This window comes from Phoenix dactylifera, chromosome 2 (genome assembly GCF_009389715.1).
Source record: "Phoenix dactylifera cultivar Barhee BC4 chromosome 2, palm_55x_up_171113_PBpolish2nd_filt_p, whole genome shotgun sequence".
Lineage (NCBI taxonomy): Eukaryota > Viridiplantae > Streptophyta > Magnoliopsida > Arecales > Arecaceae > Phoenix > Phoenix dactylifera.
In genome coordinates this window covers 17,438,357-17,582,535 of record NC_052393.1, presented here as the reverse complement: position 1 = coordinate 17,582,535, position 144,179 = coordinate 17,438,357, and the positions used below count along the sequence as shown (strand labels likewise).

Genomic DNA, 144,179 nt, shown 5'->3' with positions numbered 1-144,179 from the left:
TACCCTCAATTGTCGTCCAACTTAATAAAGATAATTTTCTTATCTGGAAGGCATGCATCCAACCTCTCCTCACTGCCAACTGATTGTGGGATCTTATTGATGGATCAGTTCTTCCTCCATCACTAGCGATTGCTATCGCATAGGACGATGGCAAAACTAAGAAGACCATATCAAATCTGACGATGAGTTCTAGCTTCTCCACGATCAAATCGTTTTGGCATGGCTCCTGAACATCATCTCAAATGCGATGATGAATGTTGTCGGATTGCCTCATGCATGCGAGATCTGGGTTTCTTTGGAGTGGCTCTACTCGGCTTGGATCCGAGTATGAGCACCTTGTCTACGCTCTTCTCACCACAAGCGTTTGCCGCAATCCTACTGCAACATGATGTACGAATAAGACTCCAGGCATCCAAAATATCTAGCGCTATAGGTGGAATTCCATCTACTGCCAATTTCATACAACATAATATATGATACTCACAGCCCATCTCAACGCACACAGCCACCCGCATTCAATCATCTCAATGAAGGCCGATCCTAAAGCAAAATCCGGTGACAAGTCTGTTGGAAGTATGCCTATACTGCTTTGAAGTGTTACCATTGCTTTGACCGATCTTATCAAGCTGATTCCAACACATCATAAGCTGATCTTGCTGCTCACTGCTTTGCGCCATGCTGCTACTTGGAGAGCGCGCAAAGGGGAGGTTCGTGAGACTCATCTGCTTCTCACCACATGACTTCGAATCTATCCAAACTTCACATTTCACGAATATCACAAGCAAATGCTTTGATAATTCCTTAATAGAAGATATATGATAATAGATTCTAGGAATATGCTTCATTAATTTTCTCTTGAATAGATGGCTGCATAATCTTAAAGATTTCTTAAAAATTTATATGATAAACAATCTTATAGATGGTACAAAACCCACTTTCACTTCCGTGTCCGCTTACTAGGTGGGTACTCCACTGTTTGATCTAGCTTACTATCATAGTGTGGTGGGTCCCTTTCAGTAACTAACCCTCACATGTTTGGATATTGCTATTGCTGTCAACTAGGTGAGCCCGTTCATGCATCGACCCACTACCTTACGCTGGCTCATAGCGAAGTGAATCCTTCTATATGTGAAAAAACATCTTTCATTATGGCCTTCATTTGATCCAAAATTCCCCTCTTACTCTTCATGCTTATTCAAATGCCAATTGAGTTGGTAATCCTGATGACCGCTATTATGTTAGTGGCTTCAGTATTTTTCTGAGTTCCAATCTTATTTCTTGGAGTGCTAAAAAGTAGCTAACAATTGCACGTTCTAATACTGAGTTTGAATATAAGGGACATACTAATTCTCTAGCTAAACTCATTTCGATTCAGTTTTCGCTTCAAGAATTAAATAGTTGTTCTTCCTAACCTGCCAATATTATGGTGTGATAATCTGTCAACCGTCCATCTCATTGCCAATCCATTTTCCATGCCGGACTAAGCATATAGAAATTGATTTCTATTTTATTAGAGAATATGAGGCCCATCATCAACTTTATGTTCGGTTTATCTCTTCCTCTGATCAACTAGCTGATATTTTTACAAAGAGGTTGTCCTCTCAAAGCTTCCAACTACTACTCTGCAAGCTTTTGGTGTACCCACCACAACTCGCGGGGATGTTGATTGTATAAATCTTCAAAAAATCTTCGAGATCATGCAGTCAAATTTTGAAGAGATTGTCCAAGCATTTTCAAGAAATTACCAACACATTTTTTTGAAATCTACTATCGTATATTTTCCATTAAGAATTACCGAATCATATTTTTGGGATATTCGTGGAATCTCCAAGATCACATTGGATTTCTAGAGTATAATATGTGAAGGATGATTTTTCTGAAAAACTAGCATCCTTTTTCCGCAGCGGAAGAAAATCAAGGAAAAAATTATGTAAAACGATGAACAGGGTGAAAGAAACACAGTTCTCACCATTAGCAACCCCAGCGTGTTGCCTCCCAAGAGATCCATGCTCACTGTCTCTCCTTGAGTTTTTGTGGCTCTCGCTTTTTTTGCATGACTTATGGTTTTGATGGCCAACCCTAGTTATTTATAGCCACCACATAAAATCCTGGGCAATGATATGCGTGAGATTCTTAGGGATCTCTATTCTCGGCCATAGGATCATTGAAAAACTATTTTTCGTAATTTTCTTTATATTTTTTTAATTTCGAATTTATGGACTTCTACAAATTGCAAAAATGTCCATCAATACTTTACAATTGACCCTGAGAAAAGAAGATTAATTTATTGGAATCTCTTTTGCTTACAATTTTGTTTATCTATCCTTCCACCATACTATATTCCACATAAGCCAATAGCAGCGGAAAAATATCACTGATTAAATCCCTGGCTTATATAATTTTTAATCTTATTCTGTAATTTAGTTGGACCCTAAAAATTGTTTCTGAAACAATTTCACAAATAAAGATTTTATTTATAATAATAATAAAATACAATGAAAACAATTTTCATAACTATCACTGGTCAGTTTTTTTTGGTCCAACCTCATATAGACATACTGAATATACTACCTCAAATTGAGGCTGGTGGATTCCTTATTGAACATTTATACAAATTTATCTGGTGCACTCAAGACCTAACTTTGTCTGTATATTTGATTTTGAGAAAATCATTAACAATTGACTCAATCAAAGCGCAAGAACATACCAAATATATCTGCGTAAACCTCTCAAGTCAAAGGACATATAAACTAATTGTGTTGAATACTCTCTCAACATCAGTTATCACTTCCAGAAAGTATTCATATTTGGATTTCGTTCAGTGCATGTATTCTTACAGTGCACCCACTCATGTGCTTAAGGTCTCTACCTCAATGACGGAGCCTATCATCATATTTATATAGCGGCACAACAAGTGTAGGCCTAAAATATATAACTTGGCCTAGAATAACATGAGTTAAAGGGGTTGCCCATCGAAGGTTCGGAGTTTGTATACACTATTGGTAAACGCCTCGGTTACCACAAACCTTCATAGTTCCTCGCAAAGAAACTAAAAGACCACCACTCCGCGCCTATGATTCATTAATCATCGGTGTGGTCTTTTTACAATGTTACTTAACATATATACAATGTGAACATCTCATATCACAATAAAATACCCAATAAACAAATAAACATATATATATAAAAAGAAATAAATAATTTAATAATTATTAGAATTGATTTACAAATTGGTTTCTGAAGGTATAATACTAATGATATGAAGAACGGACGTTATATACCGATCGTTGCTGATATGATTAAATAATATTTTAAATTCAAGTTTGTATCTTATCTTAAGAAATAGATCTTTTAGTCTTATTTAACTAGCAAATAATATCGTTTTCCCCTGTGTTTTGTTGTTTTTCTTTATATCAGCTAAAAATACAGCCCAGTGCCTGCATCTGGATGTCGGCAGAATTGGGACCTTGAGAGTTCGGCATCCCTGTCGGGGTGGCATTTGTCACGGGATGCTTTTAAAACCTCCGCGCTTCGGCTTATTATTATTATTATTATTATTGCTACAATTGGGCTCGAAGACCAAAAAAAAAAAACCGATGGAAATGTTCTGTCAGCCATAACGACTGTTCTTATTTCAAGAGGCTGAATGGAAGTCAGCTGACTGATAAAGCTTTGCCATTGTATCCGCTAGTTGGTTGGCTTCTCTAAAAATTCTAGGCGGTGGAGAGATTTATTCTCTATTTTTTTCTTTTTTTCTCTCTCTCCTCCCTCTTCCTCACAGAAGGACCGATCAAACTCTAAGCTGGGCTAGGGATTTCGATGGTGGAGAGAGGAGTAAGGCTGCAAATAGGCCAGTTTGATCTATAACCCGATTCGACCCGAACCACTTAGACCCGACCTACTAAGATCCGACCCATTTTGGAGGACCCGTGTGGCCGGATCAAATTCTAAAATTAGACCTATTCCATTTTTTGGATCGGATCTGGATTTACTGAATTTAGATCTGACTTAATCCGACTTAAGCCATTTGAAATTTAGTTAATTTTGGATTTTCAATGCTACGACCCGACCCTACCCAATCCGAATATATAAAATTATTTAGGCCCATGGGATGTAGCCCGCGGGGGTGTAAACACAAATTCTGAATCCATGGATGAGTTGACCCGAACATGACTCGACCTGGACCCAAACCGAATTCGAATTTTTTAGGTGGGATCCGTGTTATACATGGACCCGATCCGACCCGAATGACTCGTTGGGTCAAAAAAAAATTGAGCCATATTATCCATTTTTTTAAGATCATGGCTCGGTAAAGTTGGAATATTAGGTGATCATTTTGGTAATGCTACTCTCTATTGATTTTAATATAATTATTATTATTGAATATATGATATCTATTTATTCTTCATTATTTTTTGAAAAATTAAGGCATATCAAATTTAAATTAAATATAGATACTTAGATTAGTAAAATATTTTTTAGTAGTTTGTAAATATGGAGTTGTTTGTTCTTGAGTAAGAATTTCATAAAAGCAATATGATTTATTTTATAAGAGTTGATATTAATATAAGATCATATAACATAATGATATTAATTTTTTTACCTTTTTTTAAAGAATAATTGAATTATTTTTACTAAAATTTGATCATTTTTAATGAATTTTTTTAAGTGTATAACCTCCTAAATATGCTTAAATTACATGAATACCCTTACAAAGTTGCCATTTGCATGTGTATCCTTATAAAGTTTTTTTTTGTGCGTCTACCTATAAGGGTATTTTAGTTATTTTAAATTTAAATTGCGTTTTTTTTAATGGTGTTAGATGATATGGTTACATATATATAAAAAAGAAAAAAAAAGATATAAATGTAAAATAAATATTTTATGAGGATATACATGCAAATAATAATTTTACAAGTGTATTCATACAATTTTGTATATGTTAGAGGGTATACATGTAAAAAAAACTTTTTGTTTTTTTCTAAGAGCTAACTGAAATCTTTGAGTGAACTAATGGAAGCTCCAAAGCATTTACATTGAAGGTGATAGTTTTGGAAAATATAAACTATCAGCCTAGTTGTGATAATGCCGTTATCAACACTCGGCCAACGCATACCCAGCTGTCGTCAGGTTGTTATAGGAGGCAGCTATTCATTCTTAGAAGGACAATATTGCATCACCTTCCAAACATGGCATCCCTCTTGTAAGATAACTGTGGCTGAGACAAGTCTGATTAGTTGGCTATAATTACCTTTCTGTGTTGTTATCATATGATTTTCCCTAGTTGGTTTAACTCTCTTATAATTGGAATTTGATTCTTTGACAACTAGCATCTAAACACATAACATTTTAATGAATATGAGGAGACAGTGACATCTGCAACAATTCCTCTCATATAAACAAATTATCTTAGGCCTGCATATCACATGCAAAAAATTTTAATTCCCTTTAGGTTCAACTACTTTGGACAGAAGTTCTTCAAATTTTCAGGTACCATTTGTCAGGTTTCTTCTTTTTTCACCTTTTTTTGGTGTTGCCATCTGATGTTCATCCTTTACTACTATTCTATAACGGCCTTGGTGAGGTATGATTCATGAAAATCTAAGAAATGCTGAGACAAAAATAAACCAAGGGATTCAACTTGAGCCAAATCTAGGCTACTGCTGATGCATGATTGAACCGTCATTACATATGCAAAAACAAGGCTATGTCACAGCAGGCAACTTGGACAATCTCATAGCAAACAACCACACATGCAACACAGCTCTCTCTCTCACTAACCTATCACCAGATAAGCTTCTCCAGCTTTCCAGTGCTTATCAGTCATATAGCTCCCAGAGTCAAAGGAGAGAGCAATCCAGTGGGCAACCCACTTGAAGAATTCGAGCTCCTAATCCAAGGTTTTAGGGCACAAAAGTTTACCAAAGGTGTCAAATGTAGTAGAGATATTAAGAGTTAACGAGCGCTTTATCTAGCTTGGATCCTGCTTCCACATTTTGTTATGTCAGGTGTAGAAAATGCGAGCTGATTTGAGGACATCCAATCCACAGTCAAGAAGTGGGTCTTATGGGAACACTTGTTTCAACTGGCAATACAAATTTTTTCAGATAAACTGTCAACTTTTCATGTTTCAAACTGATACAAGCATCAAACAGAAAGCACTTTAAACGAATCAGAAGGATATGTATACAATCAGAAAGCACTTTAAACGAATCAGAAGGATATTTATACAATCATTCTTTTTCATTCTCCACTCAGACCCACTGCTAAATTGGCATGACACGAATGAGGAAACCAATACATCTCATTTACATCACCTTAGAGCAGGCTTTGTTGAGCTGATTGCATGTCATTACTCTGCTCAGGAGATTCTGAACAACGGGTCAGTCTGGGACCATTTGTCATGATTTACGAGCAACAGCCCCCACCTGGGCTTGCATGGTATTCCTGTTTCTGTTTCAAAATATTCCTCTTCACAGCTGCAGATCCTTCTTCCAATAGACTAGGAACCTCCAGAATCTGCAAAAGAGCAACACTTAGTTTCTGCCATGAACAACATAGTTTTTCTCAACATACTGAAATCCTAACGAGACTCCAATCATCTGTTGATAGAAGACTTAAATAGAGCAATCAAGATTTGATCAGATTTGTTATATCCATTGACCAGTGATCCCCACAAAATCATTTATCAAATTGCTGTAAGATCTTCTGTTGCTTATAAAGAGACATGAGGACTACTACTTTATTTTTTAAAATTCAATGAGTCCCCATTTTGGCATCAAGACAATCAAACGAGGTTGAAGTTTGCAGTAATCTAATGCACAAACAAAATGAGAACCTGAAGAACATACTAATGAGCAAGCAACTTCTATAGCTGGACGTTATTTGTGAGTCAATGGTAAAATGTAAAGCATGATACCAGAAGAATATTTCTCAATTTCATATAAAATTCAATCATTTCATACATTTTTATGAAGTGTACCTTTAGTGCAAGTTCTTCGAAACATTTTTCCACATTTGCTCGTGTTATTGCACTGCATTCAAGAAACAAACATCCATATTCTTGTGCAAAAGCAATGCCCTCTTCTCTTGTCACCATCCTCTCAGTTTCCTAACACGTTATAAGGTGATTAGAAAACACATACTGAGCACTGCATATCCTTCACTACAAAGAAAATATCAACTAAAGAACAAGAAAATGCTAATAATGTACTTTTCTTTATATCATGTTACAAAATGCTATTAGCTTCAAAATTGTCAAACACAGCAATTATCCGCAATAACAAAATAACAATGACAATAGAAGCTACCTTGGAAATAAAAATGTTTAGTATCAACTTTTTTTTGTATCATGTCACAAAATGTCATGTGCTTCAGCATTGTCAAACATGGCAATTATCTACTATAATAAAAAAAAATGCTTATAGAATCCACCTTGTCAACTTTATTTCCAACAAGCATTTTGATGCAGTCTTGATTAGTGGAGTATAAGTCCACTTCCTTGGCCCATACATCAGCTAAATTTGTAAAAGTTTCTCGCCGTGTCACATCATAAACTAAGAGGAGAAGGAAATCAAAGTGTTAGCACTTTCTGCTGATGAACCATATCTAGAAAAAGTATAGAGTTGAGAACTATGAGCATGAAGAAATTAAACATTTGCTAACAAAGCATGAGCACTATCAAATTCTTCTGTTTCAAAACCTGGCTTTATGTAGGTCAAGCGCAAACTTGGCACTAATCGTCCATTTGTTTCATCTGGCTGTGGTTAGGCAAGGAATCTCCCTATGTCTGTACTAAAAGTTTAAGCAAGTAATTACCTAAACTACTTTTTGTTTGCACATTAGAGAACATGATAAAGAATCACAGGTATGGTGTGAATGGTTGACCTGTTAAAACATGTTGAAAGAGAGCAATGGCTACTAATGGATGATCAGATATGGTCCAGTCAATCATGTGACTCTTTACAACGGAAAATTTTGACAATGGGCAAGGTTAGCAATGTAGGATGGCACAAAGAAAATTTGGCTTTAAAAATAGTTAGCAGCAATATGTGCTACCTGGCAAAGTCGCACAGTTGAAGTTTGGCATTGGCAAGCAAGTCAAAGAGCAGCAATGGTAAGTTGTGATAGATAATGATAAAGATTTGCGTACATGAACCAAATTGAAGATAAATCATCAGAAGGCCATGAAATGAATGATATCCGAGTGTTATCACATAAAACCGAACACCATTGAATATTAAGGGAATCAAAATTCAAAAGCTAGCATGCACTGAAGTAACTGGTCTCAAAATAGAGAAGACAGCAGCTGTTTCCACAGAAATAAGAATCTAAAATCAAGTGTTACTTATTTAGTGATCCACAACTATTCTAAGAGGTTAGTGGTCTGGTACATGGTATGTATCATGGATAAGCCCATATTGGTGGTCGACTCACATCAGCATGTATGGCAGCATATGATTAGAACACAATACAATAGGGGTCAGAGAAGTGCATGCTCTGCTCAGTGGATTATAATTTTAAAACAATTGATTATTAAATATATTTGCTTATCAGAAATTTGAAATTTGACACAGACAAGTCCAGTCATCATGTTTTCACTTAAAAGATGAGCTCTTAATCATTGTTTTTGATATTTAATCCTATATTATCACCAGTTTGATCATAGTTTGCATATCAGATTCTTTTTTATGTTAAAGCATACTACATATTTTCAGCTATCCACCTAATCTAAGAGGCAAGATTGAGTCAAATTCTTAGTTGAGTATTCAAAGCATCTCTATAAATGACTAGAAAACAAATTGTAGTGTAGATACAAAAAAATAGGATTCAACATGGTAGCATATCGATACAGTACTGGACACAGTAATGACAACCTCAAACATCACAAGCATGATATACGACACTTTTATTTCATAGGTCCAATATGATGCGCTCAAGAATACAATGAACCCCGAGGCAGATATGCAGTACAAGGCAGATATTACTAAGGTAACATTATTAAGTATGAATAACTAGATTGCAAAATTAGATCTCATGATGAAAGCAGCATATTAAACAAAGAATCAAGTAAGTCAAAAGTAGCAAAAAGACTAGAAAAAGGACAAAACAGAACCATCCAAAGAGATGTTAAAGGAAGACTAGTTCTGAGGAAGGCATGAAGATGATTCAGGATTAAAGTCAGACAACAAATCCAACAAGTCAAGAGAGCACTTTCGAAGGGTTACAATCAAAATATCTCTTGGTGGAAGGTAAATTCAATTAAGCTGTGTAACATGAGTTGGAAGAGAGTGACTCCAGAAGATGGACAAATATTGCATCTGTGAAGATTCTCTAGGTGTTAAATTCAGAACTCTCTTTTTGAGGGAAAATTTAGAAACATAGGCACCCACCTTTTGCACCAGAAAGTCCACCTATTTGCTCTGCTGCCTAGGCATCTTAACTACCTTGATGTAGTTAACTTCTCCCCTTTCTTTTTTTTTTTAACCTTGGGGACAACTGACTTGGTCATTTTCTGGGTTATATATGGTTCATATTGGTGTCTTGTTATCTATCCCATGATTGTTTTTTAACACACTACAATGTTACAAACATTAATTCGATCATACTTTCTAATCAATCAAGCTTTCTTGGATGCTAGTGTGGTAGCACCAATTCTTTTTTCATGACCCTGGTGCGTTCTTTTAAATAACCTGGCATGGTTATACTCATATATTCAAAAGCTGCCAAAACGAGATGGTACCATCGGTATTGTGCTGTTCCAATGTGAAACCAGCATCGGAATGGGTATTGAGATGCCGAAACCAACCGTGCCACCCAACCACCCTTACCAGTACATACCAGCATATTAGTGTGTACGGATATGTACTAATTGTGTTGTACCGACCAAAATGGTTCATGCCAATAGTTTTTCATTCATATGATGTTTTCAATTTCGATAAGTATCTGTTCCGTAGGCGCGGACGAATTATAGTGATTTGTTCCAATCCAAGAAATAAACAGAGCTTTGGATCTTCATCTTCGAACATGAGCTCGTTCTCTTTGTGCCGGTGTTCAAGAATCCATTCAAAAGGCTCGGCCCGTGTGATGTTGGTACCGATATCATTCTAATACCGTACTGTTTGGATAGAACAACAATACAGTGTTCGTTTTCGGTATTTTAAACCATCCAAATAGTACGGTGTTCGTTATCAGTATTTAAAACCTTGGTTATACCAAATGCACAATAGTTCTCAAAGTTATGCTTTATTTTCTTTTGACCAATGCTGGCATCAATTTCTGAGATCATTCAAGCTACCTGGTTGTGCACATATCTTTTCCTGACCATAAATCCTTTCTTGACTCGCATAGCACTATACATCAAACAATGATGTTAACCAAACATAATTAAAATTAGTATACTACATGAACATAAAAAACAGTTGCAAAGATCCTTCTATATAATTATTTCTAGTCCCTCATAGCATCACATATAAGCATCTTATACCTGCATGTGTTTTTTTCCACCCTCGATCAATCAAATCTCACCTTTATTGGCCTACATTCTTCCACTATGGGTCAATCATTGCCCTTTCTCTTGGCCTTCTCCTTTCTCCCCTTATACAATCCTATCTACTGCTAATCCATGAATACAACTCAAGATATACCTGAATTTTGGGCCACTAAAGTTGCCGATGGTTCTTAATAATCAGAATGACCTACAAAGGATCCTTCTCAAAAGATGAAGATATAGTATTCTGGCAGAAGGTAATAGCTGTTCCTACCTTCTGAGAAAAACAAAGTCTAACTCACAAGTTTACTGGCGCAGTGTACCGTGGATCATTAATTACTATTGACACTGCCCTTTTTTTTCTTCCTAGGGTGGATAAACTATATCCATCTAGAATGAGTACATCCAACATGGTCAAAAAACAAAATGTCCCGAAGGTGAACTGAGACCATGGTGAGATCCTCCCAAATGGTGCCTCCAGTATGGTCATTGACACTGCCCTTCTGGGAATAGCAAATATATTTGGTAATATGGAGGATTGGCCCAACACTTTCTTTCTCATCAATGTGTTGTTGAGACTTGAGAGTGTCCACCTGTTATCCTGAAAAATTGTCCTTTAACATGGAAACCTATTCCAATGTGAGGAGGACATGGTTGGCTTGCAACTGATGTTTAGCTTTGTGGAATGAGGCACTCAGATTGAAATTCCTGCAAACACATACCCAATAAATGGCAGCCAGTTCAATTGTCCTGTTCACCAAACATACCAGACAAAGCATCTCAAAAAATTCATGCGACTTTGTTAACATATAGCAAACATATCTTCCTTCATCAGCTCCCATTTGAGCAATATAACAGAATCCAAGCTCCATTATTTCAATGATTGGATGGTACTTGCCCCTCCCTTTAGTAGAAACCAGTTTTAAACATGAAAGTAAAACAAGAATACCCCCTATATTCCTGTCCAGATTTGAGAATGACTATCAAAAAGAAGAATCAGGGCCATAATAACAGCTAGCTACTGATACAAGTTTATACATTGGTTCTGACAACTCTAGTACTGCCATCACCCACAGAAAGAATAGGCAACATTATAAACTCAATGTAAGTAACCACATTTAACAAGTTCTTGAAGAACTTCTCATAATACTTTGTTTCTACCTATCAGAATGTTGCTTGTTCCATAAAGCCAACTGCCTAAATGGCTAGTAGATTCTTACCATCCACTTGAGTGTAATATCATGGAAACAAAAAATTTATCCTACTAAGCATGTAGTCCTTTTCAACATTGGTTTTGCCCACCATATGGTGATGTTTTAAATATTTCCATGAACATTTTTATATATTACACAGCATGTAAACATTTTAAAAGGGATTAAGGTATTTGTATGGTAGTATGCATGAACAAACAAGTATGTGCAGTATAAATAGTGTGCCAAGGGAGAAAAGTAAATTATTGAACAAAACAGGAGGAAATTGAGGAAAAAGTTTGAAGTAATGCCAACTGCAGCTTGTAACCTTTCACTTACCTAGAATGATTCCTTGAGAACCTCTATAATAAGAACTAGTTAGCGTCCTAAATCTCTCCTGCCCAGCTGCAAAATGAACAAAAACAGTTAAAAAAAAGAGGAGGATAAAGTAGAGTGGTACACATACCACACTACAAACACTAGATACGACATGTCAAACTTCATATTACAAATTTTCCTCACGAACCTGCAGCATATTCCGCAGAAACTACAGTGTGTTCATCTTATGTTGTTTCTAGCAAGGAATATCATGAGTAATAAGAAAGAAACCACTAATAAAAAAGATAATACATGTAAAAGGAGAAGTTCACAAGACTTCTTTCAACTCAGAAAAAAAATTGGCACGAATATGAATTGTAATTATTGCCATATTTCAATGGTAAGCATAACATTAGAATCAATCTATAGAAATGAATTAAATTAGTTATCATATGATCTCACTGCACAGATTTGCCTCATTCTCTGTACTGAACAGAAGATTAAAATTCAATGATACATCAAAGGCACAGGGAGACAAAAGCGATCATAAGTGATCATACTACCACCTAAAGACATTAAAATTTTGAAATGTAGCAACGTCAGCATATACTCTGAGTTGGTTCAGCAGCTTCAGCTATGAGAGTTTGCTCGAGAGGAGGTATATGCTCTGTAATTCAGTTCAACCCCCTGCCAGCTCCTGCTGACAGACATGGGGCAAGGCTAATTGGTGGAGTCTCTCCTTGCTTCATCAATATAACACCCATGTTAATCAGCTAAGATCAGTAGCTAACTTTTTGCCAGGTGCAGTTGAACTCACACCAGAATCTTGCTTCCACTATTGCATCTCTATCCTAATACATCCACCCAATCTTTGACCATATACTTTTAATCCACACTTAGTTCAAGACAATGTTCTCTTTATTTTTTTTAAAATCTTTTATTGAAGCCCTATATTATGTGTTTCTTCAAAAATTAATTTCAGGATATATTTCTATCATGTTAAAATATTTAATATCATTTCTTCAAATACTTCTTGCCTTCCTGGTCACTTCCCATTCTATACCTAAACTATGGCAATGTCTGCCACATTGGATTTTCAACCACTTCTTTTTGTCTAGCTCACCTGCAGATGCAAGGGGAAGGCCTCCATTACTGACCCTGGCCCACACTCGAGCTCTTAGTCTACAAGTGACATCTTTTGTTGGTGGGGTTGTGACAACTGACATTTCACATGACATTCCCATGGCACCCTCTAGTTCCATGCACGACTCCACAAGGTGTCCCATATGAGGCCATATTTGTTTTTCACTCGCCTACCCAGTGGTGCTTCGGTGGCCAGCCGCTTAGAAACTAGCAAATCTCTCAGGGATATGCAGCGACCGTTGATGTTAGTGGAGGTGTATGACCATCAAATCAATTCTAGGGTTGCTTACACATAGAAATTCTCCAATAGAATTATTAGGCTATTGGTGACCCCTAGGTGCTAGGTTCGGAGCTGAGAACCCCCTACGAGGCCCATGGGTTACCTTTGTCTACAAGCTTGGTGATAGGTGCTGCTTCATCTACCATGCCTTCATGAATATCTTTCAATGGAATTGTTGTAGAGTTTCAAAACCCTCCTTTCCGGCAGCATGCTAGCTTGTTTTGACACAAATTAGATATTTGTTGTCCGGAAAACTCGCTTTTGGTATTGCTTGGTTTCATCACTAGCTTAGACAGCAGTGGATGCTCTTCATGGTTCCTTCGACAGGCCAGTCTGGGGGAATTATCGGCTGTTGGTGACCGGACCTTGGCATGGTATCTACTCTTTTCGAGGAGCTCGCCCTACTGGACAGCCACTCATGGGTGTTAATGGTGGTCTATGCAGACATCGATTACCAACAATGGTGCCTACAATAGCGAGACATCTTGGCAGTGGTGGCATTAGGTCACTATTTCCTTGTCTTTGGGACTTTAGCATTCTTTACCTCGAGGACAAGTGTGGGGGTCGGCCCTTCCATCTACTCCACAAGATTGCTAAGTTCTGAAAATTCGTTGATAAGATGGCTTGGTGGATTCATAAGGCCCCAATATATCTAGTGCAACAACAGGCATGGGACAACTCATTTTGGGGAATGGATCAACTGGATGTTCGTGTTAGGTGCATCAATTGAGCTTTACTTATGATATCTGCCACCTTCCCAACATAGCGCCCAATCATTGTCTGCTATTGTATAGCATCTTTGGCAGCCACTTTGCCAGCCTTAAACCATTTCAATTTGAGAAATTTTGGACCCACTATGAGGCTTCTTTTGAGGTCATCCATGTTACCCAGGCTTCTACATGTCCTTGTTCTCCAACCTTTCAATGTACTTAGCATAGCATGAGGACTCAACATGCCCTCCAGACATGGAACAGGGAGTATATAGGTGACATCATTGCCCGCTCCTCTCTATTTGAGACTCCAATTCTCTAGCTTCAGCAACAAGAACCTAGTATTGGGGGCCTTCCCCAACATGACTTCAAATGGCTCCTAGGTCTGCTTGTTCCAATCAATACAACCACTTCAATGCAAGTCATGTGGCAACAAAAATCTCGGATCACTTGGTTACATGAGGGCAAACTGCAATGCTCCCTACTTCCATTGTAACAACATTCTGCATCAACACAATCGGATAAGCACTAGTGATCAAGTGGAGGATCCACAGGTAATCTATTAGGAGCTTGTTGGATTCTTCTACAGTCATTAAGCCCCTCCTTACCTCTGCTCAACCTGCCACCCTCGTTACCACCCAAGTCATGGCCGAAGAGAACTGCCCTCACATGGCCGATCATTGATCTGGAGGTGGAAGCCACAATTTGGAGCTTAGCAGCCAACAAGACGCCAAGATCAGATGGATTCCTATCTATTTTCTATTAATGTATGAGGTCATCGTCAAGCCTCAAGTTGGTTGAGCAGAAGATTACTTCTTTCACACATTCCACATGTTAGCAACCTAGAAATAGACCTACATGGTTCTCCTTCCCCATGGCCAAACCCATCCTTATCAGCTCACTTCCAGTCCTTTAGTTACAAAATTGTGGCCAAGCTCTTGGTCAACCAGTTGAAGTCGGTGTTAGGGTGTCTTGTTGCATTCAAGTGGTTAATCAATATCTGATCACCTACTGCTTGCTTAAGAGGTATTGCATACTATCCATACTGTGCCAGCAAGTCGCAGCCTCAAGGTCATGAAGCTCAACCTGTTGGAAGCTTTTGACTAGATGAGTGGTAATATGCCTAGGTAGTCCTTCAAGCATTCAATTTCCATAGCCATTGGAGGCAATTAGTGTTGCTCTGCATTCCAGAGTCTTCGTTCATCCTACTTCTCAATACCCATGCCACAGAATGGTTTTCGTGCAAGATGGGCCTATGGCAAGGGTACACCCTATCCCCCTCGTTGTTCATTCTATGTTCTTAGACTATCAAAGGTCATTCATGCAGTGGTTGCTTCGCATTAACTTGAGTCGATACGCTATGGGTATGGAAAAGTCCCTCCTATACCTACCTATATTCATAGATGATTGCATGTTATTCGCTCAAGCCACGTTAGTGAATTGTCAGTAGCTCCGACAGTTAGTGCACAAGTACTATCAAGTCTCAGGTCCATCGGTCAACCTGGCAAAGTCCATGGTTAAGTTCTCTCCTTGCATGGCACCGAGACGACGACAACAGCTCCAACAGGCTCTCACATCCCACAACAACAGGGTACATGGACATATCTCAAGGAGCCAATGCATGGGATGAAGCCTACAGCCACTGACTTCAAGCCTCTTCTAGCCTAATTGTGCCAATGCTATGAAAGCTGGGCTTGGTAAGCTCTCTTGATGGTTAGCCATGCTATCCTCTTGTAATCTTTGCAATTCCTTTTCGCTTGCTAACTCACAACTTGGTCCCTGATTCTCTTCTTGATTACATCAAGGTGATGATGCACTCTTCTTATGGTTGATGATTGTCACAGGCAAAAACTATATCTCATCACCCAGTCCCACAAATGTCATCCTTCAAATTTTTACCTGCTCCACCTTCCTCTAGGCATGAGCTAAGTGTGGGGTGGACAACTACTGGCCCCTTACCCAGCTGCTACCCTTGTGATCCTCATGGATGTGGTGGGTGTCATGCCAAGTTGAGCATGACATGTTGATTGTTGCCCCACCTTCATTGGTTGCATGGGAATGGTCAATGGTCTGGGCCATGCAGGATCAGTGGCTTTCATAAGCACCTTTGCTAAGCTTCCCCATTGTTCTATCATCAATCCCCTGATCAGGTCAGGTGGCCAATCTCTGGATCTTTGACAGGTAATGGTATAAGTAGCTATCATCTTAGTATTTCTCTTGAAGATAGCGTCTCAAACCACTCGGATATATACCAGTGCATCCCTGAAAGAACCGGCTTCCATGGGGACCCACGGAAACAGATAGAATGCCTATTTGCCTGATTTGGCCATTTATCCAATATGGAGTTCTCACGACACGTTCAAATTATAATAAATATGGGTTTCTTGTCAACAATGGATTCACCCTACTTTGGAAATCATTACGGTCAATCAAAGCACACCTATGGGAGTAAGTGTTCCTTTGGAAGTGCTTCCCGCTGTTCAATTTCTCATTCCCACACTATGATATTAACAGTGGTGCATGTACAAGGTATGGTTTTTATTCCGAGTCTATTCACCATGCTCTATGTAATAATGGGTACACTAGTCTTAACTTAGCCTTAATTCCATTTCTTTAAGCTGTAAAGATGGAAAAAGTAACTTCATCACTAATTCTAATCTCCAACTGATTGGGAGTCTTAAATTTCGGTTGTCGGGGCATAATAAATTCAGGTCAGAAACATTTTACTTTCTTCGGTTGTTTGGAAGACATGTAACTGTCTAATAGAACAAATGGGTCCATAAGGAATCTATTATTATGCATGCATTGCCACCTGCAAAGGAACTTTTCAGTAAGTTGAGTACTAGAGTTGTCTATGATAATGCAAGTAATGACTTGATTAGGAGACACAAAATTTTTGACCGCTACTTAATATCAGCAGTGGTTCTGAAAAGTATCTAATTGGGAGTTTGAAATTACAAATAAAAGAATAATACCAATGGAACTCACTGCACGAGATATGGTTCTTAAAGGGCCAAAAAGTACTCTTCATATGTGTGCTCAATGCTCATGCTCATGCTCATGCTCATCCATATCTGAAAAGGCAGACATCAGCACCCCGAATATGGTACCCTCTGGTAGGGTGGTCTTGACTCATGCACACCCAATTCTTGCACTTGGTCCATTGAAACAGAGGATAGGCCTATGACGGACTACAACTAGCACAACAACAAGGAATTCTAAAGTTGGAAATACACTCAGATAACTTGTGGGAAAAGGAGAACAACCAGCATGGCAAGTCACTACAGATATCCAAAATATTAATTTTTTTAGGAACCCAATATTGATGGACTCATCGTACCTATTGGTACAAACAAAAACAAACAAGCTGAATAGCTTTCAAGATTTGCAAGGGAAAATGCATCCATGTACTTGTGGGAGTTTGGGCAAGATGTGCCTATGGGTTTCACCCACCTCCCTTGAGAGGATATTTTTATAGTAGCTAATTGATTTTGAACGAAATTGCCCATGTGCCCCTTCATAACAAAAAAAAGGTGAATGAAAAGGAGAGAACTAGAATTACTTAATTGATAAAATTGCAGGCTCCATACATAAAATAAAATGTATCCAAGTACCAAAGTTCTGAAATTTAATGATATTTCAAAACTTAGTTAATACCAGTACTCATAAGGGTCCAAACTTGACAGATACTAAAAAAAAAAGGTACTTTAATACAATATTTAAAGAATTACTAATGAGTAATGACTGACCCTAATTAGAAAAAAAAAAGCTTAATGTTGAAAGAAGTTCTATAATGATCCAATTTGAATCTTGAACTTATATGCCTCTAATATGCAAGATGCCCTTTATATCAAATTTGTTAGCTTCTAGAATCTTTCAAAGTGTAGCAACTTGGAAGGTTACATCCCAATCATGAAAGTAAATTGTACAACCTATATGGTAGATCTCCATATCTCAACTGGCCTCATAGGTTTTGGCAACAGAGGTTCCATAGAACACATGTGTCTTGCCTAAAAATGTCTTGAACAAGGATTTGGCACCAAATTACAGACACAAATTTGCAAGCTGGTTCTAAATGCTTTGAAATTGGGTAGACCACTCCATGTACCATAAATCCATGCACAAATTGAAGATAAAAGGTTTATAAATTAAAGTTTAACACTGATAACTTCTATGGAGAGAATTTCAGGATATATAGTCTCAATGACTATTAGAGCTGTTAAGAGCTGCAAAGTTTTAAATCAGTGACCGAATGAGCTATTAAGCACTTCATAACAAGATTGTTTTTCATGGGTTAAAATTTGTTCCTAGTTGCTGGGAAGACATTTTTTATCTATGACATATATGTTTTATGTCAGGAACCTATAATCATTGCAGATAAAAATTTTACATTATGTTCTTGTATCATATATTGAGAAAATTATGAGTGGTATTTTGTGAAAAAGATAGTTCATTCGATCTCAAAATGTCAGACAAATAATCTGAATTGAAGATGGGAATGCTTAAGCATGAAAAGGTATTTGAACTTCTCCACATATAATAGCTTACCAGTGTCCCATATTGTGAGCTTCAGCTTCTTCCCACCAACTGTAAGATGTTTAATCTTAAAATCCACTCCTGGTCATAAATACTAAGCAAAAGTTAAAATATATAAACTAAATACAAGCTATTGGAAAAGGAAAAATCATGGCAAACAACAATCAAGACAGATGTGAAACTCTATTATTCATCAAAAATGCCATAGTCTCTTAACAACAGGAACAAAATAAGGGTGTCATCCAAGCTGCCCTAGAACCACCATGATCTATTAAATAGCTAGATTTTGGAGTAAGCATTCATCATCGTCTTCTCATATGAAGTTCATATGCACCTCCTAATCACTGGAATCAGGAGCAGTTGTGGTAGGACGTAGGGTGGTAGTGAATTCATGTGTGGAAGCAACATAGAGAACTTCTCTGAAAAAACTTGGACTTATAACTGGGAAAGCATCTTGAAAAAATAGTCTTAAATACTATCATTAATCAAAAGGTACATATTTGGTTGTTTTGGATAAATATAGAATAAAAATTCTATAAAGAAGAGTCTATAATACATCATATTATATAATATATATATATATATATACGTATGTATGTATATAACAAACTAAGACATAGTTTTATAAACTAGTGATAACAAGAAAGAAATAATATGTTTGTTGAGAGATTTAAATATTAAGCAAGGGTGTGGAAGCCTAAGCTTCCACTAGTCATCTTCATCATCAAGCCAATAGGCATCTTTCTCACTGACTTCCACACATGGATGTCATCCCTTACAGATAGGAGCAGAACCAAGCAGGACCAAGGGGCTACAACCTCCAGATAACTAACAATCTGTTACAATACCACATAAAAATTTGTTTCTAGCCCTGATACAATAGGCAGTTTGCCCCCTTAAGAAGCTGCCTTGTCTCTTATAAGGGAATATGTAATCCGCAGCTCACCTCCAGATGCACTAGATTCACATCCATGCTCTATTTATGCTTTTTTTGGAACATCTTCCTTGACGTCCCTTATGCTATTCTTATCAGAAAAAGAATTTTCAAAACCATTAGCCATGATCTGGACTGTATCTGGACTTGAAAATTGACTGTAGATTGTTTCCTTCCAGCAATACCCAAACCCACACCATTTGAAAACATGTCCAGGTGAGAAAGAGTGCAAGTTTTGTGATGCTAAATATCTTTCTTTAGTAGGGTAGATTGATTTGGCTGTATATTCCTTCAAATTGTCAGAAGCATCTAACATGCATCATATATGTTCCTTCAAATTGTCAAAGTAATGGCTAACACACATCATAGTTTTCTCCAAAAAATTGATCCCCCCCAATCCTAGATATTTTATCTGGATAGTATGTAAAACCCATGCTTCAATTCCATTTGTTGCAGGTGTTGCCTTGGAATTTTAACTCCAAATCGACAGCTCACGGTTATCAAAAATGATCTTCTTAAACATAACACATTAATTTGGATAGTTTGCTGATGTTAAAAAACGGTGGTACTAAGTCTCAGATTCTGAGGTATTACAGGTTCTTAGAGAACTTGCTATGGACCAATTAAAGGTTACTATTAAGCAGGTTCAAAAAACAGAAAAAGCAAGCACGAGCAAAAGCCCAATGGGAAAACTAAAACAACGAAAATGTAATATTTGTTACCTATGCTAGGACCAAAACTTCAACTCATAAAATTCAAGTAAATCCTTCCTTGGACTCCTAGACAAATTATATCATATCATTCCAACACCTTGCACAGGGATCATTTTTGACATTTCAACTATTTCATAAAGTAGAATGCAAGTAAATTCAAGTAGTGGCAACACAGATATCCGCCACGCAATTTGATAGCGCCTCAAAATCAAGCGCTCGCATGAACCCACAAAAAATATGGCCAATGCCGTGAAGTACGAAACTCAATCACCACAATCTTCTGACTAGATATAAAACAAGCAACGATTCTACCAAAAAAAAAGGGTTGCGACACGTATTAATCAAAACTGTCTCCAGAGAAAGATCAAGATGTCACATTTGAGATGTAACTAAGCGAATCAAATAAAGTCATAGATCGGACCCAGACCACTTCCTTCTAATTCAGAAAGCAACATCAGTCCAGAGAATAAAGTCCAACACGAGAAATGAAGAAAACCATCGCACCAAGCACAATAATTTAGATGAGTAAACATAACAAAAGAAAAATCCAAAAAAAACACCAAGCGGCAAGGCTACCGAACATCATACCGATTGTCGGGGCAAGATCGTCGGCATGGTTGGAGATGAAGCTGACAAGCAGACTGCTCTTCCCCACCCCAGAGTCGCCGATCAACAGTATCTTGAAAGAGTAATCGTAGCTGTTCCCTGAACCAGCCGGCGAACCCATCTATCTATTATAAAAACAAGAACCCTCACGAACTGTGCTTCTGATTTCTCTACCTCTATTCCGAATCTCTCGAAGCGTCGGGTGGTGGAGGTGATGGTGGTGGTGGGGTTGGTACGAAGAGAGAGAGAGAGAGAGGAAAGCGAGAGAAAGAAAGAGAATAAGAATAGTCGGAAATATAAAAGGACGGAGAGAAGCATGGGGGGGGGGGGGGGGGGGGGGGGGAGCTGAGAAGGGTGAAAGGGATCCGAATCCATTTTTATGTCCGGATCTATTGGATTAAAATATAACCATTCCGCCAAATTTCATATTTATATTAAAAAAAATAAATAAAAATATGAAATGTTCACTCCATCATCGAATATTTAATTTTATTTATAATTTTATATTACATAAAATTTATATTCATATTATTTAAAATAAATATAAATATTAATTTTTGTATCTATGGATGTTTTGGTATCTGATTCGGCTTCGGAAATGGAGAAGAAAAGAAAGCGGCAAAAAGAAAAGCAATGGATGCCTTCCTTTAGCGTATGGCCACGTTTTCTTTACCACTTTTAAGCTAATTAAACTAATACTCTCCACCTGCAGTACGTGTCCCATTGGAACCAAACCGTTCTCCTCCTGGGAAAGGGACGGCAAGATTCATCCTCCACTGGCCCGCATAAAAAGTCCTTATGGTGGTGATTCCCAAATGGATGGTCGAGATGCAAATTGATTGAAATTTGGTCACGAGAATTTGTATAGGTGGTTCGGAAAGAGAGTTTTTTATTCATTTTAAATTTTTTTGTCTTGAATACATTGATTAGGATTTAAGGGAGAGGTTGGAGGTCTATGACCGAGGACCTGGGACCAACCTGAAGGAGACCGGGAGAGACGCTCTCAGGGGCTGACACGGCCCGGTTTTAGGTAGTTGGTTGGCCGCTGTCGACGTGTGAGTCGGGACGATAGCTCCGTTTGCGGATGGTGATGGACGGAGGTTTTAAGCAGAGCGGGGGAACGGGACAGGCTTGGGAAGTTGGACCGCTGGGCTTTGGGTACATTGGCCGGTCTCACGTGCTTCCACGTGGGCAGGGATTGAATGTCCCCTCAGCCGGCTTAAGCCGTGCAGGCCAAGCTTAATGAATATTAAAATATGCCACCCGCATTGTATATGGTGTGGAGATAATCCATACTAAATCGAGTCTCATATATACTAGAATGATAATAGATTTCATTAAGACCTCCATCTTTACATAAAAATTGTTTAAATAACAAAGAACTTTAACTAAAAAATAAAGAGTTTTTAGTTTAGTTTCCAAAAAATTTAATATTTATATATTAATCTTTATTTTATATTGATATATCTCTATTTGCACGAATCAGTCCTTCCACGAATAGTCATTGACCGAATACTAGTTAAAATTAACTAGGATCAATGAAGGAAAATATCCTTGGCTTAGCATCAAACTAATGATGCTCGGGATTTGGTTCTTGCTCAATTATTTTTCTCGTTACGGACATAGTCACTAGGGGATCAATGCCGAAGGGATGCAAATTGAGGAGACGATTTAGTATGAACACTACAAGCAAAAATATCCAAAAGATATAAAATTAACGTCATTAAAGGAATATAAGTCAAATATTCCATTATCATCTAGTTTACTTAAATTGAGGGATGCATAAATAATAAGCTACAAGGATTAAAATATAAATATAGCAGGGACAATATTAATATACAAATAAAGCAACTTTTAGTGACTGATCTAGAGAAATTTGTAAATAATTTTACTAAGAAAAGCAAGCAAATGTGCGCTCCTTCCAGTCGCCCACTTGGTGGCATGGTAAATCTCCAAGCACAATTTGGAAGTATTGTGGAACGGCACGCTACGCGGAATAGATCGATTGTACCGGCTTAAGATCTAGAACAAACACCAAAAAAATAGAAAAAAAAAGCTGAAAGAAAAATAATTAGGAGAGAGAAAAATATTTTATTAAAAAAATTGAGCCATGCTAAAGGCCCTCTTTCACTCCTCACCAAGAAGGACAACTCTCACTCTCTCCTTCTCTTCTTTTCTCATACCAAATTAAGAGAGACACTAAAGGTCTCTTTAAATAGAGTTCATATGGGTGGGATGTTTAATTTTTACTCAAATTCAAAAACCAACACCCACTAAAAGATAAGATTAAAATAAAATTACGAATAGAATTCTAAAGTCATTAAAACTAATGACCAACTAAATAAGAATCCTAATAGGATTAGGACTTAACAATGAATCTCAACACTCTCCCTCGTTGCAAGGTCCATGCCGACAATATTGGACTTGTCTATATTGTGAAACGCCACAGCCTTTGTCATTATTGCTGCAATAACAACATATAATAATTTGTCAAACCAATAATTAAATGGTAGAATTCCTTCATTGGCTCGAGTAGTAACTCCTGGCTCGTCTTTTTTGATGCATATATTGAAATCGACGATGTCCTCTAACACCTCTTCAGTATTATCACGCGTCAAACTCAACACCTGGATTGGCTATGTGACATGACCATATACTCCCTAGGATAAAATCATAGAGAATATGCAAGGCCTGAAAATTTATTACAGCCTTAATATCATTGAAGTTAGAATGATCTCAACTCATAACAAATAATAAAACTAGTACAATTACAAAATTTAATCATCCAACTGGTTTCAGTGATAGTCTATTATTCATCCTTTCATCCATGATTCTAACCACAGCCAAGTACCAAGCATCCTACAACCCCGAAAGAAAAAGAAAAAAGGTGGTGTGAGCTTTACAGCCCAATAAGAATGTCTACACAGCCACACAAACACATTAATATAAGTTAAAAATAACAAAAAATCATTACACACATCATGATATCACAAACTGACTATCAATAATGCTCGAATAAGCCGTATACATATGTACATTAAATATCAATAGAAATCCAACCACTCAAGAGTGATATATCAAACAATATCTTATAAATTTTTAATAGTATTTTAATGTAGCTTTTCATTTCATTCCTTTTTTAACTCGATCCGGATCCAAGATCAGTTATCTTTTCGACTTTTGACCAAATCTCGATTACATTTTTCACCCGTGATATGACAATCAATAGGTGTCATATTTTCTACCCATGACAGGGCAATCAATAGTGCTATATTTTTAACTTATGATGGGGCAATCAATGCTTATAAGATCAGCCTAGAATCCTTATTAATTTAATCAAGTTCACATCCACACATCAATTCTTTTTATTTTCAGCTTTAGACTAACCACAGTCATGTTTTCCGCCCGTGATGGAGCGATCGATAAGTGTTATATTTTTTGATCGTAATAGGACAATCTATATGACCATATCTATTAGTCCGATTATGCAAATGTAAGTTATACTAATATATGCATCAATCATACTATAAATCACAAGCATAAAAGAATTCTTGCATCTTACTTATCTTGATTATTAGCATATTATACATATGTGTACAAAATATCTATAATCAAGCAAATGGGTATACAAGAATTCTTATCTCTATGCCAATAATCTTGATAGATTAATCATCTACCCATATCATGATCTACGAACTAGGGTGCGCAGAACCCTGCTCGATATCCTTTTGCCCTTAAGATTGTTCTCCTATAAAACCAACTCAACATCAAAAATTATCAAGTATCCAACAATCCAAAACCCTTTATTAGTCCACTAAAGGATCCCCATCACGCAGTAACCTCAAAATACCACCAAATTCTTTTAACCAAGAATTTCTCTGGATCAAGCTAGAGAGAGTAAACATCAAGATAGAAAGTGTTGCTGGTGGTCCAAACCGAGAACGATTGGCACAGCGGTGTGAACGGGGTTCCCTTTGAGTTGCTTTGGTTGCGCTCCGCCCTCCGCCGTGAAACCTGCAAGCAAGCCTCGCACCACCACCAGGGTAGTGGGGGCCCTCCGACGATCAAGTCAGGGGAGATCGAAGGAGAAGGAGAAGGAGAGGTAGCAGGTAAGATGATACTCTGGAAAATCTTTCTTACCCTCCCCCTTCCCCCCCAGCCCCATATATATCAGGCTGGGGGGTTTTTCTGGGGATTGGTCATCGTGTGGCACGATGGGGTTGCCACTGACGTGGCCGTTACAGGGCGTCGTGGGGCAGCGCTGGGTACGGCCATGGCAGGGCGTAGTGGAGCTCCGCTTTGTACGGCTGTTACAGGGGATCGTGGGGCAGCGCCGGATTCGGCCGTTGCAGGGAGTAGTGGAGCAGGAGGCCGCGGCGTGCCTCAGGGGAACAGTCTGTTGTTGTCAAGAGATTGCCGACCCGAGGTCGGGTTGCTGGATCAAGGGGCAACCGACTCAGGGTCGGACTGCGGAGCCGAAGATATCCGACCCGAGGTCGGATTGCTGGATCAAGGGGCAGCCGACTCGGGGTCGGGCTGCGGAGCCGAAGATATCCGACCCGAGGTCGGATTGCTGGATCAAGGGACAGCCGTAGTCTTCCTGGGCGCGCGTGCCGGTCACGTGGGGCATGGTGGCTAAGTTCCCCCGTAACAGTAGCCCCCCACTTCCGAGCCTGGAACCAGGAGGGGAACGGGTGAAGGGAGTGACGCTTCGACATTGCCGCCATCCCTCGGAAAGGCGCGTGCGCTCCGAGCTCCCCGCCTTCTTTATGGCGTATGGCGGTTGTCGCTGATCTGGCAGTCTGCGGATTTCGGCGGACATCCTTCCTTAATGGCGTCGACTCGCCTTTGGGGCGCGAACGATCCTTCGGCAGCCAGGCGTCCTCTGGCGTCACCGAGGCGTCACCCGCCTTTCCGCCTATTTAACCGGGGGCCCTCCCCGTCCGCCTTTCTTTCCACAGGCATCCTCGAGTTTCTCCCTTGTGCTGCTGCCGTTGTTGTCGGACTGTTCGTTCGCTCCTCTTTTGATGCTCTTGGAGCCGTTCTTCCTTCTCTTCCGGTGAGTTGCCCCATTCTTCAATTTAGGGCTCTCCGTACTTTCTCCTTTCGTATTAGCGTACCCCAGTCGTTCCGGTCCCTTCTCCCCTCTTGACCCCGTCCTGACCGTAGATTCTCTGGCCGTTAGGGATGGACGAAGTAAGAGCGGACCGCATTCAGTCGGAGCTGGTCCCCGAAGACCTAGATAGGTTCGTGGCCCGGTACCACCTTCCCGAAGCCTGCAACGTTACGCTCCCGGGGCCTGAGGAGAGGATGTCCCATCCTCCTCCAGGGAAGGTCGCCATCAATGAGGACATCCTTCGGGCTGGGTTCCGCTTTTCCCCCTCAGACTTAGTCGTGCAGGTGCTTCGAGGTTTAAGAGTGGCGCCGACGCAACTGGTGCCGAACTCATGGCGTACCCTGACGGCCTTCCAGGTTCTCTGCCGCATGCACGAGGTTCCCGCCACCCTGAATATCTTTTGGGAATGCTACGGCCTGAACGGCCACCCCCGGGATAGAGGGTGGTGGTGCTTTGCGGCGCGGCGAGGGTGCGGCCTCGTCAAGGAGGCTCCTTCCTCCATTCATGGCTGGAAGGAGCGTTTCTTTTTCATCGACGTAGATCCCTCTTGGGGAATCGGGACAACCTGGGAGACGCCGATGAAGTCCCCGATCGGCCTATCGAGGTTGTCAAGGGAGGAGTCCGATGGCGTCGCCGTTTTGAGGGGGTTGGTTGCCGAGGGCCGGCTCCCCCCGGTGGCTCGCCTTATTTCCGAGGATGCCTTGGTGAACGTCGGTCTGAGCTCGGTCCCCGCCGACCGTGAGCCCGCCATCATTCCTTCTTTTTTAGCTCTTTTCTCCTCTTTCGTTTCTTCTTTCCATCAGTTTCTCAGTTTCTAACCATCTCGTTCTTTTTGCAGAAATCGACGACGTCATGCAGTCGGACAGGGCAATGGCTGTTAGTAGGGCGTCCCTACTGGAAGCGGTCCGGAGGAAGAAACGGACTCCTCCGAGCGGGGTCCCACCGGCGAAGAAGCCCCGCCAGCAGGCGACTCCGACGCCGACAGACGGGTCCGGGCCCACCGATCAGGGGGACGCCGCGGGCTCGGACCGACAGTTGACGCCGTATCAGCCCTCCGGTGATGAGACTACCGCTTTTCCGGAGGTGTCATCCGGGCGCGCCCGAGACGGCCGGGTCGGACGCGGTCGGTCCCCAGCCCGGCCTTCGACTCGGTCGGCCTCGGATGATACGAGAAGGAGGGGCGCGCCGAGGCCCCGGCAGAGCGGGACCCTGTCGATTTCTGGCGCGGCCCCCGCCCCGAGCACGGTCGGCATGACTCTCCCTCAAGCAATGGGTAAGGGTAAGGCCGCAGAACCACCGTCCGGCTCCGGGGCGAAGTCGGGGTCGGCCTTCACTTTCGCCGGCGCCCGAAACCTCATTGAGACGGTGCTGCTGGAGGGTGACCGTAGGCAGGTCCGGCAGATGAGGATCCCTGAAGTCGGAGCTGCCAGCTGCGTCTGTCTCATGTCGGTGAGTGTTTTTTTGGTCGCTTTCGTCATTTATAGGCTCTATTGATCCCCGTCTGACGCTCTCATTTTTCCTGTCTCTTAGCTCGCCCAGTACATGATCCGTCTGGAGGAGAGCCACGAGGAACAGGCGAGGCTTCTGGCGAAGGCCGAGAGCCGACTGAAAGCTGTAGAGGAGGGAGGCCAGGCTGCGGCGGGGAGAACGACCAGGGACCTCGAGACGAGGCTCCAGGTGGCCGAAGAGCGGGCACTCGGCTTCGCCGCCCTCGAGAGGCAACTGTTGGAGGCTCAGGAGCAACTCAAGGTTGCCTCTGGTCTCGAAAGCGAGATCAGGAAGGCGGAGGAGCGAGCCGAAAAGCAGTCCCGGAAGGCTGCCGACTTCCGGAAAAGGTGGGAGAAGGCCCAGCAGTCGGCCGACAACGCCCGCAACCGAACCCGATCTCTTGAAGCCAAGATGGCCGAATTGGAGTCGGCCTTGGAGGGGACTCGTGCGAGCAACCAGGAGCTTCATTCGTGCCTGGAGGAGGCTGAGGCTGCTCGCGTCGCTGCCGAGGCGAAGCACACGGAGGCTCGGGCCGATCTGCTGAGGGTCTCCTCCGAGGCGGACGACCGGATTGTGGCGAAGGTCATGGAAGCGAAAGCTCAGATTACGGAGTGAGCGGAGGCGGCGCTGGCCGAGAAGAGCGCAGAAATCGGGCGTCAGGCGGTACAGGCCTATCGTCAGTCCGCCGAGTTCATCCGTGACATGTCGGATGCGGGGTCCGACTCCTTTTCCTTAGGCTTCGATGAAGGCCTGGCAAGGGTGTCCACTAAATACCCCGGAATTGACCTGAGTGGGGTCTCCCTCCTCGACTCCCCTCCGATGCCATTGCCTGCCGGTTCTCCAACCGTCTCCCTACCCTTCGCGGACATGCTCGCCGTTCCCGATCCAGGGGTTCCTCCAAGCTGACCCTCTGTACTTTTTCTTTGTTCTTTTCTTTGTATGTTGGCGTTTTGCCATGTTGTATGGGACTCGGCCCTGATGCAACGAAAGTTAATGCAAACAAAGTGTTTCCTCATTTCACTTTCGTCCTTCCTCTTTTTAACTCTTGGTAGCGTCTCGCCGACTCCTGACTCTTGAAGTTCCTCCAGCACTAGGCCAGGCATCCGAGGATTAGGCCTCAGGAAATTCTTCCGGCGCTAGGCCAGGCATCCGAGGGTTAGGCCTCAGGAAATTCTTCCGGCGCTAGGCCAGGAATCCGAGGGTTAGGCCTCAGAAAATTCTTCCGGCGCGAGGCCAGGCATCCGGGAGTTAGGCCTCAGGAAATTCTTCCGGCGCTAGGCCAGGCATCCGAGGGTTAGGCCTCAGGAAATTCTTCCGGCGCTAGGCCAGGCATCCGGGGGTTAGGCCTCAGGAAATTCTTCCGGCGCTAGGCCAGGCATCCGAGGGTTAGGCCTCAGAAAATTCTTCCGGCGCTAGGCCAGGCATCCGAGGGTTAGGCCTCAGAAAATTCTTCCGGCGCTAGGCCAGGCATCCGAGGGTCAGGCCTCAGGAAATTCTTCCGGCGCTAGGCCAGGCATCCAAGGGTTAGGCCTCAGAAAATTCTTCCGGCGCTAGGCCAGGCATCCGAGGGTTAGGCCTCAGGAAATTCCGCTCATTGGTCGGCCAAGGCTGGCGCAAGCCGAGGCGACCGGTCGGGGCTTCAGGCTAGTCTGCTCCCGGGATGATCATCGGATTAGCCTGGCATCCGAGGACTGAACCTCGGGGAATTCCGCTTGTTGGTCGGCCAAGGCTGGCGCAAGCCGAGGCGACCGGTCGGGGCTTCAGGCTAGTCTGCTCCCGGGATGATCATCGGGTTAGCCTGGCATCCGAGGACTGAGCCTCGGAGAATTCCGCTCGTTGGTCGGCCAAGGCTGGCGCAAGCCGAGGCGACCGGTCGGGGCTTCAGGCTAGTCTGCTCCCGGGATGATCATCGGGTTAGCCTGGCATCCGAGGACTGAGCTTCGGGGAATTCCGCTCGTTGGTCGGTCAAGGCTGGCGCAAGCCGAGGCGACCGGTCGGGGCTTCAGGCTAGTCTGCTCCCGGGATGATCATCGGGTTAGCCTGGCATCCGAGGGCCGAGCCTCGGAGAATTCCGCTCGTTGGTCGGCCAAGGCTGGCGCAAGCCGAGGCGACCGGTCGGGGCTTCAGGCTAGTCTGCTCCCGGGATGATCATCGGGTTAGCCTGGCATCCGAGGACTGAGCCTCAGAGAATTCCGCTCGTTGGTCGGTCAAGGCTGGCGCAAGCCGAGGCGACCGGTCGGGGCTTCAGGCTAGTCTGCTCCCGGGATGATCATCGGGTTAGCCTGGCATCCGAGGGCCGAGCCTCGGGGAATTCCGCTCGTTGGTCGCGCGCCTATCACTTGCCGCTCGACGGGGTTTCTCCGTGGCCAGCTGCGATCGTATTTCTCCTCCTCTCGAAGCGTCGCCTGGAGAACACCAGAAGGCTATTAAATGCTAATTGAGGCGTTACCTGGGAAATCGGATCGGCCAGTTGCTGCTTGCGAGAAGTGCCAGTTAAGCGGCCGCGATACGCGCGTTCTTCGAGGCGGATGCGGCCTGGGCGCGTGCGGAGATACGTGGGCCGTGGGATACACGCCGCCCGGAGTGTCCTGCATGAAGAATGCAATTAAGGAGAACGACGCTTAGGAGGTCGTGGGAGGATACGCCTCGAGAGCCGGAACGGCTCCGGATTCGATGCGCCCGCATTTATTGGAGCCACCCACATCGGAACGACCGAGGGGCCACAGTTTGGCTATAAATATAAGTGCAGGTGCGGTGGAGCCTGCCAAGCCGGAGCTGTTCAGGTTGCCATGGATCGTGGACCTCCTCTCCGGTGCGTGGCTGGGAAACCCCTGCCGGAGGAACGGGAGGCGCGCCCCTCGCGACTTCCGCCAACTAGCCGCTTCATCTGGGATCAACAAGGAGATTTTTCCCGGCGGAACTCCGCTCTAGGCGTTTCATCCGGGATCACATCCCCCCTCTTTTCAGTCCCACCTCCCGATTGAGCTCTGCGCTAGACGCTTCATCCGGGATCGCGCCTCCTCGCGCTATTCTCCCTTGTATTCCTTTCCTCCCCTTCTCCTGGGGAGAACCGGAATATCCCTTGGAGGTGGCGTTCCTCTAGAAGCAGTGCGAACTTCTTCTTCGTCCGCGCCGGCTCTTCGTCTTTTGTGTGAGGCGTCGATGGCGCCTCCGGGGGGAAGCACCCACGCCCGGTGGGATTGCAGCTGCTTCGGATGGAGGGCTCGGGATCCCAGATCCTCAGCTTAACGGAGTCCCCACCTCTTCCTTACTTTCTTTACTCCCCAATTCTCCTCTGAGAATTCTTTGTAATCACACGAACACGCCATTGTAACCAGAAATTATTGAGATGAAAAGGACTATACATTTTTTGGACTGTCTTTCTGGCTTTGTCTTTCTACTGGTAATACACCCGTAGGTTAGCGGAATTCCAGCTCCTTGGAATTTCTCGACCATCTAGGGCCTCCAACTGGTAGGAGCCAGGTCGGTTTACCCAGCGAACCCTATACGGGCCTTCCCAATTTGGCGCCAGCTTTCCACCTTCCGTGGGTTGAGATGCTTTGGCTCGCCTTAGCACCAGATCTCCGATTCTGAAAAATTTTGGTCGGACCTTGGAGTTATAATATCGGGCCACCCTCCGCTGATACATCGCCATCCGAACCTGTGCCATTTCCCTCGCTTCTTCCAAGAGGTCCAAGTTTCCTCGGAGTTGCTCCGAATTGGCCTCGGGTTGGTGCGTAGCCACCCGGGGCGAGGGGAGTCCGAGCTCCACGGGGACAACCGCTTCCGTGCCATAGGTTAGGCTGAAAGGCGTCTCCCCGGTAGTGGTCCGATACGCCCAAAGGACGTTCTCGAGTTCTTCGACCCAAGCTTGCCCCGTCCGACCGATTCGCGCCTTAATTCCTTGGAGGATTGTCCGGTTTGTCACCTCGGCCTCACCGTTAGTTTGGGGATACGACACAGATGTGAACCGATGCTCGATACCGAATTCCTCGCAGAAGTCACGGAAATGCTTGTTGTCGAACTGTCGACCATTATCCGAGATGAGGACCCGGGGTACCCCAAATCGGACAATGATGTTTTTCTTCACGAACTTCCGGACTTGCGCCTCCGTGATAGTGGCCAGCGGCTCTGCCTCCACCCACTTGGTGAAGTAGTCGATTGCAACAATCAAGAATTTCCGCTGGGCGGAAGCGACGGAAAATGGTCCGAGGATATCCATTCCCCACTGTGCGAAGGGCCAGGGTGCGGTGATTGGTGCCAAGGGGACAGAAGGGGCTCTCTGGACGTTGGCGTGGCGCTGGCAGGCGTCGCATTTCCGTACGTGATCCTTTGAGTCCTCCAACAAGGTAGGCCAATAATAGCCTTGCCTCATGATCTTGTGCGCCAAGGACCTAGCCCCCGAGTGCGATCCGCAGACGCCCTCATGGACTTCGCCGAGGACGTAGGCCGCCTCCGAGGGGCGGAGGCACCTTAAGAGGGGGGCGGTAAACGAGGTCCGATACAGCCTCCCTTCATAGAGTACGTAGTGGGCGGACTTTCTGACAAGTCGCCGAGCTTGATCTTCGTCTTCAGGGAGGATCCCTTCGGCGAGGTAGGCGACGAGCGGGTCCATCCAAGATGGCTCCGGATCAATCGCCATCACCGCTCCAGCCTCGCCGATGCTCGGGGCATCCAGGGTCTCCAGGTAGATTGCCCTCGACAAGTTGTGCGCCTCTGCGCCCACCAAACGGGACAACCTGTCGGCCCTGGCATTTTCGCTTCTGGGGACCTGCTGGATGTCGACACTGCCGAGGTCGGGAATGAGTGCTTGCACCTTCCGGACGTAGTTCTGCATGGTCGGGCTCCGGGCCTCGAACTCCCCACGGACCTGCCCGACCACCAGCTGGGAGTCGGTGAAGACCTTCAAACGCCGGATGCCGAGCTCCCCGGTGAGTTTGAGTCCTGCGACTAGGGCCTCGTATTCCGCCTCGTTGTTGGTAACTGGAAATCCAAACCTCAAGGCATACTCGGCTATCACTCCATCAGGACTGGTAAGGACCAGCCCGGCCCCTCCACCCTCGGGGTTCGACGACCCATCGATGTGAAGCGTCCAGGTCGGGAGGTCGAGGCTGGGCGTTTCCGGCGGTCTAGGTTCCGCCTCCTGCACCGTGCACTCAGCGAGAAAGTCCGCGAGCACCTGGGCCTTGATGGCGGGTCGAGGCTGGTAGCGGATGTCGAATTCTCCGAGTTCTACTGCCCACTTCACCAGCCGTCCCGCATTCTTGGGGTTGCTGAGGATCTGTCGTAACGGTTGATCAGTTAAGAGGGTGACAGAATGGGTCTGGAAATAGGGGCGGAGCCTCCTGGTCGCGGTCAGCAGCGCGAAGGCGATCTTTTCAGCCTTCGTATACCGCGTCTCGGCGTCCCGTAGGACCCGGCTGATGTAGTACACAGGCTTCTGGAGCTTTGCCTCTTTCCGAACCAGCACCGCACTGACCGCGGTTGGGGAGACCGCCAGATAGAGGTAGAGTATCTCCCCTTCTTGCGGCTTGGACAGTAGGGGAGGAGACGCCAGGTATTTCTTGAGCTGGTTGAATGCTGCTTGACATTCGGCCGTCCAGAGGAAGTCTTTTGGGCGTTTTAACACCTTGAAGAATGGTTGACAGCGTTCGGCCGATTTTGCCATAAATCGTCCGAGCGCGGCGACCCTTCCAGCGAGCTCCTGAACTTCCTTTACTTTGGTCGGAGGGGACATACCTTGGATGGCCTTGATTTTGTCCGGGTTGGCTTCGATACCCTGCTGGTTGACAATGAAACCAAGGAACCTCCCGGCCGAAGCGCCAAAGGCGCACTTCGCTGGGTTCAGCTTCATGCGAAACTTCCGTAAGGTGGTGAAAGTCTCCTCCAGATCCACGATGTGCTGGTCTGCCTGGCGGCTCTTCACCAGCATATCGTCCACGTACACCTCCATGTTCCGGCCGATTTGCTCTTTGAAGATTTTGTTGACGAGGCGCTGGTAAGTGGCGCCAGCGTTCTTCAGACCGAAGGGCATTACCTTGTAGCAGTACAGCCCCCGGTCCGTTATAAAGGCAGTTTTCTCCTCGTCCTGTGGGGCCATCATTATCTGGTTGTAACCGGAGAAGGCGTCCATGAAAGACAGCAGCTGATATCCGGAAGTCGCGTCAACCAGTTGGTCTATCCGCGGAAGCGGGAAGCTATCCTTAGGGCACGCCTTGTTCAGGTCGGTATAGTCGACGCACATCCTCCACTTCCCGCTCGCCTTCCGGACAAGTACAATATTTGCCAGCCACTCGGGGTAACTCACCTCCCTTATGAATCCTGCCTCCAAGAGTTTGTCTACCTCCTGGTCGACCACCCGGATCCGATCCGGGGCACAGTGTCTCTTCTTCTGCTTCACTGGCCGGTGGGTCGGGTCGACGTTGAGGGCGTGAGAAATGACCTCCGGGTCGATCCCAGGTACATCGGCCGCCGACTAGGCAAATACATCGGCATTGGCTCGGAGGAATTCCACCAACCGGGCCCGAGCTCCCGGGTCGAGATTGGCGCCGACCCGGACCACCCGGTCCCGGCGGCCTTCCTCGAGGGGAACTTCGACCACACCCTCGGCCGGCTCCCCCTGCCGCAAAGCCACCTCGTCTCTGGCATCAAGGGACTCGACGCTTAGGGCTTCTGCGGGCTTCTTCCCTTTGAGGGTCGCTAGTAAACATTGCCGTGCGGTCGGTTGGTCGCCTCGGACCTCCCCGATCCCGACCGCCGTGGGGAACCGCATGAGCAAGTGGTACGTAGAGACTACCGCGCGAAGGGCGTTCAGCCCGGGTCGTCCGAGGATAGCGTTGTAGGCCGAGGGAACACGGACGACCAAGAACCCGAGTCGCACCGTGGCTTCTGCGGGTGCGACGCCCGCAGTCACGGGCAGCTCAACGACACCTTCCGCCGGGACAGCGTCACCGGTGAATCCTATGAGGGGGGTGGATATTTTGTGCAACAATTGTCTGGACAAGCCCATCTTTTGGAAGGCCTCGTAAAACAAGATATCAGCTGAGCTTCCACTATCCACAAGAACACGCCTTACATCATAGTTTGCCATAGTGAGGGGGATCACCATGGCGTCATCGTGGGGGGTCTGAACCCCCTTTACATCCTCATCACAAAAGGTGATTACATTGCCGACCCTCTGTCTCTTTGCGACGGCCGCCCCTGACGCTTCCGTCGGGCCCCCTGCGTTCCTCACGGGCCGGGGGCAGCCCCCAGTGATAGTGTGGATCACGCCCGCAACGGGTCGATTCTGCTCCCGAGGCTCCGGAGGGGCCGGGTCGGCCGGACGCGGGTCTGCGGGGGGACGTCGGTCGCTCACATATCGACCGAGACGCCCCCGGCGGATGAGAGCCTCGATCTCGTCCCGAAGCTGGAAGCAGTCCTCCGTGTCGTGGCCGTGGTCTCGGTGGTACTCACAGTACGCCCGGGAGGGCCTCTTCCCAGGGATCCTCTGCATCTGTCTCGGGGCCGGGAGGTCCTCCCGCCCCTTGATCTCCATAAGGATCTGGGCCCGGGGAGTCAGGAGAGGGGTGTACCGGTGAAAACGTCGGGGCGGAGAACGAGGGCGTGGGGCGCCGTGGTTCTTCGCCGGCGACGGGCTTCTGCGCCGACGCTGAGGCGTCGGGCTCCTCCTCTGGCGTGCCTCTTTCCGCCTTTTCTTCCCAAGCTTTTGAGGGATCTCGGCGGCCTCCTTGCTCCGGTGGGCGGCCGCCTCCTCGGCGTCCGCATACTGGTTCGCCCGGGACAACAGCTCTGGGAAGCTCCGCGGCAGGCGTTTGTCCAGGGAGAAGGTGAGTCTGCCCTTCCGGAAGCCACGCTTCAGGGCTGAAAGAGCTACCTCCTGACTCAGGTTCCGGACCTCCAGCGTAGCCCTGTTGAAGCGGGTAAGATAATCCCGCAGGCTTTCTCCCTCGTTTTGCCGGACATCAAAGAGGGAGTCGGAGACCAGTCGCCGCCGGCTACTGACGGCGAAATGAGTGATGAAGAGGCGAGTGAACTGGTCGAAGGACCGGATTGAGTCAGCCTCCAGCCCGGCGAACCATGCCCTCGCCGGGCCACGGAGGGTTGCCGGGAAAGCCTTGCAGACAAGGGAATCTGATGCTCCGTGGAGGAGCATAAGGGTCCTGAAACTCTCGACGTGATCCCGCGGGTCCGCCGCCCCGTCATAGGGCTCGATCGCCGGCATTTTGAACCCCGGCGGATTCGGGGTCCGCAGGATCCTCGAGGCGAGCGCCGGCTGGGAGGAGATCTCTAAGTCGGCGAAGGGATCTTTGGAATGGCCCTTCAGGACCTGGAGTTGTCGGTGGAGATCGTCCACCCGCCGGTCCAGGGAGCGCGACCGGTGGGTGGGAGACAAGGAGCGGCGAGAGGGGGACCGACTGGAGCGCGGGTTCCTCGAGGACTGGGGGGTCTGGGAACGCGCTCGGGCCCGCCTCTCGTACCCCGCGCAGCTCCGGTGGGAAGGTCCCGGCAGAATGGAGCGTGCTCGAGAATCCTCCTCGCGCCGGCGCTCCTCCCCATGGGAGAGGAAGGAGCGCGGGTTGAGGAGGACGGGCGAACGCTCAGGCAGCAGCGGCTCCTGAGCCCGCTGCGGCGCCCGGGACATCGCACCCTGCAGATTCTGCACCGCCTCCGCGAGGGTGCGAACCTGCTGGGCTAGCCGGTCGAACTGGGCGGCTTCAACCGTCTGAATGGGCGGTGGGGCGGTGGAGTGTTGCTGAGAGTGTGTTGGAGATGCAGCGGCCTCCCGGCCAGAGGCGCGAGAGGCCCCGCGACCGGAAGCATTGGAAGCTCCACGACCACCTCGCCGTGCCATTACGATCGCTCTGAGATCCGGGCCCTTCCTCTAGCGCCAACTGTTGCTGGGGGTCCAAACCGAGAACGATTGGCACAGCGGTGTGAACGGGGTTCCCTTTGAGTTGCTTTGGTTGCGCTCCGCCCTCCGCCGTGAAACCTGCAAGCAAGCCTCGCACCACCACTAGGGTAGTGGGGGCCCTCCGACGATCAAGTCAGGGGAGATCGAAGGAGAAGGAGAAGGAGAGGTAGCAGGTAAGATGATACTCTGGAAAATCTTTCTTACCCTCCTCCTTCCCCCCCCAGCCCCATATATATCAGGCTGGGGGGTTTTTCTGGGGATTGGTCATCGTGTGGCACGATGGGGTTGCCACTGACGTGGCCGTTACAGGGCGTCGTGGGGCAGCGCTGGGTACGGCCATGGCAGGGCGTAGTGGAGCTCCGCTTTATACGGCTGTTACAGGGGATCGTGGGGCAGCGCCGGATTCGGCCGTTGCAGGGAGTAGTGGAGCAGGGGGCCGCGGCGTGCCTCAGGGGAACAGTCTATTGTTGTCAAGAGATTGCCGACCCGAGGTCGGGTTGCTGGATCAAGGGGCAACCGACTCGGGGTCGGACTGCGGAGCCGAAGATATCCGACCCGAGGTCGGATTGCTGGATCAAGGGGCAGCCGACTCGGGGTCGGGCTGCGGAGCCGAAGATATCCGACCCGAGGTCGGATTGCTGGATCAAGGGGCAGCCGTAGTCTTCCTGGGCGCGCGTGCCGGTCACGTGGGGCATGGTGGCTAAGTTCCCCCGTAACAGAAAGAAAAGAAGTAAAAAAAGAGAGAAACAAGAAGAGAAAGAAACTAGAGAGAGGAGAGAGAAAATACTGTAAGAAGAAGAAGAAGAGAGCCATGAGGCCCTCTCTCCTTTCCTTTCTCCTTTCTAAAATAGAGGAAGGCCCTTGACCGGGCTCATAGTCGGCAACCCCCTAGCGGCTGACGACCCATGGCAGCAGCGGCGGCATGCCACACCTGATGATGACCAGCAAAACAAAAAAAAAGAACGTGAAACATAGGAGAACCTATTCATGACCTTTCCGGTGACTTGCCGGCTGGATTTAAGGTCATGGTGGTGGCCCAAAATGGGAAAAATGAAGAGAGGAAGCTTGACGACCTTACCTTGCCTCCGGTGACCTCTCCCGGCTGGATCGATAGCGAAATCTTTGAGCAATCCCCATGAAATAACCCGAGAGTAATCTCAAAGAAAATAGACTCAAATCAGCGGCAAACTTGGGTGATCAACGGTGAGGCTCAAAGTAGGGGTTCACTTAAATAGACATGTAGGATAGGGTTTCCTAGACTCCAATGCAATCGAAGAGGAGCAAGAGTCAGTCTCCTCTTTTAGAGTCAAATAGGGGAACTTCGTTCCTTTTTTTATGGGTCCTATCTCACTTTAAAATTTGTATTGGAAAATTTGTATTGGGCCATGGGCTGATTAACAGACCGGGCTCTCACAAGCATTGACTCTACGGTCACGATGTTGAGATTCTATAGCACGTGAACATCAAGTTGCTAGCAATGTGAGCATCGACCATCACCTCCACTTAAGCAGCTTGAAGTATCTACATATAATTTGCTCCTACATATAAAATCAAATCCTCGTGCATAGAGTTTTCTAATAGCTCAAACTTTGGAGTAACTTCAAAATCAATTGGTATACTAAAAATCTTGTCGAGTACCAAGGCATAACATAAATCATCCCCATCAAGCATATCTTCTTCCTATTTGATCATTGAAACTACTTCAAAATTAGTTAGCTTTTCAACCTTATAGCTGACTAAATCTCCAAAAAAATGTCCATATCTTAGATAGCTTTGACACAAGACTCTTCTATATTATTTGATTCTTTAGCACAGATCCCTATAGATGGGTCAGCTATAGCATCCTTTGACTCTTTTTGAGCAACTTCAGTCATGATCTCTTCTAAACTTAATACAACATCTATGTGATCAAGCTCTTTCTGCTCTAGATTTTTTTTTGGACTTGATTGATCTTCAAGCTAATCAATCTTGCCATATTCTAAATCTTCCAAACACGAACTAGTCTTTAATTAGTTAAGCTTCCCCTGATTCAAACCTTGAAGTCTGTTATAATTCACATAAGCCAATCTAGCATGCTGGCTATCAAGACAACTAGAATCAACAATAGTAGTAGTGAGATCCCAACTATTAGTTTTCTTTCTCCCCCATGCTCTGAAGTAGAGGACACAATATTAGATTGTTTGAGCTTCACCCTGCAATCTTGAATTTGTTGCAAAATTTTCCACATCTATAGTAATTTTTCTTGAATTTGTAATTTTTCTTCTGATTAGAATTTTTATCTTTCTCAAATTCTCTAGTTAGCTTTTTTTCTGAATTTTTAAATTTATTATTCCACTTCTTATTTTCTAGAAAATAGACTTCTTCTCTTGAGGAGATATAATCAAATCATGCATTTGAGTATTAAGTGCTTCTTGAACAAGTATACTTTCTAACTTTGCCAATGTTGGTTGTTAAGCCCATCCAGAAATAACAAGCATACAAGCACTATACTCTTTATTCAAACCACGAACTAACAGTCTACGTAGTTTATTTTCGTCATAATAAGAGTTTGGATCAAGCATACCAAGCTCATCAAACAATTTTTTTTCTTTAAGAAAATATTAGGAGATTATAAGATTACCTTGTTTGAGAACACCAATCTCGTTTTCTAAAAATTGAAGCCAAGCCTCATTAGACTTCGAGTGGAGAGCAGCAAGAATAGCCCATACTATTTTCGGCTCCTCTATATCTTGAATATACTGATGATTTTCTTAATCCATATTAGTCCTGAAAATATACATAATATTTCCAGCTTTGATCTCCCACAATTTTCTCACTTTTGTATTGTTAGGAGTTTCTGGTGGCTTCACCGTATCTGTCCTGTTCGCAATCTTCCATAGATCTTACTCGATTAAATAAGATTTGATGCAGGCCTTCCAATATGCAGAATTGGCATTGTTCGATTTTTTAATCCCAATGCTAGAGATGGTAATAGCTTCAACCATGATGTTCACCTCTTGAATCACCAAACAATAGTCCACACGCTTGCACCGCCACATAGCGAATTATTAGAAGCTCTTCAACCATGCTAAGCTACGAACACACGAATAACCGATTTTCAAGCTTATGGCTCTGATACCACATAGACTGATACGCCGCATGGAGTAAATCGACTGTGTTGGCTCAAGTTCTAGAACAAACACCAAACAAAAAAATAGAAAAGAGATGCTAGAAGAAAATATAATTAGAAGAGAAAAAATATTTTATTAAAAAAATTGAGCCACACTAAAGGCTCTCTCTCACTTCTGGCTAAGAAGGATAACTTTCACTCTCTCATCTCTCTTTTCTCATGCCACACTAAAGAAAACACCAAAGGTCCCTTTTAATCGAGTTCATACGGGTGGGATGTTTGATTCCTACTTAAATTCAAAAACCAACACCCACTAAAAGATAAGACTAGATGACTATTTTATAAGGAATAACTAAGTAGAAAAACTAAGAATAGAATCTTAAAGTCATTAAAACTAATGATCAACTAAATAAGAATCTTAATAGAATTAGGACTTAACAATGAATCTCAACAAGTATTGACGTGTAGACAAGCAATGGAGTTGCTAGCTGGGTCATTTGGATTGGACTATGAGAGAAGTTGGGAGAAGTTACACTACATACCAACTGGGGCTGGAAGAAGGAATAGTAGTAATTGGTAACTCTTTCTTGGAAGAAGTTTGGAGTTTGAAGCATATTGTGGGCAATTTATCAGTGGCGTTATTATGCAACATCTGCGGTTATGAACTAGTGCAATTGGTATATGGTTTAGCTCCATTATTGATGACTTGAAATTGCTGATAACCATCTCTATTTGGCACAAGCTTGATTTGGTATGGTTGGAAATTACAAAGACTTGCTTTATAGATGCTGGGGGATAGTCTCTCTCATTCCGTGCTTTACTTACTTTCAGACCTTTGTTATGTATTTTTTTAAAAAAAAATTGCTTGATGTGATCGATATGAATGTTGGGTTCGATGTATGTAACGAGAATAGGCATTTCTATATAGGATTTAAGTTCTCCGAGACCAACCGTCCTATTCTATTTATATGAGAAAATAGAATCAGAATGGAGTCGGAATTTTGGAACCCATCCATGTGAGAAAAAAAAGAAGGGAAGAAAAGATGAAGAAAAGAAAAAGATAAAATAAAAGAAGAATTAAAAAGGAGAGCGAGAAACTAAGTAGAAAAGTAACGAAAGGATATCCAAAAAAGAAGGAAGAAGAAAAAAAAAAGAAAATAAAGAAAGAAGCAAAGGAAGGGATAAAAAAAGAAAGAAGAAGAAAAGGAAAAAAAAGTGAAAAAAACGGGGGGAAGAAGAAAGAAAGGAAAGAACAAAAAGAAAGAAGAAAAGAAAAGAAAAAAGATGTGAGAAATGGAGTGTACCTCCGAGACTCTCGATTGGAACTGATGTCGAGATGTGGCAGAACATTGAGGCATTCCATTTCATGGAGAAACCGGATCACCTCTATCCCACGAGATTTAAAATTTTGCTCTTTAGCCTATTCATTTAAATGCCTAGGTTTCTAGATAGGATCTTAATATGGTATCAGAGCCTACCAATCCTTTTATGCTCCTAGTTACTAATCCATGTGTCGTCTCTTTTCTAAGTTCTTTATCTCAGACCCTACATATGAGAGAGAATGTTAAAGAATAATAGTCTTGAATCGGATAGATTTAGAATTTTTATGGTATTTATATACTTTTGTGCTCATCAATCGAAATGTCCAAGTTTTTAGATAGGATCTTAACCATCTGAAAGCCAATCTAAGATGGAAGCAGACCAATATGTGGGAGTAGAGACCTTTTTCCGATATTTCATTCTAATTTATTAAGTCGCGCTTTTGGATGGCAAACCTGGGGCTGTTACATCCACACAGGAAGAGTCGGTTTCCATTTTTCTAAGCGAGGGAGAGGACCATCAGGTGGGGCTCTTCTCTTATGCGAGTGAGGTAGAAAGGACGAAGGGATTAGCTGGTGAACCTACCTGCGAGCGCATGAGACCACCGTGAGGTGCATGAGATAGAGAAGACGCGCATGAGATGCGAAAGAGCCATCTATCACAGGAAAAAGTGCCCCTGTTTTTAGGAAACATGTGGATTTTAATTCTAGGACTCTCTCAATCACAACCACTCCATGCTTGATACCGATACCTACTTAAATTTAAGCTTGCTGGAATTTTATTTATTTCGAATATTGAATTCCTTTCTCGTCCACAAGTTTGACATGGAGAAAGGAATTACTGTCGCAATATATCGCGACTTAATGTTTCAGAACAAGCACGGCAGGGCTTTTTTTTTTTTTTGCTAAGTCGGGTGGATCAAATCTGACGAGTATGAATGCACCCAATAAAATCAAAAAACAAAATACGGAGTGACAGGGGTAACTCTCCATCTCCAGCCCATAGAGTACTACCGGAGTGACTGGCTATATAAGCAGCCGCCTAGTTTGCAGCCCCATTAGGTTCATGGAAAACATGCTTGGCTTGGAAGGCTCCTCCACCCCTCACCATTGCACAAATATCTCGGAGCAAAGGGTGGACGCAACCATTGCCCCTTGGGCCCTCCGGATCCAATTGATGACCATGGCCGAGTCTCCCTCTAGGACAATGAAACTGGCCCGTAAAACACATCAGGCGTGACGAAGGCCTGCCAAGCAGCCTCAACTCCACACCCGGAACCGATATATTGAAGAGTTGACTGCCCCCTGTAGCCACAACCCTAGCAGACGGATCCCGAATAACAAAACCCGCGCCGCTCTTCATACCTCCATCCAAGACAGACCCATTGAAGTTGACCTTGAGGAAACTCGAGGTGGATGCTCACAGGAGAAAAACACCATACGGGATGCTGCCGAAGCAGAATGGGAACCCCATATGTCCCGATCTGTCAAGATCCCTTCGACAGGTATAATGTGATTAAGCTCCGCTGCCTACACACGGCACTTTCCACCACAAGTCTCGACGACATACTGCATTCGCCAAAGGTTCGAGCATTCTTAGCTAGCCAAATCTGGTAGAACATGCAAATCGCTCGAGCTGTCACTTAGCGAAGCAGTGGGGACTCCGAACATCGACGCATAACCTGTAAAAACTGGTTCCTTCGGCCCTGAACCTTCCGCGGGATCCTTGCAAGTCGCCAAGTCGCCCTAGCCCATGTGCACTGAAACAAAGCATGGTCCACTGTCTCGTCCACACCATAATTCCCACATCCGGAGGAATCCTCAGCGTCCATTAAGTACTGCTTTCGTCGGAAGATGGTCGCAGACCATCTTCCAGAGGAATAGTGCTATCCTCGGGTGGAGTCCCAAGAGCCAGATCCAGGTGCCGTTTGGCCCAGGCTCATACTGCCGTTGAAAAATGCGAGAGAGATCACCCACCCTGACGCTGGTCCTGGTAGAGGTGCTCCAAACCCGCACGTCTAGACCTGCACACCCAAATAATGGAAGGGATCGAACCCTCTTCGCCAAATGCCCCCCGAAAAGCCGAACTAGCCTAGTCTCGTCCTATACAACCCCCCAGGGACAAGGAGATCACAGACATGCAGGCCCTCCGTAACCTCGACACTAACCATAGTCGGCCAATAACGCAAGACAAGAACATCTACCCATGGATTTCCATCCACATCAATATTGCGCCCATCGCCTATCAGCCATCTAGTGTGAACCAACGTAGTAGGCAGGTACCTCACAATCTCTCGCCACAAGAAGGAACATCTCCGCCCTCGGGCCAATGCCTCAGGTTCCACCTGTCCATAGCGGGCTGCTATGGTTCGGCTCCAGATTCTCTGCAGCTCCAAAATAAACCGGATCACATGCCGGGTAATGAGCACCTTCCGTCTCTTCAGGGGAGACAGAATCCCAAGGCCACCCTCACTAAATGAAAGACAGATTCTCTCCCATGCCACCAAGTGTACACCCCAACCACCTCCATGCGAGCCCCATAAGAAGCTCCGAAGTAGCCGCTCAATCTTCAGTAGCATTGTCCTCGGCACCACCATGTTTGCCATGAGATAGATGGGCATGGAGCCAAGAATAGATCTGATCAGCGTCAATCTACCCATCATAGATAGAAACGCTGCCTGCCATCCCTCCAGCCAACTCTGGACCCATTGCACTAGCTCGGTGCACTCAGATACCCGCAGTTTCCTATCTGTGATCGGTACATCCAGGTAGCTCCAGGTTTTGTCATGCTCTAGCATCTCCAAAATCCTCCGGATCTCCCGTTGAACCCCAAGCGTCGTGCTAGGGCTGAAGGAGATGGTGGACTTCTGGGCATTCACTCTCTACCCCGACGCAGCGCAGTAGTCGGCCAACACCCTTATGAGGGCCCGTACGTCCGCTACCCGTGCCCTCATCAAGAGGAGACAGTCATTAGTAAAGAGTAAGTGAGATATCGGCTGGGCTCTTGGAGCTGGGACGTAAGCCTCTAGCTCCCTGGCGGCGCATGCAGTCCGAAGTGCCCCGAGACAAGACATCAGAGCAAATGATGAACAAGTATGGGTATAAAAGACATCCCTACCGAAGTCTCATGGTGGATTTGAAAGAGGGCGGTGTGCCGTTGACCAGAATAGAAAATATCGGTCCCCAAACACGCCCAACACCCAATCAATCTAGGTCTCATGGAAACCAAGACTCTCCAAGGCTCACCTAACGAAGCTCCACCTGATTCTGTCATAAGCTCGTTCCATGTCCAGTTTGACAGCCATCAGGCTTCGCCGCTTCGAGGCCCGCTGAAGATCCTACATCATCTCTTGGGCCAACATGACATTATCGGAGATGCTTCTACCTCCTACAAAAACTCCTAGCTCCTGGCAGATAATTCCGGAAAGCAAGGGCTTCATCCGCTCCACCAATATTTTTGCCACAACTTTATATAAGATTGTGCACAAGCTGATAGGCCTACAGTGGTGTGGCTCTACCGCATTCTGACACTTCGGTATCAGCGTGACAAATGTGGCCTTCCAATCATTAGGCATCCCTGCCCGACTGAAGAAACACATAACCGCTTCAACCATAGCCTTCCGGATGATGCCCCAGTATCTTCGGAAAAAGAAGGGTGGGAACCCATTTGGACCAGAAGCCCTATCCTCTTCTAGGGCCCAGACCGCCTCCCGCACGTCCCCCTCCACCACCGGTCGAACCAATAATGCATTCTCTGTAATGCAATTTCCATGTCGGCCAGTAACTCATTCTCCACACCACTAATTCACGTGTCAACCCTTGGGAGCTAGCCGACCTCATCACCCTCACTATCCTCTGTCCATCTAGAGCGAAAGAAATCAAGCAAGACCTGTCTAAGGTCCCCCTCCACCTGCTGACCCATCCCGTCTAGCAGGAACCGGATCATATTCCTCTGTCTTCTGATGACCGCGGTCCAACAGAAGAAACTAGTATTCCGATCTCCCTCTCTGACCCACTAGATTCTGGACTTGTGTCTCCAGAATATTTCATGTTGTCGCAAGATCGAGTGATGAGTGGCAAGAAGCCCCCAAAGGCATACCATGTCGGCCTCAGGGAGTGCACCCTTGAGATCTTCTTTCCTTTGAAGGTCGGCTATTGCGACCTCCACTTCCTCCAACTTTCTAAAAATATCACCCACAACCTCACGGTTCCAGTGGCGCAGCCGCCTCTTAGTCAGCTCCAATTTTCAAGAAACCCTCTGCATGGCATTGCCGTGCACTGGCAAGCTCCAAGCTCCTCGGACAATGTTCCGGGACGGAAGGTAAGACAACCAAACCTTCTCAAAGCGGAAGGGGCAATGGTAACTAGAGTCGAATGCCGTCGAGATCAGCAGTGAACAATGATCCAAGGCAATCCGAGATAAGTGGCTGACTTGATAGAAAGGGAACCGGATAATCCAATCAATGGATGCTACGGCCCTGTCAAGTTGCCCCTAAATCCTGGCTCTACCGGACTGGTTGTTACACCAGGTAAACCGCGGTCCGAAGAAGCCTAGGTTCGCTAGGCCGTTCCGCGATAGAAAGTCACGAAACTCCCTCCTATCCACTGTGTCAGTAAAAGCCCTTCCACCCCTCTTCTCACTAGCATCCTGGATACAATTGAAATCTTCCACCACCGCTAACAGAAACCCTTGGGCAACTAAATGGGTGATTTCATCCCACAGGACTCTCCTAGTCCTATGATCAGTACTCGCATACACGCCGCTTAAAACCCACGGTGTTGCGTTGGGTTCTGAGACAACCATAATAACCTGTTGAGAACAATTGTGGAAAATGTCTACTAACGCCACACCCCGCTTCCACATTGCCAAAATACTCCCGGACAGTCCTTGGGATTCTACTGCGTAGATCTCCAGTCTGCCTCTAAGAGCCGCTGCACTCGGCGAAGCACTCTACCGGACAGACGTGTTTCATAGAGGAAGCGGATCTCTGGTTCGTGAATCTGCACCAACCTCTTGAAAGACGACACGAAAGACGGCTTTGCCGCCCCTCTACAATTCAGTGCTAGAATCTTCATGGAGAAAAATCCGAGAGGTCGGCCACAGGCACGTCCATCCCCCGGGCCTCAGGATCCATCTCCACCTCGGGATAAATGCCACCCCACTGAACGTCATCCACAATGGCTCCGGAGATGACCTGCATAATAGCCGCCTTAACCCGTTGCACAACCATAGAATAATCCACCACTAGCCTGCTCGTGGCCCCCTCATCACCATCTGGGTCACCTGCACCGGGCGGCAAAGGTGCAGACGTATCCCAATCCACCAGTGCGTCACCCTCGGGGCAACCCACCATGACTTGGTCCCCGGCCAAATGGGTCTCACCATCCAAACCCGACCCGCCCGAGACAGCCTCCCTCTGCATTGCAGACACCCTTGCAGGGCCTCGAGAGGTGTGGATCTCGGGAACCGAATCCACCACCAAGGCCAGAGAGGTAAACTGGAAGACCGCAGCCACTCCCCCAGCTGAGCCCTCTAGAGCCCCATCACTCCTGAGTCACCCAACTCGTCCAATATCCTGAACCGGTTCGGACCTAGAGTCACGAAGGCCCCCCCTCAGGTCCACTCCCTGTGGCTGAGCCTCACACACTAGAGCTGGGCCCAACGGGGCCTGCAACCCCACTCGTGGGACGGCCTGACCTAGGCCCACCGGCGGGCCTGCTTGGGCCCAGCTGAATCCGCCCCTCCGGAAGGCTCGCATCCACAGGGGCCTTGCCCTTGTTACGCACGTGCAGCCCCGGCTCTTGGGCCCGCGGTCCACAACCCCGCGACAGGCCTACTGGCCCATCACACGTGCCGCGCAAGGCACACATGCCCCATGCAGCTGTGTCCTAGCAGGGCCGCGGCCCAGTCCCCCCATCCAGCCCCGGCCCACAACAGCGGGGCCCAAATCCAATAGTAGCCCAGGGTTCCTAGGCCACTTGTTGGATGGGCCCGTGGACTGGCCCACTGGTGCAATGCTTGGGCCAACCTACTACTCCGCCGGGGCCACTGAGTCACCCAGGCCTACGATCGAGCCGGGGGCCGGGTCGACTCGGAAGCCCTCGGGCTGGATACCGGAGCCCGAGAGCCCGACCACCACCTCTGGCTGCCCTTTTGGCAGAGAGCGGCGGCGGGCCACCTTGTTGGCTTCTACCAGCCCTCCAGGTTTGGCGGGGACGCAGGAGGACTGGGGCAAGCCATCGGGGAGGACGATCGAGTTGAAGATGACTCGGCCACGGGCGCAGTCGTCTTCCTCGGCAGTGGTAGCCCTTTCTTCCGTGGAAGTCAGGCATGGGTCGCCACCAACCACGGGCCGTAAATTGGCCCAGGGTCACCCTCCACGGGGCATGGCTTCGGTGCCCCAGGGTCGTCCCCGATATCCACAACCACGGGGGCTCCCTCCTCCGTCTATGCTGGCTCCGAGAACCGGCAGATGGGCGCTGTGTGCCCGATCCTACCGCACTGGACACAGAAATCCAGGATGTTCTTGAAGACGAAGGGTTGCAAGAGCACCTTCATCTTCCCATGAATCCGGACCCCCAAGAGGAGGGGCTTGGTGGCATTGATCGCCACCTTCACCCGGGCAAAGCCCATGGCTCGTCGCTCCTCGGTCACCCCACCACGGCCAATGGCCGCCCTACCCGAGCCGCGATGTCGAGAATGGTCGAGGTCGACCAGTACTCCGACGGCAGCCCGAGTAGTTGAAGTCAGACCACCACGGTCTCCAAGGGGGCCTCCCTGGGCAGAAAATTCGGTGCCCATGGCTCCATGGCGAGGAGTTACCCCGCCACCACCCATGGCCCCTCCAACAACGCGCAGTCCTGATCCGTCGATGACCGAAAATGCAGGGCAAAATGGTCGTCAGCTAGTGTCACTGCCACCACCTTCCCTGCCTTCTTCAACCGGGCGGCCACATCCTTGGCCACCCACTCGACCGGCACCCGCCGACTGAGACTGTGGCCCATCACCGCCAGTCCCTCCCACTCCTGGCGGGCAACCTTGATAGACTCCTCCAGGAGTTCCTATCGAGAAATGGCAGCTCAACCGAGCCACCTCCACTTCCGTGGGTCAGCAAGTCACCCAGGGCCCTAATCTCGCTCGGGCCCTAGATCCCTCCACCCGGCTCCCCGATGCCGTACGTTTGCCTTGAGTTGCCACCTCCACCCTCTTCCCCATCGTCTGCTCCGATGTTGGACCCCCTGGCCATCGGTATGATCTAAAGCACTTGGGACACACAAAAAGCTTAGGAGAAAACCATACAAAAGTGTTGACCCAACTAGGCGAAGCAAGCAGCCGAATCAGAGCGTTCTCGGCCGCGACCTCCGTGAGCACTCCACCAAACCGCCGCAATGGCTGCCCCATGGATATCTCCCCATAGATCACCGCCGGGAGCACTCGAAACTAGAACCCCACTGCCCCTTCTGACCGCCCTAAGCCCACCGGCCGATGGACAGTCCACCGGAGCCTCGAACCAGAGCCTTCCTGCACCACGGCTGCCCTGACCGCCTCTTGTGGCAGTCGCAACACCGCCCTAGCCACCAGAGACAGCACCCCGGAGACCAGACCACCGCCGCCCCTTCCAACCACCCCGAGCCCACCAGCCGATGGACAACGGACCACCCTGAGGCTCGAAACAGGGCCTTTCCACCACCACAGCTGCCGTGAGCACCCCACGCGGCAGTCGCAGCACCTCCTGGACCAACCGGAGACAAGCCGTTGGACATCGAAACACCCCCCGAAGACTAGCCGTTAGTCTTTTCTCTCTCTAGAGAGAGTTTCTCTCACTAGAGCCTTTTTCACAGGGTTCGAACCAGAATCTTGGTACCAACCCATAAAAATTTTACTAAAAGTAGTTGAACTACCTCCAGCGGACCAGACTCGGGCAGAATCCACACCAGCAATCAATGGCCTAGCTCAAGCTCGGCCTAATCTGGCTTTGGACCTACTTTGGCAGGGCAGCTTGACCTCGAAACAACTTTACTCTCAAGCTTGGTCTGGCTTTGGACCTACTTTGGCAGGGCAGCTTGACCTCGAAGCAACTTTACTCTCAAGCTTGGACGGACTCTACCCGATCCAGCCTCAAACCTATTCTAGCTCATGGATTTGAAGCACATGGGACCATAAAAAGAAAAAAAAAATGGAGCTTTTAAATGCTGGATCCCAACAAATTGATGACACCCAGCAACCACCCACACCCATTTGTCCAACAAGCAAACCATTTTGGCTTGAAAGTTTTGGATATATTATGGATCAAACAATTTCAATTATTAAGTCTGACAGCCGCTACAGGGCTGTAAAATGAAAACTATGAGAATAACCCAGGGATGTCAAAACTAGGTTGCTTCTCTTCTATCATAGAGAACATGATTATAATCCTTCTAGAAGAAAGCATGCATGCAAACAGTTCAGCGAATTAGTTGTGACAAGGAGCAAGAAAGGAAATGATGCAAGATGAATTTGTTTTCATTCATGATGATTTTTCTCATCCAATAAACAAAAAGTTGGCCTGGAAAATTGATGCTTGTTGTCACAGAATCTCGACAGTCACCACTGCTGAATAACCATTACAAAATTAATGGGAGAAATGAGAGTGACAACATTTTAACTGGGTATGCAAGTTAAACAGATAAAACTATGCATGCGTTTGACTTGTCTTCTAGGCCAGGACTGTAGTGATTCATAAGATAAATGATATTTTCTCCACTACTCAACCTAGAAACATTTAGCTTACTAGTATCGGTGAATGAGTTCTTTGTATGCATCTTTATTCTTTCCGTAGTAGTCAACCTCTGCCTGCATCAGTGAAAAAGAGAAGGCATGGAATTAGAAATACTGAGAAAACATCAGTCAAAAACTTCACCTCATGGTACTTGAAAATCCGCGGAATTAGATCTCTCTTCTTTCTTTTTTTTTCTCATAGGAACAAATTGTAGCTCATTTGACAAGGCCAAGTTAGATTCATCAAAATCATTTGAGTCTTTCATTTTCAGTTCAGCAAATTTGACATGGTCAAGTTGGCTATTATGTCAAAATCAGTTCATCTTGTTGGAAGAGCAGCTCAATTGTCTATGGTTTGTAACAAATGGGCAGTGCAAGAACATCCCAAAGAAATGCATTTACTATCATGAACATTGACGACAATCCCTTTAAAAAAAACAAAAAAGAAAGAAAAAGGCTTCACACACTATACCGTTAAAGTTATAGAAGGATGGGAGTGAGGATTTGAATAAGAATATGAACTATGAGAACTGACTTCTTCCAATGTGAAGTGTTGGTCTCAGAGATGTGTCTCCATACATACACACAAACATACATACATAAGGAATCCTAATTTTCTAGAAAAATCCTACAAAATCTACATGTTCAATTATGAGAATCCAAAACCTTCTTAAAGTCTCTTGCTATGACCAAGTCCATAACATATGTAAGTAAACATTGAGCGCATTTAAAAAAGACTGACATAGTTATGACTTATGAGACAAAGTGACAACTGTCTTGAGTGATGATATCAGTTTATTTTGAAGACCAATTGCTTCTGCTAGATATGCTTCCTTCATATGATTCCTCCACAAAAAGCTTCATATTGTTTATATGCTATTTATCTCTTGATTGCTCTTATTTCTAAAGTTTACCATTGATTAATTTGGTATAATATACATAAAATTTTACACATCATGTACCTGTTAGACACCACATTTGTGATTCAGATAATCTACAAAATTACTAGCTTTTTTTCTGACAGAAATAGCTACATGAAAATGCAAGGTATTGGCGATATCATAATTATTATCTGTAATTGCACATCAGGAAAAATAAACAACACAATTGCGAAGCAATTGCTACTGCATCAAAGTATGGATTTAGTTGCCAATGGCACAAGGCATGCTGACCAGTGGTCAGCTAGCCACATGCCATGTCTTGCCATACCACAGCATGCCAGAACAAGAAAAAAAAAGATTTAAAAGCCCTTTCTGAATTGAAGTATGTTAAAGAAGACAAGTTAATAGGAGTGATACCAACTCATGCCGACTGCTTGTACCGACCAAGCACGATATGTGATGGCTGGTCTTATGTGCCGGCTACAATGGACTAGCATGGCCCAGCACTAAAAAGCATGCATCAAAGAATAAACGTAGGTGTGAAGCTTCAATCAAAACTAAAATGTTCCAGTTTTGCTCATTTCTCAAAGTTTCACCTGGAACTAATTGATAGGAGTAGGACAAAAACTTGCATATCCATACCAAAAGTTTTGTGAATTCTAAGAAGCATTCTGTCAGGTTTAAACACAGATTCACATGTCTTGGAAAAACTGCTGATTTTGAATTCTCAGAGAAAGCTAACTTTTTGATATAAGGTATGGTATCTTATAGCTTAAATCTCATAGATAATCGAGCTGTCATGTGCAAATTTGTCACCAAAAAGCAAATCATGTATTGTATTTTAACAAGATGTCAAACTTGTTTCTTAAACCATCAAAGCGATGCCTCCTGTGGCCATAAATAGGAGCACAGTATGATATATCTAAAATGATGTCTGGTCATTTTCTTGACTTTTTTCTCCTTTTTTTTCATTTCTGATTTTCTAGGCGATCAACCATGCCAGGTTCAGACCAGGTCAAGCATGGCCCAGATGTGACCTATTTTCCTTCCGGTCAAGATTTTGGACCTGGATCAGCACATTGACTAACCCGTTAGGTTGGGACAGTTCCAAGCAAGTATATTAGGTCTATCAAGTAATTTGAGCTAGTTTAAGTCAAGCATAGACCCAACTTGATGCATTTGAGTTCGGGTTAAGTCAGGTCTAGGTATGTATCCATGCAAGACAAGAAAAATGCACCATTTGTCCGATGTCTGGAAGAGGTCAACAATGTGCATCAAGCCTTCACAACCCTGCCCCCTCCCTCCAACCGCCGTGGGAACTGGATAACACACTGACTTGAGATAACAAATCAAGAATGCCTCAAATAACAATTTAAGAGAACAAAAGACTCAAGATAACGATAGGGTGATACAAAAAAACAAAAAATGGCCTAAATGGGGATTTCCAATGACCTTTGGCTTTGATGCCATGTTATCTAACAGCTAGAACCCAAAAGCTCTAGCACTTTGGGAAGAGGTTAACAATGTATATCAGGCCTTAACAGAAGGAAACCCAATAGTAATATAAATATCAAGTGAAGAACTAAAAAGGGTGTTTGTGCAAAATGCCACTACTAAAGTCATTGACAAGGTCCAAGAATGGGGTGATTGATTAAGGGGCTACAGAAGCAGTCATGAGTATTTGGCAGAGTTGAATCAGCCAATACCGGTTAGGTAGAAATGGATATGACCCCGACCAGACTTGGTTCTTTGAGCAAGTCATTTTTCAAACCCAAACCTGACCTGTGGTCCGAATGACCATGTTGGACTGCTAATGACCAATTAACAGTACTAAATCATCTTTTTTGGGCTGAAATGAAGAAATTGGAGCCGGAACTACTAAATTCAACAAAAAGGACACTCAGGAGACCCAGCCTAAACCAAAACCAAGTTTTGCAAATCATGGCTTGATATAAAATTACCTATTAATGGTGAAATCAACAATACATATATGAATGATGATTGTACAATTCTAAAGATTAAATGAAACAGATGTAAAATAATTTGCAATGGAAAAGGTTATACATTGAGTGTAAAAGATGAACAAGCTCGACCAAATAGTTACCGCTTATTTTCTTAGTATCTTTTTGCTACCTTTTCTTTTACTAAGTTAATAAACATCAAGAAGTAATAGTATCCATTTGGCATTGGAATAATTACATGTTTTGAGACTCTAAGAAAAATTGTCAAATCAATCATTCATGCTTTCTACCATGATTGTAACGAAGTTGACAGTATTGATGGAGAAAGATTAGCATATGTTAAGGCACAAACCAAACTTCCACAATATAATTATAATGGGACAATTATTTGGCAAGAACAGGATTATATCAGTAGTTGTTGATGAGAAAAAGTTGCAGTGTCTTTAAAAATAATCATTAAATAGGATATCAGCATTGTGTGACAATAAAAAGTTTACCTCAGATTCCACATCAAGGCATTAAAAGTTTGTCCACTAGTTTCATCTCACATTTGAAGTCCTCATTATAGTAGCAAATAAAAATCAAACCTCAAAAATGGCATCAAGATCAGGTCAGGGACAGAGTACAAACCATAATAACAGCAAAGGTGGAAAACTAATGAAATAGGAAACTCCATTAGTACATTTACGCAGTTGATGAACTCATCACGCAAAATGGCTCTAAGAAAGCAATGGAGAACATGGTTTTGATGAAAGGGCACGAGAATGTCATAAACTACTTGGAACTAGATATCATGATTCAACATGATATATTGGATCCATCGAGCATAGTACTGGAAAGGTGCCAGCTTACCAAGCGGGTAAAGGCTTTGATAGTTGAACGTTGAACCCCAGGATCCAACTATCAAAGCCTTTACCAGCTTGGTAAGCTGGGGTATTTGTGGGAAGGGCTACCTCCCGTTGCTTAGAAAAAGAAAAAAAATGCACTCAGAGAGAGAGAGAGAGAGAGAGAGAGAGAGAGCACAATCTTGGAAGATAGGACATCTTTATCAGTACGTGTATCAAATTTATCATCACAGTGATAAATTCATTGTTGCACTATTTTTAGTTTGATTTTGAGTTTCTACGAGAAATCTTGTGTTCCTCAAAATAGTGTGGATCTTTTAAATATCGAAAAGTTTCTTCTTAAAAACCTATGTTTAAGTGTCAGAGGGGGCTTTAGGTAAAGGTCCAGGAAATATAAATGGTACTTGCAGTGAAATTTATGGTTGTATTTTTGAAGTCCGTCACATCTCTATTATTCAGAAGCATACTTTTTTTTCTAAGTTCATCATATTCCAGATAACATCCTCCAGTTAATGTCAGCATTAACTAACTGAGTCATTACAAAGAGGTGGGCCTGTAATAAATGGACTGTTTGATTTCTGTATGGATATTTGAAGGAAGATGTTGTACTAACACAACTTAAGAAAAGAACTTGTTGGGTTGGGAACGGTTTCAATGTTACTGGAGTAGTCCAGAAAAGATGCACACTATGACAGAAAACAACAAAGGGCATGTTGTCTTTTTTCCTAATAATTAGAAGCATGCTAGTTGAAATGGTAATAATTGTCCAAAATCCAGTCTCATAATTGATGCTTATCACAGAGTTCTAAATAAAGAGCAACATGATTACCATGGCAACTTTGAAACTCATAACTTCATGTAAGGCCATCCTACGGGGATATTGGCCACTCACCACTCAATTCACCTTATTTTGAATGCATTCTATAAAACCTAATACTGGCTATGAATTATAAGATGATAGGAAAACATAGAAAAAGAATGAGAGAAGACAGATCTACAAATCTATGGAAAAAAGTTAAAGCCTCCAACTTGATGAAAATATATGCTGTGCCTGCTGGATAAATAAACCATACCATTACTTATAGTCCAAACTCCAAAGATTTAAAAAATATTTTTTAAAAAATAAAACAATGTTCTGCGGTTACTTTCCTATGCACTAATTTCCGCAAGCCATTTTTCCAATGGTAAAGAAATGTTTTGATATGATTTATGGTTTGGAAACACTCAAAATGACAGAAATGTGAGGAACAAGTAAGCCCTTGGGATCCTTAATTATATAGCCTACCATAAGTTTGACACGATGACTAATACTGTAACTAAAAAATGTGAATTGTGATTACTTGATGGATGGTTAAAAACCTGCAAAACTTCAAAATTTTGTTTCTGACCATTACGGGTGTTGTATGTTATGATTGTTCGTGCTGATTTTCTGTGTACATGACGGACCATGAATCTTCCAGCTAGGGCAATAGACAATCTCTCTCTCTCTCTCCCCCTCTCCCTCCCCCTCCCCCCCCCCCCCTCTCTTTCCTCTATGGAAACAAAAAAGTTATAAGAAATAAGCCAATAGAATGGAAGAATACTTGCTCACCCCATCATGAACTTGGATTTATCAAAAATTGAAACTCAAATCTCAAATCCAACCAAAACAAGCAATCAATTGAACCATGTAACTGTGGGTCTCATCAAATCTTAATTATCCCCATATGAGATTTCCTTTAGGACCTCTCCAAACACCAATCCAAGCTAAATCTCATGCCACCTAGTCCTACACAGAGCACATCTCTTTATGATCCATGACAGAACTTTTATGTTTGTTACAAATATATGATTATTTTGGGATCAATTAAAGCAAAATGACTAATTTTTTTGGACAAATGTCTAACATTGATATACGTTCATGTAAGAATAGCATTACATTGTGCAATGTCTGCTAATTTTTGAGTTAGTTTATAAGTCTGACTACATTAAACTGATTAATACTTGGCTTGAAAAGCTTATTAATAGATGAAGGAAAATACTTCCAAGAGCTTACCTTGCGAATCCCAATAACAGCAGTTACAAGTTTTTCACCGACTAATTTATTCAAAATCTCATCCCCAGAAAGTGCTTCTATAGATTCACCCAATTCTTTTGGCAACCTTCTAAGTTTTGAACCATGAAAAGAAGGATTCGTTTCTGTTCCATCAGTAAAAAAAGAAATTTGTCAGTTAATAAGATAGTCCTATTGTCATTCTCCTTTTGAACTGACAATAAATGTAATGTTTGAGGTTGCATAAGAGAGAGACATAAAAGTCAAAAATTAATGTTCACTAAGTTTATGAAAAAAACATCTGCAAGTACAAACAATTTGTTAGTCTAAGAGGAATGTAGTTTTACCATTTTTCAGGTTATGATACCCTTTTTTCTCCACCACATGCAATAAAAGAGGTGGTTCTTAACTCAACATATCTAATATGAGGCTTCTATCATGGAAATGAAATCACAACTTCAAAAATTTGAAGACACAAGCACTGACAAGAGTAGAACAAGCCATAAAATAATATAGAAAAAATTCTCATGCTGGGCCTCTTAATTACTAAGTGTTAAACAGAAAATAATGTTCACTAGCTATATCCTCTTGAAACTCAAACGACAAATGGTTAGTAAATCCAAGAAAATGTAAACTACTAGTAAATGTGATCATGCAAACTTAGCTAAACAAATAAAGTATAATAGAAACTAGAAGTACTCATGAAAGTATGCAACATCTCTTAGGAATATGTAACATAAATTTGCAAAAACAGTATCAAAAATAGAATGTGGGCGTGCAAGAAAACAAGTTTTCAGAGACCTGCTTGTATCTTGTCATATTGTATGCATGTATACCCAATATATTTCATCACTGTTGAAGACAATACCCTAGAAAAGCCAACAACCATTTGTTGCTTGAGACATTTATATGGTACCAATAGGATGATTTAGCAATTAGATGTTAATTAATTGAATGACACGCTAGCATAAGACGAGCATTATAGGAAACCCTCTTGATCGAATTGTGAATTCATAAGAGAACATTTTGCTGTTCCTTAATTCTATCCTCACTAGAGAGAATTGGGAGTCTCGTCTGTTGCTGTTTATGGTGATGAGATAAGATGGTAATGAATGTCCAGTTGCCAGATTAGAAAGCTGCACCACCACTTGGAAGCTTTGTAACACATTAACCAGAGTTGAGAGCAAGTTTGGTTGAAACCACACTATCAGGAAAGATTAAGTTCTCGTGTATGGTCCTCAGCATGCTGTTGACCTTAGTTATTGGAGTTAAGATGAGTGTGATAGTAGAACTGAAGCAGGCATGGGAGAGCGAGGAAGTTGACAACACTATCAAAAAAGTTAAGCATGTTTAGGAAGTGGTTGTAGGAGTAAGATGTGGCACCTAATCTAAATGATTGTGGTTACCAAGTTGTCAACCTGAGGGATTCTTGGGTGCCAGTTTTAGCCAATGACACTTTGATGGCTAGGCTGCATGCAGCAAGTCATGATGTTTGAATTGGCCCACTTGGTTTGCAAGATCGTTCAATAAGGTATCCATGACCTAACTATGGATAATTTTTAAATAAGTCAAAATAATTGATAAAATAGTCAAAATAATTGATAAAATAATCAAAATCTAATATTGGCTAGTTGTCAAATGAGAATGATAACATTACCATCCTCAAATATATTCAAGTAGTGAAGCTCTATCAGTAATTCGGAATGCTTAGAGCCAAGATTTCCGATCTCAGTATTGAAACCCGTACCAACACCATGTCGTATTGTATTGGTATTGCTAGTATGGGGGTTGGTTCGGTGTACTGAGACTCAGGCCTCATATCAAGCCTCAGTACACCGAACCAATATAGGAAGGTATGCACTAGTATAGCAAACCTTGCTTAGAAAAATAAAATTTTTATATCCTTCTCTAAAAAAATAATAATTTAACAGATGTACTCTGACTGGATTCTTAAAGGGGTAAAAGATGGCGCATATTTGTACTATACAACATTTTTCTTAGACAATGTGTCTAGAATGTCTAAACAAACCTTGGAAACAAATTATTATGATTATCCACTATTTCTCCCAAGGTTTGCCATACTAGTAGATCAGGCATGATGCACCACACCAGTACCGAATTGATACTTGATACAGAGGGCATATCAAATCTCAATACCCCGAACCGACCTCTGTACCAAGCGTATCGACACAATACCAACATGGTACCAATATAGGGTCTGATACCGAGATGACAAACCTTGGTTTCTCTAGTATATAATCAAACCTCAGTATCTGATTAACATAAACATAAGATATTTTGGCCAAGTTAGATAAGGTTCACAACAGATTATCAAGGACCGATGCTACATGTTTTTATAATGAAGGAACCCGAGTGCAAATGATTGTTCAATTATATGTGAACCATCTTATTTCAAACATTTTGGACAAACTTGGATGATTTCTGGATGCTATTTATGACCCCAGACCTATGAGAATGCCCAATGCGTACATCTCACATTGTGAGGCATGACTTTTTAGGTCCACATTTCATTATAGTCCAGCCACTACTCCTTGTAGGACAAGAAATCCTGGGGCCATGCCCAAAGGTTTAAACCTGTTAGTAGTAGGAGCCATCCTATCTTGGTCGCATCAAAGTAGTCTTATTTTAGAAGTGTGGGAGAAACTCTAGGGAGGGTTTGTCTAGGTGAAGCACAATTTGACTAGAGGACTGACTGGAGTTGAAAGATGAGACTAATGCAATAAATCAATGCACCAAGTGACCCCAAATTCCTGTATATGCTATTTTTATTGTAAAAGAAAATTGCACCTGCATGTGCCACCAAGGTGCACAGTATGCTTTTCCATCGTGTGTTATACCTGGCTTTCAGCTACTTTTATAGTACTGGCTTCACCACTCTCACATAGTTTCAAGTTTCTTATTTAAGAAGAAAAATCTGAGACCAATGTTTTATTTTACTCTTTTTTCTCCTGATCATTTCATCTACTGTTATTATCTTTTCTGGCTGAAATGGTTCCATCTGAGGCTGGGAGGCAGTAAACTTGCAGCCTGCTTCCCTGCTGTATGCCACAGACTGCGGAGAGGCTCAGCTGTTGCTGCTGCTGCTGCTTGCAAGCCACACCATGGGTGGGGAGCTGGAAGAAACATATAGCTGAGAATCCATACTTGATGTTAGGGTTGAGGGGAGGCCCTTATGGGGTGTACCCATGAAGAGAGAGAGAGAGAGAGAACGACAGAGAGAAGTTCCAGTGGACATTCTCCTTGCTAACGCATGCTCATGAGCGCATATCCATAATAGTTGAATAGGATTCTTACTAGTAAAGATCGTCATTGAAAACCCTAAAACACTTTTAGGATCAAGAGAGCGGTTTGGTTTGAGTAACAGTATTCAAATTTCTTTAGGATGCATGAAATGCATATGGTAATCTTATTGTAAGCAGGACAAAGAAAATTGTATGCTTTATGATTAATATGAGACAATGGCCACTTTTTTTGTCATGTGTATCGAGAGAGAGTCACTGTCACAAGATAATTTTGGTCTCAACACAATATTTTTTTGGGTATGCATTGTGATAAACTCATACCAATAGGCTCAGGCAAGGTAAGACTTCTCCGAATGCCATCAATCCCAGCAGCAACTATTGAAGCTAGACCCAAGTGAGGGTTTGCACACCCATCTAAGGACTTGATTTCAAAGTTGCTTACAAGCCCATTAGGCACACCAGGGGGGCATGCAGTCCTCAATGGAGCTTCTCTGTTTTCTTTTCCCCAGCAAAGATATGCTCCACTCCATGTATCTGGTTGAATCCGGTCATAACTACATAAAACACATTCAAATTATTTAAAGCATCAGAATAAACTATGTAATACAACATACCCCAGCATAAAGAAAATCAACAAATTTTGAAATTCAAAAGCATGCAATACAAGGCAATCTAATATCCACCAAAATTACCATATACAACTCCTGTTTGATATAATCTTCCAAGAAGGTTACATTTAAAATAAAATTACCCCATAAAAGCATTTGGTGCCATATAAACAAACAAAATACACATATGCAGACTCAAATTATTCTCAACACAGTCTGCAAACCATAATTACATGGAGTAAATTGTATATTATGCTTCTAATAGAAGTGTGCACAAACTCACACTTTAAACATTCACATACATAACATACTATGTATGTTGTGCTCACAATCTCATGGACATATATGACATAACGAAAATGTGCTCTAAACAAATCACGGACAACTGTCCATGGATCCAGTCAGAGTTGAAAGGTTAATTGAAAAATAGTAAATAATGATAACAGAAAGCCTGAAACATGAGAAAATTAGTAAATAATGAACAGACGAGCAAGTCTTGTTATATATAAAGTCTCCACGCAGGACTTGTAAAAACAGAAAATTCTTCAAAGATGCATCATAGACTCTGGCGGAAACCCCTATTTGAAGTATCATACAACAAGGTTTTAAGCATTGACCAATGCTAGCAGACACGGGGAATACCATACCAACTCAGTATGGTACTGGTACAGCTGGAGGTTTAGCATATGCTATAGCAACACATGATACAGGTTTTGTACTGACTCCAACATTGTACCATGTGTTGGTACTTGGTATAGGGGTCTACCGTATCATACTAATCCATACCAGTATCTTACAAGTACAAGGTCTGGTACTAAGAAACATTATCACATGATGCCACTTGAAATCAATTTTTGTACTTGCTGCTCTAAAATATTGCTACGTTAAATATTTTCATATTGTCCCATGATCATATACTTAGAAAAATAGATCTAATGTAATCAAAAGAAGCTGAAGGTATCATGTAATTGTCATTCTACCTCAACCTTGACATGTAGATGTTAACCACTAACATTATATGCAAATTATCTGATTGCACAGTTAGAACCTTATCCTTTAAAATTCTCCTAAGTTCTTAGTTCATCATGCCCTTGTTGATGGCTTCATTCAAGTTGGTGACCAAAAATAAAAGATCACGCCATATAAAATGGACTTAACATTGTTGGGAAATATAATTCAAGATGGAAGAAGTTATGTCGATGATACATTGAGGTTTGCTATCTTACCACATACCTATTGGATGAGCCTAATGTAATGAGCTTCTAATTTTCATTTGTTAGTGCTTTGATCAAGTAGAATTTCCTTCTACCCATCATATTTTTTTGCTTATGCCCTAATTTCATATATACTTGTTGAAGATCAGCTTTACTCATAGAAATTTGGTCTCTAATGTACTTTTATCTTGTTTCGCCTTTATTAAAAGATATATAAGCAATTTTCGTGATGCTTCTTGTTAGAGCAGGAAAAGGGGTTGCGTCCCGTCACGAGGTATCGTCCGCTTTGGAAAGTCCCCCCCGCCTTTCCAGGATGGGAGATACCCCTCACAGCTTTGTCCAAAAGGCGCCTCGCAAGGAAAAGGGGATGGAGACCTCTTATAAGCACAATCCTTTCCACTACTCAAGCAATATGGGACTAAAGGTTTGTGGTCCTCCTTTACACCCCTAACACTATCCCCCGAGTGGAACGGATTGTGCGGGAGGAGGTCCACGCACTCAGGGCGCCCTATCTGTTAGAGCAGAAAAAGGGGTTGCGTCCCGTCACAAGGTATTGTCCGCTTTGGAGAGTCCCCCTGCCTTTCCAGGACGGAAGATATCCCTCATGGCTTTGTCCAAACGGCATCTCACAAGAGAAAGGGAATGGAGACCCCTTATAAGCACAATCCTTTCCACTACTCAAGCAGTATAGGACTAAAGATTTGTGGCCCCCCTTTACACCCCTAACACTTCTTACAATGAACAATGTGCTATGACAAACATGAAAAGAAGGTTTCAATTCAGTATAGAAGCAATTATAAGAAGGCACCACCACCAATTTAAATTTTAAACAACAATAAAAGTCCGTCATAACCATAACCATCAGGCCTTGGTCCAACTATATGGGCTCGGCTACATGGATTTTCATTCATCAAGCATTCCCATTCAGGACTATATGAATTTTTGCATGTTTAACCACGGGAGTTTCAATTTTGCATGATGGCCCTGGAACTTTGCCTTCGGCATAATTACCTTTTCAAATATTTTTTATTTTGCACAAATGCCCTTGTGGTTAACTAGCTGCTAAACTAGCTTTACTGGCAAAATGACACATACCATCTCCAACATACCATTCAAACTTAACCTTTAACCATGATAAGATGATTCTGTTCACTGTTTGGCTGACAACCACTAATGGTAGCAAATGGAAAGAGAATTAGTGCATATATATGAACTGGCTTACAGGCAAAATGCATAATTACAGAATCATGCGCGCAAATCAAAACTTTTGAGAGCCCATATGCAAAAAAAAAAAAGGTTCATAATTTAGATAACACCTAGAAGGCTCATGAAGCAAAACGAAATGTTTTCTTTAATTCTAAGACATTGACTGATAAACATCTCAATCCAAAGAGTCTTTAAGAGAGGCAACAAGAGTGGCTTACATCGCATGCATGGGTGTAACCTAGCATAAAATTTTATTAGAAAGATCATAGAAGTTGAGAATTGTTCAAAGCACGTTATTTCCCCTAAATATGTGGTAAGGAGCGATGGACAAATATATGTGGTCCATGAAGATTAAATAAGGAAATGTTTAGAGAGGGTACATGGCAATTGGAGATTATGTCGGAAAGTTGGTAGTAAGTAGACATAAAAGTAGCAAGTGAACACATTGGTTGCACCGGGCAATCCCCAATGGTCATACATCTCCTTTGTTTGGAGGAGATTCTTGGTCCAATTATTGGAATATGCCTACTCAATAATTTGGACCTGGAAATTTTCACAAGCATGATCTTCCTTCCCTTTATATATAAAAAGAAAATAAGAAAATAATCTTGGAAAAGAAATTAGAAAACTATTATCTTTTGTACCCCCTCCCAACAACCCATCCAACCCACAATCCAGATGCTTTAAGGTCTTTTTGCCTCTTATAAATAATAACTTTATCCTTCAGTTATCTTTTCTTAAATTGCATTTTATCTTTTAGTTATTCTTTTTCCTTATAGTTATCTTTAATAATCGTAGGGACTGTTTTTAATTCCTCAAGTAATCTACACATTAACTAAATAGCCTTACGAAGTCAACTTTTACTTTCACGATGAATGCGTAACGAATGCAATCAATGCTTGACGGACCAACTAAAGCACTGCCCATTGCTTATCAACCAATCGCCAATCATTTTTTGCTCTAAATAGAAATAGTAATACAAAAATAAATAGTGTATAGAAATATATTTCAAAGATGTAATCTTCAATAGCAGTAAAGAACAGCTCATAGAGGCTCGACAAGCACTTAAGTATATCACCATACAACTGTGACATCAATTATTCGTATTACTAAAAATATATCATCCCTGGTTAAGAAAATCATTGAATAAGGGAAATGTCACCTATTTGGAAGTGGAGCTGTAAATGCTAAGATTGAAGGAAGATGATAGTAAACTCCTGCCATGAACTGTTCCCCAACTTTTGACATTCCATATTGAGTAGTCGGTACCTCGGATCCCATGAAAACATTCTTGCCATTCTGCCACAAACTTAAATGCACGTGGCATCCAGAGCCAATATCATCCAAGTAGTACCTATGGGAATAGCAAGAGATGAAAAGAAGATGCCAAGATTAGTAGTTATAATTTGGAAATCTACCATCGGAAATTTCAGAATACAGGCACCTATACCTATTAATTTTTCAAGTCTAATATAACATTTGACAAGGACAAGGTTTTATGAATTCTATGAAATTACAAAGCAGTTGATCCAAAAAATATATATTTATTTTATACATTTATTTATACATTCTTAAGGACACATCTAATATAATATGGGCATGTCACAATGTCCGATCTTTTGAAAGATCCCCTATCCAAACATTTCTGGACGCTAACACTCGACATCAGTGTCATATGTCCAGACTCCAGATAATACAATTCAGTCTGCTACTGATTACATCTCTGGTTCTTTGCATTACCTTCAATTTGAATTTTACATTTTCCTCAAACAATGCTCTAATCTTTCTTGCTTATACCCATGTCATCTTGCATGGTCCCTTAACATTATCTTAGCATCTGCAACATATTAACATTATTTTTATCACTTATATAGTGATATGCTAGAACCTATTGCATAAAAAGTCAGAACAGGATTCACCTTATAATTTGATCATTTCTTTCCTTTACCCTTCAACAATGATAGGGAGCACAAACTTACTTTGGAAGAAAGGTTGCTAATAATCCATGCTTTCTAGCAATAGCCTTGATAGCCTCACGAGCATAGATCAATTTATCAGCTGCAAGATTCGAAGTTGTATGCCCCAATGCTACTTCAAACTGTCCCTTTCCAGATTCTGCATGTAGCTGTCATGACAACAAAGGTTTAATAAAATATATAAACACTAATAGGCTACCTTAAGTGACCAGGGAGAAAAGGTACATTTCAGATACAATATCAAAGGTAACAACACTTCAAGCATATACAAAATGTCATAGATGATAGTGAATATGATTGCTTCAATTAAGATAATTAATGATCACATATATTAACAAAGAACAATTGAATTATCAGAATACAAGCTATATGATTTAAGAAGCACCAGCAAGAACCAGAAGCAACATAACCGCACAAACGACGTATTAGCATATGAATCATGAATTTGCTTCTTAATTGTAATAAAAAATTTTGATATAACCAAAACATAATAGTCATTCTTTCTTCGTAGGTGACTACCATTTTGTATAATTTTTTTCCCAATAACTCCCATTGATTCCTTCATTTAGTTTTGTGCCCTAACAAAAGGTCTTATCCTGGGCTATTCTGTAGCTAGAGTTCATCATTAGGTTGGAATATCACAATTGTCAAAATGAACTGCAAGATAAATTTACTCAGGCTGTTGAGCAACATTGGCTTAATCAAGATGCATGATAGAATTTAGAAATGATTCAATCGTGCTTCAGAAGAACCCTCAACACAGTGCAAATTTTACTCGACAGTTAAAGCACTTGAGTTGCCAAGAAAATATTCCATTTATCCTTTAAAGTTCAAAGAATTTAACTTATCCAGTTGAAATTGAAAGGCTATAAGCACAATTTGTGAGGTAGACATAGCATATTATTAGCAAAGAAAAGAAAATAAACATGATGGATATATATTGTTACCTGCTCAACTGAAATATCCATGGATTCAAGAGCAGATTTTACTTCTTGTAAAATAGGAGATACAGCATCAAATCCTGAAGTAGAACAGTAGGGGCCCATATCAAATGGGACCCATTGTTCTTTCCCTTCTCTGCACATGTTCTTTGATCTAAGACCCAGAACGAGGGCAAACATTTGAGCGTAAAAGAACTAACTGAAAAATATACCTTACAACATTTTTGAGGAGATAAAACTCATTTTCAAAGCCTGCATTTACAACCTACACATTAAGAAAAACTGGGTAATATAAGCAAAATGAAGATTAAAGTGCATATTTGACTGAAAAGCTTCTATATGCACCAGATCATATTCATCTTTCAATATTTTTGTGACTCTCTGTAAGGCATTTCTTGGACAATATTCCCAAGCTTCACCAGGCTTTATGTGCATGTCAGCCAATACCATCTCCTCTTGTCTTGCCCTATTAAGCCGAAAGATAGCTTTGAATTTGAATAAAATGACTAACAAAATATCTCTCATTCAAAAAGCATCATTTTAGAATCATTACACACTCAATAATATTAGAACCATGTGTAGTAACATAGATGTGACATAGATGTGCAATGACATGCCCTAATATTATGCAAGTAATATCGGTATACATAAATCAGATCATAATATTACAGCTTAGGCCCTGTTTCGGGGAGTTGTTGGTAGTAGAGCTTTTGGAAGTAGAGCTGTTGGAAGTAGAGCTTTCTGAAGTAGAGCTTTTATAAAAAGCTGTTTGTTGTTTAGTAATTACATTTCTAAAGTGTTGTGGTATTTTAACATGTATTTGGTAAACAAACTGAGAAAGTACTTTTGTATGACAAAATTACCATAAAGGACATTGCATAGTATTATACAACAAAGCATAATAAAATATAACATATATTAATATATAAATATATGATATAGTATAATATTACTGTAATGTAATATAATATTATTATAATATAGTAATATAATATTGTATACTACAGCATAATAATTTAATATAATATTAAATTATTTAACATAACATATTAATGTATTATGATATAATATAATATAATATTATATTTATAGTATAATACAATAATAAAGGTACAAAATATTATAATTATTAGCGTACATTAATTTTTCATAATATAACATAATATTAAATTATTTAACATAACATATTAATGTATTATGATATAATGTAATATAATATTATATTTATAGTATAAGACAATAATAAAGGTATAAAATAATAATAGGAAACAAGAATACCTTTTCTTGCATAGAAGGGAGCCTGATCCACGACTAGGATTCCTTGTTAGGGCTCCAACAGATTTTTAGGTTTATAAAGAGACAAAATATATAATTGTTATATTTTATTATGAGTATTTTGGTCAAAAAAATAACTTTTCGATAACTCAAAATAGCTTTTTCAGAAAGCTCCAAAATGGAGTTTCTTCCAAAAAGCTATTTTGAGTCTTCTAAAAAAGCTAAAACAACTTTTTGAACTTTTTACCAAACACTCTTTTTCATCCAAAAGTACTTTTGGAGGGCCAGAAACTACTTTTTGGCCCTCCAAAAGCTCCCCCAAACGAGGCCTTAATCATGTTTTCATGTAATTCAGGTTTCAAGCTGGCATTCTTATAGATTAGCAGCAACATAACATTCATCAGAATGATAGTACGTGAATAATATTCTTTCAGTCTGAAAATGCATTTAATAAAAATAATGACAGGGACAGAAATATTAACTAAAAAAGAAATTTAAAGAAACAGGCAAATAATTTATAGTAGAAACATGTCAAAGGAAAAAAATATCTATACCATGGGATCCTATATTTTGTTGATAAATCTGGTATCAATCTGATCTCACCCACACCAGTCAGATTGGTCTTATCTGCTGGAGCATCACAAAATGAAGTCATTCCCATCGATGCATGAGTCAAACCCACACCTATGTCCTTAACAACTTCATAAAAACGCTTTGCTGGGACAACCTGAATAAGCAATAGATAAAGTTAATCAGTTTATAAGATGAAAATTTTTGCTCAACTTTCAAGCATCATGTAATTGAAAAAGTGGAGAGAAAAATCAAAAGCTATTCATGTACATGCTGTATTATGGTATAGAATGTGGTCAATAATTCATAGTATCCCATTCAGGCATGCAGTTTAAGGTACTCTAAGCAACTATCCTACATTGTTATAGTTATTTTGCATTGATTGTTGTGAAAAATGAAAGTCCAGAGGCAGTCAGGTCTGGTTTTAAGTCAAGATGTTTCAATTAGTCTAATTCTATGTATCATAAGAAAAACTTATAGGTCACAAATCACAAAAGTTCGGAAAGATGTAGACACACCCATGCTAAGTGCTAATAATTACAACGAACCATGGTTCCTCGTATATATGAGCACCCATGCAGCTATATGTTTAGTCCCATAATCAAGGTTCGTCATCTCAGTACCAAAGCTCATACCGATACCATCCTATTACAACATCAGTATGCGGTACGCTATCCGGCCCGAACCGGACGGTATGTGGCATACCGTACTGGTTCGATACCGGCATAGTATGTCGTACTGATCCGAACCGAGCGGTACAGGGTATACCATACCATACCTATTTGGTACCGCTCTCCGATACGGATGATGTACCGACACTTCGTATGCTAAAAAATTCCGTACCGTAATATACCAACACTGTGCTAGTGTGGCACCGATACAGGGTCCGGTACCGAGACGGCGAACCTTGGATACCGGTACTCAGCATGAGTGGCGTATTGACACAGTACACTAAAAAAAATTCATATCGTACCGTACCTACACTATGCTAGTATGGCACCGATACGGGGTTTGGGTACCGAAACAGCAAATCTTGCGCAGTACAATACAAGACAGCAAGGCATACCGAGTGTCGTACAGTACGAGACTGCTTCTTGGTTCAGTACTAGTATGATACGCCTGATATAGTACAGTATTGACTGATGCGGCCAACCTTGCCCACAATAGTCATGCACTGGATAGATTTTGGGTACTATACAGGACCAAGGAACTTAAATAACATCTTTTGACTAGTTTTTTTGGGTGAAATCCTAGATTATGACATATGATACCCGACCTATGGCTCATGTGGAATAGGATACGCTGCAACACGGGCTCATTTAGGCTGATCATGAGATGATTGTGGTATTTGTGCTTAGAGTTGCGGTACTTGTATATAGATTTGAATTGATTTAGACCCTTAGCCAAGCAAAAATGCAAGGCTTAAATAAGGAGAGTATGTGAGTACTTGTACAGGTGTGTGTTAGTCCCATATCGGTTATGCACTGAGTAGATCTTGGGTACTTATATAGGACCAAGGAAACCAAATATAGCACCTTCCAGCTAGTCTTTTTGGATGAGGTCCTAGGTTATTAAAAAATATGCATAGACAAGATAAACATATATACAAACATAGGTACATGCACAACAATGAATGCATAACTTACATAAGTGCCTAGAAGAAAGTTGTGTACAACCTGATAAACATGAGCATTTCTAACGCATATGCATCAATATCAGTATTGATTTGTAATATTTTGCTCCCCTAAGATTGCTGATGTAATGATTTCAACATTAGCATGCTTGATTCTGCCAAGTGCAAAAGATTACTAAAGACCTCAATTCCATGCCATAAAGACATCACGTGACATAAAGATGAAAAGCTAATTAATATTTTGGTACCCCTGCATGTCATTCCATCAGCAACAATAGCTTAAGTTTTAGGTCTATTTCACGATATAACCATGCTGTAAACAATTCTTAGATGTCTCCCCTATAAGAGTCATTTTTTTCTATTCTAAAATTTCTTTATTTGTTGCTAGAAGTATGTTCTCTTGGTTTACAATTATTGACCTTTTCAGTTTTGTCAATGAAAGATAATGCAAGAAAATAAGACATGTTAAGAATCCTAATAAGAATATACATGTGTCTCTCTGATTTTTTTTGAGGGAAAGACGAACTTACACGACATCTGTGTTGGCCTGAAGCATCAGCCCAGATAATTCGGACAAATACTAAATTCTCTTCTAATGAACCAACCTTGGATGTGCTGTTGAAAGATATGGCTCTTAAGTGATCATGAGATTCAACAATACCATTTAGCTTGTAAAGTTGCAATGTGTTTTGTCTAAAGATGCGCCAAACAGCTTCCACGGCCTCAGGAATTGTAAGATCACCATCATCACATGCAGTTGATAAAACACTAAAAACAACTTCACGTGCCTTCTTTGCACCTACGGAATAATTTTTTTTACATGATTAATAAACATAGATTAGTACAACAAGAATCAACTCGTAAACATATGGAAATATTGCCAGATTGTCATACAGATATGAATGGAGTAGACAGTCTAAGGCCCTGTTTAGGATTGCTATTGGTAATAAAGCTTTTAGAGTTTTTCAGAAATAGAGCTTTCCGAAAGTAGAGTTTTTATAAAAAACTATTTGCTGTTTGGTAATTACATTTTTAAAGTGCTGTAAAGCTTTAACATATGTTTAATAACCAAACTGAAAAAGTACTTTTGGTATGATAAAATGACAATAAAAGATATTACATAGTAGAGTATAATACAATATAATATTACATATTATTACATATTAAAATATTATTATTTTGTATAATATTATTATAATATAGTATAATATAATATTGAATACTATAGCATGATAATATAACATAATATGATATGATATAATAATGTATTATTAATAGTACAATATTACTACAATGTAATATAATGTTATATAATATTATTATAATTATGACAATATAAAATATAATATTAGATAATAATATTGTAATATAATATAACAATATAATATAATATAATGTATTAGAATCTAATCTAATAATGGATTATATTGTCATATAATAATACTATATTATTATTATAATATTATTATATTAGATTGCATTATTGTAATATAATAATATTATATTATATATTTATATTATAATAATATAATCATGTAATACAATATAATAAATGTAAGATAATATAATATATTATCTTGTTATATTATTAATATTATATTATAATATAATAATAATATATTATATCATCATAAAAAACTATTATTATTATAATAATATAATATTATGATTGCATTGATATGTTATATTATGCTTATATATTATATTATAATTTTGTATTGCTATATTATTCTATTATAATGTAATAATAAAATATAATATAACATAATATTTTATTAATTTATTATTATTATTATATTATATTTATAATGTAATAATATATTATGATATGATATTATAGAATATAGGACGTATCATGAGATTTGTTGGTGAGCATTTTCGTCATCAAAAAAATTTCATTAAAACCAAAATAGCTTTCCGACATTCCAGAAAGCACTTTTGGAGAGAAGCTCCAAAATAGAACTTTTTTCAAATAAACGTTTTTAGCTTTCTGGCAAAGCCAAAACAGCTTTCCAATTTTTTACCAAGCACCACTATACCATCCAAAAGTGCTTTTGAAGGGCCAGAAAGTGCTTTCTAGCCCACCAAAAGATTTGCCAAACGGGGCCTAAATGCCCCACACAATAATGTGATGGCAGTTATAACTAATTTAATGTCTGTGAGGACCACTTATAGAAACCCTTTTTCCCTAACCAGAAATTAATCCAAAGGAGAAAAGATGAAGAAAATCCAGAAGAGTGGTGGAGCAGAGGAAAAAATCTCTAGGACCACCAAAAGAGTTGCAGAAAATCCAGAAGAGTGGTGGAGCAGAGGAAAAAATCTCCAAAAATGAAGAATGACAAAATAGTTGCCAGATGGTCTATTCGCATGAAGTTAAGAAATTCTTTGAATTGCCTTATACTGGTAACCACTTAATGATAGACCAAAAGAGCTGGAGCAAATTTAAGAAGAGCTTTAGAAGCCCCAAGGTGTGGCCGAAATCCAGAAAATTTCAGGAGCTAGCTAGGAGCCAGATTGCTGAACTGCCATGAAATCTTGATGAAACTCCCAACAAAAGGAACTTTATTCTAGCACCATCCAATGGTCAGATCACTGCAAGTGAATTCTAATCAACAATATGTCTCTGAAGCCTCACATGAGATCCCTGGCAAGAATTCTAACAATATACTCCCAAGTCAAGAAAGTTGAAATGAAGTTCCTTTAGCGCATTATAAATAGATAGGAGACCTCCAAAGCATATAATTTTCCTGTTTGAAGGCATTTTCATGTAGCAGATAATAATTAATGGAGCATCTTCCACTTGACCCCTCAGGGATTTTCCACCATTTACTTTCTAATCAACAATAGGTCTCTGAAGCCTCACACGAGATCCCAGGCAAGAATTCTAACAATATAATCCCAAGTCAAGAAGTTGAAATGAAGATGTCATTTCCTTTAGCGCATGATAAATAGATAGGAGACCTCCAAAGCATATAATTTTCTTGTTTGAAGCATATAATTTTCTTGTTTGAAGGCATTTTCATGTTGCAGATAATAATTAATGGAGGATCTTCCACTTGACCCATCAGGGATTTTCCACCATTTACTCCACTCAAAGATTTAATGGAAAGTGAGCAGTCCAACGCTATATGGAGTCACAGCAAGATGACTGCACCACACACAGGAGTGCATATCTACAAGCTCTGTATATGCTACATGGCCAGACTACTGACTAAAATAATGCATGAAGAAAAATGCATCATAAAGCATATATAGCTAAACCAATTGAATAAATTTCTTTCTTATACAGGGAAAGGCGTCTTACTAAAGCTCTTCACCAACCCAAAAATTGAACAATTAAAAAAGATCCAAATAAGCATGTTAGTGGAAAAAGTGATTGGTGAAGAGCTTCTAGTTTATAGATATACATACGCAGAGAGAGCTAAAATTATCATCAAAGAAAGGTCTCGATTATTTGATCATGGTCCAGGTTTAGGCTTTCCACAAGTAAAGAGATCTGGACAAGCATATAATGTGAACATTGTGGACAAACTTAAGATTTAAATAACTTAGTGCAAGTGGGGATTAACGAAAGAACCTTATTAACAAATCAGCATTGCTAAATGCCTTGAACCCAAAATCTTGATCACCAATCCAAAAACTGAAGATAAATGAGCATGCATCTCTTCATGGATTATTTGTAACTTGCTAACAAATTTGTTTGGTCATATAGGGAAAGTCTTCAGCTTTTATCGATTTTACAACTTACTCTGGCAAGACAAGAATGGCACAAACAGCATGCAACCAATGGCCTAAAGTACTAGAACAATATTAAGTACTCCAGAATCTAGATTATCTAAACTTTAAAACAACAAAGAACTGAGGAGGCTCCAGTAAGAAGTATTTTGGTTTGTGTTAAAGGTCGTCAGAAAAGAAGCGGAAGAACTACAACATAGATGGAGATTGTGAGGTAGGATATGGATAAACGTGATATACCATCATTTATGGCCCTAAACATGGTCAGCCGTACCGGCCGGTACGGGCCGGTACGTATCGGTTCGGCCTGGGACCGGTACCGGATCAGCGTGAAATCCGGTACCGGTAATTTATTGTTGAAGAACCGGTACGGGACCGGTACGGACCGGTCCGATACGCCGACCGGTACCGGTACGGCGGACCTTGGCCCTAAATAGGAATATTTGGTGAATGAGGATCCATAAAGCCAACCCCAAATAATTGGTAAAAAGCTAGATAGTTATGGTAAGTTTCTTTATTAATAAGCCGCACTAGAATATTTAAAGTAAATCATGAACCTCCTAGGTTCCCGCATAACATCCCACCATATCACATGCTAAAATAGAATTTGTTGTTATTCTTATAGACCCTCTTATAACCAGTTATGACAAGGTATATAAGTAATATACTTCTTAAAGCTATTTGAAGGTCCATCTCAGTCATTTAAGGAAATTTTTTGAAGCCCTGCAGATCTTGAGCCAATAGATCAAATTGATTGCTAAAACAGTCAAGAATACATAGAAGAGCAAACAAACCAGATAGAAGGATGTCTATTAACTGAACAGCATAATAAAACTAAAACCTAAAAACCAACCAGAGAATTAAGACTAGCTTATCAACAGATAGCATGTATTGACCGTAATGCCTTTTCCTAGTGCGATATCAAGATGCTGTTGTTCTAAAGGATATTTTTTTGTCTGCAAAAGATACAATATATTAACTTACTACTTTGATATGTCTCTAGGAAACATGAGCATTTAGAATAATAATGTGTCTTATTGTTATTTTTATATGCACGATAACAGTTTGTAGATTTAAGTTATGCAAAAATCAATATCAGATTAAACAACAAATACGACAGCCTTGAAAGAATAACTAACAATCTTTGAAACATACCTAGATAGAAAGTTTCAGGGAATGCATAGCCATCAGTGCTGAACATCACCTGTAAGCCATATTGTCATTAGAAAGAAAAACTTGCAAGAATAACAAACAACGGCAGACCTCTGTCCACACAAAAAGAGTCATATTCAGTAGAAGAAGCAAATGTGATGACTGAAACGGAGATGCATCACTGGTTTCTAGTTGAATTCAAATGTGTGTAATAGGTTTTGTGCTACAAACACACAAATACAAGATCTGCGCCATAATTATATTTTTGAAATTGATTGATCATAAATTTCAAAATGTCTTGGCATATCAAAGTAACTTTGCACTGGAATCCTAAAGATAAGAGCCATTTTATTTTGAGGCTGACCTATGTGGTCACTATGGTATTATTATTTTTAACGACACAAATGCAATTTTCAAGAACACACGGCAGGCGTATGGATAATTTTCCATTAAACTTAGGTTGAATGGAGGCTAATAGAGATGTATAATGTCCATCATATTTGGCCAGCAAAGTGCCATATCATATACTAGTGGATCAATTGTTCCGCAAATGTTGTTACACAATATGGGTTAAATGATTCAAGTTAGGGGGAGGAATCCATTGCAAGCATTGGTTACAACATTTGTTAATAAAGCTTTTAAGTGCCCATACCAAACCCCATACCATTTTTCCATCAATATAGTATAGTACCACACAATATCGATACCGATGATATACACCAAAACTACCATATTGCAAAAAATTGGAAAACCATCGGTACCAAACCAGTGCGACTGGTATAGAGCAGTATGGCCGGTACAATACTGATACAGCTATTAGGGATAGTAATTTGCTCCACCCATCGGATACCCAACCCAATCTGACCTGAATGGGATGGGTTTTACCCAAAGTGCAAGGCAGGTCCGGATAATGGTCTATTGATTATACGCAAGGTTCGCCGTCTCGGTACTAGACCCCGTACCAGTGTCACACTAGTATGTGTTGGTATGGTATGGTACGGTACGAAATTTGTTTTGGCGTATCGAGTATCGGTACGCCATCGGTACTGATACCGAACCGGTACGGTACGTCCGATTCAGGCGGGTACGGCATACCATAATTATGCCTAACCCATTGCCATCACTAACAGCTATTTTAACATCCAGTACCGATACCAGTACTAATTTCATGCTGGAATAGTACGGTACTGGTCGTATCATCTCGTTTTAGTAGTTTTGAATCTATAGTGTTGATTATATAAAAGGTCAATGGAAGCAAAAGTTCAAGAGTATGAAGTCCAAGTAGGTTTCATGCACAAAGGCCTTTGCTTAAATGTTTTAGAATGATGGATTCAAGTTATCTCATTAAAACTACATTGTTCATGTTAAGAATTTTCTCTTAAAGAGATTATCCATAAGAAATCTTTCATGATCAAAATGTAGACATTATCAACCTTGCATGATGTAAAACCATCCAGGCACAACTAATACCCAGATTGTCCGCTATTTCTCATTAGTCTTAGTAATCCTAAGTTAACACTGTATCTAGCTATTGTCATGCCTTTAGAATCTAGTCGCTTAGGGAATTTTGTTTAAAGCTATGGATGGGCCAATGGGCCTAGCCCACCCAAAAAATATTTAGCCTGGTCCAACTTTATGTTTAAGTTTAACATTGGGCTAGGCAGGGACCAAGCATGGGCTCTGAGATACAGCTAGGCACTTAAAAAGTTGAGCCCAAGACAACCTAAACTGGCATATCTTGATAATTATGCAGCTCTGATTAGAGGAAGAGATTGCAAAACAAGAAATTGCATAGTCCTAAACTTTTAGGATGTTTTGGTTGCATTGTATAATATAATTCTTGACACAATTAAATTTCAGTCAAGCAAAACAACTAATCCAACTGGTCTCCTAGACCATATTCATGCTTGTACCAAAAAGACATATTCATGCTAGTGCCCAATTTATCTATCAGCAACCAAGAAGGCTGAAATCCTTGAAAAGCATCCTCCTTTGCTAGTGTGCCACCGCAAAGCCTAGGAAATCAAGTTGTTGTACCGACTACCAAATGCTTATATTCAATCTCCTTAATAAGAACTAGTTTGAAGCAATTATCTCTATCAATATCATCTCTTATGAGAACAATAGTCCATCTACAGAAACTATATGCATAACCCAAACGGTAAGACATCCAATTGACATATTGCTGTGATGCATGTCTTTTTCCCCCCAAATCCAAAAAATCCAGCAGTGCACTACTGAATTTGTCAAAGTAAACAAGGAGGGATACTGGAGGCATAATAAGAAATTGTGGAATGCACAAAAGACATGCACCTCTTGCTAAAGCAAAGCCTGAAGTTTTGACCAAGATAACTTAAGACAGATTTAAGTTACAAGTGTATTGTAATTTGAAAAAGGTATGAGAAAAATGGATGTGTAGATTAGTCGTTGATTGCATACATGGAATCTGATGTTGAACAAAGCATTAATAGCTAAAAAAAAATTTAAGCAACATGTTTTGAAGCCAAATGCCTAAAATCTAATTTAGCATCCAATCAATAAAAAAAATATGTAAATAAAAAAATAGCTTAGAAAAAGAAGATAACTTTCACCTTCTTCATAGGTGCTAGCTCTAGAAGTTCTTTGACAGAAAGAAATCATCCCTTGAACGCTAAGCTTTGGCACAAGCCAGTCCAAAATCAAGGTAGACCTATGTACAAAGACATTAAATAACTTGTAAAAATCAAATTCAAGTTATGACAAAGTGCACATGTGAAGATCAAACCTGGGAGTATACTGAAGCAAGATATGATGCTTCCTTCGAGATGGATAAGATGCATGTAGAAGAACAATCCGAGATTTAGAAATCTCTTATCCTCAAGAACTTTACGTAGATGCAATGGGTTGGCCAGCCTCAATCCAAGTCTTATCTCCAAAACTGAATTTATAAGAAAAGTTAGACTGGTTTGCTTCTCGTAATCAGATGCAATAGCTATAGCTTGTCTGCTAATCTGCTTGGGCAAAAGAATAAGAAAATGTAATGGCAATACTTTTCAGCAAGGTTGGAGGAACCAGTACCGGCACCATAGCGGTTTTCCGGCGGCACGACTCAATACGGGCCGTGCCGAGCCTGTCCGAGAGGGCACAGCCGTAGGAGAGAGGAAAAGAGAAAGAGAGAGCAGTAGAGGGAGGGCCGGAGGAGGGTGGCGGACACCGGCAGAGAGCCGGCGGAGGCCGCAGCAAGCGAGGCCACGGCTGATTCTCTATTTCGAACCCGCGGCTCGCTGCCGCATCCTCCGCAGCCTCCCCGTGGCCTTCGCCCCCCTATGGCTTCCGTCAGCCTCCGCCGGCCTTTGCCAGTGTCCGCCACCCTCCTTCAGCCCTCCTCCCCCACTCGCTCTCTCTTTCTTCTCCGGCTCCTGCAACGGGTCTTGTTTCCGTTGCCGGAACCATACCGGTGAGCCGTTGGAATCGTACGGTGACCACCGGTACAGCAAAGAACAGTCGGAACCGCCCGATTCGGGACGGTTCCACCGACCTTGCTTTTTAGACTAAATTCCTACCCTAAACAAGATGAATTGATCTATAAATATTAATTGAAAGGAAAGAACTCCAGAAGTTTGAAAAATTGCTTTAGATTGCCCTGACAAATTAAATCTTTCAAATTACCCAATTTGCATAAAGTTAGAAGGACAATTATCTTTAAATGTATAAAGTTGCATATCCCTGTGACTAGAGATTGTGTAATTGAACCACAATCATTATGTACTAGAAAGAGTTCTTAATGAGAGTTCGGATGAGTCCATTACCCTGTATGAACTTGCATAGGTAAGTCAAAGGATACAGCCATTCCAAACTACGTGTAAATAATATCATAAATTCTTATTCTTGATGCGACAGGTCTGCCAGCTGAAAGAATATTTAACAGAAGCATATCTTCGCATAAAATAAAAAAAAGAGTTCAGGGATTGAAAGTCTGCATCTTACACCCTCTCTTGCATTACCATTTAGTCTTCAAGAAACTTCTCAGCAGCTATCTTAGTAACTTCTGTATCAATTAGTAACCACTTCTGTAAGCAGCTTGCTTTTCATGGCAACAATGTCATCAGCAACTGTAGCAGTTGTACTAAGGAAATGATTGAACATTTTCTTTGTGGGGGTTCGAACCAAGAAATTTTGCTTAGTTGTATTGATGGTAGAACAAATGAACATCATTGAACTGTAAGGATATGGATTTCATCTTTTGTAAGGAAATTTCAGTAAATGAATCCACATCCATTTTGATGTGCTGAACTTTTCTGAAATGTAAGCATTTTTAAAACCGAGACATTTACTGTAATTGATCAGATAGCAATTATATCCAGAAAATGAATTTTAAAAATGCATTAAAGCTATCCAAATGATAATAACTGATCTCTGTGAAAACTGTTGCTATCTGATGCTCCAACATTTCATTAAACTCAATAACCCATTGCTTAATGTGAGTATAATTTTTTTAAGTTTTATCTTTATTTCTTGCATGAGCGAGAGTCGCTATGATTGATCTCTTTTCAAAGTGTAATACATCAAATGCTTAATGAGATATATAGCTGTCGGAACTAATGTTTTTGGAAATATGTAATTCAAGAACTTCTCAACTTAGGTGGCCATAGGATCCTTTCAAGATAGTGTTTAAATCTTAGAATTTTGAATGAAGGGCTTTGCAGAATGGTTTTCACTTCTCCAGTCATGACTCTTCTCGAAACACCTACTCGTTAATGGAAGACTTGGCAACTTGTTTCTTTCTTGTTTTCTTTGTTAGTTTTGCTAATGATGTGTACCTTTCCAAATAAGTTTATTTGATTGTGTGAGTCCGAAATCTAGCAGATGCCATTATCCATTGAGCATCCCTGTCATAAAATAAAATGGGACACTGTCTTTTACATTAAGATCCACAAAATACATTTTGCCCTCTCCCTCTCTCTCACATGCACACACAAATGAAACTCCTTCTAGAAAGATTCTAAACAGAGATTAAAGACTTGTTTCATCTCTCCATCATCAGCTTTCAGAGACTCTAGGCAAGTTGAGGCTGTATGTTTGAAGCTGGGCTGCTGCTTACTTGGATCTTAGGAGAAGAGGATTGATGCAAATTCTATACACCTGGAGAGACTGCAAGGACATCATTATAGATGTTCCTCTACTATCTAAGTTATTACCGTGTCATCTTATTTAACTATAATTCATTTTTGTTTAGGTAAATGCATTTAACTCTTAAAATTGTAACAATTTTAACTTTAGCATAAATGCATCTTGTGAGAAGATAGCTTGCTTTATTATTCAACAAAACCTGGGACCTATGGCTTTGCAAATAGCACTCGTTTAAAGCCAAACTTTATTTCAAATTAACAGGACAGTCGAAAAATTGAATCCTGCTTTTGGAAAAAAAGCCTAAAAGCTTTAAGCCTCAATAACATCTTAAAGCAGGCAATCAAGGAGAAGCTAGTAGACAAAGAGATGCTTAGTCCATTATTTATTTTCTAATAGCAACTAGATAATAGCCTTCACTATTACTAAAAAAGTCAGCAGTTGTTACACTGATTACAAGTGGTCACAGCAGTCTACATGTAAAACCAAAACATGTGACGAGTAGCAGAAAATGCCCAAATATATGAAGTTATGGAAATTGTTGAGGTACATGAGAGCAATGCTTATGACACCATTGGGACCACCAGGAAACAAGTGCACAAGTAGCTAGTCTTTTATGTTGTTATTCCATATATTTAGCCATATTTTCAGTGGTTTTCCTGCTGCATTTAATATATTTCTATAGGCATCTCCAGCATGTTTCCATGTTTCTAGGAAAGTAGATTGGATTCATTTTCTACTAGAAGTTCCTGAGAAAACTTTTGTTTCCTAGAGGAACATGCTTGAAGATAACAATGACTAAACAGACACATGCCCTCACACCAAATGTGCATACAATACAAACATCAGCCTGAGAATCACAGCATCTTTACCAATTGCAATAAACATATAATTACCAAAAGAGTTTAAATCAACGATCTCTATATCTGTAGCAAGGATAAAAATGGTAGCTTGCCAGTACAGTAAGGGTTGACATGATACATCGCCGTGCCAGCACATGGTATACTGCTGGAGGTGAGATAAGCAGTTGTACCATATTGTTGGTACAGAGCCATATAAAGCCACAGTACGATACCTATACCTTATCGATATGGTACTATACATCCAATACCGGGCAGTAGGAGTTGGTACATCGAACCTTGATCTAAATCCCAGTACCAGTGCTCATGCTAAACAGCACAGAGTCAATGCACCGCAAGGATGGCACTGAGACTAACTATGGCTGGCCAGAACAACCAATATAAATAACTAAACAAGAATTAAAAGAAAAAAATAAAATAAATCATTGAATTGGAGTTTCTAGAACCCAAGCCATTCCAAGTATCGGGATGCAACAATCACAGTCCTTCCTGCCGGGTATGGACAAAGATGACCTGATCAGGTGAGACTCAGGTCTCAGTTGCATCTCAGGACCTGATCTCTCTCAGGCCTGAATGTGGTACCACAGGGATGGACAGGGTTCTTAATCCTTATACTAGATAGGACAACCTGAGGCATACTAGATGTGGTAAACTTTAAACAAATATATTAATTTTATAAAAACAGCAAGTTAAAAAGAAAATGCAATTTAGCATTTCTTTTTTAAGTTATCTAGGTAGAATTATAATAGATTAGCTTGTGCAAATTGCAGAAAGTAATAACAAAGAATTTGTTTCTATAAAGAAAAAGAACTTCAATAGAAGCATCAGATAATTATACTTAAAACAGTTTGCCATTATAAAGTTTGTCTTCGTTACAAGAACTCATTTAGATTGTAGATGATTAATCAATCATATTATAAAAGCAGCAGAGCTAAATAAACTTGATTAGAAAGGTACACAGCAACTTAATCGACAGTAAAGAAATATATTATATGCATGACAACATAAAAATGAGCATGCAAACTGATTCTAGAAGGAAACATCAAAGGGGAAAAACAAAGATGAAGAGTTCACATCATTAAGAATTGTTTCAGCCAAGTGTTCAATTCTCAATATTCTGCCAACTGCAGGAGCAAAAGATTTGTGCCATTGCCAGTCATGCATTTTGTCAAACTGAATGCCATCATCAATAAAGACTGCAGATATCTTGGCTGCTTCAAAGCATTTTGAGCTGATTGAATGCAATCCAGCAGACTTCCTGTGGTTTTCCACTGCATTCAAGGATGCCTCGCAATTGTAAAGTCCAGCAATATCCCTCAAGCTCCTCTGCAGCATGTATCAATTACTATGTATCATAACAGTATGGAACAATTAGTATGTTAGATCGAATGCTTGTTAACTGAAGAACCTTATCAGAATAAATCTATTTATTGACTGAAGAATTAAAATGTTCATTACAGATAAGCAGGCAATGCTACTGAAAGGATATGCAGCATGTTTTTTTCAAATGTCAATGCCTACACAACCATCAGCTGCAATTGGAGGCAAATTTAGACCCCCCAAAGATTAGTCAAATTTATATGAGTTTAGCCCCTAAAACTTTAGATCTAGCAAAGCTATGGATCAAGACACTAGCCTACCACATGCACTTTTATTCAGGATATATCTCCAAACCACTCCACATCAAATGAAACGATACCAAGATATTAGACATCAATTTCCCATTACAGGAGAAGCAAGAGCTAGCTCCAACTTAGGAAAGTGATACATCTCCAAACACTCCACATGGGTCATCTCCAACTATAAGTAGGGCTAAAAATGGTCTCTGGTCAGCCGAAGGCCTGTTGTGCCAAGTTGGCCTTTCAGTATGGTCGTGCAAGGTGGTGCTCCATTGTCGGCGGCCTAATGGCGACCCCTCCTACGCACATGCCGGGGCCGGAAGGCTCCATGTGTTGGGGAAGGGCGTGTCCTGTCACGCGGTTGCAACCGTGTCGGACCATGAGCTAGGCTCGAGGCAATTTGAACTTGCACCTGCAAATAGAGTCAAAGGAATTCATGCTGGACACGGGTTGATGCTTGGCCTGGCCTGAAGCCCGTACTCATAACCAGACCCAAACATGGCCTGAGAAAAATCCCACCCTCTCTCACTCCTCAGTCCCCCTGGCTCAAGTACTCTCTCCTCCGCACCAATCTCCTGCTACCCTCTCCGCTCTTTCTACCCATCCATCTTTTCTCCACTCGGTCCCTCTCCCCTCCCTGCTCTCTCTTTTCCCTCTCTAGGCTAGCCTGATCGGGTTTCAAGATGAGGTTGGCGTCGGGCTAGAATCACGATTGTGCCAGAAGTTTGAAAAAAAAAAGAATAAATTACAAAATCTCTATAAGATTAGAGGTAAATGGCACTTAGATCCAACACTTTAACCATAGCTTAATAGAACATTAGTCAAATCGTTAACCTTAAATGGAATTTAAATAATACGACAAAAATTTTTTTAAAATAACCAAAATAATCTTAAGTGACATAGCATTCACTCAACGTCAACAATATAAAAAAACATGTGTATCTTCCTTCCCACTCAAGGGCAATTTCGACTGTTGCATGAGATAAACGGTTACAATAAGGTCGTTAATTTAACCGGATGTAAGTCCAGGTTTTACAAACTATTAGGTGTAAATATAATAAATACAGACCTCGGGGGGTTTCTGTACTCAAAAAAAGTTCACAGCCCAGCCCAACCCAAATCCTAAATTTTTTGGACCGGGGGCAGGCTGCATAGAAACCCAACCCCGTCCTATTCCAGCCCTAGTTATAAGGGTAATTCTCATGACTTCTCCATATCTAAGCCTTTATAACGTGAGATTTGGTGGCGGCTGTCTTTATCTAAGCCCTAGTTATAAGGAAGCGCCTCAAACGCCTGTCTTCCGTTCGCGCTGCTGCTGTGCTCCCAGACCGTTTGATAGAAAAGCCGAACTTGCGAGGTCTAACATGCTCCGATGGAACAGCAGAAGCAGAACGATTCCACCCGAAGCGGGATGCTCCCCAACGTTTCTTAGACGGTTGGACCAGCGGACGGCAAGAAAGGTCCGCCCTCGGGAGCTCGGACCGTCCAAAAACGATGGACCTCCTCGACCAGCTTATCTTCGAGAGTGAATTTTCCGTACCAACATCGAATGGTGGCCGAGAAATAGATCGGACAGTCCAAAATGAGGGCTCAAGAATATTGCGGCGGCCCTTCATCAGATGAGCTCCTTCAAGTTCTGTCGTCCTCGGAGGCTCCCTCATCGATCCAGGACGCTCAGAAGGCGAGGCGGCTTGCGACTGCGAGATCAGTGATCTGGACAGTCTGATCCGAGAACTTCGGCTTGGAGATAAGTTAGGACTTAGCTGCGTCTCGTTTCCCCACGAGCAAGCGTATCAGACAGCCAGCCCACGCTCTCTTCCAAGCCGACCCGGAAAGGGAAGGAGGCAAAAGAGAAGGAAAAGGGATAAAGGCTGGGTGAAGGCCCTTCTTTCGCCGAATTATTCAAACAACTTTCACCGTCCGCGGATGAGATAATTTCTCTCCCCTTTCAACATATGTTTGGCATCAGATTTGTGGGGGTGGATGGGAGAAGAAGAAGAAGAGAGAAGATAAAATGTCCATCTGGTGAAAAGAAAAGAACAAGAGAGAGAAGAAGAAGAAGAAGGCAATTTGGCGGGTTTTATAATATTCCTTTCTTTTCTTTTCCCGTTAATACTCCTACAACAGTATTATCTGCGATTGACGTTTCCAAAAAAGAAAAAAGAAAGATGAAAAGAAAGAGAGAGAACCTTGAAGGAGAGGGTATCGGGGGCGAGGGAGAGGGCGGCTCCTTCGGCCTCGGAGAAGCATCGGAGAAAAGGGAAGGAGGAGTCGAGAGCCACCAGATTGTGAGCGTGCGCGTCCACCGCCGCCACCGTCTCCGCCGCCACCCTCAGCTCTCTATACTTCTCCATCGATCGGCTTCTCTCTCAATCTCCCACTGGTCTGCCGTCGGGCGGTTGGGAAGCAAGACTGTCTTCGGGCTGGTGGTAACAAAATAAGGCGCGCTTGACGCCGGAGTCTAGGATTTCGGCTATTATTGACAACACGTAGCGGTTATTACAGCTGTGACTCCTTATTATTTTGAGAGAAATTTAGTATAGCCCGTTATTTTCCTTCTATTTTTGCTATTTTAAATTATTTAACCAAAACCAGAGTCAAAATAATGAATATTATTTTTAAGCTGATAAATCAAACTATATTATTAAACGTTTATATGTGAAAATGTTATGATATAACTTATATTGTCTATGATTAATATATGATATACTAATCTCTTTTTTGAGAAAGATATTATTATAGACTTTCCAAAACTGATTTAGTAATATCATAGACATACAAAAACGTATGTTTTTGTCAAGTAATATTAAATTTGCTTTCTTTAATGTATTCCATCCAAGATTTATAGTGCATTTTTTATTTGATTCCTGTAGATGCATTATCCATACCCAAGCTCCAAACTTTTAGTTGCTAAACAGTGATACACGCCACTAGGATAAAACCCCAATTCAACTTAACATAATATAGTTAAGTGAAGTATTAGTTTTGTATTTAATGCCGAGTTTTTTGTTAATGTGTATATGTTTTCGTGTTGGTATTCAATAGAATTTTTAGATTCGAAACATTAATTTTTTAAAAAATATTTGAATATCCTAAAATCCAATGAATGCCAATTAAATCACTGAATTGATATGGATGCCTATAAGCTGATTTTTTGTTAAAAAAAAGAGAATTGACCAAAATTGATTGCATTGGCTTTCTTTGGACCCAAAATCAAGCACACCTCTGCTACTCAGCAAATTAGAATGGCAATTTTATCACTCGTAGTCTCCATTGAGACCACTATTGGCCGCTATGATGTTGCTACCTATCAAATTCTATCTTTACTATGATTTTTTGAGACTAAAATAACAATAATTTCAGCAATAGTTATTATCACATTAGAAGTTCTAGTCACTAGTAGAAAAATAACAAAGTTATTTGATCAAATTGCTCCATCAAATAATCTTTTAATTTTTGACCTAATAAAAATACATTTTACCTTGAAACAAAAATTTAATTTTAGAATATAATCTTATTTACAAATATCATAATTCTTGTTATTTATATATTTACCACAATAGAAAAATATTAAAATAATAATTCCTATAGGGAGAATTCCCTTATGATTTTATAATAGAATTTATTGTTGTAAAATAAAATGAAACCTTCATTTCAAAAACTAATATTTTAAGTGAATTATGAATTCTATCTTTGTAACAATTACTAGCCGACTGTGGTCACCTTAGATGTGTTGATGGCATGGCACATGCATTTGATAACCAACCTCGTGAAATTGATTTCTAGTTGTAAGCATGACATGAAATCGATGCTTGATCATAGACTAGAAACCTTATACGAGATTGGTGCTCATCACAAACTAGAATTGTGACATGTAATTTATGCCTAGTCACAAGGCATAAGCATCACAAGAGATTAATGCCAGTCATGGGGCATAAGCATGAACGAGACAAAGTTATCAAAAGTTCTTCTATATTTTGAATTGTAAACTTAGGTGTTTTGAAACTTAGTGGAATTGTATACTCTTAGTTGATTTTTTTAAGGCTTTGCATATTTCATTGGATTAACCTTCAACGAATATACAACCGTATCGCATATCTAATTCGAATGGTTCGGATTGGTATGTGAAAAAAAAAGTGAGATTCTCATTAATTGTCCATTTCAATACCAAAAAGTTAGTTGTATCTGGGACCTTTTGTATCATAATCAAAGCCAAGCATAAGGATAGTGGTAACTTGCTGCCAACTATGTGTACGTTGGGTCTCTCTCCCTATCTTCCAAAGACCTGCTATCCATCATTAGATCCATTAAGAACCACTTGTTTACTGGCTGAGAGATGAGGTGGTCTCAATCCTGGACCAAAAGCGAGTGATATAGCCCATTAAAGATGTAAAAGGACCGGATCGAGAGCTCCTGAGTTTGACTCGAGTTCAAGCTTAAGGCTCGATTGTTATCGGCTCGAACGATTTGAATAATTTTTAAAACGAGCATATATATTTTTAATAATATTATATTTATTTTAAAATATATTATTAATTTAATAATTTAAAATATAATATTATGTTATATTTATTTTAACTATATTTTTTAATTATTATTAAGGTTCGAATTTGAGCTTAAATTAAAGCTCGTGTATGGTCCGATTGATATTTAAGGTGGGCAGAATCAATCTCAAATATATTTTTTTTTTGAGTCGAATTTGAGCTAGAATATTAAAGTTGAACCGATCCGAGTCAAATTTTAGATCTAAAATTTTGAATTGGGTCGAGCTCGAATCTCTAGCTTCTAATTATCTATTTTCATTGTATTAGATTAGATGACTCCAGGCTTCCATAATCATCTCTTTTTCTAATTTTTTATTCTAAATATCAATTCATAAGAAATTTATCAACTTGTACTTTCTTGGTCCTTACAATAAATTAAAAAATATTATTAAGAAAAGGAATCAAAATGTTATTTTTGGTGGACCATCTAACCCAAATCTTATCCCATCCAAAGGAGCATACAACAAAATTTTTGTTACATCGTTTTAGACGGGCCATTGTACAATTCTTGAATGGTGGGTAGCCTCTACCCACTGTTTTATTATATACATTTCAGGACCTTGGACTAGACCGAGCCCTGCGCGAGGTCCAAAACCAATCCATTTCCAGCTCACATGGTGGAAATAAATGGCCTCGCCCTCTCTCGATGCACCACATGATGTGGATCATCTGACAGAGCCTGTCGCATTTGTATGGGCCCCACTCACGATCTTTCTCCAATCGACATAAAACATTAAAAAAAGTGTGGGGCCATCTCCAGCTCACAAAGTACTACCAGAGTGACTGGCTACATAAGCAGCCATCCAGTCCGCAACCCCATTAGCTTCACGGAAAATATGTTTGGTCTAAACGGCCCTCCCATCCCTCACTATTACCCAAATATTTCGCAGTAAGAGGTGGACACAACCATTACCCCTAGGGCCTCCCGGATCCAACTGATGACCGTGGCCGAGTCCCCCTCCAAGATGATAGAACTAGCCTGTAAAAATACACCAACCGTGACGAAGGCCCGCCCACCACGACCCTCAGCTCCGCAACCGGAACCAATATATCGAAGAGTTGACTGCCTCCTGCAGCCACGACCCTAGCAGATGGGTCCCCGAATAACAAAACCCGCGCTCCTCCTCTCGTATCTTCGTCCAAGACATACCCATCGAAGTTGACCTTGAGGAAACTCTGGAGTGAGAGCTCTCAGATGAAAAATACCGTACGAGATACTGCCGAAGCAAAATGGGAACCCCAGATGTTTCGAGCTATCAAGGTCTCTTCGTCAGATATGGTGTGACTGAGCTCTGCCACCTGCACATGGGCACTCTGTAATACAAATCTTGGCGACATACGGCGTTCGCCAAAGGTTCGAGCGTTTCTAACCAGCCAGATATTGGTAGGACGTGCAAATCGCTTGAGCCGCCTCCTAGCGAAGCAGTGGGGACTCCGAACATCGGCACATAGCCCTGTAAAAAACTGGTCCCTTCGGTCCCGAACCTTCTACAAGATCCCTGGCAGTCGCCAAGTCACCCTATCCCATGTGCACTGAAACAAGGCATGGTCCATCGTCTCGTCTACACCACAATCCCACATACCAAGGGAATCCTCAATCCTCGTCAACTAAGTACTGCTCTCGTCGGAAGGGGGTTCCGGACCACTTTTCAAAGGAATAGTGCTACCCTCGGGTGGAGTCCCAAGCATCAGATCCAGGCGTATCTGGCCCAGGCTCATATTTGCCGTCTGAGAATGCGGGAGAGGTCGCCCACCCTGACGCTGGTCCTAGTGGAGGTGCTCCAAACCCGCACGTCTGGACCTACACACATAGGTAATGGGAGGGAACATACCCTCTTCGCCAGATGCCCTCCAAAAAGCTGGACCAGCGTAGTCAGGTAATGGAGAATCTCCCTTTCCACCCTACCGTTATGGACATTAGAGGCAAATTTTTTTTTCTAAAAACAAAAATATTATATATATGTACGGATATAGTTAAAAAAATAAAAAATAATACATCACGGAGCATACTGGGCATCTCCGCCTCTCTCGTCCAGAGAATAGTTGATCTTTTCCCACGACATTAACTATTAAATTATGCAATTGCCGCTTCAAGAGCTCTACGGATCGATAAAAGGAGAACCGACATCGCGGAAGAGGGACGATGCATCCTTCCATGCCAAAAAGAGATCAAGAGGCAATGTCCAAAAGAAGGTTCAACGGTCAAATACCGACCACTAGGACTGACATATGACTGCCATTATTTCCTCAATCTATTTACATTTTTTATAAAAAATAGCATAATTATTTTTATAATGGCTATAATTTTTCTCTGCAATAGAAATAAGGGATAATAATAATAATAATAAGAGTAAAATTTGACGAAAATAGCTATTGGCATAATACAATATAATCTACATTTTGGCTTAGTGCTTCTAGATAGAAATTTACATTATAAATATATAGGTCTATTCTCAAAGCAGTAAAATTATTAAGGCCCCATTTGGAAGAGCTGTTGGCAGTAAAGATTTTGAAAGTAGAGTTTTCAAAAGTAGAATTTTTATAAAAAAACTTTTTGCTGCTTAGTAATTACATTTCTAAATTGTTGTGGGCACTTTAACATGTTTTTAGTAAACAAACTAAAAAAGTACTTTTAGTATAATAAAATGACCATAAAGAATATTGCATAGTATTGTACAATAGAGTATAATAAAATATAATATACATTAGTACATAAATATATAATATAGTATAATATTATTATAATATAATATAATGTTATCATAATATAGTAATATAATATTGTATACTATAGCATAATAATTTAATATAATATTAAATTATTTAGCATAACATATCAATGTAATATGATATAATGTAATATAATATTATATTTATAGTAGAATACAATAATAAAATATAAAATATTATAATTATTAGCATAAAATAATTTTTCATAATATAACATAATATTAAATTATTTAACATAACATATTAATGTATTATGATATAATATAATATAATATTATATTTATAGTATAATACAATAATAAAGGTATAAAATATTATAATTATTAGTGTAAATTAATTTTTTCATCCTCCTGTAGATTTTTAGAATTATAAAGGGACATTTTGTCTACTTGTTTTATTTTATTATAGATATTTTGGTAAAAATAACAGCTTCTCGACGAGACTTAAAAGTGTTTTTCCGTAAAGCTCCAAAATGAAACTTCTTCGAAAAAGCTGTTTTTAGCTTTCTGAAAAAGCTAAAACAGCTTCTCAAAATTTTTACCAAACATTCCTATTTTATCTAAAAGTACTTTTGAATGGCCAGAAAGTACTTTTTGGCCTTCTAAAAATTCCTCCAAACGGGGCTTAAATCAAACTACCACAGACGTCGTCTGGGAAGCCATTAGAATGGAATAGTGTCTAAATTTCCTAACATGGGGCACGTGAATAAAATAAGCTTTTAAAATTCTAAATTTCCTAACAACAAACCAATGACAAAATCCATATTGCAGTTGAAGTATTATGGTTGCCTACATGTATGCATCAACCGACCAAATATAATGTAGCATGAACACATAGATCCATCACTTCGTTCAGCTGCATTCTTCATTCTTGTCCAGGTTTATTTAAGAATATCCTTCTTACCAGCAGAAGTCCCACTTTTCCCAAGTTTTATTTGTCTTTCTTTTCCCTCTTTATTTTTAAAGAAGTATGATGTATGATTATTTAATAGGTATCCGTAGTCCCACATGTATAGCATAAGAAATACTTTCTCTTTGAGAAGGCCTTAAAAAAGCGTGGCACTATGTCGCCACCATGATCCTTTCATTTAATTAAAAAAATGATGAAAGCTACTTTAAATTTATAAATTCTCCTATTTACTTTTTAATGCAGTCTACTTGTTACAATCAACAAGGAACTTTTCACAATATTTCGTTCTATCGTTCATCAGAAAATTTTATTAAAAAATTACAAACCGAAGTTTGATGTGGTAGAAAGAGTTGTCAATCTGCAATAGATATAAGAGGATTTATTATTGTCTCACATTAACCGTCATGTATTTGGTTATAAAAGAGAAATCTCTTGGAAGCTAAAAGCTAAACGCACAGGATATGATTCAAATGGCACTAGGGATTGAGACGGAGGAGAGGCTACTGACCTGTAATAAGCAGCCAAAAGATAAGGCCTATTAATCCTCTTGCTTTTCCATTGCCGAAGGGGATGGAGGTGACCCTTTGATAGGATAGTATGATCTTCCACGGGCTTTAATTGTATCAGGTGAAAAACAATTAAATCAAGTATTTTATCAAGCAATTTGCCGTATAATGCGTGCTGATGTGATATCTTCCAGGAACGTCCTTGGCATATATGGATCAACCTCCTCCAATCATAACATTTTGTTTATAAATATATGCTTTGTTGGTTTCTCCTAATCTCATGCCTTCGATAAGACAAGGCATTAAAATAACAGAAGATTCCATAACAAAGCTCGGTACACAAACCAAAATGGTGATTGTTGTTATCTTAGGAAGTCAGCCATCACTGATTCCCTCATCTAACTCAAACTACAAGATACTATAAAATTCAGTGCATAAGCACCTGCCAGCTGATCTACAAAGTTACTCCTATTGAAAGCTAAGATATTCAAAATGAGATGAATAGATGATGAAGCAAGATGGGAAGTTCAAAGATTGTCGAAAAATATTTTACAGCCAAATTTGTTGGTTGTTGATATTGACCTCAACTAATATGCCTCGAATTCGGTAACATTTGGGAAATTTTATTCAGAATTCTGCCACAAATTCACTATGTGATCAATACGTAGATATAATTATTCAAATAAGAAAACCTTTAACGAAGAGATACAAATACCTATACATGGTTTATCCCAATTAAACAATCACAACCAATAACAAAGTCTACGCCTCATCAATGTTAGCTTTGATTGATTAGGTGGATGAACGTTGAAGAACGCACCACATGCAAAGTATTTTATCTGACTTCAGATGAAATAAGGAATAGGTCGTTAAAAGAATAATGAAGCAAAACAATTACCTTTTAACTTCCACAGCTATTATACTGCATACACAAACACAAACGCAACAAAATATACCTGTGGTCCACCAAACCTGCATCACCATTTTTGTCCTGCTTGTCTAGTTTTCAAGTCATGCCAAGTGTCTTCATCTCCACATACCTAATCTAGAGTCATGGAGAATGAAATGGTGCTTTCTGGTGATCAGACCATTAGACAACTGCTTCAGCAAGCAGCATTCTCTATAATTGGCAGACATTCGAATCATTTTTGTATATGGTCAGTAATTGAATCCCTCACATAACAATCAAAAGGAACAGGTTATATACCTACAATTGTCAACCTCAAGTCACACGTCTTATGTGGAAAGTTCCTCTTATAAAAGATCAATTTTTCGAACTTCAACCGACATCAGTGCCTCCATGGGTAGAACCTGAATGAATGGATTTGCATCTTCCCTAATTGAATCAACACTTCCCAAATCCTCTCATGATCACATCATTGCACAGCAGACTTGCAGCAATCACCCTACGCAATCATTAATCAACCATTCAAATTTCATAAATACAGCTTGGGATATAACATCCTTCTTAGGAAGGGATACTGAGTATCTAATTCAATCCAGTGCGCGCTTGAGCTGTCAAGAGAGCTTCACATATATCAACCGATTGCCTCCAAGCGGCCAGAAACTTTATCTACCTATGGTGCTGGACCATCTATGGAAATCTCTACAGAATCTCACTGTTCCAGCTGCTTTCCAAGTGCTTCCCCTGTCTAAACTTCTTTTGTCTGCCCCATGTTCATGCTCTTGCACACAAATCTTCCCCAAAACCACTCCTGACTCCGTTTAACAAGGTTTGTCTTGCTCTAATTTTGCCTTTGGATTTGATCTTAGCATTTCGTATTAATGATTAAGTCATTCATTCAGTAGATCTAAGACATGATAGGTTACCGAAAAAATATCTAAGATCCGATCATGATAGTTGATGTGCTAGGATTCTTGAAAAACAAAGCTAGATGCTACAGGGCAATTTTTATTTTTCTCCTCTTGATTTCCATTTCATTTTCGCTTCCTTCTCTCTGCAGAAAAAACTTAAATGTTCTAAACAATCATTGTTGGTGTTGGACAGCATGTCACAGAGAATAAGCACTATGTTCTTCCATTCACACTTCTCAGTTACATGCAGGTGGGTCTATATACCTACCTTCGAGATAATCTATCACAGAGTCCAGCATTTACCACTTGAAGATAGCCATTTGCCCCCAAAGAATCACCAACTGAATAAAAACCTGATATCAGACAACTATGTCTAGAAACAGTATGCAGAACTGCAATCTTTTCCAAGCAAAAGTTAAAGCATCAGAAAAAGTAACTTTGTAGTCTCTCATGGATAAAAAGTGGCGTTATTTGGACACCTGGTAAACAGCTATTGGATTGTATTCATATGAATCGTACATATGACAAAAGATCCTTGCTGCAGATAATCTAATACACAGGAAGTAGCAAGTCGCACTAGAGTACATTCTTCAACATAAAGAACTAGAACTAGAAGACCCATATTCACTTTTCTCAAAAAAGCAATAAACCTATTCACCAAATTTTGGACATCAAAGGAAGATCAAGAAGTATGAAATTACAGTGGATAAAGTTGAGGAGAATTGAATAGACAAGAAAAAAAGAATGCCCTGAAATATAATGGCTAGAGGAATGTGTGCTTTTTTTTTGGTACAAGAGGAATGTGTGAAATTTAAGCAGAAGGAAAAACCCCGTATTCATTCCTAGTTATAAATAACATTAATCTTTTTTTCTTTCATTTTTAGTATCAACATTTTATTGCTCATGGGCAGGTTCTGCCACAGAAATATTATGCCAGAGGCCACACTGCAGCTTGCACTAAAGAGCAGATCTAAAGACTGATATACTGTTGACAGTGAAGATGCTGGGACCAAGATCTAAATTAGGGAGCAACATCTTGTTATAAAACAATAGTATAGGGTTCCTAATTACTAATTGAGCAAGTTCTAAGCAGGGTAAGGGAAAAATGATAGAGGCCATCTTAGCACCTTCTGCTAATGGATGTGAAACCAGCAGCTATTGAGACAAAATTTCAGGGTTTGAAGCAGGAAGTGACTGCTGCTTTTTGCATTGCTTTTTGGTGTTCAGAGCATTGTGCATTTCAGTAAATCATTCTCTTTTTTCCCCTCCAGATTGGGGGTCTTTGTGCTGTCATTTATAAAGGGATTTTAGGTGTGGCATTGGGTCAGCATAAGGGCAAAGCTGCACTAGCTTCTGCACTGGCATGAGATTCAATTGCGAAGGCTAGCTGGAACATACACCCTGATTGCACACATCTTCTGTTTTAAAACAGGGCACTAACAAGAAATAATAAAATCAGTTCATATGTTCAGGATGCAGAGACAAATGGTCATAATTCATAACTTGATGAAACAGGCAAAGTTTGCAGAAATAAAAAAATAAGGGTCTAGGATATTGAATCTCAAGGGAATAGATAGTCTTCATCAAAGAAATGGTGGTGGAGATTACGGAACAGATGCAAAGGCATAGGGACTGAGTTGATCAAAAGAACTGTAATGAGAGATCTGCTTCTGAAAAAGTCTTTGCCAATAGAAGAGAAGTCTTGAAAACATGATATATTTTCAAAAGAGGCACTTTGAAGAAACTAAACAATGATATATGCACTAAATTCTGCATCACCCAAGTGCTTATGAGATGTCACTCCTGCATATTTGTATATTAACGCATTTAAATTAGACAGGGGCTTGCCGGTTAAAATTACATATGTATTTGTCTCATCAATATCAGATTTAGGCCTCAAATACACTGACTATTAACAGAGTAGTAACAGCCCTTATGTGGAGTGGGAGGTTCCGAATTATACAGCTTTTTGAATTTGCATCATTTATGAAGAATTCGCAGCTTCAGTATCTTTAATGCAAGACAGAACATACAAGATTGCCACTAATGATGACACTACCTTTTGTCAAACAACTGTATAAATGGTCAAATGCATTTAAGGAAACATTCCTCATATGGATGAAAATTAAAAAAAAAAAAATCTCATCAATGATAGCTTATGAAAAAAAAAGTCAAGTGATACCCAGGATTGTACTCACTGAGGACCTAACAAGCATACATCTATGTACTGTTTCTGTTGGGAATGTCATAGCCTCACTGGAAGTAAACTTTGATGATCAAGGGGAAACCTGGTCATACATTATTCCACTAAGAAATGCTAAGGATGAACAAGATCCCAGAAAGACCAGCCTGGACATCATAAAGGAAAGCAAAAATATTTTTTTAAAGAAAACTTCAACATTCCAGATTTAGATACAATAGATTTTACAAAAATGCAACAACAAATGTGGCACCAGAAAAAAGAAAGTAGGTGGGTTACTCTAGTCATACAGAAGGGCCAGAGATTAAGGTTTTAAGTTCTGAGCAAACAAATTGTTCCAGACTAAACTAACCTGTTTCAGCCAAAGCTAGCATGATACAGACCCTAGTTCTGGTGTTCCACTTTGTCTTGATTTAGTCAATTTCTGTATAAACATAAAGGATGTAAGCTAATGACTTCCCATGTGCAGTTAGTCTTCAATATTCTTTTATCCTATAAGAGAGTAATGAAATTGCTCATGGAGAAATAGTTCATAGAAGAAGTCCAAAATAAATGTGAGTGAGGGAGTGGATCTGGATGTGGGAATGGAGAAGTTGGCCTCTTCAAAAATTGAATAAAGAAATGTTCAGAAAGCAGATGTGGCGATGGGTTTCAGGAGAGACTCTGAAGTGGATGCACCATCCTAAATGGAAATTTCTTTCTATTAAGATCAAGTCTTTTAGGATATTTATCACAAGATCAAACTTGGATTTTATGAGTTTTTCAAAAGAATTAGATTAACTTGGGTGTTAGACATCAAAAACTATAAGAAACAAGTAAATAATTCCTCGATCATTTAGCCACATTAGTGGTTAAACTACAGAGTTGCTTAAATCTCAAGAAAATTTCAAACTTGGGAAACAATTCCTTTTGGAAAACTGTTAAAAATACGATAATTCGTAAGTTTCTAATTTCAAAAAAAAAAAAAAAACTGAAAATTGTGGATTTCATAAATTTTGCATTTACACATTTATGATTTTATTAAATGCCATGAGATATCTAAATATGGGGCAAGTATTTATAAATATCAAAAAAGTCACATTTCCAATTTCCCATATGGAAAAAGATGATGGTTATTTTTAATTTCAACATGACGGCATATGTTTGGCATATCAACCAGTTAGTTCTATTAATGATGCTATAAATTTTGTAGTGTCAGTTCTTAAATAATTCTCCGATATTACACAAGTACTTTTGCACAGCAATCATCGAAAATACATCTAAGCTGCTAAAAACCATCGGACAAGCCAGAGTTTCGGGCATTGGACTCAGAATAAAACCAAATAGAGATATAGACAAAGTATGTCATGCTGATGTCAGAAGCATTGAAAGAGATTTTAGTACAAACATGTAAGCCTATGGCTGGAAACTGATTCAAGACTTGCAGCAAACTAGATGACTCGTCTAGATTTAAAACAATGCCAAAACTAAAGATAGCTAACAAAGTATTTCTAAGGCATAACAGCCTGACCTCACATACCAGTAACCTTTTTGATAATCTTCTCAGCTTCTACCACATTCGGGCAAAAAATTAACACTTATATCAGCATTTGCAGTAGAATATCAAGTGACTATTCTATAGCTGCAAAAACTAGAAAATGGATTGGGAATAGATTTAGCTTCCACTAGCAGAGAATAAGCTTTTCGTCCCAGAAAATGACAAGGAAAAAAGTGGACCAAACGAACATTTGGATAGAAAATCAGTTTTGGTGAACCATGTTAAATGATAAACAAAAATTGTCTTTTAAGAAGATCTATATAACCAATACTTGAATGGTTCAAAGCTAAACAAAATGACAAAATCCAACTTACTTTAAAGTAATTTAGACAATATCGATAAGCATTCAGAAGCTCCAAAACATCCAAAGTAAGGGAGCAAGTGAATAAAAACAGAACTCTGGAACTGACATGGAATCCAAAGCAGAAGGTTCCTGCAACTTATTCATTCGGACCTCAATTGTGGAAACAGAAAAGTGGATAAGATATTCACTACAACCAGATATGAAGGGAAGGCTACAAAAATATCTATCTTGGATTACAAATATGCTATCAAGTAACAGGCTTAAACATTTGTTACAACATAAGTAGAGCAGAAGTTCCATCACAATCAAGTAGAAGATTAGCCCAACACTTCAGCAGCTGCAACACCAACAAAAGAAAATAGAGAGGCCACTCAATAACTAGTAATAACAATGCTGCTATTCTAAGCAATCTCACTAGAGTTCCTAGGCAACAGATATATAGCAATTCTAGTACTCGGAACACATGCCACAAACTAATACAGCAAGAATGAATTCCCCAAGGATGCTGAAGGGCTAGTGATAATTTAGAATTTAAAGCAATTATCTGTAGAAGCTCTCCAAAATTATAGCTTACCATCTAACTCCATCACAGGATCAGGAAGAAGCGGGACAAGTATTCACACCATCCTTGCAATCGTTGGTGAGATCATTGAAGGTCTCAAGCTGCTTCTTTCCCCTTAAGAACACCTCGGTGTCAACCTCCACCCTCATGTAGCCATCAAACTCCACTGGAGCCCCATTGTTCAACTCCTTAGTCTCTGAGTACCATTCACTGTTCTCATTCCACAAATCCTTGAAATCATCAAGGAAGCGAGTGGTGTACTTGTCCTTCAAGGGATCAAAGAATGAGGTATCGGGCTCATTGGTCGCAATATAAAGGGTCCTGCCATCCTCAATCTTATCCCGGAGGGTCGCAAGCAGTGCATCCGGAGAAGTGGCTCTATCAAGATTAGGCCAGAGTTCGGGGTTCTTCGCCTTTTCTCCTCTCACAATGTGAACTGAATCGAAGTCCCAACTCATCCTCGTGGCAATGGCTGAGACAATCTCCATCAGCCGGCGGGACTTCCAGATGAGGTGCCACGGCCGCTGGATCACCGACTCCGTCTCCCCCTCGCATACCCTGTACCCGTAGTTGTCCGGCTCGACATCCCCAAAACTCCTCATAATCAGGGTGTCCTTAACGTCGGCAAGCTTCATCGGCGTGACCTTGAAGTCATTGATAAAGCGGAGGGTCAGCCCATTCTTCTTCTCCCATTTCCCCCAGTCAGTCCAGAACTGGCGTCGGTCGATTACCGAGGCCGAGTCCCGGAGGTGCTCGAAGTCGAAGTAGAACCGGAAGTCCTTCCCTTCAGCGTCCTGCCCGGTCCCGGTGTACAGAGAGGAGAGGCAAATGGTGAGGTCCATGACAAGGGTCCGGTTCAGGTACTGAGCCTCGCCGAGAGCACAGAGGAAGCTCCAGAGGTAATGATTCATACTCTTGCACCGGTCGCCGCCGCCGGAGTAGATGAGGTACCGGCCGCTGCTGAACTTGGCCTCGGACTCGACCACCGGGAGGGAGTCGTTCACCGCCTCCCCTACCACCGGCACCACCTCCACCGCAGCTACCCGATGCTTTCTCCGTCTTCTTCGGCGCGAAGTCCCCCGCGGGCGAGGCGCCAGCCTTGGAGCGGCGCTTCTTGCGGGCGTTGACGCCGGAGTGGAAGTCGCCGATCTTTTTGACGGAGACGGAGCAGTTGGCCGGATTGCGTGTGAGGTCGAAGCGGCGGTAGTCCTTGTAGAAGGTGGCGCGCTTGGCGTCCCTGGGGCGGAACCGCCAGGCCATGTCGCAGGCCGCGAAGGCAGCGGCGCCCTCGCCCGAGGGGGCAGCGGGTGCGGGGACAGGCTTGCCGAAGCGGTAGAAGTGGATGTCGGGGAAAGACTCGATGGCGTAGCGCATCATGAGGTGGAAGATCTCCGGATCGGAGCAGTCGATGGGGGCGGCGGAGTCGCAGTCGGTGGCGGCGGTGGAGTCGGTGGCGGCGGTGGAGTCGGTGGCGGCGGCGGTGGAGTCGGTGTTGGCAGCGGTGGAGTCGGCAGCGGTAACGGTGGCGGTGTTGGTAGTATTAGGAAGGTCGGAGAGGTGGATGAAGGCGGAGTCGGATTCTTGGAGTGAGACAGAGGAGGAGGAGGAGACGTTGAGGAAGTCTTCGCCGGTGCGGGAGAACGGAGTCGTCGGAGCTGAAGGTGGCATTGGAGGTGGAGGTAAGGAAGGAGGTGAGATGGGAGGAGGACGGGTGGAGGAGTGGGTCGTCAGGCTGGTAAGTGGCAGCGATGAGGGTGAACACCAAAACGCCCAGAACGAAGAGGGCGAAGCAAAGGTTGCCACTGGCCCGGAGGGCGCCCGGACCCAGCTGCTCGGCCCTCAAGTTTAGCGTCCGGCCCAGCATCTCTCTACCGATGGGAGGAAACCAGGGAGAGAGGCAAGAAATGTGGAGGTGGGGGGGTGGTTTCAGTGCATTAGATCTGGATCTGGAGGGGAGGGGAGGACAGGGGAGGGGGCATGTCACGTGACTCACTGACACTGGGTGATTTTTATTATACGTGCTCTTGGGTGCATTGGATGCTCCTTGATTTATTTATGGGAAGCTGCTGTCTACTGTGACCGCCGGCTTCACATGGTATGAGAGAGAGAGAGAGAGAGAGAGAGAGAGATCACCCTCATGATTTCGGCATCGAGAGAGAGGGGGAGGAGGGGGATAGCGGGGTGTGGAGTTCGCTTCTTGGGTTAGCGTTTACCGCGTGGAGGCAGCTGTCTCCAACTTTGCGCGCTACGCTTGAGCGGAGCACCTCTCGCGTTCAATTGTACCGTTACTGCACGATGCCCGTTCAGGAGCGGAAAAATTTAGAGAAATGCGACGATGCATTCTAGGACTCCGTACTGCTAATGCGATGCTAGCTGTTCCTTAACTACCAATTTATATTAAAAGATGGCTACCTGGTTAATGGTTATTAGGCCTGCTCAAAAACCAGGGCCCGTCGGAACTGATGCATTTTGGGCAGGCCTGGATCTGATTTTTCAGCCTGATGGTCTGGGTCGGACCAGAATTGCAGTCAGTTTTTCAAATGGATTAGGCTCAGATTTATATTAACCCGACCCAAGCCCATTATTTAAATTAATAAATATCATATATATATATATAATATTTTTTTAATATTTTTATAATTTTATTGAATTACATTCCCAATCTACAATTCTTAAAATCGTGCCTCCTCCCTTCCGCCGCCATCTAAAAAGCTCGAAGTTCGGCCCAACATTTGAAGCTAACAAGTTCGAGCCCGCAAAATAAACCCCGAAGCCTGGGCCAAATCAGATTGGGCTAATTTGGGTTGTGTACGGGGTTGTGATGGCCTGCCCGATATTTTTTTGCACGAGTACCAGAGCAAACCTATGATTTTCAGTAAGTATGAGAAAAAATGTCCTGCGGTGGAATCTCTCCATCGTGTGACTCAGAAAAAAAAAAAAAATAATAATAATAACTGGAGGCTGCGCTTCTCCACGGCCGTTGTACCAGAGTTGCACTACCATGCTAGTATCATATTCTCTGTTTCCCTCTTGGAAACATCAAAGGGGAGTGGTTGGATCTGATTATCACTGAGGCGATGGATTGATCGTGATATAGATGGGGATGGATTGGTCGGGATGTAGATGTTTCAAGAACAAGCTTAATGCTAGTGCATATCTCAACTGGAAGCTCGGATATGACCTGGTAGGCTTTTTTCTTTTTTTTTTTGGCAACGACCCAATAGACTTCGTTGATCATATCTTCCTTGAGTGCTCCTTGTTCAAAACCTTATGGAGAGTTGTAGTTGGTATTATGGGCATTGATGCAAACCCTTTGTCACTTGCTGCTGTTTGGATGTCATGCAAGTTACGTAGAATCCCTAAGTGGCAGAGATCAAGCTTTGAACTCCGTTATTAGAATTCATTAATCGATTGATTGTGTCAAATTTAGTTAGCCTTACCAAACTTCATCTTGATTGATTTGTGATTGATTGTGCCAAGCTTCGTCGACCTTTCCAAATTTTGTCAGCCTCCTAGTTCTATATAAAGACTGCTTCTGTACATTGTAATCAATAGGCAGAAATACAATTCTCTTCTCTTATCCTTTTTTTTTTTTTTGGTACAACGGCGGTTCACACCCTACAGATGTGGATATGGCTAATAAAATCAGAAAACAACAAAGCAAATAAAGAACCCGACACTATGTCCTGGTCCCTCCACACCAAACCACCAGAATGGTGGGCTGTATAGGATTCAACCCAATCAGCCGCTCCATTCGCTTTTCTGTAGGTATGTGTGGCCTGATGACCATCATATTCCTGCAGTAGTCTGTGAATATCGAGGAACAGCGGCCTATCCTCACTTGCACGCCCCCGACCTCGGACCCAGTCGATCCGATCACCGTGGTCGAGTCGCCCTCAAGAATAAGTCGGTCCGCACCCAATATCCGATGGGCAAAAAAGGTACCTTCCCAGGCTGCTCTGAGCTCGGCACACACTATCGAGACATCAAAGATCTGCTGACTTCCTGCCGCCACAAGTCTGGACTCATGGTCTCTCATGATGAAACCTGCACTTCCGCCTCTCCCCCGTCCGTCACACTGCTATCGAAATTCACCTTTAGGAAGCCAGAAGGTGGGGGCATCCAAGATACAAACACATACCTGGGCACTGCAAGAGCATGAAGGGGGCCCAAGATGTCCTTGGCCAACCCAGTAAGTGAAGTCTCAGCAATCCTAATGAACTCTGCTACGTGCGGTAATGACTTGGGCGTTCCTGTCCAACCACATGTGGTAGCCCAGGTAGACAGCATGAGCTTCTCTCTCCTCCAATCCCGAACCTGATGTTGACTCCTCTAGAAAAAGCAGGAACTCTTCAATGGACAACCACCTCTTATCCTTCTTTTTTCAACATTTGTACTACAACACCATCATGGTTTGTGTTGCTGGAAAATAGACCCGGGGGTGACTGCGAACTGAGGAAGAGGAGCTTCTGCTGCAGTGCGGTGGCGGACGGATGTCTTCGGTGGACCTGCAAAAAGCCTTTGGCTTGGGGTTCCGATGAAGGCCCTCCGATGCTTAAGTTAGAGAGGGGCTTTAGAGATAATGGAGATAATGAAGAGGTGTTTTCTGGCCCGAGAAAAAGATGTTATCCTTAGAGTTCCTTCCTTTTTTATAGGAGGGGGTGTAGCGGTTACACGCAATCAGGTGTGATTGCATAAATCTGGGTGTAAATGAGTTACTTTATATGGTCCAAGATTTCGGGCTAGCTGGCGATCAGTTGAGATTGCGTGGATTCAAATATTGACAGCCGTTGTGGCGGAGATTGCGAGATTTGATCCCAGATATGGAGGATTTGATGGTCCTTTTCTTAGGCGGACCGCTTGATTGTTGGTGGAGTCGGGGTCGGCCTGAGGTCAATCGGGCTTTGCTCAGCCGAGACCATGCGTGCCGAGGTCGTTTCTGCCGAGGTCGTGCCTGCCGAGGTCATGCCTGCCGAGGTCGTGTTTGTCAAGGTCGTGCTTGCTGATGTTGAGGATGATAGTGTTATTTTGATGATTAACAAGCAATAATCAAGAGTATGTTATAAGTTAAATCGATACTTCATTTATAAGTCTGTTACTCTCAGTATATTTGTATAAATTGATATAGATACATTTCATTGTTTATTTGAATGAATCTAACCTTGAGATGCAGCAAAGTGTGGATTGAGTCGACCCAAAGGATGATTGGGTCGACCCCGGCACATCAAGAAAGCATTTGGCACACTTCTGCAAAAATGGCACAAATGAACAGTGAGTTGGGTCGACCCAAGGAAAGCATGAGTCGACCCAAATATCAAGATCCTCAAACAGAAGACAGAAAATGGTTCTCTGGATTTACTGAGAGGGTCGACCCAAGATATAGTTGAGTCGACCCAAGCTTGAGTCGACCCAAACCCTGAGTGGGTCGACCCAAAGGCAAGACAGAACAGAAGACAGAAAAGGTTCTCTGGAAACCCTGTTAGGGTCGACCCAAGAAGAAGTTGAGTCGACCCAACTGAACCTTGAGTCGACCCAAAGAAAGGTTGAGTCGACCCAAGTGAAGAAAGGCTGAAATTCAAGGTTCTGAATTTTCTGAGAGGGCCGACCCAAGAAAAGCTTGGGCCAACCCAAGAAAAGCTTGAGCTGACCCAAGCCTGATGAACAGTGGTTTGGGTCGACCCAAGAAAAGTTTGGGTCGACCCAAGCACGGGCAGAAGCATAACGGCTAGTTGTGCAGAAGTGCTTTTTGGACTCCCAACGGCTATAAACGGCTAGTTTCTTCAATCCAACGGTCAGGAAGGACTATTTGGAGGTTGGAGAAGTATTTAAGGGGGAGTATTCATCAGAGGAAGCAAGCTTTGGAAAAATACATCAAGTGCATTCAAGAGAGAATCCTAGCAAGGCAAGCTTCATCCAAGTGCTTCATTCAAGAATCAAAAGAAAGTGGTTGAGCAGATTCAAAGAGTCATCAAGAGCTCCATCCACCCTTGAAGAGTGAAGCATCCTTGACAAAGAAGAGAGAAGTCACATCAAGCGATAAATATTCTCTAAACTCTTCTTTGTAGATTATATTGTTATATTTGCTCATCTAGGAGTTTAAATCTTCTTCCTTTGTTTATTAAACTACTTGTAAAGGTTGGTTGGTTAGCCCGCAAAACCAACGGAATAGGTTGATTGGTGAACCCGGAAAACCAATTGTAAAGGTTCGTTGGTGAGCCCGTAAAACCAACATAGGTTGTTGGTAAGCCCGTAAAACTAACATAGGTTGTTGGTAAGCCCGTAAAACCAACGTAGGTTGTTGGTGAACCCGTAAAACCAATTGTATAGGTTCGTTGGTGAGCCCGTAAAACCAACATAGATTTTTGGTGAACCCGGAAAACCAAAGTGTAAAGGTTTTTGGATTGTGAGCCCGGAAAACAATCCAACTGTAATCCGCGGGATTATAGTGAATTCCCAAGGGGTCGCTTGGGGAGTGGACGTAGGTGCTAAGGAGAGCACCGAACCACTATACTTCTTGTTGTTTGTATTGTGATTTGTTTAAGTTCACTAACTCATCATTTAACACAAGTAAGATAGTTAAAATTAAAAGAAACCAATTCACCCCCCCCTCTTGGCTTGTCACCTTGGGCAACAAGTGGTATCAGAGCAAGGTGCTCCAATAGTACTCATTGATCTCACAATCAAGAGTTAAAGATCATGACAACCCAAGTGGGATGTTCTATGAGTGAGGGGCAATCCACAAATAGACCACCTCTATTTAATGGCACAAACTACACATACTGGAAAGCTAGGATGAGGATATTCATTCAAGCTTTAGACTATGAATTATGGTACATTGTTACTAGAGGCCCTCACTCACTCTCTCACACTATTAATGAAAAAGACTTAGCACAATTGAATGCTAATGCTATGAACATACTATATTGTGCTATCCATGAAACTGAATTTAATAAAATCTCTGCATGCTTATCTGCTAAGAAAATCTGAGATACTTTAGAAAATATTTATGACAAAATTTAGATTAGCTCACATGTGCTTCAATTACATACTAACAGTGAGCCTGCAGAAAAAGACGTTGAATCTCCCAATCCGGAAGAAAGAACAACAAATGAAGAATTCGGTGATGAAAACAAGGACCCATACCCAAACACCGAAAAATTCAAAAGCTTCCTAAAGACAAAGAAGAAGAGGAAGCAAGAAGAAAGGAAGAAAGAGATAAAAAGCAAGAAAGCCTTGACCAAGGAAGAGTCAAGCAAGAAAATGAAAGTGAGGAGCAACAATAATGATACTAGCTCCAAAGAACTACAAGAGGTAACTAACTTTTGCCTTATGGCACAAGAAGATAAGGTAAAATCTGAATCTGATTTCACACCTAATGAATTTCAGGAAGAATTCTCTTATGATGAACTATTAAATGCTTTTCATGATTTGTATGGTGAATGTAGAAAATTAGCTACAAAAAATAAAAATCTTAAAAAGCTAAATCTAGAAATGTCAGAAGAAAGAAATTCTTTCGCTGAAATGAAAGACAAATTAAATTCTGAGAATGAACGCTTAAGATTAAATTCGGAAGAATTGATTCAGAAAAATCAGAATTTAATTAAAGAAAATCAAAACTTAAGTGAAGAAGTTAACCAATTGAAATCTTTTATTAACAAATTCACTGTAAGTTCAGAAAGATTAAAAACGATGTTTGAAAGCCAACATACTGTTTTTGATAAATCAAGACTTGGCTGGATTCCTTTGCTCAATAATAAACCCCTAAAGAAAAAGGTTATCAATTCGCCAAGCAAACCATCAAATAAGATAACTTATTTCAAACATAAAAAGATTGGGCATAAAAACTTTACCTATGGTTCTAATACGAATAAATCAAATGGTAAAGTTATTACGATTAAACAGATTTGGATTCCAAAAGGAACCATATGCACTAACCCTCAAGGACCCAAGCAAGCTTGGGTACCCAAAATGAAAATATGAGGGTGTAGATGTAGGTGTGCCAAGCTACCCATGGAATAAATGAAATTTTCATACAAATGGGTGCGTTGACACATAATTAAAGATAAGTCTCAATTTATTCATTAAATCTAGTATAAGGTTTAACATTCTACTTCATGTATTGAAATTATCTTTTTATGAAATTACGATACTCTCTGCATCAAAGTTTTTAAATGCCTCATATATTAAATCTTATCTCAATGATTTTAGCATGAAACTTTCTAGTGCTTGCATCATGATAAGAAAACAATGAATGGATATATATATATAACCTTCTTCTTCAAGTTTACAAAATCTAAATTCCCTCTCTAGTATAAACACTTGATGCTGATTTCATACCTTCATGTTAAAACTTTATTGAGCATAATACTTATGAAATCTTATTTTATTATTTGTGAAGGTATGAGTATAATTTATCATTATATCACTCATTCCTTATGTGATTATTTGAAATATATTATGATTTACTCTATAAGTCGCATGTATGCATCATATGTTTCAATCATAAATGATTAATGTGTCGTGATCATAATGGGAATTCTACTAAAAAGTTTTATAACAATGGATTGTTTTTTCTTTATAAGTAATTCTCAAGACTATTCTAAAAATCTAAGATTAATAAATCTGATCTTTAAAGTGTTTCATTTAGTATAATCATTGTATCCTTGATTGAATGATTAATATCCTTACATAAAATTATCTCAAATTCTACTGATTAATGTTAACACGTCATGTTTAATCTGAGCATAAAAATATTCTAAAAGTATGAATATTAATTCCTTTGAACCATCTCCCATAAGTCAAATGTAAAATCTTAATTAATCTAAAAGAAAATTGCCTATCTCTCTGAAACAAGATTATTTATATTGAAAGCTGAATCATAACCAGAATTTTGATAGAAACAACTGTTTAAGATAATTTGATTAAAACTTAGCTAGCACGTTTTATTGATAGTTATCTTAAGCAAATAGAATCTAAGCTAAATTGATTCTGAAAACAAGAAATTGATTTGACCTTGATGAATCTTCCTATTGCCTCACATGCTTGTTCTTGAACCATCTTGGTTAATGAAACTATCTCTTTAGTTCAAGTGACATGTGCTTGCTTATATTTAGACAATCTCTTGAGTAAAGTGACTCAATATTCAATTATTGTCATATCTTATGTTGAGTCATCTAGTTAAGAAATATATTGTATGAATGTTTTGTATCTTGAAGAAACTAATGACTTTCCTTCAAGAAAGAAAAAGATTTTGTTAATGATACAGGATTTATGAGCAAGAAATTTCAACTTGAAGGACACCTCGATGAAAGATACAATAAACATTCCCTTGCAAACAAAAAAAAAAGAGACTTTCTTCAGCCAAGGGTGTAAAGAAGCTAAAAGGTATTTGGCTTGAAGAATGCTAAATGCACTGGTAATCTAAACCCTTCTCCTGTGAGTTAGTTGAGCAAAATCAATAGTCTGAAATTATATGGTAGCATGATTAAACCTTTAATTGCTGATCATCTTGATATCATGCTTCATTCTCAAGCTAATGATAATTGTTTCATGGTTCGCTCAAACTAAAATATTTCTTTGCCTATATAATAACCATGAAATATACAAGTTTATGCTTAAAATTTTGATTTAAAATAACTTGTGAGAAGATATGAATCCTTGAGCATATTGAAAATGTTGTTTGCATGATATACATCTATAAGATATACAAGATTATTTCTTTATTCTGCTCTTTCATGTAAATTACTTGAGAATAACAAAAAGAGAGAGAGATAAAGAAAAGAAAATGGATCTTATTCAAGAGAAGTAAAATCTAAGTAAAGGCAAATACTTCAATCTTAAGAAAAAGAAAAATAAGCATAATACATTCGGCACATTTGTGAGACTTGTGAAAGGGATAAAATCCGTAATTAATTACACTTAAACAGGGAGAGTTTGAAGTGAACATTTTAACATTTCTATTTTGCTCATCATAGGGATGGTGCCAATGGAGAGGCTAGTGGTAGTACCCGGCACTATTTGACCCAACTATTCGGTGTAGGGCATATTAGGGACGGCACAAGAGGGAGGCTAGTGGTAGTACCTCGTGCCCCTTCCAACTCCACCGGATAGGAAGCAAATAGAATATAGAGCATAGAAAAGTAAAACCGAAAAATAAATGAAGATAATCAAAATGTTCATTGAATGGTTAAAGAAAGAAATTAAAAATTTGGGGAATGAATGATAAATAAATGAAAATATATAAGAAGGTTGTGAAAAATCAAATGAAGTTTCAATCACTTGAAAACACACCTTAAGGATAAAATCAGTGCTAAATTGTATTTAAATAAAGAAAATTTTATTTGAAAAGAATTGATTTTGATCCATGACATGCTTGATATGTTTTGCATACTTTGAATTATATGTTTTCAATCTTATTAATTTAAGATGAGCTACAACGTAGAAGATGCATATCTCAAATTATAATCTTGAAAGCTTCTTTGAAAATTTTTATGAAATTCAGAATCTGATTTTGTAATGAAGGCTTAAACTTAATTTAAAATATTTCTACTGTCGTATTTTTGTAACTTTCATTATATGCTTCAATGATTGCATCATTTTGGGGAATAACTCAATATGATTTCTAGATGAAAACTACGGTTTAAGAAAAATAGAATTACTTTGGATACCTTGGTTGTTTGCTCCGATACGCATCTGAAACATATCATTTTTTATCTTATAAGTGTACTGAAATTGGACTAAATGATGTGTCTTTCGATGATCTTGATTGCAAATAAATATTTTTAAATATATGATTTTATTTTGATATTGAAAAGATTTATTGTGCTTCATATATACATTGCTGAAAAACTTTGATTAAGAAATTGAGTTCTATAAATATATATACTTCAATGATCATCTATATGTTTTTTTTTTCTACATTATTAAAGACTTCCATCAAAATATATATGTATATATATATTATTAAAAGAGTGAATGATCTTAAGTCTAGAAATATTTCAGCTCACTCAAATGATTCTTAAAAGAAAGAAAATGTAAATGCTTTTGAAAGAATTTGAGCTTCAAATGAATCATTTTCTGATTAATATTTCAGTACATTTTCTCGAAGATTAAGAGGAAGCATAACTTGTTCTTAAAAGATTAAAAAGAGTGATTGCTATAAATTTTGAATAATTCTGGATCACTCTACATTCTTGATATTATAGAAGAAAAGAAAGTTTGAAAGAAAATGCATCTTTTGAGGGGGAGCTTTAAATACTCAATCTCTTTATTGAAAATTATCTTCAAACTCTAAACTCTCAAATGGGATAATTAATTGAGGAGGAGAAATAAAATTTTAGAGGAAGAGATCATATAGAACTTAATCGTGTAAATTCATATTAATGATTACTCTATGTAAATTTGGCAAAGGACTTTTAGCATGCTTTTAATGTCAAATTGGTTTCAAACTGATATCAATTTAAGCATATTTTGGTATTAGACTTTGTGCTTCATTGAATATTTTTTGAAAGTTGGATTTTTATCTGTACTTAATTGGTAAATCACTTGTTTTGAAAACTAAGTGAAAAGGATTCCATTTGTCTTAGTATTGGAAATTTACTTTGGAATCTACAAATAAGCTCTTATTGGCTTGCACTTTAGTGTTTCAATCCTGAGCCAATTTATTTTAATTGATTTTGATGCTATGATCTTTAAAGGAGTAAAAGAAAGTCTTTAAGAGAGCTTTAAAAGAACTTTCAAAGTCCTGAATTTTATGTATCCTACATTGCATAAATTCATATTTTGGTATCTATGCCCCAATACTTTTATATCATGAAAGAACTTTGAAGTCATTAAGAATTAAGGATTCAACATAATCTTATGTTTTTCGAGTATATAAGTTTTGATCTTTATCTGCTCTTATACTATACTCTGAAAATTAATTAGATTGCTCTCACATTGCTATATACTTAATATATTAAAAAAAAAAAAGGTGTTGGATTTTCATTCGTGCCTTCTTTGAATATTATTCTTGATACTCCTTGAAATAACTTGAAAAAGATTCCATCTACACTTGATTTGAAAACTATCTTTGGAATCTACATTTAGAGATCACTTCTGGCTTACATCTTTATATCTCATTCCTAAAGCTAAACACATAGAAATAAGATATCATTTTATTAGGGATCGTGTGCAAAATGGAAACATATGTATTGAGCATATATGGACTGAAAAACAATTAGCCGACATATTCACAAAACCCTTGAGTGAAGATAGATTTTGCATGCTAAGGAGGGAATTAAGCATATGTGATCCTTTTTATTGAAGAGATATAAAAGGGAGCAAGCAGTCTCATGATACATTCCTCCCATTTCTAAAAACCTATGAAACATGAGTCAAACTTGTAATCTATAGATTCCTTACTCATGTATCATTGTCCCAGAAAGAATTTGTAAGGATTGGAAGCAAGAAAAATTTTTAGAAGCGAAAAGGAAGAGAAAGAAAAAATTTCTGAACTTGGGTCGACCCAACCCAGAATAGGGTCGACCCAACGTTGAGTCGACGCAAGAAAATTCTTGAGTCGACCCAACGTCGGGACCCCACTGTTAAAAGGGGGACCCGTGAGCTATCTAGGGCACTGTTTACCCTTTGTCCTCTTCCGAAAACCCTATTTCCCACTCTCAAATCTTCTCCAATCATCTCCAAACAGTAGATTACTTCAATATCTTGGAGAAATGGGACCCAAGAGAGCCGTAGCCAAGCGATCCGGGAGAGTCTCACGATCTTGTTTAGAGCCTAGGATATGTATCTAGTTCTCATATGTATTTTGTGTTGATCATGTATTTTGAACCTTGATTGAGGAACATTGTATTTGCTTTTGTTTTTGGCATGAAATTACTAAAATGTTCCTATTTTGATCAATGAAGTTTGAATGGTTGTTATTTATTGTGTCTTTTCCCATGCACCTATTTGATGATAACAAAAAGGGGGAGAAGTAAAGAAAGAGTAATAAGAGGAGAAGTAAAGAAGGAGAAAGAAGAAGTTGAAGTAAAGAAAGAGAAATAAGAAGTTATGTAAAGAAAGAGAAATAAGAAATTATGTAAGAAAAGAGAAATAACTTGTAAAACAAATTGAAAATCATATAAGAAAGCATATACATTTAAGGGGGAGCAATTTGCAACAATGAAAATGATCAAATCAAAAAATTCCATCAAATTTCAGAATTTGGCACATAGAATTTCAGAATTTGGCACGCACCTTTCACACCTCGATACATAACCTGAAACTCATGTTTTATCTCAAATTTTTGGAGTTTCATTTTTAATGAATTATAAATGAAAGGGGGAGTAATTCAAAAAGTCAAATTGGCAACATTTGTGTCACGACCCCCGCCCCGTTCCCGGCGGGCCGCCGCGACGGTCCTAGGGTGCGGGTAGGCATAAGGCCACCAGCCACCGCGTAGAACCCTACTACCTATCAATCATCAATAGATCTTGAAAAATTTGGCATGATACATGCACAAAATGATCACTTTTCCTATAGTGACCTGTCAGGATTATCTCAATACATACAACACACTACCTGTCAGAGCAGCAATCACATAATCCGTCACATAATGAACCTGGACAATATATATCAATACATTATCTCAGGCATATAACTGATCTGCACACACATATATATATATACATGCTTCCCAATCCATCCATGGTCAAACCCATATCCACAACAGGATCTATGACTGTAACTATGCACTATATATAATAGAAGGTTTATAATACACCAAAAGGGGATAAACCTCTATCTACATTATACTATACTATGGAGCGGCACAGCTAGCAGGCAACCACTAATCCTGCTCCTCTCTATACAATACCTGCCCTGCAATCAAAAATATCAAACTGGGGAGTGAGTATATAAATACTCAGTGAGTGGAGTAGAGAGTACTATGCACATGAGACAGAATATAATCATGGCTCGAGATGAAATCTCAAGATCAATAACAACATGAACATGAACTCAACATAGAGAATATAGAGTAAATCATCAATATCACCACAATCAATATCAACTCATCTGAAGCATATATGGAATAATCAAGTAAACATATATGCTACTCATGAATATGCTCAACAGATCATAATGCTGGAACATACAAATCAGGTGTCAATATGCTGAAATCATCACTAGACAGCTATCGGGAGGTGGGTTTTACGCCCCAGGCGAACCAGCAACAACTCCCTACTGCCATATGCATATATCGAATATGACACCACACCAATATGTAAATCATCACTAGACAGCTGTCGGGAGGTGGGTTTTACGCCCCAGGCGAACCAGCAACAACTCCCCACTGTCACATGCATATGCAGGATAAGACACCATATCGATAATGTAAATGCTAGACAGCTATCGGGAGGTGGGTTTTACGCCCCAGGCGAACCAGCAACAACTCCCCACTGTCACATGCATATGCAGGATAAGATACCACACTGATCATGTAAATGCTGGCCAGTATCCAGAACAGAAATCCATCTCACATCTACATACTAAACGGCACTTCGCGGGAATTCTACATCCGCGGAAAGCCATACTGCACCTCGCGGGGTCTTACTATGCCCGGCGGCAAGCAGAATATAAGTCGTAGGACCGGCCGATCCTACGCCTAGGGCCGTGTCCCCCCCTAGGAAGGGACTGGGCTTCGCCCACCCAGAAGGCTACTATGTGCACAAAGGCCGATGTTCAACCCCCATCGACTATAGGTGTCCTGCAGATACTGCCAAGCCATGCATAAATGCCATAATGCACCCTCCCAATACTCTACTAAAAAGGAGTATGATCAAGACTACCGCTCACTCGACTCCGACCCAATCATAAACTAACATCAGGGTTGGGAGTGAGGGGTCAAGGATGTACAATGCAACTCAATATACCACTGAAATGGGCTCTACAAATCTTTGAAATAGAGGAAATGAAATCAATTTACAAAAGAAATCATTTCACAATTCGGAATCAATTTGATTACTCATCAACCCCTCGTAATTCCTCTCAATGTTCCCTCAAATGCATGTACAGAATAATCAAGCATGGAGAATCAAGATTATAGAGGAATCTACTACAATATTAATCAATATGCTCAAGTGGAATCAATTCACACTTGGCGACATTCATGAAAATGAATTAAGGATGCTCATAGTGCAAAGTACATGACTCCCACTCACCTGTCAATCTGGCACAGCCCTGATATGCCTCCAAAAATCTACAGCAGGCAGTGGGGAACTTCTTCCTCTTGTTCCCTAGCTTCTTGCCCAACTGTGACATGCATTTACAATACATTTAGTCTTGTATCAAGGTCATAATCTACGTGCCATTTATAATATAGGGAACTTTAATTGATTCAACTCCCCCGTTCCCTAAATCTTTTCTTTTCTTTCTTTTTTTTTCTTTTTCTATTAATTAACTCATCATTTATGTATACTAGGGATTCCCTTGCATGAGTACAAGGTCCCTTTTAGCTTGATCTAGGCTTAATACTCTATTATAGCATGAAATCCCTTATTTTCCACCCGGATGAACAGTAACCCGGACCGACAGCCGGTTACTTCATCCCGGGTTTGATCCACTTTCCAAACTCCAGATTTGATGAAATTTTTACCTAACATTCTACACTCATAGGGGATTCCAAAGAGGTAACATGCATTGCTATCGGAGGTCGTTTGACCCCCTAAATAATTCGCCGAAGTTGGGACTTCGACACAGTTTTTCCGTAGTGCCGGAAAAATTTGTCAAAATCCGATTCTTCCTCTTTTAACCGCCTCTACAACCCTTATCCGACCCCTCTAGACTATATTCACCCTTTGTATAGCCTAATGTTATCAAAAGACTAGATAGGGATGGACATTTACCTTTTTCTTTTTGGAAATCGAGGTCCTTGCGTAGAGGGGAAGGAGATCTACACTTTTCCCTTCAGCTGGAAGTGCAACCGAGATTCCTTTCTCTTTCTTTTTCTTCTTCTTCCTCTTCCTTTCTTCCTTTCCTTTCCTCTCCTTCTTTTTCTTCTTCTCTGTTGCCGTCTGAGAACTCCCTCTCCTCTCTGTTTCACGTCTGAGCCACCAAACCCTCCTAATTAAGTCACATCACACACCAAAAATTCCCATTTTGCCTCTAACACTTCAACATATCTACGATTATGCCATTAACTTTTGATTCCTTCCAATTTTACCCCTTATATCAATTTTAAAGGACTATTCTATCCCTTTTTATATATAAAAAAAAAAAAATTGGGTTATTACATCCTCCCCTCCTTATATAAAATTCGTCCTCGAATTTAAAAGAGTAAATTACCTGATTACTCAAAGGGGTAAGTAGAGCAACAATACTACCAGAAGCTTTTCTGCTCAGTGTGGTATTGGAAATCAAATCAATTGGAAGTGTTTTACCTTCTATCTCTACCACACAGGTAGGATACACATACTTTGCTTTTATACTATCTCCTACAGGTGTACTAATAGCTAAGAGAATATGCATTAATATCTTATCCTTAGCTAACCTTTTAGCAAAATAAGGGTATACAAATAAATGGGTAGCTCCACAATCAAACAACACTCTAGCTTTAATCTTATCAATGAGGAGCATACCTGTCACAGCTGCATTCGATGCCTGTGCCTCTTGTGGATTTACCGTGAACACCCTTCCTTGCCCCCTGCCTACTGGAGCTGATGGCTGAGATGGTCCAGCATTCTGCTGTGACACTGGTGTCTGACCTCTGCCTCTGCCTACAGGCCCCCTACTACTAGGCCTGTCCATCTGCACAGAAGGATAGGATTCCAAGGGCACAAACTGCTGGGTGGCACCCTGCGGGCATTCTCTGACAAAATGACCCGGCTGTCCACATCTGTAGCACACTCCCTGACCCATTCTGCATCTGCCAGGGTGCTGCTTCCCACATATGCTACATACTGGCCATGATTGGAACCTAGATTCAGTTCTGGCCATAGTGACTGGAGGACGAGGTACTGATGGCAGAAAAGTATCTTGTGATTGACCTCTTTCCCTCCATTTCCTCTTACGTGGGGCAGGTGGAGCTGAGCGTACAGACTGCTCCGTCGGGCCCTCCGAGAGATCTACTCCCTCAGATCTATTTCTACTGCTTTGCCCTTTCCCCATACTCATTTTTCTCTGTTCTCTTTCAGCTCTTTCCTCTTTGTTTCTGATCTCCCACTGTTTTGCTTTATCAATTAGCCTAGACAAGGTGGGGACCTCTACTGCCAGTACTGCATTATAAAGCGGGAAAATCAGACCCCGCCTGAATCTTTCTATCCTGGCAGCTTCAGTGGGGATGATGTAAGGAGCATACTTCCCCAATCTAGTGAACTCACGAGCGTACTCAGATACGCTCATTCCGGGCATCTGCTTCAGCCTCTCAAACTGAAGAGCCCGATTCTGCCTCTCAGCAGGAGACAAAAACTCATCCATCACTGCTTGCCTGAACTCTTTCCAGGTTGGAGGATTCCTACTGTACAATTTGTCCTCCACTTGTCTCTGGTACCAGTCCCAAGCATCTTCCTTCATTGTAAGCCCTACAAGTTCTATAGCTCTTGCAACAGAACAGGGCAGTCTCCGTATCATCTTTTCAGTCTCCTCCAGAAATCTCTGAGGATCTTCACCTTCTTCCCCCTTAAACTCCGGGGTTCTGAGCCTCAGAAATTCCTGTACAGTAATCCCCTCATCATCTAGAGCCCGCCTGGCCAAACTTCTTGGCACAACTATAGGAGGTGGGATGGATACTACTGACGGGGCAGGAGATTTCCCCCGAGCAATCTGCTCCCTCAGAGCCTGATTCTCCGCCAGTAACTGTTCCATCAATGCATCTCTATTTCCTACCTCCCCTTGATCATCAACTCTCCGCCTGTCTGCAGGAGGAGATTTTTCTCTTTGGGGCTCGATATGTGTGGAACCCGCATCCAATGCTATATCTGGCTCCATCCTCCTTCCAGGACGAGCAGATCCTCTCCTTAGAGGTATTCTTTATATCTCTCTAAAAAAATCAAAAAGAGAGGATGGTCGTTACACATTGAGTCATAATATATTTTACTGAGTTGTAAATGACTCATAAAATAACATACAGAAAAATTCTATGCTCCATAGTATAATCCTATACTTAATCCTGACTCATCCTATTGCTCTGACAGGACTCTTATTTAACCTTTGCTCTGATACCAAGCTTTGTCACGACCCCCGCCCCGTTCCCGGCGGGCCGCCGCGACGGTCCTAGGGTGCGGGTAGGCATAAGGCCACCAGCCACCGCGTAGAACCCTACTACCTATCAATCATCAATAGATCTTGAAAAATTTGGCATGATACATGCACAAAATGATCACTTTTCCTATAGTGACCTGTCAGGATTATCTCAATACATACAACACACTACCTGTCAGAGCAGCAATCACATAATCCGTCACATAATGAACCTGGACAATATATATCAATACATTATCTCAGGCATATAACTGATCTGCACACACATATATATATATACATGCTTCCCAATCCATCCATGGTCAAACCCATATCCACAACAGGATCTATGACTGTAACTATGCACTATATATAATAGAAGGTTTATAATACACCAAAAGGGGATAAACCTCTATCTACATTATACTATACTATGGAGCGGCACAGCTAGCAGGCAACCACTAATCCTGCTCCTCTCTATACAATACCTGCCCTGCAATCAAAAATATCAAACTGGGGAGTGAGTATATAAATACTCAGTGAGTGGAGTAGAGAGTACTATGCACATGAGACAGAATATAATCATGGCTCGAGATGAAATCTCAAGATCAATAACAACATGAACATGAACTCAACATAGAGAATATAGAGTAAATCATCAATATCACCACAATCAATATCAACTCATCTGAAGCATATATGGAATAATCAAGTAAACATATATGCTACTCATGAATATGCTCAACAGATCATAATGCTGGAACATACAAATCAGGTGTCAATATGCTGAAATCATCACTAGACAGCTATCGGGAGGTGGGTTTTACGCCCCAGGCGAACCAGCAACAACTCCCTACTGCCATATGCATATATCGAATATGACACCACACCAATATGTAAATCATCACTAGACAGCTGTCGGGAGGTGGGTTTTACGCCCCAGGCGAACCAGCAACAACTCCCCACTGTCACATGCATATGCAGGATAAGACACCATATCGATAATGTAAATGCTAGACAGCTATCGGGAGGTGGGTTTTACGCCCCAGGCGAACCAGCAACAACTCCCCACTGTCACATGCATATGCAGGATAAGATACCACACTGATCATGTAAATGCTGGCCAGTATCCAGAACAGAAATCCATCTCACATCTACATACTAAACGGCACTTCGCGGGAATTCTACATCCGCGGAAAGCCATACTGCACCTCGCGGGGTCTTACTATGCCCGGCGGCAAGCAGAATATAAGTCGTAGGACCGGCCGATCCTACGCCTAGGGCCGTGTCCCCCCCTAGGAAGGGACTGGGCTTCGCCCACCCAGAAGGCTACTATGTGCACAAAGGCCGATGTTCAACCCCCATCGACTATAGGTGTCCTGCAGATACTGCCAAGCCATGCATAAATGCCATAATGCACCCTCCCAATACTCTACTAAAAAGGAGTATGATCAAGACTACCGCTCACTCGACTCCGACCCAATCATAAACTAACATCAGGGTTGGGAGTGAGGGGTCAAGGATGTACAATGCAACTCAATATACCACTGAAATGGGCTCTACAAATCTTTGAAATAGAGGAAATGAAATCAATTTACAAAAGAAATCATTTCACAATTCGGAATCAATTTGATTACTCATCAACCCCTCGTAATTCCTCTCAATGTTCCCTCAAATGCATGTACAGAATAATCAAGCATGGAGAATCAAGATTATAGAGGAATCTACTACAATATTAATCAATATGCTCAAGTGGAATCAATTCACACTTGGCGACATTCATGAAAATGAATTAAGGATGCTCATAGTGCAAAGTACATGACTCCCACTCACCTGTCAATCTGGCACAGCCCTGATATGCCTCCAAAAATCTACAGCAGGCAGTGGGGAACTTCTTCCTCTTGTTCCCTAGCTTCTTGCCCAACTGTGACATGCATTTACAATACATTTAGTCTTGTATCAAGGTCATAATCTACGTGCCATTTATAATATAGGGAACTTTAATTGATTCAACTCCCCCGTTCCCTAAATCTTTTCTTTTCTTTCTTTTTTTTTCTTTTTCTATTAATTAACTCATCATTTATGTATACTAGGGATTCCCTTGCATGAGTACAAGGTCCCTTTTAGCTTGATCTAGGCTTAATACTCTATTATAGCATGAAATCCCTTATTTTCCACCCGGATGAACAGTAACCCGGACCGACAGCCGGTTACTTCATCCCGGGTTTGATCCACTTTCCAAACTCCAGATTTGATGAAATTTTTACCTAACATTCTACACTCATAGGGGATTCCAAAGAGGTAACATGCATTGCTATCGGAGGTCGTTTGACCCCCTAAATAATTCGCCGAAGTTGGGACTTCGACACAGTTTTTCCGTAGTGCCGGAAAAATTTGTCAAAATCCGATTCTTCCTCTTTTAACCGCCTCTACAACCCTTATCCGACCCCTCTAGACTATATTCACCCTTTGTATAGCCTAATGTTATCAAAAGACTAGATAGGGATGGACATTTACCTTTTTCTTTTTGGAAATCGAGGTCCTTGCGTAGAGGGGAAGGAGATCTACACTTTTCCCTTCAGCTGGAAGTGCAACCGAGATTCCTTTCTCTTTCTTTTTCTTCTTCTTCCTCTTCCTTTCTTCCTTTCCTTTCCTCTCCTTCTTTTTCTTCTTCTCTGTTGCCGTCTGAGAACTCCCTCTCCTCTCTGTTTCACGTCTGAGCCACCAAACCCTCCTAATTAAGTCACATCACACACCAAAAATTCCCATTTTGCCCCTAACACTTCAACATATCTACGATTATGCCATTAACTTTTGATTCCTTCCAATTTTACCCCTTATATCAATTTTAAAGGACTATTCTATCCCTTTTTATATATAAAAAAAAAAAAAAAATTGGGTTATTACAATTTGAATGATATAGGGGGAGACTTCACTCTTATATATGAAAAGCTGAAATTCAGCAAGTTAAGCCCTTTCAAAAACTAATTTTAAGATAAGTATCAATAGGCTTATACTCTATATTTTGTAATCATCAAAAAGGGGGAGATTGAGGATGATAGTGTTATTTTGATGATTAACAAGCAATAATCAAGAGTATGTTATAAGTTAAATCGATACTTCATTTATAAGTCTGTTACTCTCAGTATATTTGTATAAATTGATATAGATACATTTCATTGTTTATTTGAATGAATCTAACCTTGAGATGCAGCAAAGTGTGGATTGAGTCGACCCAAAGGATGATTGGGTCGACCCCGGCACATCAAGAAAGCATTTGGCACACTTCTGCAAAAATGGCACAAATGAACAGTGAGTTGGGTCGACCCAAGGAAAGCATGAGTCGACCCAAACATCAAGATCCTCAAACAGAAGACAGAAAATGGTTCTCTGGATTTACTGAGAGGGTCGACCCAAGATATAGTTGAGTCGACCCAAGCTTGAGTCGACCCAAATCCTGAGTGGGTCGACCCAAAGGCAAGACAGAACAGAAGACAGAAAAGGTTCTCTGGAAACCCTGTTAGGGTCGACCCAAGAAGAAGTTGAGTCGACCCAACTGAACCTTGAGTCGACCCAAAGAAAGGTTGAGTCGACCCAAGTGAAGAAAGGCTGAAATTCAAGGTTCTGAATTTTCTGAGAGGGCCGACCCAAGAAAAGCTTGGGCCGACCCAAGAAAAGCATGAGCTGACCCAAGCCTGATGAACAGTGGTTTGGGTCGACCCAAGAAAAGTTTGGGTCGACCCAAGCACGGGCAGAAGCATAACGGCTAGTTGTGCAGAAGTGCTTTTTGGACTCCCAACGGCTATAAACGGCTAGTTTCTTCAATCCAACGGTCAGGAAGGACTATTTGGAGGTTGGAGAAGTATTTAAGGGGGAGTATTCATCAGAGGAAGCAAGCTTTGGGAAAATACATCAAGTGCATTCAAGAGAGAATCCTAGCAAGGCAAGCTTCATCCAAGTGCTTCATTCAAGAATCAAAAGAAAGTGGTTGAGCAGATTCAAAGAGTCATCAAGAGCTCCATACACTCTTGAAGAGTGAAGCATCCTTGACAAAGAAGAGAGAAGTCACATCAAGCGATAAATATTCTCTAAACTCTTCTTTGTAGATTATATTGTTATATTTGCTCATCTAGGAGTTTAAATCTTCTTCCTTTGTTTATTAAACTACTTGTAAAGGTTAGTTGGTTAGCCCGCAAAACCAACGGAATAGGTTGATTGGTGAACCCGGAAAACCAATTGTAAAGGTTCGTTGGTGAGCCCGTAAAACCAACATAGGTTGTTGGTAAGCCCGTAAAACCAACATAGGTTGTTGGTAAGCCCGTAAAACCAACGTAGGTTGTTGGTGAACCCGTAAAACCAATTGTATAGGTTCGTTGGTGAGCCCGTAAAACCAACATAGGTTTTTGGTGAACCCGGAAAACCAAAGTGTAAAGGTTTTTGGATTGTGAGCCCGGAAAACAATCCAACTGTAATCCGCGGGATTATAGTGAATTCCCAAGGGGTCGCTTGGGGAGTGGACGTAGGTGCTAAGGAGAGCACCGAACCACTATACTTCTTGTTGTTTGTATTGTGATTTGTTTAAGTTCACTAACTCATCATTTAACACAAGTAAGATAGTTAAAATTAAAAAAAACCAATTCACCCCCCCTCTTGGCTTGTCACCTTGGGCAACAGATGTCATGCTTGTTGAGGTCGTGCTTGTTGATGCCACGCTTGTTGGGATTATGCCTATCATAGGATTCAGGTGTTTTAATTGTATTTTGTGGGGTGGTCCACTTTTTTCTCCATCACTACCCTCGACTTTCAAGTTCGAGCCGTTTTCGGGCGAAGGAAGTAGCTAATTCTGTCATGCTGATGAGATTAGGCGGCCTCCAATCATTATGTCGTTTCGAAAGGAGGGGAAAATGCGCTTTTGGATGTTTTTAATGAAGGCGCAAGGCGGCAACTTTCTGTTTTTCAAGATGATTTGTGCTGCGACTTCATAATGGGACTCCAGTATTCGATGAGACGGCTGCTCCATTCCGCTTTTAATGCGGCGATCCAGGTTGATACGCTGGGCCGATCTTCGAGGCTAGCACATGGCATGATCTGGACGGGAGGCACGGCTTGTTCTTGTCGATCCAATCTGTTGGGAGGGTTTATATAAACACCAGCCCAGCCCTAAGAACCTTCATTTGTCCGCCATAGTCTTTGCCTTCTTCTTTCTCCATTTTACTTTCCTCCGACTGTTGTCTTGTCTTCCCCGAAGGTGCCTCTGAGTATTTTCTGGAGGTTCTTCTTGATTTCCCATTTCTAGCCGTCGGTGCTTTCGGCGAGGACCACAGTAGGTCTCCCACTCACGCTTGCTCGGAGGCTTGCTTTTTTTTCTTCATCCTCCTTCCTCTTTTTTTTTTGTTAAATTCGTGAGCTGGACAAATGTCGGGTGGCACTTCATCTTCTGCTGGAGCTCCTTCCGGTAAGAAGGAGGTCGAACCGGAGGTGGGCCACGGCCAGACGGAGTCGGGTTGAACCTGACTGAGGAAGAACTAGGCACGATTCGAACCCAGTTCTCCTTTCATCGTGAGTTCGCTTTCGAGCTCGCGGGGCTAGAGGACCGTGTCATGAGACCCCCCAGGTCAGATTAGAGTGTACTGGGAGATACTTCGGGCCGGTCTGAGATGCCCCCAGCACGAGTTTGTGAATGAGCTCCTGACGATGTATCATCTCATCCCAGCGTAGCTCGCTCCAAACTCGTGGAGGACGGTTATCGGCTTCTTGTTCCTCTGCCTGGCTCATAGAATACCGACCTTGGTTAATGTCTTCCGCGGGTGATTCATGCTGAAATCGAATCCTACAAATGGAGGATGGCTGTACTTTGCCATTCGGGGAGGTTGGCCATTCTTCTGAGGTGCTCCTTCCTCCATTCATGGGTGGAAGGAGAAGTTGTGATAGTCAAATTTAAAGACCACGCAATAGCACGTATCTGGTAGGATAGTGATTACGGATATCAATCCACAGGGATTGGGGTACAGTTGCTTTTCTTTAAAAAAAATAAAAATATTTAAAAGGAAGAGTTTGTGAGGAAAATTAAACTAAGGATTTAATAAAAATGCAATTGATAATGATATCAGTTTGAGGGAACCTAGGGCAAGGAATTCACCACTAACATCGGAACCAGGGTTATTTGTATTTTAATTTATTTTTGGATTAACATGTAAATTGGCTACAAGTCTAATAAGCATTTAAATAGAGATTCACAAAAGTAATTTAGGCATAATCCATCTTCAGTTGGCATGAAATGTCTACCCTAATCTAAGGTGGCAGCACATCGCATCTTTCCTAAGCATGGACTATCTTATATTTACTTAGCGATCATGAAGAACAGTTGTATAAACTTCATATTTAAAATCACAGGAATTAAACATAAGATGAAATAAAATATTCATTAAAAACAATAAGTTCATACAACTCCAAGAATATAAAATAAAATATAAAACCCGTGTCCCTATGTTAGGGCTGCATCCAGCCCTAGTGAGGAGATCAGCCTTCCATGAAGTCGTGGGCGACAGCAGCAGTGGCACAGCAGTGGGCTCCCATTTCTTTCTTTTCTTCCTTCGGCGACTCCCCTCGAAAATTCCCTCTCAACACTTCATTATTTTTTTCTTTTGGGAAGTCATTCCCGAAATGCCCAAGAAACTCTTCTCCCTCCTCTGTCTTCTGTGGGATTTTTGCCTCCGAAGAGCTTGGTTCATGGGGTCCGTCTCCTCCCCTTTTATAGGATCAAACTCCCCCTCCCTCCTCCTCTGTTTCTTCACGTAGGTGGGAGGATAAGGTTGTCACGGGTTGATCTGATTTGCTGCGTATCTGATCCTGATGCTGGGGAGAGCATGAGCTGTGAGCGGAGTACTCGGACGCTGAAGCTGATCTTGCGAACGGGAAGAAGCTTGAAGTTGGGATAAGGATGGAATTGATCCGGCAAGAGGTTGGGATGCTGAGATTTACTGGGATTGGAGCTTATCCGTTGATGAATGAATCAATCCAAATGGGAAGAAGGCCGTGGAGGAAACTTGGATGCAAAACTTCATGCGGAACAGGGGATGCGGATGAAGCTCACGGCTGGCAGCTGGGAGTTGAAGCTTAGATTGAATCCGTGGATGATGGGATAAGGATGCGCTCGGGAAAGATAGGAACAGGGGATTCTTCCGTGTTCAATGGGATTAATCCGAATGGGAGGGAGTTTGGATTCGGTTGACAGTTGAGATGAAGCTCGCTTGGAACTCATTCGTGGATGATGGAATCAATCCTTAACGCTACGGACGCTTGGGAATGTGGCTGGCTGTGGGATAAGGATGATTACGAACGGGATGAGGATGCAGGGGAGGCTTGGGAATGTTGGGAGATATTAGGATGTTGTCCACGGTTGAGATGAAGACTGGATCAACGTGGAGGACGTGGACAATGCATGCGTGAGCTTCTTCCATGATGCTCGGCATGGCCGGAAAACAGGGGATGGCTGCATTCGGCTGAGAAGGAGATCGGATGAACTCGAGGGAGAAGTGGGAGCCAGGGAGTTGGAATGAATTCTAGAATCAGCTGGGATGGTGTTCTCTGTTGCTTGGAGGAAATCTAGGAAGGAGGCAATCGGGAAGAGCTTGAAGATGAGGATGAATCGCGGGATATAAGGGATTTGATACATGGGGAGACTCTGTTCCTTGGATTCAGAAGGGAAGAGAGACGTGCGTGAGATTAGCGGAGGATGCGGAAATGAGTGTAGGACGCTGGGAGATGATCACGTGGACTCATGCGGATGAAGGGAAACGGATGTGATTGATCAAGTTGTTGGAAACTACTGGGACTTGGCTGGGAACATGGTTGGAGTGTGGGATTTTAGTTGAACGAGATGTGAGGAATGGATGGAGCTTTGGGATTCGTGCATGTTGGGGGGAATAAGATTTTTTTTCCCAAATGACGCAAATGCCCCTAAGAAGCTGTACAACCTCCGACCCTGGACGGCCGAAGTCGGCGTCCGACCTCGGAACGCCCGACCTCAAGACGACCGACCTCGAGACCTCCGATCTGAGAAAAACCCCGATGTTCGAGGTCTACTCTTGTCAACCACCTGCTACGGCCGTGCACCTCTGAGGTCCGGCCGAGGACCATATCCTGACGCCCCTCTGACATTTATTGCGCATGGCCGCTATAACCCTCCGGCTCACTCAACAATTAATGCGGATCTCCGGCTTACTCCACAATTAATGCGGATCTCCGGCTTACTCCACAATTAATGCGGATCTCCGGCTTACTCCACAATTAATGCGGATCTCCGGCTTACTCCACAATAAATGCGGATCTCCGGCTTACTCCACAATAAATGCGGATCTCCGGCTTACTCCACAATTAATGCGCATGGCTCCTGTCATCTACGGACCCTCAGCTCTCCACGGCAAATTAGCCCAGCAGAGTCTAGTCGACTATGATAAGTCTCTGATCTCGGCCATACCTCTGACACCAATGCAATAATTCGCCTGGTAGCGTGCTAGTTCGGGTTGTACGACGCCCTCACCGCCGACATCAATGCAATAATTCGCTTGGTAGCGTGCTAGTTCGGGTTGTACGACGCCCTCACCGCCGACATCAGTGCAATGATTCGCCTGACCGTGCGCCGACCTGAACGACATGCCGAACCGTACTACGGCTTCGCCCTGTTACATCGCAGGTAAACCGACCCCCGCCTATAAAAGGGAGCCTTGGCCTCTTAGGAGGGGGTTGGAAGACGGATACACTCTACAGACACTGTTTATCTCTCTTTTCACACTATTTGCCCCCTCCCTGACTTGAGCGTCGGAGGGCCGGCGCCGGAAAATCCGGCCACCGGTTCGTGTGCAGGCACCCAGACGGAGGACGCCACCAGCTGACGGATCGCCGCCTCACCACGAGGACCAGCCGCTCCTTCTCTCCGACCACACCAGACGGAGGACGCCGCCCGCCGACCGGTCGCCGCCCCGCCGTGGTGACTCGCCGCTCCCACTCCCTCGACCGAAGATTGCCCCCGGGTCCAATTTCCAGCAACAGTTGCCGCTAAAGGAAGGGCCCGAGTAGCAGTCATGAAGTTGAGAAGTAAGGGAGCCTCTAACATCTCCCGGCGTCCCCCGCAAAGCCCTGGACACTCTGTCCAGAATTCTCCAACTCCGGCTGACCCAGCTCCTCAGATCCAGCCGGAACAGTTCGACGCCCTGGTACAGCAAGTCCAGGCCTTGGCTGCCGCCGTTCAGGGTCTGCGGCGCGAGGAAGCCTTACCTACGCTCCCCCCACGGGCCCAGGCCCCGCCGGAGTGTCTCCCCAACGGCCCGGTTTTCCCAAGCCAAAACTTGCATGGCTCCTCCAGAGCCAACAACGGAGAACGAGCTTCTCCCTGGAGGGAGTTACCGGGAGAAGGTTTCGACCGGAGGCCCCAACTTTCTGAGGCAGAGTCAGCCCCAGACCACCGTGAGCCGGCGCAAACCACAGCGACAATCCCACGGATGGGGGAGCTCGACCGAAAAGTTGAGTATCTGGAGCGCCAGATTGCGGCGCTCCACAGCAAGAAGGCAAGACAAGAGGGAGACTTTGAGTTCACTACCAAGTCCCCCTTTTCCCTCCAGATCGAGGATGAGCCGGTTCCCGCGAGGTTCAAAATGCCTCAAGTGGAACCCTACAGCGGGACGACTGACCCTCTCGACCACCTGGAGAGCTATCGGGCCCTCATGGCCCTACAAGGGTCCTCGGAGGCCATACTCTGCAAGGCCTTCCCAGCAACCCTCCGAGGGACCGCTCGGCTTTGGTTTTCGGGACTGAAGCCGAATACGGTGTCCTCTTTTGAGCAACTCGGCAGGCAGTTCGCTACCAACTTCGCTGCCAGCCGGCGCCAGCGACGGACGTCAGACTCCCTCCTCGACATCAAACAGAAAGAGGGGGAGTCCCTCAAGGAGTACCTGGATCGCTTCACCGCCGCTACGTGGGAGGTTCGCGAGCTAGACCAGTCGATAGCCATGTCGGCTCTGAAGACTGGGGTTCGCTCCTACCGATTCCTCTTCTTCATAGAGAAGAGCTTCCCGGCCGACTTCACCGAAATGTTGGCCCGAGCCCGGAAGTATGCCAAGGCCGAGGAGGCAGTCGCCTCCAGGCAGGGAGCAATCGAGCCCGCCTCGAAGAAGCGGAAGAAGCGCCGCGAGGAGCGCGGCCGGCAAAGGAGCCGGTCTCCCCGCCGAGAGAAGAGTCTCCCCAGACTGAGAAGTCCGCCCCGACAGCAGTGGCAACCTCAGCAGAGGACCCCTCCTCGACCGAGGTCCCCACCACGGCCTCGGATGTACCCGGGGAAGTACGAGAACTATACACCCGTCAACGCTCCCCGGGCTGAAATCCTGATGGAAATCGAGGGTCGGGACTTCTTCCGACCCCCGCCCCCCATGCGAGACACGGGATTCCTCCGAAATCCCAGGAAGTATTGCCGCTTCCACCGGGATCGCGGGCACGACACGGAGGACTGCTTCCAACTCCGGGACGAGATAGAAGCGCTCATCCGACGGGGAGTACTCAACCGGTTCGTGAGGAACCGACATGAGGAAAGGAGGCCGGCGGAGAATGTCGCACCAACCGAAAATCCGGGCGACAACAGGCCCATCGCCGGTACCATCAACATGATTGGGCGGGCCTCGACAGGAACAGCCGCCCAGGGAGCACCCCCGAAGCGCCCACGTACTGATGAAGTCATCTCGTTCTCGGACGAGGACTTAGAAGGGGTCGAAACCCCTCATGATGACGCTGTGGTCATCTCTATGATTGTAAACAGGTTTGATGTAAAGCGTGTCCTAGTTGACAATGGAAGCTCAGCCAACATTTTGTATTATCATGCCTACCAAAAAATGGGAGTGACAGAAGGGTATTTCCGGAGAGTCAATGCCCCGTTGGTTGGGTTTACCGGAGATACGGTCCCGGTTGAAGGTGAGGCTAGCTTCCTTGTCACAGTCGGCCTCGCCCCCCGGGAGAGCACCGTGAGGATGGACTTCCTGGTGGTCCGTCTGCCCTCGGTCTATAACGCCATCCTTGGGCGCCCTGGGCTAAACGCCCTTCGAGCCGTGGTTTCAACTCGCCATTTGCTCGTGCGGTTCCCCACCGGCCAAGGAGTAGGCGAGGTCCGCGGAGACCAGCTGATCGCCAAGCAATGCTACATGGCAGCCCACACAGCAAAGCAATCGACCGAGGCGCCGGACCCCCCGATGGGCCCTTCGCTGCCCATAGAAACCCTCGATGCGAGGGACACCCTCTGGAAGAAGCAAGTAGAGCCCGGTGAGCTCCTTATTCAAATCCCACTACAAAAAAATTTTCCCGAGCTAACTGTGCAGGTCGGCTCCGGCCTCGGTGCCCACGAGAGGGATCGCCTCGTCAGCTTCCTGCGGGACAACGCTGACGTCTTCGCCTGGTCGCCTGCGGACGTGCCAGGAATTGACCCTGAGGTCATGGTCCACCGACTCCAGGTGAGGCCAACCAGCAGGCCTGTAAAGCAGAAGAAAAGAGGCTCCGCCCCGGAACGACAACGAGCTGCGGCTGAGGAGGTGGACAAACTCCTCGGGGCCGGCTTCATCCGGGAGGTTCCTACCCGGATTGGCTCGCCAACGTAGTCCTCATAAAGAAGGCCAACGGGAAGTGGCGTATGTGCGTGGACTACACCGACCTAAACAAGGCCTGCCCGAAAGACAGCTTCCCCCTCCCGAGCATCGACCAGCTCGTCGACTCCACTTCAGGACACCAGCTGCTAACTTTTATGGACGCCTTTTCAGGGTACAATCAAATTCGAATGGCGCCAGAAGACGAGGAAAAGACGGCCTTCATCACCGACAAGGGCACCTACTGCTACAAGGTGATGCCCTTTGGCCTGAAAAACGCTGGGGCCACCTATCAGAGACTGGTCAGCCAAATTTTTAAAGACCAGATCGGCCGGAACATGGAAGTCTATGTGGACGACATGCTGGTGAAGAGCCGAGCGGCGGAACACCACATAGCCGATCTCAACGAAACATTCGCCAAGCTCAGGAGATACCGAATGAAGCTTAACCCGGCGAAGTGCGCGTTCGGGGTCACCTCGGGCAAGTTCCTGGGTTTCATAGTGACCCAGCGCGGAATTGAAGCCAACCCGGAGAAAATCCGGGCACTGCAAGAGATGTCGCCTCCAAAGACAGTTAAGGAGGTGCAACGGCTCGCGGGGCGGGTTGCCGCCCTGGGAAGGTTCGTCTCTCGGTCAGCCGAGCGCTGCCTCCCCTTCTTCAAGAGCCTCAAACGGCCGAAAGACTTCCGGTGGACAGAAGAATGCCAGCAGGCCTTTGAAGAGCTTCGGAGCCTTCTGGCCTCTCCCCCACTGCTCACCAAGCCCCAGAAAGGCGAGATCCTTTACTTATATTTGGCCGTCTCCCCAGCTGCAGTGAGCTCAGTCCTCGTCCGAGAAGAGGACAAGCTCCAAAAGCCGGTCTATTACACCAGCCGGGTTCTCAGGGATGCTGAGACCCGATATTCTAAACTTGAGAAGACCATCTTCGCTCTCATCATCTCGGCTCGGAGACTCAGGCCTTACTTCCAAGCCCACACGATAGCTATATTGACCGACCAGCCTATGAAGCAAATATTGCGGAGGTCGGATCGTGCAGGGAGGATCGCCAAATGGGCGGTCGAGCTCGGGAAATTCGACCTCGAATATCGGCCCAGGCCGGCTATCAAAGCTCAGATACTCGCCGACTTCATCGTGGAGTGCACCCTTCCGGATGACCCCGAGCGGCCACCCGAATCCGTGGAGGAGGCCCCGAGGCAGCCATGGGTCCTGCACTCGGATGGGTCTTCGACCTCGGGGGGCAGCGGGGCCGGACTTATCCTCACCAGTCCAGACGGAGTGGTGGCCGAGCAAGCTTTGCACCTCGAATTCCCGGCCTCGAACAATGAGGCCGAGTATGAGGCTCTCATCGCCGGGCTCAAGCTGGCGAAAGAACTAAAAGTGGAAGACCTGACGGCCTTCAGCGAACCAGATCCAAGGAGATTTCGGAGCTAAAGAGCCATCCATGCAAAAGTATCTCCAAAAGGTGCGGGAGCTTATATCTGCCCTGAATTCTTTCAATATTCAGTACATTCCCAGAGCGGAGAACCTCAGGGCAGACCAGCTATCCAAATTGGCAACCTCCCGCATGAGCGAGCTTCCCAAGGGAACAGCGCTCGAGTATCTTCGGATCCCCAGCACGGAGGAACCCGAGCCCACCATGTGCATCGACTCCGAGCCAAGCTGGATCGATGGGCTCGTCTGCTACCTTCAGGACGGGACCCTACCTCACGACGAGACGGAGGCTCGCCGAATCAAGCGCCAGGCCCCCCGGTATGTCTTATACGAGAATAGACTCTATCGGCGATCATTTACTTCTCCCCTTCTCAGATGCCTCCGCCCCTCCGAGGCGGACTATGCCCTCCGAGAGGTCCATGAAGGGATCTGCGGAAATCACCTGGGGGGTCGGGCATTAGCCCATAAGGTCCTGCGACAAGGATATTATTGGCCCACACTCCAGAAGGATGCAACGGATTTCGTCCGGAAGTGCGATCGGTGCCAACGAAACGCCAATATTCAGCGCCGCCCTTCAACTTTGCTGACCTCTATCATCGCCCCCTGGCCGTTTGCCTAATGGGGGATCGACATCCTGGGGCCCTTTCCCCTGGCCACCGGACAGAGAAAGTTTCTGGTCGTCTCCATCGACTACTTCACCAAATGGGTCGAGGCCGAACCCGTCGCCCGGATCACCAAGCAAAAGATGCGGGACTTCGTGTGGAAGTCCATAATCTGCAGATTCGGACTACCCCGTATCCTTATATCTGACAATGGTCGACAATTTGACAATGTTCATTTCAGAGAATTTTGCTCTGAGCTCGGCATTGATCACCGCTTCACCTCGGTCGCTCACCCCCAGACAAACGGAAAAACTGAGGTGACTAACCGCACTATTTTGCAGGGACTCAAGGCTAGGCTTGATCGGTCCAAAGGACAGTGGGTCGAGGACTTGTACAATGTCCTTTGGGCATATCGGACCACGTTCCGACTGCCCACGGGAGAGACCCCCTTCAACCTAGCATACGGCACTGAGGCCGTCATCCCGTTGGAGATCGGCCTGCCTTCTCCAAGGGTGGAGTATTACGACCCCGACACCAATTCTTCCCAGCTCAGGAGTAACTTGGACCTCGTCGAAGAGACAAGAGAGGTCGCCCGGGTCCGCATGGCGAGGTACCAACAGCGAACAGCCCAATACTACAACTCCAGAGTCAAGCCCAAGCTCTTCAAAGTGGGGGACCTCGTCCTCAGGAGAGCCGAGGCTTCTCGACCGACCGAGCAAGGAAAGCTCGCCCCAAATTGGGAAGGGCCGTATCAGATCGCCCGGGTGCAACGACCAGGGGCGTACAAATTGAAGTCCCTAGAGGGGACCCTGATCCCGCGAAGCTGGAACTCCGAGAATCTACGAATGTACTACCAGTGAAACCCCTAGGGGTTCAAAACAATCAGGACAATGGACTCAGTTCCTTTTTTATAAATAATTCTCTCATCTTGATGGCTGTAACTCTCTTCTAACGTTGGGTCATCTGTGATCCTCAGATTTCCCGGCCAAAATCGGGATGCCTCGAGGCTCGACCGTAGAGTCCCAAACTCCCTCGATCTCGAGAAGTATCGCAGGACGATGAAACATCGGCTTGACGCAAGAATCCCTCGACTAAGGTCGGGATGCCCCGAGGGTCGACCGTAGAGAACCAGACTCCCTCGACCCCGGAAAGAAGCCGTGAGGGGTGGAAAGGGTGGCTCCACCCGGGGCGCCACAAAGTGGACCCCCGGGAGCGGTCGACGATCCCCGATCCCCGAAGCGAGCGTTCCCTCGACTAAGGTCGGGATGCCCCGAGGGTCGACCGTAGAGAACCAGACTCCCTTGACCTCGAGAAGAAGCCGTGAGGGGTGGAAAGGGTGGCTCCACCCGGGGCGCCACAAAGTGGACCCCCGGGAGCGGTCGACGATCCCCGATCCCCGAAGCGAGCGTTCCCTCGACTAAGGTCGGGATGCCCCGAGGGTCGACCGTAGAGAACCAGAGTCCCTCGACCTCGGGAAGAAGCCGTGAGGGGTGGAAAGGGTGGTTCCACCCGAGGCGCCACAAAGTGGACCCCCGGGAGCGGTCGACGATCCCCGATCCCCTGACGAACGACTCCTCGACTAAGGTCGGGATGCCCCGAGTGTCGACCGTAGAGTCTCAAACTCCCTCGACCTCGGGAAGCGTCGCAGGTCGGTAGAGCGTGCCCAGACCCACCGACCTGACGAATGATCCCTCGACTAAGGTCGGGATGCCCCGAGGGTCGACCGTAGAGAACCAGACTCCCTCGACCTCGGGAAGAAGCCGTGAGGGGTGGAAAGGGTGGTTCCACCCGGGGCGCCACAAAGTGGACCCCCGGGAGCGGTCGACGATCCCCGATCCCCTGACGAACGATTCCTCGACTAAGGTCGGGATGCCCCGAGTGTCGACCGTAGAGAACCAGACTCCCTCGACCTCGGGAAGCGTCGCAGGTCGGTAGAGCGTGCCCAGACCCACCGACCTGACGAATGATCCCTCGACTAAGGTCGGAAGGCCCCGAGAATCGACCGAAGAGTCCCAAACTCCCTCGATCTCGGGATGCATCATAGGTCAGCAAAGCGTCTCCAAGCCCGCCGACCTGACACAAGGCTCCTCAACCAAGGTTGGGATGCCCCGAGGTCCGACCATAGGGTCTCAACCTCCCTTGACCTCGCAAAGAGCTACAAATCAATAAAGCCTCCCCAAATCCTCTCAACCTCGACGGGCGCCGTTGGGTCCGTGAGAAGCCCGAGCCCCCCCCTTAAAGTCAAGAATGACTCCGGAGGTCGACGAGGAAGGGAGGCAACCTACTCCACCATGCGAAGCATAACTCTGAGAATGCAAGAGGTACATCTAATTAGACGCCCTCTTTGTCAAATTTTATCTACGTACTGCTGGACGGAATCTCATCCAATGTTGGAGTCTTATCTCGCCCCAAAGCCGGGCTTCTCCGATAGGTCGGCTTAAGGCCGACCTCCTAACTACATTATGCGTGCTCCGTCCGCCAAGTCTCCACAATTTGTACAAAGTCTCCACAGATTAGGGTCCAACTCGGTTCCCCTACGTAAACTCCGATGTTTAGCTGAGAAAGTGGTCCCGGCCGCGAGTATACAAGCCAAACACAAAGACCAAGGCAACCTTTGGAAATCCCAGCCTTGCTTACCGAAACCTCGGCAGAGTCCGAGAACGATAACTATAAAAATATTCGGCAATAACTTGTTTATTAGCCCGCGCTCCCCACGAGGGGTTCGGAGTTGAGTTCGGAAACCCGATCAAACTCCCCGAATAGCAGCATGCACAGACCTAGTCCGGTCTTATTTGAAGGGCTAAGGCCCGACCTCAATGCCTTGGGATTTCTCCGAAGGCCGAACGCGACGACTTTCGCGATTCAAAGATCCGAGTTATGGGACTTAGAGAAATTTGCTAGAAACCCAAGCTCGGGGCCCCCTCTGGTCGGAATGACTGAAATCCGAGAAGGCCAAGGCACAACTCAGAAAGAAGGGGCACCTTCGTTAAACAGCCCGAAAATCAAAATACGGAGTCAGAGGTCGTCGAGGCGATTAGCTAAGGCTCTAGCCACATTCACGACAAGAAAGGGTGGAACGAGCACAGAATGACAAAAGTATTTTTTCATTGACAAAAGGCCGGAAGGCCGATTACAAAATTGGAGGTCGACCATTTAAAAGCCGACCCCGGATACAATGAAAAAAGAAAAAAATACGCTAAGTCCTAAGCGGCGGGAGCAGCGTCCGGGGGGTCGTCTGGCACGTTGATGATCTCGGGATCTTCAGCCGGCACAGGCTCGGGGTCGGGGGCAGGGGCCTCAGGTACCGCTTCCGGGACGGCGTCCGTCCCGCCCGCCGGAGCCGCCTCCATGACGCCGTCCGCCTCGGCCACCCCCGTCGAAGGCTTGGCGGGGTCTTGTTCGTATATTCCCGCCTCGGATGTCAAAATGGCAGGAAGGCCTTCTGTGTCGGACCCCCAGCCCAGGTCCTCCCTCGGACGGACCGTCGAAAGGTCGTACTGAGGGCAGTACCGGCGCATCTGCAGCCGGAAGTTCTCGAAGCCCCAGAGGAACCCGTCCACCGTCTCCTCCTCCAACATGTCGTGGAACTCTTGCGACTCCTTGAAGAGTTCCACGGCATGTTCAGCTCGCTCGAGTGCCCTCCTCTCTCGGGCCTCAAGCTGCTCGATTCGGAGGCGGGAAACCCCGTCCTCATATTTGAGGGTCGCGACCTCGGCCTGGACCTCCCCCAAGCGCGCCTCCGTACCGCGCATGGCCGACCTGGTCAGGGCATGAGCAGCCCTTTCCTCTTCAAGCGCCCCCGCCATAGCAAGGCGCTCGGCCTCGGTGGCCGCCCTTTGAGCCTCGGCCCCGGCCAACGCCGCCTCTAGCTCGGCGACTCTTTTCTTGGCCAGCTCCAGCTGCTGGCCGAGCTGTCGGACTTCTTCCCGACACCCATGGGCGATGAACGCCAAGGTGTCGAGCTCGTGAATATGCTGAAAAGAAAGAAACGAAGCTATTGTGAGTTGGAAAGCACATAAGTTCGCTAGTAACTCAAGGAAATTAAGAAGGAAGCTTACCCGGGCGGTGCTGCAGTAAGCACTGCCAACGACCTCCTCCAGCGAAATATTCCGGAACTCGGCCCGGTCCGCTGGAAGCATCGCGCGCCGCAACACGGAGCGTGCGACCTCGGCATCATAGATGGCCGAGCTCCCCTCGGAAATAGGGGAGCCCGGCTCGGCTGACTCCTCCTGGAAGACCCGGGAAGGGCCCGGCATGCCCGAGCCCGAGGTCCCGGAGCCGCTCGCTTCGGGGCCCCGAGTCAGCTCGGGCCCTGGGCGCTGCAGCCGGATCGCAGACGGCCCCTCCCACTGGGCAATTGGGGCGGGACAAGGAGGGGCCGCCGATGGACCCGCCACAATGGCGACCTGCGCCCGCCTCGGGACAGCTGTGGAGGCCCCCGCCTCGGGGCCACTCGTCCCGGCCGACGAAGAAGCGCCGTCCGTCCTCGCCCTCTTCCGAGGCTGGGGCACGGCTCCCCCGGCCTCGGCCTCTCGCCTTCTCAGGTGAGAAAAAAGTGATGTGTTGCTGGTCGGCATATGGGGAATATCTGAAATCGAAAATTTCGTTAAGTGTTAGGCCAGTGGCAATAAAAGCAAAGAACAGGAAAGAAAGTAACGTAACCACCCTTACCCTCGGGGCGCGCCGAGCTCAGACCCACGCTTGCTAGGGCGTCCTCCCGCAGGAGCTCGGTCAGGTCGTTGCCCCTCCCGAGGGCTCGCACAGAGTCCAGGGTCCTCAGCTCCCTCCTTGAGGGCTCGGAGAGCTTGTTGAGGGCCTTCAACCGAGGGTGCCCCCATGTCGGGTTAAACCCCCAAGGCGCCTCGGACGCCAGGAAGAAAAACTTCCCCTTCCACTCATGAATCGAGGAAGGGGCGCCCTGAAAGAGTGACATACCGCCCCGAAAGGCGAAGTATAGCCACCCTGCGTCCGCCGGGTTCTTCTTTAACAAAAAACACCGGCGGAAAAGGCCTACCGAGATCGGGATCCCATGCCCGAGGCACAGGGACAAGAACCCGATTATGGTCCTCCACGAGTTCGGAGCCAACTGCGCCGGGACGAGCTAGTACTCGGCCAGCAGGTCGCTTACAAACTCGTGAACAGGAAAACGCAGGCCAGCCCAGAGCGTCTCGCGGTAGACCGCGATCCGACCGGGGGGCGGCTGCGTCACCCTGTCCCCCGGCCCCGCAGTTTCAAGGCGAAACCCAGGCTGGAAGAAGAACCGGGAGCGGATCAACTCCAACTCCTCCCCCGACAGGCTCGACCCTACTTCCTCGGGACCCAAACCCATTCCCACAGAAGAGCGAAATAAAAATTAAAAGCAGAGGATGAAAACTGGGGAGAAGAAGGAAAGAGGAACCCTAGCAATCACAAGGTAGGGACCTACTGGACATCGCCGGAAATCGCTCCGGGCACCAACGACGAAGTTCGGTTGAGGAAGAAAGCAAGGGAGGAAGACAACGAAAATGAGAGGCAGCCAAGTAAGACCTTTAGGGCAGATTCATGGGATTTATATAGACCCCCCTGACGGCCCAGATCAACAGGGTCGGTCCCCATCCCCCGACCGGGTTGCGCCGCGTGTCGACCTCGAAAGCCGAGGCACCGTATCCACTCCGAATTAATAAATCGGGTACGAAATCGAAGCATTGTCCCATCGGATCTCGGGGCCTCATCATGGGTCCGCAGAATCAAATCGTCTTGAGGAACGAGCGGGCGCCGCCCCCGCTCCCCTCATTTAATAAGATCTGGGACACGTGGAGCCCCGATGTGGCCTCCACCTCCCCGGAATTATGATCCAGTAACACGAAATCGGAAGCGTCCGACCTTAGGTCGTGCCGCGTGTCCGCTTTAGACCCTGTAACGGCACACTCATTGATGAGCAAGGGGTCTCGATTACGGGATCGAGACACCGCCTCGACGAGCTCGAGGACCCTATCATTAATCCGCCGCAAAGCAATCTTGGCGATTCAAGAGACGCCACCCCCGCTTCAAGAAGCGTAACGATACGAGCTTCATCATAAGCTCGCTGAATAAAGCAACCTCAGGGCGCCAAAGGGCGCAGGTTTCGCCATAAAAACTCCGAGAAGCGCAAGGGCGCGGACGAAATGCGCCCCCCTAACTTTAATAATGGACTTTACTTCCTACGTCCGAGCCCACAAGCCGCTCGAACTCGGAAGTCGGGGGGTAGTGTTGGGGGGAATAAGATTTTTTCCCTAAATGACGCAAATGCCCCTAAGAAGCTGTACAACCTCCAACCCTGGACGGCCGAAGTCGGCGTCCGACCTCGGAACGCCCGACCTCAAGACGACCGACCTCGAGACCTCCGATCTGAGAAAAACCCCGATGTTCGAGGTCTACTCTTGTCAACCACCTGCTACGGCCGTGCACCTCTGAGGTCCGGCCGAGGACCATATCCTGACGCCCCTCTGACATTTATTGCGCATGGCCGCTATAACCCTCCGGCTCACTCAATAATTAATGCGGATCTCCGGCTTACTCCACAATTAATGTGGATCTCCGGCTTACTCCACAATTAATGCGGATCTCCGGCTTACTCCACAATTAATGCGGATCTCCGGCTTACTCCATAATTAATGCGGATCTCCGGCTTACTCCACAATAAATGCGGATCTCCGGCTTACTCCACAATAAATGCGGATCTCCGGCTTACTCCACAATTAATGCGCATGGCTCCTGTCATCTACGGACCCTCAGCTCTCCACGGCAAATTAGCCCAGCAGAGTCTAGTCGACTATGATAAGTCTCTGATCTCGGCCATACCTCCGACACCAATGCAATAATTCGCCTGGTAGCGTGCTAGTTCGGGTTGTACGACGCCCTCACCGCCGACATTAATGCAATAATTCGCCTGGTAGCGTGCTAGTTCGGGTTGTACGACGCCCTCACCGCCGACATCAGTGCAATGATTTGCCTGACCGTGCGCCGACCTAACCGACATGCCGAACCGTACTACGGCTTCGCCCTGTTACATCGCAGGTAAACCGACCCCCGCCTATAAAAGGGAGCCTTGGCCTCTCAGGAGGGGGTTGGAAGACGGATACACTCTACAGACACTGTTTATCTCTCTTTTCACACTATTTGCCCCCTCCCTGACTTGAGCGTCGGAGGGCCGGCGCCGGAAAACCCGGCCACCGGTTCGTGTGCAGGCACCCAGACGGAGGACGCCACCAGCTGACGGATCGCCGCCTCACCACGAGGACCAGCTGCTCCTTCTCTCCGACCACACCAGACGGAGGACGCCGCCCGTCGACCGGTCGCCGCCCCACCGTGGTGACTCGCCGCTCCCACTCCCTCGACCGAAGATTGCCCCCGGGTCCAATTTCCAGCAACAGTGCAAATATGATGGTATGCTTTGAGATCTGAGAGACAAATAATTGAAGAAATTTTATTGTTTTTGAGATTAAAATAGGAGAATTGGATCATGTGGAAAAAGAATTGGAACGAGTGGAAAGAAATTTAGGTGAACTTGTGAAGGAATTGGGCATCATCCAATTGAGTTTGACTTGACCTGCATTCATCAATAAATAATTAAATCAACTCGAATTACCTCTTAAAATGCAATGATGAAAGTAACACATTTTTTAGTTGAATTTACAAAATATGTGAATTAAAATAATGATAAGTGCTATGAATAAGATATTAATTTATGCATTATTTAGCACTTATCAAGTTGTTCTTTCTTTCCTCCGAGCATCCGTGGGGGTTCGATCCATCGTGGGATCTGCCATGACTCAAGGCCAATAACAAGACCCCGAACTCACCGTGAACGAGCAAAAAATTCTTGATGCTCTTCACAGTTTAAAGGGGGACATCCTTCTGAACGACCTCCTGAGCGAGGAGACCTTGGTGAACGTTGACCTAAGCTCGGCACACCCTGAGGGTAAGGGCGGTTATACTGCTCCTCCCTTCATTTCGTCGTCCTTCATTTTACTTCTGCTATTTTATACTTTTTTTTCTCTTTTTGAAGCTAGTCTGAGACTTGAAATTTTTTATTTTTCAAAGACCGCAGGGATAATGTCCAACAACGAGGTCCTTCTCGCCAGGTACAATAAGAGGGCAGCCGAAGTCGGCGGAGCTCGCCCCATGCCTAAGAAGAGGCCTAGGCCAGCCTCGACCTCTGCTCTGGTGGAGGTTGAAGATCTTAAGGCCGACACCTCCCAGCTCGTTCGGAAGAGCAACAAAAAAAAGTAGGGGAGCCTAGATCGGAAGGGGCAACTCCTGCGGAGCGCGCAACTCCCGTCGAGCGCGCAACCCCCTCCAAGGCCGTAGAGGAACCAAGGACCTGCACTTGCCCGTCCTTGGGCCCTTCTAAAGTCTGCAAGGTCATCCGTTTACGGCGCTCGGGACCCGTGCCGGGCAGCGATATCGGGGTCTCGAGTTCTTCCCATGCTCCTCTATCGAGCTCTTCAAGGCTCAACATCGCGAGCTCTTCAGGGGTTGAGGATCGCCCCAGGAGGAGGCCCTACTCCTCCACTTGGCTGGTCTTTGAGGACAATTCGGCCCTCCATAACAGTGACGTTGCCCGCGAGGTCATCCACTATGTGCAGCGTCCAGTTGACCGAGCCGAGCTCGAAGTGGGCGAGATCGATAGTTTTATTGAACAAGCCTATTGTTCCGCTGTCCGGGTAAGCTTTTCTCATGCTTTCATTTTCATATTCTTCTAAGTTCTCAATCTCGGCTAACCTTTATTTCTCTTCCTTACAGCACCTCCACGAGATTGACATGTTAGCCTCCGCGGTGGTTGACTACCAAAACCAGGCCCAGAGGAGCCAGAGAGGATGGGAGGTCGCAGAGAAGAAGCTCGCCGAGGGCGAGGCCAAGTGGAAGGAATCCACCACGAGGGTGGAGGCCCTCGAGTCCGAGCTCAAGCTCAAGGTTGAGTGCCTCGAGGAGGAGGAAGCCTCGCACGCCCATACCAGGTCGACTCTTCGTGCTGCCGAGGCGCGCTTGGCCGACGCCCAGTCTGAGCTCGCAGGGAAAAAATACGAGGTGGGGATCCTCCGCCTGAAGATCGAGCAGCTTGAAGCTCGAGCGAAGAAGGTAGTGGAGGAAGCTCGGATTGCGGTGCAAATTTTTCGCAAGTCGGTCGAGTACGGAGAGGAGCTCGAGGAAGAGGTGGTTGATGGGCTCATCCGCGGCTTCGAGAACTTTTGGGCCCAGGTGTTGAGGCTTTGCCTCAAGCTCGACTTCAACAATCTTCGACCCCATCTTTTTGGGGCCGCTGAGGACAATGCAGACGATGCTGTTGATTATGACGGCGCTCCTGAGAGTCCCACCCTTGTAAACGTCAAGGCCGAGACTGAGGCGGCTCTTGAGGTCGAAGCCGAGATGGCTTCGGAGGCTGCCCGCGAGATTCCACCTGAGGTGGCGCCAGAGTGTGCCTCCGAAGCGGCTCCCGAGGTTCCTCCAGCAGACGACGAGGTCGGCGTCGAGGCCACCACTTTTGGGGCGACCTGAAATTTTGCTGCTCTCTTTTTCATTTTTGTTGTTGCTTGTAAATGAGGTCAGCCACTAGATTCATTGTTCGGCTAAGCGGTCCGACTTCAGAGTCAGTGTCTTTGTATTAAGTCTCAAGGCTCTTCATCAATAAAACATACATTTTCTTCAATTCTCTCATATCTTTAAACTTGTCTCTACTTGTTTTCGATGAATCCCTTGTCTTCGATTGTTTGGGCAGGACTTCACGTGTCGTCTGGTTTTGAATGTGATTCCGACATTTTTTTGAAGAATTTAACTAAGTCTTCGGGCTCGAATCTAGTTGTAGTGCGGGTCGAGGTTGGGCTGCTATTCGGCTGTTGGAACCATAAACGTTTATAGGCTTGAGTTCCCTTCGATCCGTACTGTCTGCCTTAGACATCTCGAACTGTAGTCAGATTTCCATTTAGTAGTACCCGAGATCGAGGGAGCTTTGGCTTGCGGTCGACGCAGCAGGGCATCCCGAGCTTGGTCGGATTGTCATTAGGTAGTACCCGAGATCGAGGGAGACTTGGCTTGCGGTCGACGCTGCGGGGCATTCCGAGCTTGGTCGGGACGTCATTAGGTAGTACCCGAGGTCGAGGAAGACTTAGCTCGCGGTCGACGCAGCGAAGCGTCCCGAGCTTGCTTGGGACGTCATTAGGTAGTACTTGAGGTCGAGGGAGGCTTGGCTTGTGGTCGACTCAGCGGGGCGTCCCGAGCTTGGTCAGGACGTCATTAGGTAGTACCTGAGGTCGAGGAAGACTTGGCTCGCAGTCGACTCAGTAGGGCCTCCCGAGCTTGGTCGAGACGTCATTAGGTAGTGCCCGAGGTCAAGGGAGACTTGGCTCGCGGTCGATGCAGTGGGGCATCCCAAGCTTGGTTGGGCATTGTTGGATCTGACTCAAGACATTTCAAGGACATCCTGGGATTCACAAGCAGATCATCATTAGAAGAAGCTTCGAATGGTTAGGAGAAATCTTTGAAGAATGCCTTATTGGCTAGATTTTCAAACATTGGAGACCCTTAAATGAGCTTTATTGATAATACATCCTGAGGTTCTCAAAGTGCCAACTTCGGGGAATGAGGGTTCCATCGAGGGACTCCAACTTGTATACTTCGGGCCGTTGGATCCGAGCGACTCGATACGGTCCTTCCCAATTTGGGGCAAGCTTCCCTTGCTCCGTAGGTCGAGAGGCTTCGGCTTTTCTCAGGACGAGATCCCCCGCTTTGAAGAGCCTGATCTTCACTCTAAAGTTGTAATATCTCGCCGTGCGGATTCGAGCGGCTTACCTTGTTTCTTCAAGAAGATCTAGGTTGTTTCTGAGTCGCGGTGAATTCGAAGCTACATCGTAGGTCTTCACCCTTGGTGATGGAAGCCCTATCTCCAAGGAGATGACCGCTTCTGTTCGATAGGCTAGATTGAATGGAGTTTCACTAGTAGGGATTCAGAATGTGGTTTTGTAAGCCTAGAGGACATTGTAAAGGTCTTCGACCCATTGCCCTTTAGATCAGTCGAGTCTGGCTTTAAGTCCTTGAAGGATTGTTCGATTTGTCACCTCCGTTTCTCCATTAGTCTGGGGATGAGCGACCGAGGTGAAACGATGGTCGATGCTGAGCTTGGAGCAAAATTTTCTGAAGCGGGCATTGTCGAACTGACGGTCGTTGTCGGATATAAGAATGCAGGGGCGCCCAAACCCGCAGATTATTGATCTCCAGATGAAATCTCGCATCTTCAGCTCGGTGATTTGGGCCACTGGTTTAGCTTTGATCCACTTGGTGAAATAATCAATGGAGACGATGAGAAACTTTCTTTGTTTGGTAGCTTGGGGGAATGGTCCCAAGATGTCGATCCTCCATTGGGCAAACGGCTAGGGGGCACTGATCGAGGTCAGTGGAACTGAGGGTCGGCGCTGAATGTTAGCATTCTTCTGGCATCGGTCACATCTTTGAACAAAGCTTGCGGTGTCTTTTTGAAGTGTAGGCCAGTAGTATCCCTAGCGTAGAATTTTGTAGGCCAAGGCTCGACTTCTTTGGTGGTTCCCGCAAATCTCCTCATGAACTTCTCGCATGACATAATTCACCTTCGAGGGGCGGAGGCATCTGAGAAGAGGAGACGTGAAGGACATGCAGTAGAACTTGCCTTCATATAGGAGGTATCGGGAAGCTTGGCGCTTGACTCGGCGGGCCTTGAGCTCATCATTGGGAAGAATTTCATTCTGTAGGAAGTTGACAAGCGGATCTATCCAACTCGGTTCAGTCTCGATGCAGAGGACGGACTCGGGCTCCTCAATGCTTGGTGTTTGAAGATACTCGAGTATTGTAGTCCTCGAGAGCTCTCATGTGGGAGGTTGCTAGCTTTGATAGCAGGTCAGCCCTCGCATTCTCTGTTCTGAAAATGTGCTGAATGTCGAAAATATTTAGTGTGGAGGTGATATCCCGCACCTTCTGGAGATACTTTTGCATTGACGGCTTTCTTGCTTCGTAGTCTCGTAAGATTTGGCTCACGACCAGTTGGAAATCACTGAAGACTTTTAGGCTGCCGACCTCGAGCTCTTTCGCTAATTTCAGCCCGGTAATGAGCACATCGTACTTCGCTTCATTGTTCGAGGTCGGAAACTCGAGGCGTAAGGCTTGCTCCGCGACCACTCCATTCGGACTGGTGAGAATGAGGCCTGCCCCACTACCTTCCGAGGTTGAGGAACCGTCCACATGTAGGATCCATGGCCGCTCTAAGGTGTCTTCCTTCGGTGTGAGCTCGGTCTGGGGTCATCTTGTAGGGTGCATTCCTCTATGAAGTCCGCAAGCACTTGTGCTTTGATTGCTGGCCTCGAGTGGTATTTGAGGTCGAATTTTTCGAGCTCGACTGCCCATCTTACGATTCTTGCCGCACGATCCGATCGTTGCAGAACTTATTTTATGGGCTGATCAGTTAATACGGCCACGGTATGAGCCTGAAAATATGGTCAGAGCTTTCGGGCCGAGATGAGTAGGGCGTAGACTATTTTCTTCCCCAGTATCGGGTCTCTGCATCCTACAGAATTTGACTAGTGCAGTATATCGATTTCTGGGACTTGTCTTCTTCCCGAACTAGGACCGAGCTCATTGCTACGAGGGACACAGCAAGGTACAGGTAGAGGAGCTCGCCCTGCTAAGATTTTGTGAGCAATAGAGGAGAGGCGAGATGAGACTTGAGTTTTTTGAAGGCTTGCTGGCACTCTTTAGTGTACGCGAAGTTTTTTGGCCGTTTGAGAATCTTGAAGAATGGGAGGCATCACTCTGTCGACCTCGAGACAAACCTTCCCAAGGTCGCAACTCGTCCAGTGAGCCGTTGTACTTCCTTGACCATCCTTGGTGGTGCCATCTCCTGCGGTGCTCGGATTTTTTATAGGTTTGCTTCGATTCCGTATTGAGTTACCACGAAATCGAGGAACTTGCCCGAGATGACTCCGAAGGCACATTTCGTGGGGTTGAGCTTCATCTGATACTTTCTGAGAGTGGAGAATACTTCGTAGAGGTTAGCTATGTGATGTTCGGCCATCTGGCTTTTTACCAACATGTCGTCCACATAGACCTCCATTTTCCGGCCTATCTGATCCTTGAAGACTTTGTTGACCAGCATTTGGTAAGTTGCCCCAACGTTCTTCAACCCGAATGGCATCACCTTGTAGCAATAGAGATCCTTGTCAGTGACAAAGGCTGTATTTTCCTCATCTTTGGGCGCAATTCGGATCTGATTGTACCTCAAGAAGGCATCCATGAAGGTCAGCAGTTGGTGTCCCGAGGTAGAATCAACGAGCTGGTCGATCCTGGGGAGTGGAAAGCTGTCTTTCGAGCATGCCTTGTTCAGGTCGATGTAGTCCACACATATGCGCCATTTTTCGTTAGCTTTCTTCACGAAGATTACGTTGGTGAGCTAGTCCGGGTAGGTGACCTCTCTGATAAAGCTAGCATTGAGGAGTTTGTCCACCTCCTCGGTCGCCGCTTGCTATCGTTTTGGTGCGAAGCTCCATTTTTTCTGCCTGACGAGCTTGTAAGTTGGGTTCACCTGGAGTCGGTGAACCATAACTTTAGGATCTATCCCTGGCATATCAGTGGGCAACCAGGCGAAAACGTCGGTGTTGGCTTGGAGAAATTCGATCATGCGGTCTCGTTCACGAGGGCTTAGGCTGGAACCGATTTGTACAGTCTGATTCGGGCAGTCCTCTCTTAAGGAGATTTGAAGTAGGAGCTCCCCGGGCTCTGCTCGTTGCTTCTTGGGCTCGTCCTGCACTTCCAGGGTCTTGATAGGTAGTGCCAAGGGTGGGACTTGGGCTGACGTTTCAGCCGGTTGTTTTGCTTTGAGGGTCGCCACATAGCATTGCTTGGTCCCCTTGAACTTCGCCAACCCCTCGTTTGGTGGGGAACCGCATGAGCAGGTGGTAGATTGAGACTATGGCCCAGAAGGCGTTGAACCCAGGTCGGCTGAGAATAACATTGTAGACCGAGGCCATACGGACCACTAGGATGTCCATCTTCACGGTACTCTCTCTAGGGGCGAGCTCGACCGTGATAGGTAGGCTGACTACTCCTTTGACTGGGACTAAATTTTCAGTGAATCCGACCACTAGAACATTCATTCTCCGAAGCTGGTCCTCAGTCATTCCTATTTTTTGAAAAGTATCGTAGAATAATACGTTTGCAGAGCTTCGATTATCAACCAGAACACGTTTTACAACAAACTTATTCATGATAAGGGAGATGACCACAACATCATCATGAGGAGTTTCGACTCCTTTTAAATCTTCATCCGAGAACGAGATGGCTTCTGTTGTGCGTTGATGCTTCAGGAGGGCTTCTTTCCTAGCAGGTTCTTTAGTCGAGCTTTCTTCGGCAGGGCCTCCTTCTATGGCGTTGATGGTGCCGGCAATGGGTCTGCTATTGTTTTGATCTTCAGGTGGCGCGGCGTTCTCCACTGGTGCTCCTTCATCATGCCAGTTCTGTACGAACCGGTTGAGTATCCCACGATGGATAAGCGCTTTAATCTCGTCTCGGAGTTGGAAGCACTCCTCTATGTCGTGGTCGTGATCTCGATGGAAGTGGTAGTACCTCCTAAAGTGTTGCCGAGCTTCCGACCCTCGCATTAGTGGTGGAGTTCAGAGATAGCCTCGACCTTCTATCTCTATGAGAATCTTGGACCGAGTAGTGGTGGAGAAAGTATAGTCCTGTACCTTCCTGGTGGTGTTCTCTACCGAGGCGGTGATCTTGGTCAGGGCCGCAGCCTCGGACGAGACGGGCTCCTCAATCGAGGCAAGTTCTTCTCGCGACGAGGTGAGCGATTTCTTGGGCGGCTGCGTTCCTCGGGATGCCTCTTCTGGCCCTTTGAGGGTCGTTCAGCAGCGTCTCGCCGAGCAGCCATGGCCTCTTCAGCCTTTGCGTATTTTCGACCTTGGGCCAGCATATCTGTAAAGTCGGTAAAAAAATTCTTCTCAATAGAGAAGAGAAACTTATAGGACCGAGCTTCCGTCTTTAATACCGACATGACGATTGATTGATTGAGCTCGCGGACCTCCTAAGTAGTGGCGATGAAGCGATTGATGTAGTCTTTCAAGAATTCTTCTTCCTTTTGCTTGATGTCGAGAAAAGAATCTAATATTCGCCGCTGGCGCTGGCTGGCGGCAAAATTGGCTACAAATTGCCCGCCGAGCTGCTCAAAAGAGAACACGGTGCTTGGCTTTAGCTCGGAGAACCAAAGTCAGGCCGTTTCTTGGAGGGTTGTGGGGAAGGCCTTGCATAGTAGAGCCTCCGAGGATCCTTACAGTGCCATGAGGGCTCTGTAACTCTCTAGATGATCCAGTGGATTGGTTGCCCTGTTGTATGGTTCTATCTGGGGCATTTTGAATCTCAGTGGGATTGGCTCGTCCTCGATCAAGCAGGCGAAAGATGACTTGGTGGTAAAATCAGGGTTGCCCTCACGCCTTACTCTTTGATCCCGGAGCGCCTCGATTTGCCGTTCGAGCTCTTCGACCTTCTTGTCGAGTTCTCCACCTTGGAAAGTTGCCGTGGTGGTCCGTCCCGGTACTGACTGATCCGGGATCGATCCAGCTTCAGAAGGTTGTGCCCTCCTATCCTGGCGACTCTTCGGCGGCTCCCCCCGGGGGATGCCCGGAAGAACCCTGGTGACAGCGCCTTTTTCCATTATTGATCCTTGAAAAACCATGAGGATCACGGCCTAGGGACACAGGCCCATCTGGAGGGAGCGCCGATCAGATGTGAACTCGTGGAGGCGGCACAAGAGGGCCCCCCCACTTGTGGTAGACTTTGGATTGCAGTAACTAGCGCTTGGACTTGCTACACTAGCACATCGAACTATTCAGGTTTGATTTGCGGAACTTGATCTGCCGGAGGCCTTGGTGGTGGATTCTGGATCGAGCGTTCGGGGCTTGGTGCGCGATGCTTGGAGGCCTTAGAAGCCCCTCTGCTCCTTAGTCTCATGATCACGACTCGGGCCCTTCCTCTAGCGCCAACTGTTGCTGGAAAATAGACCCAGAGGTGACCGCGAGCCGAGGAGGAGGAGCTTCTACTGCAGTGCAGTGGCGGACAGCTGTCTCCGGCAGACCTGCAAAAAGCCTTTGGCCGGAGGTTCCGGCGAAGGCCCTCCGATGTTTAAGTCAGAGAGGGATTCGGAGATAAAGGAGATAATGGAGAGGTATTTTCTGGCCCGGAGAGAAGATGATCTTCCTAAAGTTCCCCCCTTTTTATAGGAGGAGGTGTAGCGGTTACACACAATTGAGCGTGATTGTGTAAATATGGGTTTAAATGAGTTACCTTTGATGGCTCGAGATTTCGGGCTAGCTGGCGATCGGTTGAGATTGCGTGGATTCAAATATTGACAGCCGTTGTGGCGGAGATTGCGGAATTTGATCCCGGATATGGAGGATTTGATGGTCCTTTTTTTAGGCGGACCGGCTTGATTGTTGGTGGAGTCGGGGTCCGCCCGAGGTTAATCGGGCTTTGCTTAGCCGAGACCATGCATGCCGAGGTTGTTCCTGCCGAGGTCATGCTTGCCGAGGTCGTGCCTGCCGAGGTCGTGCTTGTTGATATCGTGCTTGTTGATGCCACGCTTATTGGGATTACGCTTGTTGTAATATTTAGGTGCTTTAATTATATTTTGTGGGGTGGTCCACTTTTCTCCCCATTAGTTTGTTATA

The 144,179-nt window shown here is 43.4% G+C and overlaps 3 protein-coding genes and 1 pseudogene across 3 annotated transcripts; all 4 read right to left on the bottom strand.

Moving 5' to 3' along the window:
* Window positions 1-6,064: 6,064 nt before the first annotated feature.
* On the bottom strand, window positions 6,065-21,195 carry LOC103706102 (ras-related protein RABC2a-like). The gene is made up of 6 exons (XM_008790105.4): window positions 20,902-21,195; window positions 18,679-18,747; window positions 12,019-12,084; window positions 7,435-7,556; window positions 6,983-7,111; window positions 6,065-6,519 (listed from the first exon to the last, which is right to left on the bottom strand). Exons 1-6 carry the CDS (start codon window positions 21,038-21,040, stop codon window positions 6,409-6,411), a joined length of 636 nt encoding a protein of 211 aa, XP_008788327.1. The 5' UTR covers window positions 21,041-21,195; the 3' UTR covers window positions 6,065-6,408.
* A 28,152-nt stretch (window positions 21,196-49,347) lies between these two features.
* LOC103706100 (protein fluG) lies at window positions 49,348-82,992 on the bottom strand. The gene is given in 22 exon segments (XM_039123940.1): window positions 49,348-49,698; window positions 55,346-55,488; window positions 58,927-59,159; window positions 62,796-62,987; window positions 63,613-63,758; window positions 64,557-64,686; window positions 64,763-64,815; window positions 64,896-65,016; window positions 66,380-66,552; window positions 68,559-68,827; window positions 72,919-72,967; window positions 75,507-75,545; window positions 75,547-75,579; window positions 75,581-75,604; window positions 75,680-75,720; window positions 75,723-75,758; window positions 75,761-75,819; window positions 75,821-75,832; window positions 76,704-76,750; window positions 77,134-77,188; window positions 79,951-80,207; window positions 82,690-82,992. Coding segments are annotated over 22 exon segments (2,340 nt in total). The 5' UTR covers window positions 82,855-82,992; the 3' UTR covers window positions 49,348-49,635.
* A 12,155-nt stretch (window positions 82,993-95,147) lies between these two features.
* Window positions 95,148-97,724, bottom strand: LOC103706099 (annotated as a pseudogene).
* Window positions 97,725-141,311: 43,587 nt separating this feature from the next.
* On the bottom strand, window positions 141,312-142,112 carry LOC120109988. Its single transcript, XM_039123939.1, has one exon. The coding sequence runs from the start codon at window positions 142,110-142,112 to the stop codon at window positions 141,312-141,314; it is 801 nt and encodes a 266-aa protein (XP_038979867.1).
* Window positions 142,113-144,179: the final 2,067 nt, after the last annotated feature.

Excerpts from the sequence above, each read along its gene's own strand:
- LOC103706102 (XM_008790105.4), bottom strand. The coding sequence starts at position 21,040 with ATGGGTTCGCCGGCTGGTTCAGGGAACAGCTACGATTACTCTTTCAAG. Across the intron at positions 7,112-7,434 it reads TTGGAAATAAAGTTGACAAG|GAAACTGAGAGGATGGTGAC; the intron begins GTGGATTCTATA and ends ATAACGTGTTAG. Across the intron at positions 6,520-6,982 it reads TCGAAGAACTTGCACTAAAG|ATTCTGGAGGTTCCTAGTCT; the intron begins GTACACTTCATA and ends GCTCTTTTGCAG.
- LOC120109988 (XM_039123939.1), bottom strand. The coding sequence starts at position 142,112 with ATGCGAGGGTCGGAAGCTCGGCAACACTTTAGGAGGTACTACCACTTC.